Source organism: Sciurus carolinensis, chromosome 7 (genome assembly GCF_902686445.1).
Source record: "Sciurus carolinensis chromosome 7, mSciCar1.2, whole genome shotgun sequence".
In the NCBI taxonomy this organism is placed as follows: domain Eukaryota; kingdom Metazoa; phylum Chordata; class Mammalia; order Rodentia; family Sciuridae; genus Sciurus; species Sciurus carolinensis.
In genome coordinates, this window is record NC_062219.1 from 32,131,256 (window position 1) to 32,247,868 (window position 116,613).

At 37.2% G+C, this 116,613-nt stretch overlaps 3 protein-coding genes and 3 non-coding genes across 8 annotated transcripts; 2 read left to right on the forward strand and 4 right to left on the reverse strand.

Moving 5' to 3' along the window:
* Positions 1-31,686: 31,686 nt before the first annotated feature.
* Rps12 (ribosomal protein S12) lies at positions 31,687-34,340 on the reverse strand. Its single transcript, XM_047558324.1, has 6 exons — positions 34,235-34,340; positions 34,073-34,123; positions 33,775-33,891; positions 32,657-32,759; positions 32,186-32,287; positions 31,687-31,778 (listed from the first exon to the last, which is right to left on the reverse strand). The coding sequence occupies exons 2-6, from the start codon at positions 34,084-34,086 to the stop codon at positions 31,716-31,718; spliced, it is 399 nt and encodes a 132-aa protein (XP_047414280.1). The 5' UTR covers positions 34,087-34,123; positions 34,235-34,340; the 3' UTR covers positions 31,687-31,715.
* On the reverse strand, positions 31,906-32,036 carry LOC124989841 (small nucleolar RNA SNORA33). The gene has a single exon (XR_007109657.1). It is a non-coding gene; the product is annotated as a small nucleolar RNA SNORA33 (small nucleolar RNA).
* LOC124989846 (small nucleolar RNA SNORD100) lies at positions 32,370-32,445 on the reverse strand. The gene has a single exon (XR_007109660.1). It is a non-coding gene; the product is annotated as a small nucleolar RNA SNORD100 (small nucleolar RNA).
* LOC124989825 (small nucleolar RNA SNORD101) lies at positions 33,480-33,553 on the reverse strand. The gene has a single exon (XR_007109643.1). It is a non-coding gene; the product is annotated as a small nucleolar RNA SNORD101 (small nucleolar RNA).
* Positions 34,341-46,332: 11,992 nt separating the features above from the next.
* On the forward strand, positions 46,333-74,104 carry Slc18b1 (solute carrier family 18 member B1). Of its 3 annotated transcripts, none has more exons than XM_047559422.1 (14): positions 46,333-46,538; positions 47,730-47,869; positions 52,760-52,855; positions 53,421-53,494; positions 55,192-55,339; positions 56,736-56,892; positions 63,121-63,257; positions 65,658-65,759; positions 68,332-68,423; positions 69,517-69,612; positions 71,467-71,541; positions 73,016-73,109; positions 73,211-73,260; positions 73,536-74,104. In XM_047559422.1, the coding sequence occupies exons 1-14, from the start codon at positions 46,499-46,501 to the stop codon at positions 73,600-73,602; spliced, it is 1,368 nt and encodes a 455-aa protein (XP_047415378.1). In that variant the 5' UTR covers positions 46,333-46,498; the 3' UTR covers positions 73,603-74,104. The 3 variants fall into 3 exon arrangements, with proteins under 3 accessions (XP_047415378.1, XP_047415379.1, XP_047415380.1); XM_047559423.1 differs by lacking the exon at positions 46,333-46,538 and adding an exon at positions 50,066-50,347 and having other exon boundaries at positions 47,733-47,869; XM_047559424.1 differs by lacking the exon at positions 46,333-46,538 and adding an exon at positions 50,203-50,347 and having other exon boundaries at positions 47,773-47,869.
* Positions 74,105-85,632: 11,528 nt separating this feature from the next.
* Vnn2 (vanin 2) lies at positions 85,633-99,045 on the forward strand. The gene is made up of 7 exons (XM_047559447.1): positions 85,633-85,851; positions 85,976-86,106; positions 88,337-88,529; positions 90,534-90,822; positions 92,088-92,461; positions 93,340-93,510; positions 98,264-99,045. The coding sequence occupies exons 1-7, from the start codon at positions 85,639-85,641 to the stop codon at positions 98,438-98,440; spliced, it is 1,548 nt and encodes a 515-aa protein (XP_047415403.1). The 5' UTR covers positions 85,633-85,638; the 3' UTR covers positions 98,441-99,045.
* The last annotated feature ends 17,568 nt before the right edge of the window (positions 99,046-116,613 follow it).

Consider the following 116,613-nt stretch of genomic DNA (forward strand, 5'->3'; position numbering starts at 1 on the left):
GAAAGCATGATGCCAGTGTTGACCATTAGTTAAGAAGAAAACTTTGTAGACTTTCATCTAATTCCATGCTATAATGGGAAGGTTCCTAAGTACTCTAGGTAGGCATTGGGGGCAAATCAGATGACAGGTCCCTATGTGTTTCTTCAGTGCAGGCTGGTGAACAGAGGTTTCCCTGAGGACTGGGCCTGTAGCTCGTGTCAGTGTTCTTGCCTAACATGCAGGGAGAAACTGAGTACAATCTCAGCATGTTAAAAAAGAAAAGAAAAGAAAAGAAAACTTCCCTGAAACCTCACTCTGAAATATCCTACACTCCATCCTCATTATATCCTGTGTCTTGAGCCATAGGTTAAAGTGTACTGAGTTTTATCACTTGCCTCCTATTACATATGAATTAACGTCTTTGAGTTGGAGACAAGTTCTCTCAGATTTGTTTAGAGCAAGTATATGTAATAAGAGTGATAATGATTTATAAATATCATTCCCAACACATTTATTAGATCTCCTTATTGGTTTGTGAAAGTTCCAGTGTTGGAATGGACAAGAAGTCGACCAAGGCTAGACACTAGTTAAAAATCAAGCAATGCTGGGTGGAGTTAGAGTGTAGAAAGTTGTGAAATACTTAAGAAAGGATGGATGAGAGACTAAAAGAAGAAATTAGAAAAACATGATCAAACCCAGAAGAGAAGATGGCGCAAATTAGAGCAATGCCTGACTAAGGAATCAAGTATCAGCAAGTTTCAGTTATTCAGGATGGGAGTTCAGCTTGTTCCCTATAAGCGATGTCTGTCTGTAAGTGACTGAAACTATTCCAAATTAGCAAGTGTAGTGAGCCTGACGAACAGTAAAACCCTTGAAAAAATCTTTCAGATAAAGACCACAGACTATGAACTTTTCCCAAACACTAGCCTACTGCCTGACGTGTAGTAGGCACTTACTAAATAGAGACCATAAGGAATGCAATCCAGGGAATGCATTAACTGGATTCACAGTTGCTAAAAAAATATTTAATCAACCACTGCATTATTATCCTCATTATTGAGAACTATTGAAGGGCAGAGACTATGTAATATTTTTATTTTTGCATACCAAGGCTAAGCAAAGAGCCTGGACCCTCAGTAAGTATTTGCAGGTCAACTAAACTTCGAGAGAGATATCCGTTTAGCTCAGAACTTAGATATTCAAATATTTATTTTGGATTTCAACAATACTTAAGATGTTTAAGCTAATTAAATGTGTAGATAACACGAAGCTTGAATAAGATGCTTTAAATATTTGATTGCTCTAATAGAGTACCACCACTCATCTTAAAAGCAGCAGTTAGTGGGAACCACAGCAGCAATATTAATTGAGCACTTACATAAAATTGACACCATTAGAAGCAACTGAATGCTGGATGCAAAGGTAAACGTAGGGAAAATCACATTACTTGCCCTCAAACAAGATTACTTTATTTGGAGGCTGGTATGCACCTCAGTGGTAAAAAACTGAGTTTGATCCCCAGCACATTTAAAAAATATGTGTTTTCCTTCCAAATGCCACTTAAATGGTTACTAAAAGTTTGAAATGTAGTCTAAATGAACATGTAATGTATTAAATTAACTCCAATCTATGATTTCAGGTGAATTTGAGCAAACATTGAGAAAAGGTTTGTATCCTTGAATCAAGAAGCACATAAAGAAGTGGTTTCATGGTAGTACCAAAACACAGTCTTAAAAAGAAATAATATTTGTCCAGTGACCAAAACAAAAGGTAGTAAGTGACCACCTAACTAAAGAAAAAACCTGATTATTCTCCAGTGTTGTTAGAAAAAAATATATAGCATTTATAGGTTTTGAAAGTCCTTGGATGGACAAAAATTTGAATCAAATTAGGAGAGAGTCCCTCTGGCACACTTCGAGAGACCTCACCGTACATCTGAGAGCAGTTCTACTTTCTAAGCAAGAGGGTCTCAGATGACCTCTGACCCTGTAGGAAAATGGAGGCCAAGATGTGAGTGACCAGATTCCTAGGAGATCTTTTAGCAAAAGGTGCCCATTTCATGTCACATGAAGGTCACAATAATAAAGATGATTATTTCAGCTTCCCCCTTTTTTGGTTTAAATGTTTATATCCTGCCATTTCCCACAAAATAAAAAGCCCTATTCAGAGGTAAATTTCTGTATTAGAAATGGAAATTTCTGACATAAGCAGAAATGCACAAGAGTTGGATTTTTTTTACTGTAATTTTACCCTCTTGTTTTCAGCAAGAAATAAAGAATTTTATTCTCCAAACTCATCATTTTTATAGTATATGCTAATCTCAACATGACAGTAACTTGAAGGAATAAAAAATTTGAGGGAAGGAAAATTAAAACATCATTTTAAAGGAATAAGGATAGTCATGGAGTAATTCTAAGGAGCTTAGAAATACAGTCCAATGACTAGCATGTTGCCAGACCTTTTGCCAAAATGTTGACATGAGAGTTCCCTGAAAACTTTGTCTTAAGTTTCCAAAAATTTCAGTGAGGAAATTGCTAAAAGAATAAACAACCAGTTCAATTGCATACAGTGAAGACTAAGGTCTACATCCAGTGTGCATTTCTCTGTTTATAGCTGGGAAGAATTTAAATTACTTTCCTAGCATTCCTTTTTTCTTTTCAAGTATAAACTAACTCAAAAATTAAGTAAAAAATTGATGATCTAGCAGTGTTTCTCTGGCTGCCATACAGTATGGGCAATGAGTTCTAGACTCCAATTTATTGGTTTGTCAGAAAGTTTGGTTATTTTCATCAATTTAGCTTTACATTTAACATTCCTGTGCTTAATTGAAACCATGCGGACACATTTGGTTAGCATCTACATTCCTACAAAAGTAAAAAGGGCACTTTGTTTCATATTCTGCACAGTTTACCATAAATTCTATTTTTCTTACAGTAACAAATGTACAGTTCCCACTTGATACCAAGTCCTTCCTAATCCCTACTATCAATGGGGACAACTTAGTTTTGACCAACATCCAGTCAGCTGATGGGGGAAAGCATTATCCAAAACTTTCTTTTAATAAATGAATAAATGGTTTGGGGAGAACTAATCCTGGGATTTTAGAACATGACCTTTGGAAAATTATGACCATTTTAGAAGCTTATTTAATCCCTCTCTCTATTTCTGGCTCTCCTGGGATCCCACACCTAAGGGCTGGCAGAATGTTGAGATCCAAGGGGTAAACCAGTAAGCACTACAACGGATGGTTGCCTGATCTTCTTTTTTCCTTTTCAGTTTCATTGTGAAAGAATGACTGAATGGGTTTGTGAAGTAGGTTTAGTGAGAAACAGGATTTGTACTTTCTGTGCTTTGGCAAAGTAACTCCAATAAGCCAAAAAGCCACATCATTTTTGCTGGGATAAATAGCTAAAATACAATATTTTAAGGTTGACAAACTAATGAAAAAATAATGATGCCCAATCACTATTATTCTTTACCACAAAGAATAAAGTGGAAGCAAGGAGGAAGATATGATCAAAAGAGTGAATAAAATGACCCCTAATCAACAATGACAGGGTGGGTCATCCTCACAGCCCACCTCATAGTCTGTGTGGAAATTAGAGTATTCAAGGGCAGGTCCACTGCTGGAGACAGTACTGACTCCTTGGCAAATATTTACTGAGCACTTCCTCTGTGCTGTGCCCCAGAGTCTGTTGCTATACCCTTACTACTTTTGTAGCCACAGAGAGATGCAGGTAGAGCCTTGTCTTTCTTCACTTACATTCTAGTCACCCCACCCTCTTGAGGCCTTCCACCTGGTACTCAATGTCCAGCCATTCTGAAAATTTCTCCCAGAACTTCTGTGCTTTTGCCCACTCTGTTCCCTTTGAGAAGAGTAAGCTCCTGCTCCATTCTGCTCTTCCCACCTCCTTGCCTAGAAACTGTTAGACTTTCAGTTGTTTAGAAGTTATTTCTCCCAGATGGCCTTCCCTGACTTTCTAAATCAGAGCTTCTCAAGGGGTGGACCAGCAGCACTTCCTGAAAGTATTTCTAGGTCCTTCCCATAGTAACATATTCAAAATCTCTGGGGCTAGGGCTCAAGAAACTGCATTTTAGCAAGCATTCCATGTATCCTGAGGCACAAATATTTTATGATAACTGACTTAGACTCTGGGATGATATTAAAAATATATATATTAAACAACCCATACAGTGTAGTTAACAACCAATTGAAATGAACACAGTGATCAATCCAGCTAATCTGGACAAATGTCATAACCAATCAAAATAGACTCTGACTGTCAATCTCTGATATGTACTAGTATGCACTAACCATAATCAGCTGTTCCTATGCTGCTTTGTTCTACCCCGTCCTTCCTCTAAGCTGGAATATACTAGATGATATTTATTAAGCACTTTGTCCAGGTATTGCTCTAAGTACTTTTCTTACATCACCTCGATTAACTTTCAAGATAATCCTGTAAATTAGGTGCTATGATCATTTTCATTTTGCAGATGGCAAAATCAATACAGAGATGTTAATTAAGCAACTTGCCCAATGTCAAACACCAGTATGTGTACTGGAGACCAGCCTTACACTGCCCCTAGCATGGTATATCCAAGGCTTTATTTTAATTGCCAGTCTGGTTACTTGGCTTCCCTGCTTCACTGTGATCTCCACAGGATCAAACCTGGTACATGATAGGCTATCAATAAATGACTGGAGAATGAATGAGATCACACTAATTCAGTTTAAGATCAAGAGGAGAGAAGGGGTCAGAGGAAGTCTGGTTGCTTGGTATATGTTTAGGATTTTGGAGTTGCCTTTGAAAGAACTTCAAAGACATGGAGCTAGAATGATTGCAAGAATCAAGGCATAATAACCAACTGAGGTCACTGAAACCCAAGCACCTAAAAAGCACCAGTTACAGAATTTTCTTTCTTACTCCAAATATTTTCAAAGAGACAGAAATGAAAATAATACGCATGTTCTTGGCCAGTAAGAACCCCAACCCCCCAACGCACACACCCAAAGTTGAGAGGCAATAGGCCTCCATATTCTACAGAATTTGTTCTTCCAAAAACTATTCCAGAATGCTTGTTAGTGGGACCTGTTAAGAATCCATAGCCTGCATATCAGAACTGGCTGTGTGTCACCAGACTCACCACAGATCAAGACACTCCACCTCTTTCTCCACAATATCAAGTTGGCGTCTTCTCTCAGGTTGAAGCACTGTGATTGTCACTGAGCATAGCTGTGATCATTCTTCAATCTGGCCCCATCCTGAACTTTTCATAACTGCTACAACACAGCACTTCAGCACTTACCCTGCTTCACAGTTGCTCAGCCTGTGTCAGCCTCACCTGCATTTCTGCTCAGGAACCTCCCAACTCCAGTTTGGTTGTTCTTTCAGCCAAACTGCGTCTCTGATAGATAAACAAGGTTCCAAAAACCTTCTGGAGGGGAGGCAAAACTAAACTTCTACTTCTTAGGGTCTCTGGTAGGCCCTAAAAATTAATTCAGCATAAGACAGATGAACAGGAGAAAAGCTTACAGAGTTTTTCACATGCACGTGGTGCAAAGGAAAATGAGGATCCAAAGAAATGGCAAAACCTGGGTGCTTTTACACTGGGTTGAACAAAGAGCAGGAATTGTGATATGATGTTATTTTTCCATGGTGCCTCTTTCCATGCCATCAGGAAACACAGATGCTTCTCTGTGAATATCCATTTCTTCTGTCTGGATATCCTAAGGTCCAGTTAGTGATACCTCTTTCAAATATGCTCTGTGACCACTCAAGTCCATATAGTTCTATCTTTTCTGAACTCCATGATACTCATCCTCTGAGCTAATCCCATTTCGATGTGAGTATATTCTGTGTTGATTTGCAATTTAGCTGCAGTACTCATTACAATACAATATTATAGGGTAGTACTCAGTCTAGTGCTGCTGAGTGCCCATTATACTTGCTGAGTAAATTGAACTTGGAATATGTCCAAAACCTTTCTCTTAGTGGTCCCTTGCTGCCTTAAAAAGAATTCAGATATTTGTGAAAACCTGAAAATATCTGTGTACTCTAAGTTTTATAATGAAAATCAGTGTCTTGGTATCCACCCAATGAAGAAGTTCAGAAATCAATGCATCAGAATCAGTTAGAATTCACTTGCCTGACATCACTTTGATCTGAGAGCCTGGTCAGCCTCTGGGGTTGCATTGAATCATGAAACAAGACATACTTGCTGCAGACCAGAATCAGCTGTTTTGGTGGATTTTTTTCCAGCTACTCCAGGAACTCACATTTTCCCTTGATTCCTTCCACATATCCAAGGGTTTCCATGTTCTGGGCTAGGTTGTACATGGTTGTGCTTAGACCCTTTTGGGTTTTTTGTTTGTTTGTTTGTTGGGTTTTGTTTTTGTTTTTGTTTTTGTTTTTGTTTTTGTATTTTGCTTCAGTTTCCCGAAGAAAGGCTTGAAAGATGCATCTCTGCCTCTGACACTCTGATCTATTCTCTTTTTTCTTACTACCATAATGAGATTTTTCATCATGTTCTGTGCATGGACTGGATCTGAACTGTGTTTATCTTGACCATTTGGACTTGTTCTCTTATATTTGACCTTCTCCCAGAGAGAGGGAACAATGAGCAAAAAGGGAGTTTGGGGAAATAAAAGTTAGAATTCACTCTTCACTGTGAACCTGTTAATTTCCTGCCTGTTAACTCCCTTGCCCCACTACCAGGTGCTACCCCCAAGACCCACCATTCACTCCCATCCAGTTTTGGTAACTGTGCTACCTAGAACAGCAGTCTAATACATTACTACTGATTTAGATCAGAGCATAACCGATCTAAATAGAGAAGCTGAATACAGGAATAATTGAAATTAGTGCATTAAACTGGTATCAGTAAATATCAAAATGATACAAGTTTTGTTTTTAAAAATGGATTGACTCTCTTTTAGAACTAGGAAAAGTGACAAAGTGTAGATTTTCAAGAGAATACTCAATTTGAGTGTAAAGAGAGCAGTAGTCCTGTAAGTAGATTTGTAGCATTTCCAGAATGGGGAAGGTTCACTGAGATGCCTTCAAATTTTTAGTCTGATTCTAAAGTACACATTTCTGTTATAATCCTGCTCTCTGTTCAACCTATTATTTGTTCATAGTTAGGAAAATTAACTGAAATTCAGGCCATGTTAGGATTATTACAAAGTTTTTATACTCCCAATCTAAACTTTTTACAATTTCTTCTATTACTCAGTGAACCATAAATACCAAAAACTGGTTGCGGGACAGGCAACAAGAATAAAAACAACTTTATTTAGCTCTCTACAAACTGGCTTTTCTGTCTTCCTACCATCTAGTGCCTGCATCTCAGGATATTCCCAGCCCACACTTCAGTATTTGGTTGTCACTTTCCAGAAGATAATTCTATTTCATATATACATTTAATATAGATACACATTTTAAAAAACAAATTATTATAATGGAAAACATATACATTTAATGAGTGCTTATATACTCAGGTTTCATTCAGCTAGGGGGTTGTTGACATTGATAAACCACTCAACTCTTGCTTTTTTAATTTACAAGGTCATTAGGAAAGTTCAGTGAAACTACAGTCTCTCTGTGCAGTGGGGGAATACTTGAAAGCCCTTATAATTTGTCAATAATTAGACTCCTCCAAAGAAATACTTTACATTTATTAAGGACTTGACTCCCCAAAGTCTCTCTGATTATATTACCCAGTGAAAAAGTAAAATCTGGCCAGTTTATCATTGTCAGTAGATTTTCCCAGGAGAACGATCTTTATGGAAAATAATATCACACATTTCTGTTGGTTACTTGGTTCTATTATCAACATATCAGATAAATTGGAATTTCTAAATTATCCATATTAGGTGGAGGTTTAATTAAGAAAATTTTGTCAATTTGGAAACTCTAAGTGGAGGGAACAGTTGAATAAAAGTAAGTAAGACCATATAAACTCTGAAATAAATACATAATAAATTTATGAAAAAAAATATGCCATATATATTATTGCCACAGCCAATGTAGATGCTTAGATAGCAATTTCCCAAAGATATTATTTTCTATATTTTTATTTATGTTTTTGCCCACTTCGCTATTTATATTCCTGTTATAACTTAAATATCAGTTATAACATTTTAAAGGCTCACATATAACACATTTAAAAGTTTACTATCTTGAAAACATAACTCCCTTTAGGGAGTTTAGCATGGGTTTATTGGATTCTTGCCTTCGTTGACATTTCATAGGGTTATATCCACGAGTGAGGTCTTGGAAATCTGGTAACCAACCAGTTTTTCATAACACAATGTAACTGAGTCCCTTAACAATATGGTGCTAAGACCAGGAAAAGGAAATTTCCCCCATTGTCTGTGGCTGTTGCTATGAGTTTCCTTTGAAAGAGACCACAAGGCAGGACCCAACCAGTTTAATAAACCTGATAGAAAGAGAGAGAGTAAAAATTATGAGCACAGACAGAGAGGCTGGGTGAAACTGAATGGTAGGGAAGGAAACTGACACACCAAGCAGAGACCATCAGTCACAGTGTCAATTTTGCACTGGCTTATGAACCAGGATATTGGGGTAGGAAAGCAGGGCCAGAGAACAGGAGCTGGGAGGAGGGGTTGTTTTTAATATAGTGTTTTTCCTTTTGGTTTTTCCTTTTAATCCTGTGGTGTTGAAAAAACAGCTTTCACAAAGACAATCTGACCTCTAGTCAACATTATAAATCATTCTCCTAACCTCATAAGCTGAAGCCCTTCTATGAAGATCTGTAATCAACACTGTAACCCATTCTTCCAACCACATGAGAAAAAAAGAATAACCTCTAACATCCTTTTGGTCAGCTCTAGAAAAGAAATTTCAAGATGTGGTACTTTTTTTTTTTTTTCCCTCTCTTTCTTTTTCTCAGAAAATTTATATATGACGATGCTACTTGAAGTGATTACCGGCTAATCCAGGGTTCAATATCTTGAACATGACTCCCCACTGACAATTTTCCAAAATCAATAAATGTAAGATGCAAAGTGATGAGAATATTGTTAACAGTACAGTTAATAATTGGGTTATGACCTCAAATTTTAAAATAATGAACATTTTGCTTTTAAAATTCCAATTAATGTAATCAGAGTTTTCCAGTTACCTTGAGCCATTTCTCTACGTAGCATTCAAGCCAACCCAACTTAGTAGAACACAGACTAGTTTCTGCATATCACTTACACAAGCTACCATGAATCTGTAGGGCAGAGGGTAAAAATCTAAGCTCCGGAATAGCCCAAGTGAGGTGCCAGAAAAGTGCAGAAGATAACGGCTCTGAATAAGAAAATCAGTAAGAACATATATACAAGGTAGGATTGCAAAAAAATAAATGAACACATAAAATAACACCATAGTTCCACATTTAGGAAATTTTTAGTATCTTTTTATTCTATTATTGGTCAGAGTGCTGGATTTTTGTGACTGCACCTGGGTGTGATATTTTTAAATGAACTATGGAAAATAAGACCTTGTCTAATGGAGGAAGAAATCATCGACTATCAAGAAAAGTGGCCAAATTAATTTCTGAGACAACTTGAGAAAGAAAACGTGAGAATAGAATATGATAGTATGTGTGGAAGATTGAAATAATAAGACTAATCTCTGCAACTTCAGAAAACACAACCAGGCAGTTTTGTTTGAATGGTTGTTTTGATCCTTATAGAGCAAAAATGGTGTAGTAAAAAGTAGAGGTGGTCAACTCTTAGTTTGAGTATACAAGCAGGGACCGTGTGATCATGTGCCAAGAGGGATGACGAAAAGATTCTTAACTTTTCACCCAACATTATGATTTCTTACACATCATTGCATGATCCTTTGCCAAACATAACTTTTTGTTTTAAAATCTTAGAGATCAAAAAGCAAGAAATCACTTAAAAGTTTAAATTTAGCATATAACAAAGATGCTTATCCATCCTTCATTATTCACTAGTTTATCCTACATTTATGGCAGTTAGTGCACATTAAATAATCTTATAATTCATACGCTTATGGTAAGATAATAAGAAAAGGCAAGAGGCAGGTACCACTTATGTTTCTAAGCATGTTAATAATAGCTTAGTAATAATATCTCCTAGCTGGTGAAGACTATATTACATGCAGTATAATATGAGAAAAATGTTAAATATAAACAGTGGCACCAGAATTTGAAGTTGGTAGGACCAACGCTATTACTAACATTTCACAGAGGATTTCCATATGCCATTTTTACGTGTAAGAAAAGGTCATGTGCTTAAATGGATCACATACTCAGAGGGATCATTCAGATTCTCTGGCCCCTCTGACTCTCTTTTCAATGTCACTAATTAATCCACCTAATCATAATTTATCTAAACACATATTTATGCCTCATTATAAGAGGGCATAAACTCCCTCTGTTTAAATCTATTTCTTCGGATTTTTCATGCTTTAAAAGCATTAATATTCTGTATCAGACTATACTTTTAAATTTTTTCATTGCATTTAAGGAATTACATGGTGGGGATTGATTAGAAGAATTTAAGTTCCTTTTGAAAGATTTTTTTTTTTTGCAAAAGTCCCTTTGTATTAGACTGCTGTGTTTCTTCATCCTTACGTGTTAGTGTTAGTGACTGTTCCAGGGTTACATGCATGCTGAGAAAAACTCAATGCTGCATGTTTGGGATCTATAAAGCTTTTCCGTTTTTTCTGTACTCTTTCCCTGTTTAATTTTTCTTTATCGCATTACAGCTCCCTGACATTCTGTGACAGGTCCACATCCCCAAAACCAAAATCCTTAGGGCCACTGGTGTTTCAGAATTCAATTTAGAAATTTTTATAAAACTTCATGGTATACTCCAGTCAGGGTCTGTGACAGCTCTCCATGACCAAACATTAATACTTCTTCAGAGTCGTGCATCGAAATTTCTACTAAGTGGGATAAAGTCTACAAATAGCTTCACCTTTCTTCAGGTCAAATTTTACTGCCAGATGAGTTCATGTCGGGTCACATTTACTGCCAAATGAGTCAGGAAATACTTTTCAGTTCAAAGAGCTTTTGAATTTCAGAATCACAGATAAGATATGGTGGATCTGTAAATATTTACTCTGTCTATTTCCTGTCCATCTCTCCAACTAGAATTTAAGAGTCATGGATATGTGAATATTTTGTGTATCTTCTTCACTATACCTAAAAAAGTTGAAAATAATAGAAGACCCAAAGTCTCAATAAATTGCTGTGGAGTGAATGAATAAGAAGTTCTGCCATCAGATTTCTGCCTATAAAGGAAACTCCATATTTTATGCCAAAACCTTGTTCTTCCAAACTTTACATAGGAATACACAGAGTAGACACAGGCTATGAACAGATGCAGAAACTGAAAAAAAAAAAAAAAAAAAGAAGACAAAACTATCCATGGTGAGAAGGGACATTAAGCAAAAGGACTGAGGTAATAAAAGATGCAAGTAAACAGAAGCCATGAGGCCAAAGGAGAGAAGGTGTCATCAGTTGAAAATTAGAAATAACAGAAACAACCGAAAAGAGATGCCTGAGTATGCATAACGGTAAGAGTCTAAAGACTTGGAATCAGTGATACCCTATACATCCTTACAATAAACTTCCATTATCTAAATGTTTACTATAGACTTTGTTCCTTGCAACTTGAAACAACTAATTCCTTAGAGAAATCATGAAACCCCTCTGAGCCTTGATTCTTTGTGATGAGGTTGAAGATTGATTCTTTGTGATGATGGTAAAATTTCTTTTCAACTAAAATAATTGTGTATATGACAGTAATTCAAAACATTATAGAATTACTTAGAGGGATTGTCAGAATTCAAATTGCTGAATCCCATTCCCCAAGTTTTTAAGGCTAAAATAAGATTTGAGAATTTACCTTTCTAAGGTACAACAGATGATATTAGTGTATTAGGGTTCCCCATGGGGGGACCCCAATAGTACATATCCCTTTATCCATAAAAAAGAGGGACAAAAAGAGAGATTTATTGTAAATAATTGGTTTGCATGATTATGGCAGCTGAAATATACAAATATCTAGGGTTTGAGGACCTGAGAACAGAAAGACTAATGGTATAAATTCTAGTCCAAGACTGAAGGCATGAGAAAACCAATGTCCTAGATCAAAGATCATCTGGAAGAGGAACAGTTTCTCCCTCACTCCACTTTTGTGTTCTCTTCTGCCCTCTAACAGACTGGATAAGGCCCATCCACACTGAGAAGGTCAATCTTTTATTCAATCTACTGATAAAAATGTTAATTTCATTCAGAAACACCCTCACAGATACACCCAGAATAATGCTTAACCAAATATGGGGGCACCTCATGGCTCAGTCAAGTTGATACATATAATTATACTGATACTGTTGCTCTGGGAACCACAGTTTGAGAACCATTGGCCTCCTACATAAACAATGTTTATTTACAAGGCATATGTAAACCATTACTCAAATTTGAGTAATAATTTGAGTTTGTCTATCTGTAAAGGCATGTCTATGTTCCCACCCTCTTGGTACTCATTTGATTTCCAATCAAAATGCAGATCTTCTAGGGCAAAAAAATCAAGAGAATCTTTTCCCACTGTGAAACTTATTTAACCATGAAACTTACTTTAAAAAAAAAAATTAAATGAAATTCACATTTAACATTTTCTCCAGACACTGAGAAGGAGTCTTCATAGAAGAAAAATTTAAATATTCCTGTTTCCTTTGGAATTTCTCATGGCAATGGTTTATTTTCTGGCAAGCTGAAATTTGTAATTTCAAATGACATAGGTTACCCAATCTAAGTCCAACTAACTTAAAGATCTTAAAAAGTTTCTCCCCTCCTTAGAAGCAAATCTTTATGCAATGATAACTTCACAGAATAATCTTTATTGCTCTTTCCAATGCAAGAGAAAAGCTACACAGCTTGATTTTTTAAAAACCACTCGTATCAAAATTATCATTAGGAAAAAAAAGTATTTCAAATGTGGAAGGTTTAAAAGTAAAGTCTCAGAAAATCTACAACCACCAAATAAGCAGACTGACTTCTTTGGAAATAATTTTACTTCAAAGAAAGTAAATGCCATTATTCACTTTCAAAGGCATGAAAATAGGTATAAATTGTAAGTATTTCATAGTTCATTGGTAAACTTCTTGGAAAAATATTTTATTACCAAATGACACCTCCACAGAGCTACCCACCCAGCTTTCCTGCAGCAGGAAAATTGCGGTGGAGGCACAGAGAGCCTGGGGCCGTTTTCTAGAGGATTGATTCAGGAGTGATTAATTATCTCATATATATATGTACACATACACATGGTGTGACAAAGTATATAAAAGGCACTCTAAGTGCACATCTGGGTCACCTGATTTTCTTCTAGAAATGAACAATGGACCTCTGAAGACCAAAGTATGCATAATACCTTAGGAAAAAAAAGAAAGAAAGAAAAGATGGAAATGGGAAGATTAAAAGGTTGACAGCAGGTTTTTTCCTTCCGAAGTCAATTTATTTTTCTTTGAGCTAAAGGGTCTTTGGCTCAAGGCTGGGGTAAAAGAGCCTTGCCCGGAAGCCACATTCATCACACCAAGCAAAAGCACCACAAAGGAGACAGCATGATAAATACCTGGTTTCAACATCCCAGGATAGAGTATTCAGAGAGAAGGGTAAGAATTTATTTATCTCCTTAAGCCTGGAATCTAGCAAGCTCATATAATATTCTTAGTGAAGACTGCCTCCCAATAATCTGTTCATTAATTTAAGATGTTAACTATATTAATTACATTGATGCTTCATCGCATTCTAAAATGACTGATAGAGTTGTTCACTCAACTAGGACACACATGCAAGTTATTTGTTATGGTGATTACTTGCTTTGCAGAGTCCATGCCCTTGACCCAGCTCCATAGATCAATGTCAGGCCAAGGGAGATCTCCAGCAAGGGACAACATGAACCCTGTCCTCAAGGTTAGGCTTTCGAAGCTAATAGCTGATCCTGGATTCTGGGATAAGACTGGCCTGGGTTTTAATTTTATAACTGAACAAAAGTTGTCTGACCTTAAGTGACTTAACCTCTGGAAACCTCAATTTCCTCAAGCATAAAATGAAACTAATTATAAACTGTGAGTCAAAGTATGTTTGTAAGTCAAATGTGAGATATTATGTATACAGTATCTATGTGTGGCACATAGTAAGTGTTCAAGAAATATTAGTTACGCTTACTATGTTATTAATTTTTATAGCAGAGTTTCCCTAAATGACCTTCAATAAACTGATTACCAGATTAATTCACCTTGCTATCCATTCCCTCTGTTAAATATAAAGACCGATACCTGTGACATTCTAAATGCCCTAAACAACAGACTGCGTCTTAGAAGGCCTGTACGATATTGCTCCTGCCAGTTGAAATTTATGCTTCACAAAAGTCAAATAAATTATTCTCAAATCTGTTATGACCATTATAATTGTTACTGGATTTTTGTAATTTAATAAGCAATATGTAAAGCTATGAAATAAAAGTGAAATCAAAAAGCTACCTCTCTGGGAAACTAAGTTAGATGCTTTGAAAAGATATGTAGAAAAATGATTTCTGCCAAATTGAATGACAAAACTATAGAAGGTTAGAGGGGGAAAATCATAATAATCTAGAAAATACTACACTTAGAATGCCTCATAAGAACTTTAAGATCTTTCCACATTTTAAAGAAACTACAGTGGAAATTACAAAGCATGCACTTTAGATGTTGCTTATGAAGAAAGTAATGCAAAACTCCAGTTAGCAGACCAGTATGTCAAGAAAACACCCTGACTACATCAAAAGACTAATAATGAAAGAGTCATATGTATTTTTAAGTTAAAATAAACTGTTTGACATATGAATGTATAATCCCTCCTGACCTTCAAATGGAGTTTTAAAAGGCAAATGAGGATTGCTGGTCCCATTTGAATCAGATAAGAGAAATACCATACCCTAAGTCATTACACCCTTTCTTAAAAGAGTTTTAAATTTAAATAGAAAAATGTTGATCAATGGATGCATCTCAGTTAGATAGATGGGAATAAGTTCAAGAGATCTATCGTACATCATGGTAAATGTAGTTAACTATATTTTGTACTTGAAAATATCTGAGAGTAGATTTTAAGTGTTCTCACCACACACACAAATATGTGAGGAAATGCATTTATTGATTAGCTTGATCTAGCCATTCCACAATGTACACATATATCAAAATATCATGCTTTACACTATAAATATATACAATTTGACTTGCCAATTTAAAAAATGTGTTAAAAGTTTTTTTTTAATGAATTTAAATAAGTTAAGGAAAGGGAGTTACTTTAGCAAGCAGGTGGGGGCTTGTTTTTGTATAATTTATCCACAACAGTATTTAGTCACCTACAAGAGTATTTTGGGGGGATCCAGGGGAAAAAAGTTTATAAGGTAGCAAAAAAAGACAGGATAGGGTAGGAGTTCTCAAAAGTTGTTCTAACTGTATTTTTGTGGGTTTGTCTGTGTCTTCTATTCTGTACCACTGGTCTGCCTGCCTATTTTGGTGCCAATACCATGCCGTTTTTTGTTACTATTACTCTACAGTATAGTATAAGGTCTGGTATTGTGATACCTCCTGCTTCACTCTTTCTGCTCAGGATTGTCAAGGTAGGATTTTGAAAGCAGAAAACAGACCTCAGCAGATGCTGGCAGCTTGATTTTAGACTTCTTATTCTCAAGTACTATGGGAAATTAATGTCTGTTCTTTATCGATTATCCAGTCTATGAAATTTCTTTTATTTTTAATTTTTTAAAATTTTTTACAGACTGCATTTTGACTCATTGTACACAAATGGGATACATCATTTTGTTTCTATGGTTGTACACAATATAGATTCATACCATTCATGTAATCATACATGTACATAGGGTAATGATGTCTATCTTATTCCACCATTTTTCATACCCACCTCCCTCTCATTTCCCTCTACACAATCTAAAGTTCCTTCATTCTTCTCTCACTGTCCACCCCCCACCCCCATTATATATCATCTTCCACTTATCAGGGAAAACATTTGGCCTTTAGTTTTTGGGAATTGGCTTATTTCACTTAGCATGATATTCTCAAATTCCATCCATTTATTTTGCAGTATGTTAAAAATAAAAAATAAAAATAAAAAAATAAAAAAGTTGCTCTAATAGCTGACTATTTCAAAATCACCCAGAGAACTTTGTAAAAAAACTAAAACACACACACACACAGAGAAGCATTTCTAAAATTCACATCCAGCAGTCTGATTTAGTAGGTTTAGAACAAGGTCCAAGAAATGGGGTGGGTTGAGAGGAATTTTAGAGGCATCTGACAGATACCTAGGTTTGAAAATGTCTGATATTGAACAGTGCTGCCTAATCAAAACATAATGTGAGCCACCAATGTGAGCCACATTTTCTAGCAGCATCATTTTAAAAAGAAAACAAAAATTATTAATGTTTTAATTTCTTAATTATAAATTATATATTTTATTTAAACCAATAAGCCCCAAATACTATTATTTCAATATGCAATCAATATAAAAATTATTAATGAGCTATCCTACATGGTTTTAACTCAAGCTAAGTCTTGAAAGGGTATGTTTAACCTTATGGCGTATCTGTTTGGACCTGCCCCACTCTAAGTACTCAAGAGTCCCAATGGTTACTGGTACTCCCATGCTGTGAAGGGCAGATATAGAGTACAAGAGGGTAGACTGTCTTAGTGGTAGAGGGTCTTAGTGGTAGAGACTGTCTTGGTAATTGTACTGTATTTTAGAGGTTCACTACCACAAAGCTCTTAAGGGAAGGAGATGATTAGGAATGGTCAGAAAGAATGAAAGAGCATGGAAAATTCAGTATTAATATGACATTTGACTGCCAAGTTTATGTACTATGAATTAACGAAACATAAATATTCAAAAGAAAATTTGATGCTCATGCACACAAAATGGGAGAGAGGTTTAGAGCTCTTACTAGACAAAAGTAAAAAGTTGTCTGCCATGATAGTCTGGTTAAAAAGCAGAATTCCCACAAATTTCATGCTCTTCTTTCAGGGACTCATGGGACAATGGAGTGTGAATCAGAAATACCTTTACAGAGAAAGCAAACTTTCTAATGTACAAGCACAGAGCAGAAGCATTTCCAAATGTTTTATGCTGTGCACAACTTCTTGTGTTTATCACACTATCACATTAAAGAAAACACATTTTGGAGGCTGAAATAATAAATCTGAACAAAGAGCTTAAGATAGAGCTGTGGCACCTTCTCCTTTGAGAATTCAACTAATTTTTTTAAAGACTTCAGCAGTGAAGTATTCTAATCAGGAATAATATCACAGCCCAAAACACTGTAAGTCAGACAAAATATTTGTGAGAGCTCCTTTATTCCACACCAAATACTTTTTATCAATTAAAAAAAAAGAATAGAACAAATTCTGTGTCAGAGATTATGTGTGAAGTGTCAGATTGAAGATCTTTAGTATACAGTATGTAGAAAATTCTACAGGGGCCCATTTTTTCATCTCAAGTCAGAAATTGTACCTAAATTTACATGAGTCTATTATATTTTCCAAAAGTCTCTTATTTTTCCTCTTACTCAATAACTACAAATTACACAAAATTAGCTTTTAAAGCACCTATAGTCATTGATGAAATTCTAATAATTCAACTTAAAACCAAATTCTTTAATATCAAATTCATCAACACATGAAGATAATGGTAGAGATCCTTCACCTGGGACTACATTTGGTACCTGTTCATCCAACAGAGGCATTGGATTTTCCCTGCTCTGTATCTACATTTTTGTTTAGGTAAAGTGGCCAAGGAAACTATCAGGATCCAAATTAGAAAGAAGCAGTAATTTGAGAACATGAGCATCTGATTTGTATGTTTACAGGCACAAGTCATAATAGCTACATATTAACGGCTAACAAATTAGTCAATTTTTCTATAATTCTTTTAGGGTTAGATCCAAAAGTTATTTGGAATTCTACCAATTAACTTTTAGTGAATTAAACAGCTGTTCAAGATATCTCCGTGTTAGGTTTAATGAATACTGTTATCAATTAATAGAACCAATCAAAACAATAGTCAGTTAAATAGACAAAGCATTACACTGAGAACAAAAGGGTCATTTTATTAATATGCTGGTAGTTAGTGTGAATTTTCCCATAGATAAGTTTTTATTCATTCCCTCAAGTTTCAATATACAAAGTTCTTTGTTAGGGACTATAATAAGTTAAGTCATTACAATAATTTGTTCATGTTCCAATATGCAAGCATTATGCATACTTGCAAATATAACTACAACATCAATCTACACACATTCAGAAAACTGGCTGGCTTTAAATACTGTGTGGGTTCTCTGAATGTCCAGCTTGCTCCCTCCATCACAGGTAAATGTCAACTTTTCTCCCCAAAATTCCTCTACAACTGTAGGACTTGTAGGTATAATTGATTCTCAAATCCAGTGGCATCTCAGGTTTATTTATTTATTTTTCCTTCTGTTTATTTTGAGTTCCTCTGGCTGCATAAGTGCCCTCTCATTAATCCTCCACAGATGTCTTCTCTGTGGAACTATTTTCATAACACAGGTGAAGTAATGGTAAAAGGATGTAGTATCACATGCTTGTCTGTTCACCCTGTCACTCTCCTGAAAGTCTCCTCTCAACTCAAAACTCCATTCTCCCTCTCTCATCCTGATTCTAGCTGATGATCTTACTTCCTGATTTCATTGAGAAAAAAATAGAAACATTAAGAAAGTACCTACCAAGGTTGCTAGCACTATTTCTAACCTCTTCACAAACTTATATATTTGACACGAAACGAGTTGGCTTGGTCATATGCTTCTCTGCAAAGGTGTTTAGCTATGTGGTGCAGAATGGACAATACAATAGTATTAATCTGGATAGGAGTATCCTTAGGAAAGAACGATGAAGGGTATTGGAGACAAAGACATAATAATTATAAAATCGAAACTGTTCTTAAATTGTGTAGATTGATGTTGTAGTTATATTTGCAAGTATGCATAATGCTTGCATATTGGAACATGAACAAATTATTGTGATGACTTAAATTATTATAGTCCCTAACAAAGAACTTATCATGATGATAACAGAGATCAGTTATCATTCTGTTCTTTAAAGCTCCTGAGAGCTGTTCTAGTTCTATGTTCTAGCATAGCTGTTCTACTGTCAAAGCTGGGAACCCACCAGTTCAGTAGAATGGCTCATTCTTGACAAAGATCCCAAAAGTGCAGCACGGCCATTAACTAAAAGTTTACAAACGCACTCAAAATATGCAGCTCCCCTTAATTATTCATTCTATATCTTACCTCGACATTTATCAAGAGCTTCCTCTTTCAGCCCATACCAACCATTGGAGTAATATGTTATCTTTTCAATATGTACTTAAAAAAGTACATATTTTATTTAATTCTTTCATGGATTAGCCTAAATTATAACAGGGAAAAGACTTTTATCAGTCTGTCTTATTCACGATCTCTCTGATTATTCATGATCTCATGATTTCGCCACTGGATTTGAGAATCAATTATACCTACAAGTCCTACAGTTGTAGAGGAATTTTGGGGAGAAAAGTTGACATTCACCTGTGATGGAGGGAGCAAGCTGGACATTCAGAGAACCCACACAGTATTTAAAGCCAGCCGGTTTTCTGAATGTGTGTAGATTGATGTTGTAGTTATATTTGCAAGTATGCATAATGCTTGCATATTGGAACATGAACAAATTATTGTAATGACTTAAATTATTATAGTCCCTAACAAAGAACTTATCATGATGATAACAGAGATCAGTTATCATCTTTCCAGAATGAAGAGCCCCCAGTTTAGTCTAATTATACATAGTAGTGCAAATTTTATCTGGCATCCCCAAAAATTGAAATATGACCACAGTTGATAATCAGTTCCTCATTTTTAAGCACCTTTTGTACAAAACTGATATTAACATCATATTAGAGTGGGCACAGTGGCACATACCTATATTACAGTCAAAGCAGGAGGATCACAAGTTCCAGGTCAGCCTCAGCAACTTAACAAGACTTTGTCTCAAAATAAGAAATAATAAGGACTGGGGATGTAGCTCAGTGGTAAGGCATTCCTGAGTTCAATCCCCAGAACCAAAATTAAAAAAAAAAAGAAAAAATTAGCTATTGGGAAAGACACAGAAAAAAGAAGAATGCCTTGCCCTTAAGAAACTCTTCATCAAATATGCAGCCTAATGAACAAAGACAGAACCAGAGAAGGTAAGAAAGAGCAGAGGGAGAAAAACAAGAATAAAAGACAAGATTATCCCAACTTCATTGCTCAGACTTAAATGACAATTGAGATAAAACCAAAGAACCCAACATCAAAGAACTTGGAAGGCAGAAAGTCTAGACTTCAGAAATATTTAAATGAAATTCTTAAACCATTTTGTTTCTTAAGTAACAAAAATAATCTACTGAATTAAAAAGTAAAACATTGTGTTAAGTACTCAGTGTGCAAATAGTATACAAAAACACATGTTCTATTTGGAAAATGCTGTTCAGAACAACAGTGGCTCTAAAGGGCCACAGCCAATGCCCTTAACAAGCATGCTATCTCCAGAGGCATACAGCCACAGCTGAGAGCAGAAGCCAAGAGCAGGAATCTGAACAGACATAACCTCCCATGGGGCAGAACAGTTTTCTATAATCTTTCTAAAAAATCTTTAGACCAGCTTCTATGGACCCCTTAGGACCAGGACCCTAATAAAGTCCATGGCCTATGAAAGCTATTTATAAAACTTTTCTGAGAAGGTTACACAAATATATTGTCTCAGGCACTGTGTAACTAAAAGTTATAACCTATTCCTTAGGGAATATCTGAGTTTTAGCAGATCTTAAAACTATCTTTATGTAGAGTAGGGTTGTGTAAAGGAAAAGTAATCCAACTGCATTCTTTAAAATAATATATGTGTATATATAATATGTATTTAAATCTGCTGTGATAATCCTCTATCATTGTAATAATCACCACTATTTATGTTCCAGACACTGGAATAAGCACTTTATATACATCGTCTCACTTAATCGTCACAAAAACATTAAGACAAGTATTATTCCTATTTTATAGAAAAAGAATTGAGATTCACACAAGCTAAATCACTTCTCTGCTGCCCTCACAATAACCAAATGGCAAAGTCAGGATTTACATCTAAGTCCCCTGAAGATTAAAGCAATGTGTGTTCAACAAACACAATATAGATAGACACACAGAAGATAGAGTCATTGCACTGCCCTCTCCAAGTTACCACTTTTCAAATGGACTGATATGGATACCGTAGTTCCCTTTAGTAACCAGTGTGGTGCCCCGTGGTTAGCTCTACAAGTACACCAAAAATATGTCAAATATTCTACTTAAAGTTTTTAGTTTATCAAAAGAGATGGAAATTGTTAACAGTGTCTATGTTCACAATTATCAAAGAAAAAGAAAGGTGTAATAGTTTTTAAGCTCAGATATGCATTCCCCGCTATTTGTGGAGCCCAGAGTAAATCTCTGACTGTATTATGATTAAACATCCATGGTTTTCATTTATTCAAACTCACACTCAGCTCATTATTTCTGATATAGTAACCCTGCCAGTGATATAAGCTGCCAAATAGTATACTAAATTTCAGGTTCACCTTTGGGTCTCTGGTGAAACCATAAAAGCTATATTTATGTATTTGATAGCCTCAAATTTTAATGGAAAAAGAGTTAGCATATTAATAAAATATTCTGTTTAGTACACACAAGTCAAATGTATGCCATTATAGAAAGGTTATTTCTCAAAATAGAATTTTAAGAAGCAATTATTACCCAAAGAAGATTATATTCAGACATGAGGAAATTAAAGCTCAAAGGTTAATTAAAATGATATACAGAAATCCATGGTTTAAAGGTAGGGTTCAGAGAAATATTGTCCAAATCAGACTTCTAAGAACACAGAATTTTAAAATGAAGACAAAGGTTGGAATGCAACTCTTCAATTCAAAATAACCCTTTGACTCCTTCATTAAGAAAAGGTAAACATAGGCATTAAAACCCCTTCTATTTAGGTCTTCATTTTCTCCTCTTCTTAATTTTTATTTTCCAGGTACTCTTCTAATAGCTGGTTAAACATCCTGAAAAAAGGCTAAGAAAGATTATAAGTTTTCTGCAAACAAGAAACACATACATTTATTCATAGATATACTTTAAATGTATTTCAGAAAAAGTATATCCAGTTTGCACATTACAGACCTGTGTTCCTTAGATGCTGCCTCTATAAGAAGAGGTATCAAATTGGATCCTACAAAGGAGCTGAAGTCTTGAAACCTATGGATTTACTAGTATATTATTTTCTCTCCTGCATTGATAGTTGCAGCAAATGCCTACGAGTAGTTTATATTTATATATGTATTTTTATTGACATGAAATCCAGGTTCCTTATTTATTATTAATATCTACTTAGACATCTATGAAAAAAAAACAAAGACGAGTGAGTAGTGTTCTTAAAAAAATTACTACTCCATAAAAAAAAAGATTAAAAATCCTACAACTGTAAAACCAACCTCTTTGTTACACATGCACAGCTTTCTAAATCCCATAAAAATCTCAACATCTGACCCATTTCATTTTTACAGGGAAAGGACTATTACTCTGGAAAATATGCGTAAAAATTTGCAGCATTCAGAGGCATTAGACAGTTTTACTTCACATTTGTTTCCTGTGTACCGTACATAGGAAACACACATTCCTATGTCCACACACAGTAGCACCTGCTGCTACAACTCTGCTCTCCACCAGTTCCCAGTCTTCTCTTTTTTAAAAAAAGGGACTGAGTTGCGCCTCTTTCCTGAACTGCTGAAGTAATGCTGCCATCTCCTGTTCACTGCATAGAAGGTAATGAAATTACCCTCCAAGAGAATGGAAAGAAATTTTTTAAAAAATTTATACAAAATGATAATGTCATAGTAATTTTTAAATTTAATAATTTTTAAATAGAAGTGGTTTTAGAGAAGATTTAGTCTTAATATAAATACTAAATTGGCAGTTCTGATTTTTTTCTGAATATTGTTCTGCTATTACCTAAATTTCAATCATTACCTTTTACAATATAAACATAAGGACAGTGTTAGCTTGTTTTTTCAGGCACTAAAAAGTACTGGTGTATTTATAGCATATTTATAGTTTTCATCCCTGATATTCTTTACTGGCATAAACATGAGTTGACAAAACATAATCCTTCTACAATACAGAATATTGTAATCTTCAACAAAATGACAAATCCTATAATCGGTCAGTATGCCCACTTGTTCAAAGACTTCTTGGGGAATGCCCTGAGATTTGGGCTCTGTCTTCTCAATTGGAAAATGATCCAAAGTTGATCATTTCTAAGGACTCTTCCATCTTAAAAACTGATTCTAACTACAGGTAGAGTCTGCAATGGGAAAATATTATCACATTAGGCCTAAATTCTTTCTAGGCAAGAGACAGCGTGTTTTCCAGAAACAGGAAGGTCACATTTTGTCAGGCCACAAAATTACTTCTAGAAAATAACACAACCAATGGTGATAATAGAGGCAAGGTAACTATTGACATTCAGGAAAGTAACTGACCACAATTACCATTCATGTTTATGTAGGTGACAATATTAAAGAATACCACTTATGTCATTATAAAGCATACTATTATAGTTTACTTTAATTGCCTATATTTTAGATCATTTAGCAATAGCTAACTTCAAGAGGTAATTATGATAGGTAATATATATATATTTTTTTTCAAACACCACAAATGGTTAATCTTTATTTTTTCAAGTACTGAAGATTAAACCCAGGGTGTTCTACTACTGTGCTACACCCCCAGCCCTTTTTATTTTTTTATTTTGAGACAGTGTCTCACTTAATTACTGAGGCTGGCCTCAAACTTGCATTCCTCCTGCCTGAGCCCTCTGAGTCTCTGGGACTACAGGCATGCACCACTGTGCCCCTATCTGGCACTTAAATGGTTAATTTTAAATGAAGCCCATAGTAACAAAATTCCCTTCCTAGTAAACTTTATTCAACACACTGAAATCAAACATGAAGCAATTTGGGAATTCCTAAGATAGTTAAATAAAATAATTAAAAAGTATCCTTTCTGGCATAACTACTTAACTCTTGTTATCAAGGCATCAAGACAGAAATCAAAGAATCAAGAATTCCAGAATCATTTAACAAGACTAAACTGAGAGTTTCAAAGTTATACCACTCAGTTCTATGGGAGTTTGTTTTTACTTAACGTTATTTCCATGTTAAAAGGATTTTTTCTTGATTGTTTTCCAACTTAGGTAAAGTAACATAAATATTAAATGTACCATTTTTCTTAATGTTTGCATTTCTCATCCAAACTAGCTTTTTAATTGACAAGCAATAATTATATATGTTTATGAGATACAATGAGAAGTTTTGATCTATGTATACTTTATAGACTTAATCAAACTAATTATATCCATTACCTTACCCATTTCTGTCCATAATTTCCAAATCTGAGTGCCTTACCAGGAGTACAGAGTTAAAATGCACAGGTAGGATAACATATTTTATTTGGCTACCTTAAGAAAAATTTTTAGCACAATAAGTATAAATCTGTGGACTGGCAATTATTTATTATAAGCAATTTTCACTTTGATAAAATGCTACTTAAGAATATCTGTGATCACCACAGAAAACAACTATTAGAGTTCTACTCAAAGCAGTAAAAGTAGAGTAGGTCAGATAATATTCCATTTATTAATGCTTATTTTCAACTGAGTTACGATATCAATAGATGTCATCATTTATCTTTTAAGAAATAGAGTGAATTTAAAAACAAAAGAATTTCTTTGTACTAATTTATAATGACCTGAATATTTCTTCTTTCTTTTTTCCCCTCCTACTGTCCCTCTCTCCTTTTGTTTTCTCCATCCTTACCCAGCTTCTCTCTTTTCTTCCCCACAGAAATATTGCTTGCTTTTAATATCCTTCATTGTCTACAAATAAACTTTGAACCCTTATTTCAAAATTGTTGTTAGGCTAGAGGGTACTGGATTCATTCATCAGGCAAGTTTCTGGTTCATCAAAGGTCCTGTTGTGTCCTGTTGCTTTGACAGAGAAATAACTCAGCAGTTTTACAACAAAGGAGTTTCTTTGAAGACCACCTCATTTCTTGTCCCATTTTTGCTACAACCCAACAGAACAGTTTCAAACTGTGACTGAATGTTAAACTGATACCTGTGCTACCATCCATTCCCAGCACGCACAGATGGCAGCAGTGTAACAACCCAAGATGCTCTGAGATGTGCTTCATGAGATGGCACTAGGCAGCAAGAAACGGCATTAAAAAGTGCTTTCGATGCCTTAGTCAAGCTGTTAAAAAATCTAAAAGATTTAATACGTATCATTTCTTCTCCACAAGGGGCTCTGAATTCTGCTTTCACACTTTAATGTCTTCTCATATTATCATTTTCATTGTTTATTTTACAGTACAATTTTCTAGCCTCTACATGACAAAAAATTAGAGCATATTTTTATTGAATGATTTCATTTCAAATGCAACTTTGGGGGGAGTAGAAAAGTCTTTAATTTCTTCTTAAACATTATATGTATATTCCCTCCTGAAATAATGGTCAACTGCATCACTTTATGGCTCAAGTGTGGCAAGTACCTCCCAGCAAGACACAACACACACCCATTTAGTGAAACATCTGCTGACCCCCAGAATTCACCAAGTTTATCCAACATCACATCTAAAAGAGAAGACAGGGTTTTACATTTATACCATTTTGTAGGTTAATATTTTATTTTCCCCTTATGGATCTCATATTTATTCATTTTTATGTGCATTTTGTTCCTTTTAACCTGGTGGCAGCACTGTGAAATATCACAGGCATTTTACTCAGTATTTCTCTAACAAGCCAACCAGGTACAAACAGGATTTTTATATCCGTTTGTAAATTTTAGTGAGGGGTGATTGAGTTGAGAGAAGGAAAATAAAAAGACAAATACTACATTTGTGTAATGTTTAATTCACATCACTCGTACAATACTATGCTGTTGGCATATGTCTCAATAAATAGGCTTCAAAAAGGAATTATTGCAGTGTAAAAATAGTTTCCCTGAATTCACGTGCTTTTTACTATTCCCAGGTCTCAAAATGGCTTTTAAAATTATTTTTTCAGACTCTTAGAGCCATGTACCCCATATTGTGATAGGATAAGTTTCTCTGCCCTGCTCCCTAGAGTGGAGTTGCAGAGAAGAGAAGTTGAGACAGCTTGGCACCATGCTAGTCTGAAAGAGGCCCAACCTTAAAGATTCACTTCTGTTGCCAGAGAAGGAACATGAGAAAATAAAAGGTCAAAAGAGGCTGAGGAGTCTAAGCCTAAGAAGAAAGGCCAGAAACAAATAAACATGTCAAACATACTCATCTCATCAAAAAGACGAGAGCACTGGTTCATCCAACACTGTTCTAGGCACTGGTGCTATGGCACAGAACATAGTACATGCTGCCATGAAGCAACTATATTGAGATCACAACCTCCAAAGAACACTGCTTGCCTTGATAGTCCAAATTAGGCCCATTTTCCAGAATGATATTTCTCTGGAAACTTTTTTCTTCAAATAGCACCAGGTATATTCTCAACAGTGAAAGAAAAATTCTTAACAAAAACATACAATCCACTATTACAGATCAAAACCTTTCCCTGTAGGAGTATGTTGTAGAGTTTTGATTTTCAGTTGAATATAAAATAAGTGTAGTAGGGACTAGGGATGTAATTCAGAGGTACAGCGTTTGCCTAGAATTTCCAGGAGGCCCAGTGTTCAAACCCTAGCACTATGAAAAATTTAAATAAATTCAGTAGTGGCACAGGGGGACCAAGACAGGAGGATCTCAAGTTCATAGCCAGCCTCATGAGCCCTTTTGCATCTTAGCAAGTCTCCAAAAAAAAAAAAAAAAAAGGTGGGGAATGGGAGTGGAATGGGGATGTGGCTCAGTGATCAACTGCCCCTGAGGTCGATTCCCTGGTACCAAAAAAATAATAAAAAAATAAAATAAAAAAATTAAATCAGTAATCTCAGCTGACAATCTATAAAAGTATATTTAAAAAATGCTACTCTGCACTGACCTCACTGGCTATAAAGTATATATTCTGTAATAAAGATTTTCGATCTGATTTGAAACCCTGGAATAAGTCTTCAAAACTCATGCTTCTTGCAGACAGACAGAAGTTTAAATAGTCTAAAATGTGATTAAGAAGTACACACTAACAAGGAAAAACATCCATGATACAGTGTTAAATGAAAAATAGCAAGTTACAAGACACTACTGAAATAAAATTTCACTCTTTTTTTTTTAATGGTAAAACTTCATTGACCAAAACTACAGACTATTTAGCCAATTAACATTTGCTAATGTTTTAAAATATGAATGTTGATCTTAAAGGATAAAAACTTTTACAAGATTAAATATGCTAGTTCACTTAAGAGATCTCACAAGGTCCACTTACTTCTGGCTTATGGTATACATCTATTGAAAATCAACTATTAAATTTATAATTTCTGATTTGTATTTCATATAGATAATATTGCAAAGTAAAATTGGTGATCTTTGAAGAAAAAAGGCAATCAATATCAGTCAGTGCTTTCTTGAATTGATTGCTAATTATTAATAAGAAACATTTTATTTATAAAATGTCTTTAAACTATTTCATATCATAATTAAAATAGACAATGGTGGGCTGGGGTTATGACTCAGTGGTAAAGTGCATACTTCACACATGAGGCACGGGGTTTGATCCTCAGCACCACATAAAATTAAATATATACAATAAAGGTATTGTGTCCATCTACAAGTTAAAATATTTTTAAAAAAGAAATAGACAATGCTGTGCAAATTAGGCAATTTCAATTCCTTAAATATTTAAATGTTTAAAATTAGGTCTAAAGGCAAGGCTAATTAGTTTTTTTTTTTTTTTTTTTTTTGGCAACGGTGGAAATTGATCCAGAGCCATGTTTGAGTGTGGTAGGCAAGAGTTACACCACTAAGATACACCCTAGCCCCTAATGTCTATTTCAAGGTATAATTATTATTTTTAGAAGCTTTTTATTCAATTCAAATGATTCCATTTATTTAAAAAAAAAAAAGTCACCAAAAATACTAAATGAAAGCTCAACAATGGCCTGTGTTTTCTCATCCTATTGCCAGGAGAATTCTGGAAATCTTCAAAATGGGAGAAGAATCTTCAAGGAAGAACTGCTATAATCGGTACTCATTGGTTTTCAATGGTAGGTTCCACACCTGGGACCAGCCTCATACTGCCCTCTGCTGGTTTGGTATGAATTCAGTTTTTAAACTGTTTTATACAAGTGCAATTTTATTAACAAGGAGATAAATTGATTCATAAAACATAAAGTGTTTTAAAAATTATATTAATGGTACTTAAAATTAACCCCAATAACATATTGTACCATTACTTCATTAACTAGACGTTTTATTACAAAAATCATAGATTAGAGCAAAGAAAAACAAATGAGAAAATGAAAACCCAAAATGCCCCTTTCCAGAAATAACACCTTGATTTATATATATATATATATATATATACATATATATATATATATATATATTCTCCCAACTTCTTCTCTTATATACTGGCACTCACCTTTATATTCTTTCATCTCCTCTTTTTCTATTTCTACAAAATGCTAATCTATTGCATGTTTGAATAGTTTTAAAATATTCATATTAATAAATGGCCTTTCAGTTTCCAAAATTATAGCACTATATCCCAGCAATATTCAACTTACTAATTCTCCTCCTTCAACCAACAGAAGTATTACTAACAGCTGTGATCAACATGCTTAGAGCTATTCTTATAATTTCTCTCTCCGTTTGTCAGCAAAGAATGAAAAGTTAATAGAACCTCATGGATTGGCAAGTCCATAGAAGGACTACAAGGATACTTTACATGTTTTAGCTCAGTTTGGCTAGTTCATAATTTAAAAAAAAAAAAAAAACAAACCACTTCTCTGGCACATTTCATTCCCAAATTTGAAAAAATCAAATTAGAAATGTGATCACGAAGATGGTTACTGAACACGGAATAAAAATAAATAACCCTATAAGGGTATTTCATGCAAAGTAGGAGAGCTTAGAAACTAGATTGTAATGCCTTTTTTTTTAATTATTATTTTTTGTACTGGAGATTGAACTCAGGAGCACTGTACTACTAGGCATCTCCATTCACTTTTCTTAAATTTACTTTGAGACAGGGTCTGCTAAATTGCCCAGATCCCAGTAGCTGGGATTACAGGTGTGCATCACCATACTGTTTGTAATGCAACTTTAATTAACTAACCAAGATTATGCTATAGCAACAAAGCTGACAGATACATCTCGTTCTCTTAATTTCAATGTGCTAATGCTATTATCTGAACTGCAAGTCACAATGATTAAAAAGGACTTGTGATTTATTTTTGCCTGGGGAGCCTCAGTCCCAATCTTCTGAACACTCTTGATGTGATGTGCTTGTACTTTTGAACCCCAGACCCTAAATACTCACCCTTCCACCTCAAGCACCCCTCTACCCACAGGCACATGGCACCAGCAGTCAAACGTCACCTAAGACCCCTAGAGAAGGATGGGAGAACCTGCTTGCTTCTGTCTTGGGCACCTCCTTAGGTGCCTTAACAATCCAGTTTTAAATTTGTTTTAAATATACACCACAATACAGCCTTTTTACAAGTTCTATGTGGATGTCCTGGCTCATTTTTAAAAGCATTTAAAGCAGTTCATCAGAAATACATAGAAATTTTAACAAAATCAGAACCAAACATTTAAAAACAAAGAAATGGAATACTAGGCTTGGAGGGTTTTTGTTGGTGATGGTACCAGGGATTGAACTCAGGAGCACTTAACCACTGAGCCAAATCCCAAGCACTTTTTGTTTTTGAGACAGGGTCTGGCTAAATTGTTGTCTCACTCAACTGCTGAGGCTGGAATTACAGTTGTACACTACCACGCCTGGCTGACTTGGGAGGTCTGGTATAAACGGGGCTCTTAAGTCTGCCCGTTTGTGCATGAAAACATTACCAAGTACTTGCTAAGACATCTCACTCAGGGTACACAAGGGACGTCACTCAGCAAGATTGAGCACACACAGCAACCAGTTTCATAAAAACTATTTTTACCTGATAAAAGGCAGACATCTGCTTCTGCCCTAACACTAAGGCTTCAATGGGCTCTGGTGAATTGTTTCATACAGAAAAGTCAAAATTCTGGCTTGTCACATTTGGGCTGCAGTTTGGAGGATGATCAGGAGCTGTCCAGGGGGAAATAAGTACCTTCAAAAAGATAGTCATGAAGACATGGATATGATCATTTTTTAACTACAACTGAGCCTAGTCTGGATGAGTAACTGATGACTTACAACATGAAAATCATCGGGAACTATAATCATCTAACTCATAGAAGCAGCTGAGGATGCTCCAGGCCTCTGGCTAAGTAATTTGCTTCCAATGACTGATAGAACACTAGGTAGAATGGCACATACTACATACCTTTTCATTAAACAAAAAATGTTTTTAAGGTGACAAAAGTTCACTTATTTAAAGCACAAAAAATTTGAGGTACACATGGGCATTAATGTGCGGCTGATGCACAAGTCTAAGACTGAGTAGAGTGAAAAGATTTGAGAATCACAGGAACCTATGGATGTTACAAGGCTGCAAAAACTGGGCCTGGTGGTACACACCTGTGATCAACTCAGGAGTCCAAGGCAGAGTAGTTCAAAGCTAGCCTCAGCTATTTAGGAAACAAAATTCTCAAAATACAAAAAGGGTTGGGGATTAACTCAGTGGTTAAGCACCCCCAGCTTGTTCCCACAAAAGTGCATCTCCATCTCAAACATTCCTAAGATTGCCAATGCTTGAACATGCATTTTTAGAAAAAACATGCCACACCTTAACACTGGTGGATTGGGTTATACATGTATTGTTCTGGAACTGCTCTCATATAACATTTGGGACCATTTAACCATGAGTATCACATTTATGGAGGTCAGCGAGCTCTCAGCTACACTGGAGATCATACCAATAAGCATTCAATATCATCTTTGGCTCAAGTTTAAAGGCTTAAGTCACAGATTCTTAATCGGAGATCTCATAAAAGTTTAAATATATTGGTCACCTTCTCTGAGACTAGGTTATGTTGAACCATCTCTTCAGTGACCAAAATCTTAGATCAACAAAAACTAGGATATCATGTATCCCAGAGCCTAAATTCATTTGTTGATCTTTATACTTTTGTAATTGCCCCGATTCTGCCAATCACTGTCCATACAGGATTTTAAACTGAAACTACCCACTTTCCTAAATTCAGTCTTTTTCTCCAAGTTTTAAACTGGTCTTGTCAGTGATACACACCCAAGACACATGGTAAAGGATACCTTCTATAAGGCCTATTTCTGCTTAGACTGCTGAAGTTTAAACTTGCTCTGAAGTTTAAACTTGCTCAAGTTAAAACTCTGTATCAAAGATTGATTTTTACCTAGGAAAAAAAGTTAAACATCAAGTTGTCTTAGAGCATGCTTCCAGAATTTGCTGATTTTATAAATTAATTTCCCTTCACTAACAAGGATCTTATTGTACTGCCAAATAAAAAGCCAGAGGTGAGGAATATGAATGAAAACTTTATTTGCTCATTTCTTGCATTTGAAGTACTCTTCGATGACATCCTTGGCCTGAGATTCTTTGCCATAGTCCTTAAAAATAAAAAATAGATCATATGCAATTTCTTATTAACACTTCAGTTTCACCCAAGTTCTAAGCACTAATTACATACTAAAGTCTTAAAAACTGAATGTCTTATGAAAAATGTTCCTCATCACTATTTGTAGCCATTTTCAGGGACCTTAATGACTTCAGTGTCCTTAAGGCTCGTAACATGGCATTATTATTGCCAGCTTTTCCTAAAATTTCTGCAGAAACACATGCAGGTAAGCAGATTCACTAGCTGGCTTTTAGAAAAATGTCTTATTTTTCTTTTCAAATATGCAAAAAATGTGTCAAAACTTTTGAGAACCACATTATTTTCCTCTTAAAAGGTCCTCGAATTTATCTCAACACAAGGATATACACAGCACAACCTTCAACCCAGATACTGACTTACCTTAACCACTACACAACTGCAACCAACCACTTTACGGGGTTTGCCTTCTCGGTCAATTTTACAAAGGCCTACCCATTCTCCTAGTTTCTTGTTATCATCAACCTATTGGGTAATTAGAAAAATGAAACTTTGTTATTAGCAGACATTAATGTTACTAACAACAGTATATTAAACCCCAAAGGTAGCTGCAGTCAGAAGGGTGACATGGCATTTTCCTCATGGCAATTCAGTAGAGGGAGCCAGTTGTCATCATGCACAGCACCAAGATCACTAATAAGCACTCTATATCATCTTTTTCCTATGCCAACATCAAAATTATTTTTGCAGGTGTAAGATGTTTTGAAAATTGGCTTTAAAACATCATTGTCAGTCCCAAGAAATATACACTTGCAAAAAGCAAAATGTACCTGGATATAAGACATAGTATAAATAGCATGACAAACCCAATTATCACAGTGCAAATTAACATACCTTAATAAGGTTGATTTGGTGCTCAGCACAAAGGGCCTCCACCAACTTGACATACATAGGCTCATTACAGTTGGATGCGAGTACACAAAGATGGGCCTGGCGCCTGAAATGCAAAGTGGAACTAAAATGAAGACAAAACTCCAGGTCTAAATTCACTTCTTTTTGCACTAAGGGTTGTCTTTGCTTTGGCTACACTGGAAAATATAATTAACAACACACTACATAGCACATCATATCTGCACAAAATTTGTTCCTTCTGACAAAACTTTAGTGCATGTATTTGTAATGTTACCCACAGGAACACTAAATACCAATCCCCAGTAAGTCTTTCCTCTAAATGTTGGGCTTGTAGAGGGGAATTTAAAAACTGGCCAACCAAACCTTAACTTTCTTATACAAAACCTACTACGTAAAAATAAAAACTACTGCATAGCAAGAATTGTTACTGGAAGAAAGTGATACTTAACACTATCAAAGCATAATTATTGTGTAAGACTGATACCAGGACTTCCATAAGATTCAACTGGTCAGCTTACTTCAGTGAACTGAGCTGACAATTTTTTCTGGCATGAAGTCCTTACAACACATTTAAGTTCGGCTCAAACAGTTACACAGTCCTAGAATACACACAAATACATTTACAAGTAACTCTAGATTCTGATAAAATTTCATTATACTTACGCAATTGCTCTTAAAGACCAAACACTTCTGCAACAAACATCAGCTTCATATTCTAATTTAACATAATGCTTGATTAACTAATTCCTACAAATGAAATGAGGCTTAGGATCCTCAAGACAGAGACTAAAGCCACAGCCTACAGGTTTGTCAGACTGCTATGTTTCACTCATGAAAGGAGTGAAGGGGTATCCGACAATTTTAAGTCATCATTCAAACACTGTAGTTTTAAGAATCAACTGCTTGCCCCCATTCCAAACAGCAACCCACACATTAGTGGGCTATATAGATCTGAGTTCTGATACCTTTTCCTAGGTTTCCTGTAGAACGGCTGCCATTCAGAACTTTTGTGCTAACACCATGAACTTCACGCTTTCTTCCCTCGGCTGCAGTTTTGTTCCGGCTGCAACAACCCACAGTATTGAGACTGATAAACGTACTTGTCTAAGGCTTTGGCAGCTTCGCGAATTCCACGTGCAAGGCCATCGTGGATGAGGGCGGTCTTCAGCACCTCTTGTAAAGCAGTATTGACGTCCATTACACCTCCAGCAGCAATGCTGAAACACGACAAATCAAAAACGTCAGCCAAAATTGGCCAACATTTAACTCCTGGGGACCCCACAAAGACGTAGGTGATATACGACAAGCGCGCTATGGCGCCTCAGCGGACCCAGTGCGGCGCGGACGGCTCTGGGCCTATACCGTACCCGTACCCAAAACCTGGCCCCTCAGGCTCACCCTTCCTCGGCCATGGCGGTGGGTTACGGGTGAAGCCGAATCTTGAACGGACTGAAAAGCAAAAGCACTGATTAGAGGCTTTTGTTTAAACCAGATACTTATCACCCATCCATGACAAGCCACCGAGCCCCACGAAAACCACCGTCCCCAGACGTAACTCACCCCGAGCCTCCGCCTCCGCGCGACTCCGCGGCGGCAGGGAAAGAGGCCGCACGCGTCCGCATGACGGTATTTAAGGGTTTTGCCGGATTCCTCTGCGCATGTGTATTCCCGCCCACAAAGAAAGGTGGCTCTTGCGGTGCCGGACTTCTGAATTTTCTGTTTCCGGTTTGAGACCGTTGAAACGCAAGAACACAGCGAGATCCCCGCCTTTGCCCGACCAGTCTTTGCGCGCACAACAGGCACCACACGGGCAGCTTCACGTCGTCCTAACCCGCGGGGGGGCGTGGCCTTCGGAGGACCAGAGAGCTCATCCTACGGAGCGCGCGAAGAACCAAATCTTCTTGTCGCGTGGTTCGATCTGGCCCTGGGCGCCCAGGCGCTCTGGGTCCCTGAGAACATCAGTTTTAACCCTTTCCACACTACGTTGTAATTTCCTGCCGGTTTCACTAGACCTGGTCTTCCTGAGGGTCACGTTTTGCACTTTGGTTTCTAAATCACTCTGAGTATCCATGGATGTGTCATTCTGTGGGCTCGCCTCATCTTTGTTTCCCTGAAACGGGATCCAACACGTTTTCGCTACGTCTAAGCACTTAGCAAACCACTTTGCAGGCGGAATGTTAGTTGAGCTGAGCTCGTGGCGCGGCGGTCGGTTCCGTTTCAGTGTGGTGGGTACGGAGTCTTCTTGACCGCACGGTTGTACGGAGTTCCTCGTCCACGCAGGGCAGGGCTCCTGTCTTCCCGCCCACTCTGTCATACCCGCGCGGCATCGGGTTCTATGGGAATGAAAAGCGTAGCGTTTGCAAAGTCCAGGACTCGGCGAGTTAGGGATGCAATTCGGAAAACTCAAAACCTCCGAAATTTTTCCCCTAAGAATGATGTTAAATTTTGAAGCGATAGGTCAGTTCCCCAATCCACTTCTAAAGCAAATATACGGAACAGCTGGATAGGATCTTATTTTTCTCTTAACAAGTTCTGATAAGTTGGAAAAGCCAGCCAGTAATTACTGAGGGTTTGTTAAGGACCCGACTGGTAGGTACAAAGCAACAGGAGGTTCAAGAGTGCTGTGAAGAAAACGAAAATGGTCCATGTGATAAGACTGTGGGGAGAATGCCTAAGGTCAGAGACGTCCTGGATTTTAGTAAATCCGTGGAGTTCAGTTTTAGCTTTTCAGTTGCTTTGACTTTCGTTTTAAAAGTGTTGGGTCCGATTCTTCTGTGTGTATCTTAAACAAATGTTTGTGAAGCTTTCGCTTAAGAAACAAAAAGCCGGGAATGTACCCGCCGCTCCGCATTTTTAAAGTGGGATTAAGATTTGAGCCCAAGATTAGAATGCCTAAATGCCACTGGGGTGGAACAAGGTGGCCTGGGATTAGGGAGTGGGGTGATGTGGAGAAGAGGAATTCCAGTTTATAGCAGCTTTTGAAAAGAGCTCCAATAAGGGATTGGATTCCAAACAGCAGGGGAGAAGAGAGTATTCTAAATGGAAGAGAGTAACGGCAAGGCACAGATGCCTTCTTGACTTTTTTGACAGTTACCAGTAAAACATTTTTATATTTGAGAAAGAAGGTGGTTAGTAGTGTTTAAGCACCCTTTTCTTTATCTAAAGTTTATTAAAGTTAATGTGTTAAGACCGAACAAATAAGTGATACAGGGATTGCCCAGCACCTCAAAAAAAAAAAAAGCAAAGTTAATGTAAGAACAAGAAGAAAAGTAAATGTGCTAAGCATATTATATGTCATTCCCCCCAAAAAGAATCTTACAGAAGAAGCAGGCAATTTGGTAAAGACACAGGAAATGTAAATATGGAAAATAATTTGTCCTCAATGCATTTTCATGAAGGAAAAATAACTAAAGGCCTTTTAGGGTAGTGGCTTTAGTCCTGGGGTTCCCAGTTTAGTATACCAACCAATTCAAATTTGACTTTTCCTCTTCTAACAGTTGCTAATCTGTTCTGTTGACTCAGATATCATGTACCTGTGCCCTCATATTTTACCCAATAAATGCCTTTTCTATCAGCCACAAACCTCCCTCCTTAGAACCAAACCCACATTTTTTTAAACATCCTTAGTTATATAACCAGTTCTAACCCTCGAAATAAAGTTAAAGGGCACACTCGCAATTTGAGGATTCTTTAATATAGGTTCTTCAATTCACTTTTTAAAGTTTACCATCTTCAATTTTAGATATTGGCAAAGGTGGAAGAAAATAAATATTGACAAGTTAGTAACTAATCACTCTTATACAAGCAGATTATCACATTTGCATAATGTACACAAATATGAGTCTGAAATTGTACTTATAAAAAATAAGTACAGCCAGGCATAGTGGTGCCTGCCTATAATCCCAGGAATTGTGGAGGCCAAGGCAGGAGGCTCAAATTCATGGCCAGCTTAGCAACTTAGTGAGCCCCTATCTCTAATAAAATATAAAAAAGGGATGCAGGGATGGGGATCTGGCCAGTGGTTAAGCACCCCTGGGTTTAATCCCCCATACCAAATATATAAATAAATAAATAAGACTTGAGGATGTAACTCAGTGGTAAAATTGGTTCAATCTCCAGGACCACAAAAAATGAGGTGGGGGCGGGGCTTGGAAGCTTGGAGTATAGCTCCATGGTAGAGTGCTAAATTCTTACTGGGTATTTTCTCCCTAGATTGTAATAAAGACTTTACGTGCTAATGCCTATATTAGCTCTCCTTAACAAGTAAAGAAACCAAGGCTTAGAGAGTTGTCCAAAGTCAGATAGCTAGTAAATGGAGAAATTGGTGTTCAAGACCATAGTCCTAACCATTCAAGCCATTTGAATGATTGCCCAAGTGTGGGAGGGAGATAACAGAATTCAAGAATGACTGTATCTCACATTCAGTTATGATACAACTGTGCTACACTAAAAAGTTGCATAGACGGAGAAAGAGAATATTGCAGTCAGAAAGAGCAGTAGAAATTTGTATTTCAGAATCGTCTAAGTTTAGCCATTATATATTTTATAATTTGCTAGGGCTGTTGTAACTAATTATCATGAACTGCCTTTAAAAAAAAAAAAAAAGAAATTTATCATCCGGCAGTTCTGCAGGATAAAAACCTGATATCAAGATGTTGGCAGGGAGTTATACTTCATCTTGGATATCCCAAGAAAACCACTTTCTATTGAAAACTTAAAATGTCCCTACCCTTGGGGATAGAAACGATATATGTACAATAGATGGAAATGAATGTTGAGAAAAAACAGGAAAAAGTTATTCTGATGCAGCTCAGGAACATAAAGGTTTAACCCTCATTTGTTATAACATGTACTATAGTTTTAAACATACTAAAGAAACATTAGTTGTAGACAAAGATTTGGATATATTTCCATTGTATCAAAGCAACAATCAAAGGAGAAAGATAAGTTGATAAGAAGGAAAATAATTAAAAAACAAAATGAGAAAGTAAAAGTGAAATAGTTAATACAGGCTATTGGTAGCCCTGTAGCTTATAAAGTTAGTATGTTAGGTCTTTAATTGCAAAACCCAGTTTATTGAGGAAAACAAATAAATGGTTGTGGAGGGAGAATGAGACTGATTATTATATAGCCAAATATGAAACCTATGACAATAGTTTATATATTTTGAGGGTTTTGTGAAATTTCCGTGTACATTTCATAAGACTTACTACTGTTAACCTAAATTAAAAAAAAAAAAATCAGAGGGAGACTTTCCCTAAGAAAAATTGACATTTATTTGGGAATAGCCTTGAAGTGGGAATAACAGAACATTGCAATGTGTGCATCCCATAATAAACTGTGGGTATATCCAAGAAGGCTTAGATAAGAAAAACTTTTTAAGACGAAATGAGAGTATTACATCAGCTCATTCAAAACAATAATCCTTGACTACAGTGAATGATAACAAGAATGGTGTCAGTCTGAGAAAGAATGGATAGCTACTGGCCAGATGTCCTGGTAGAAATACTTTTCACATAAGGTTGTGGTGGCCTCTGTGAAAGCTTGTGGTTCTGATAGTGTTTCATGATAGTTACTGTTAGGCAATCATGCAGAACTTCTCCTTCATAACCTCTCAGCTTTATTTATTTATTTTTGTTAGTATTAACATAAGCAATTCCATTTTGATATTGCAGCTTCACATGTCATTCACACAAGAATATTTCCTCTTCCACTTATTCCACATGCTACTTAGCACCAGATGTGGTAGATGATCATTTCAGGGCTGAATGAGAGTTCATGGAAATTAAACATACTATTGAAGGTAGAGCTAATACTTCTGAGTCAGATCATTATGAATCAGCGACATGATAATTTATAAGTGAAATGAGCAGTAGTGGTCAATAGCAAACCCTAAATTAACATTAAATGCTTTCCCTTGAAATATGAGGGCCTGGGTATATGGGACTCCAGCCCCCAGTGCTGCTTCCTGTAGAGTAACTCTGCTGTTTTCTGTCTGATGCTTCTTTTTAAAAATTGGTTTTGGAAAGACTGGAGATTCAAGGATTCTTTGACAGAGATTCTCCTCCCTTCCATTGTCTTATGTAGCCTTAGTCAAAGCATTTCCAGTCTCTGGGACTCAAGTATGTCGTCAAAAAATGAAATGAGGTATTGATGAGAGATGCCCAATTTGGACGTCTGTATCATTACTTTGAAATAATTTTAACTGATAGAAAATGTTGAACATCTATGCTGTCTGCTATGTTGGATTTCTGATTTGCCTAGTTTTCAGTCACCTGACACAGTTATAGCTGATGCCAGCTTTGATCCTCAGTCTCCAGCTTACAGATGATCTCTTTATTTGTAAATGACAGTTTTTGCTTTTTAAATATTAGGACAAGTAAGCATCTTATTGTGGAAAATATAGATAATAATATACCAATTACAGTTCTTTGTAGGCAACAGAATGAGCTCTGACCAACAGAAATGAACAACAAAAAACAGCAAAAAAACTAAACCAAACCAAAACAAAAGAACATTTTTAAGAAAGATACCAGATGATTCAGAAAGGGGTTGCTAAATTGGGGCATACGGCATAGGATCATTTCAAATTCACTGGAAGGTCTCAGGTGCAGACTTAAGGTGGTAAACCAGTGAACTTTTAGCTAAATCAATCTGAAATCATCCAACTTCAGGAAGGGAGAGAGAGAGAGAGAGAGAGAGAGAGAGAGAGAGAGAGAGAAGGAGAGAGAAAGCAATCAAAAAACAATCAGGTTGCAATGACCTGTGGGATAAATGTAAAAAATCTAAAGGTCTTGAATTTGCAGTTGGAATGTATAGATCTAACATGCTGTATATGCTGTTGAAGGGCTAGGAGACAAAAGTACGAGATAGAGTTATTTGAAGAAATAATGCCCAAAAGTTTCTCAAATTTTGTGAAACAAATAAATTTACAGATTCAAGAAGTTCAGTGAATCTTAAGGGGGAAACACACACACACCCAGGGACAATAAGTGAGCTGAAACGCAGTGGTAAAGAGAAACAGGTACATTATAAATGGGAGATGAATAATACAAAATTTCATAAATTTCCCTCAAGAAATTATAGTAGCCAAATAACAATAGATCCACATCTTGAAAAAGCTAAAGAATAATGTTCTTTTTTGTTGTTGTTGTTTGTGGTGCTGGAATTGAACCCAGGGCCTTGTACATGTGAGGCAAGTACGCTACCAACTGAGCTACATCACAAGCCCTAAAGAACAATGTTCACCCATATTTCTATAGTAAAAAGACTCTTCAAAAATGAAGAAAAAGAAGTGAAAACATCACTAGATAAACAAAAATTAACAGAATCTATCACCAGAGGATCTGCACTTGAAGAAATGTTATAGGAAGTTATTCATGTTGAATGAATAGTTCAGAAGAAAGGTTCAGATGAAAAGTTCAGATGATCCAGAATGAAACACATTGGAAATGGCAAATGTGATTAAATTTTTGAAAATTTTTTCCCTCTTAATTGATAAAAAAAGACCGCCATGGCTGTTTAAAGCAAAAATTATAATATTGTACTATGAGTTTTATATCTTCATAGATACAATGCTTTCACCAACAAAAGCATAAAGAATGGATAAGGAGGTGGTGGATCTGTAAGATTGCAAGGTTTTACATGAAGTGTTACAAGATTAAGTAGTCCAGAAAAGTTAGGAATATGTATTAAAATCCCTAAGCAACCACTAAAAAATAATTGAAATAGATATAAACGAATAAACTAAAATGGAATTCCAAAAAGGTTTTTTCAGTTAAACCAAAAGAAGATCAGAATAAAATGAATAAAAACCAAAGAGGATAATATAAACAAATAATAAAGTGGTAGACTTAAATTCAATCATGTCAGTATTAACCTTAAACAAGGTATCTAACTAAACAAGTTTCAAAAAATTTCAAGATTGAAATCTTTCAGACTAGTTCTTTATCGATAAAAGAATTAAATTAGAAATTAACAGAGCTTCGACATTGAAAAAATTAAATGGTATACTAAATTCAAAATTGTAGTTGGAGATTTGAATATCCCTATCTCAGCAACTGATAGAACAATTAGACCAAATAAGTAAGATCATAGAAGTTATGAACCAAACTTTAACTTTGACACAATTGACTTTTGTAGAACACTACACCCAACAATGATATAATATTATTATTTTCTAGTATATATGGTACTATTTACAAGGAGAGAATGCATTTTGGGCAATAAAACAGGGTTTCAATAACTTAAGATGGAAATCTTCCAGAATAGTTCTTTGACTACAACAGAATTAGATTAGAAATCAATATAAAGATATCTGGAATCTCCAAAGTAATTGGAAATTAGAAACATAGATCTTATTAACTTGTGGTTAAAAGAAGAAAAAATAAGGGAAATTAGTAAATATTTCAAACTGTGATAATTTATAGGATGTAGTTAAAGCAATGTTTATATAGGGAAATTTAAAGCTTTACATGTTAGTATTAGAAAAGAGGAGAGGGATAAATCAGCAGTGTAAGGTTCCACCCTAAGAAACATGAAAAATAAGAATAAAATGAACCAAAGGAGAGTAGAAGGAAGAAAAAATAAAAAATAAGAGCAGAAATCAAAAATATAGAGGTCAAGCAAATAATTGAGAAGACTTAAAAAGGCAAAGTTTGTTTGAAAAAATTATCAAACCGGGCACAGCATAATTATACCTGTAATCCTAGTGGCTCTGGAGGACTGGGCCAGGAGGATTGCAACTTCAGAGCCAGCCTCTGCAACTTAGTGAGGCCCGAAGCAATTTAGTGAGATCCTGTCTCTAAATAAAATATAGAAAAAGGGCTGAGGATGTGACTCAGTGGTTAAGCACCCTGGGTTCAGTCCCCGGTCCCCTCCAGAAAAGAAAAGATCATCAAGATTTATTACCTCTAGCTATACTGTCCAAGGCAGCTGGGCTTCAATAGCAGAATACCATATAGACTGGGTGGTTTATTAACAGCAGACATTTATTTCTGATGATTTTGAAGACTGAAAGTCTGAGGTAAGGGTGCCACTGTGGTTGGGTTTGGGTGAGAGCCCTCTTCTGGGTTACAGACTGCTGACTTCTGGAAGCATTATCTTACAGTGGGAAAAGAGCTAACTAGCTTTCTGGCCTCTTATTAGAAGAGTACTGATTCCTTTCATTAAGTGCTTTTCCCTCAAAACCTAATTACCTCCCTAAGACCCTACCTCCAAGTCTGTTAAATGTTTGGTGGGGAGTGGAACACAGACATTCACTCTATTGCACACACCAATTAAGAATAAGGGAAGAAGACCCAAACTTAAAAGATCAGGAATAAAGGGGCACTAACTCAACAGAGCTTACAGACATTAAAAAATGAATGAATACAATGAAAACTTTAATGCCAGTAAATTTGCAACTTGAAAAGAAAAATTTGACACAAAATAAGTAGAAAATTTGAATATCAATATACTTAGTACATGAATGATTTGTTATCAACAACCTTCCCAGGTCCTGGTAGTTTCATTGAGTTCTATCAGACATTTAGGGAAAAATAACACCAATATTATCCAAACTGATATAGAAAATACAGAAAGAAGATAACTTCTGACTTGTTTTATGAGTGCAAGATTATCATACCAAAACTTGATACAGAAATTACAAATCAACATTATTTATAAAAATAGACACAAAATTGGCAAAATGTATCACATTAATTCCACTGATATATAAAAAAGATACCAAGTTGGGTTTATCCAAAAATGCAAAGTTATACTAATATTAGAAAATTGTTCAGTGTAATTTATCACATTAACAAACAAAAGAAGATAAACCATTTGTAATAAATGCAGAACTTCCTTAACCTGATAACAGGACATAGGTAAAGCTTGCAGCTAACCTCATAGCTCATGATGGAAGACCAACTGGGAACAAAGCAAGGATCTCCATCTCATCACATTTATTCAACAATTAGAAACAAAAGCACACATTTCTGAAAAAAAGAAAGAAGTAAAACTCTACTCACAGATGACATTGTTTTTACATAGAAAATATAAATCTATAAAGCAACTACTGGAACTAATCAGGGAATTAAGCAGTTTGTAGGATACAACAGTAATACAAAAATTCATTTACTTATATATATTATACATAATCAGCAAATGATTGGAAAGTTAAATGTAGAACAATTCAATTTTACTAACTTCTAAAACTAAGATATTTAGGAATAAATTTGACATGAACTATGTTATACTTCTACAATAAAAAAGAGTTATTTCTGAAATGAAGAAGATCTACATAAAGAAAAAGATATACTGTGTTCTTGGGTTAAAAGACCCAATAGTGATTAAATGTTAATGCTCCCCAAACTGATCTATAGAGTCAAAAATATCAAGAAGAATTTCACCAGGTATTTTGGAGAAATTGAGAGCTGATTCTGACATTTCTCTGGAAATTCAAAGGACCTAGATATTCTAACTGCTGTTGAATAAAGGAGTACAAAGTTGGAGACTTTACACTACATGATTTTAGACATATCAGGTCTTGCTATGTGATGGGAGCAAACAAGTGGAAGCAGGCACCACCTAAAATCCCTTTGGGTGAGGGCAGTGGCATACCACAGGGGTAGGGATGGGCTGTCACAGTGTCTCCTACCTAGCTGTGGTGATGTTGGCAGTGCATGCTGCAGATGTGTCTTACAGGGCCAAGGCATGTGTAACTGGACCATGTCAGTGATGATTTCAGGCACTTAATCTCTATGGGTGTGCATGATCTTCTGATGGTCCCATGTGCTTCCTATCTTTGATAAATTCACTTTCTGCTGAAATTAGCCAAAGTTGTTTCTTTATTAAGCAACAGGGAAGCCTGATGGACACAAATGCCACGAAGAAGAGTATGCAAAGGTAAAGGGACAGGTGATTTGCGATGTATATGAATAAGAGGATGAGACTGAATTTCTCTGACAAGGTGGTGTGTGAACAGAAACCATACAATCCTATTTTAGCTTGTAAAGAAAAAATGTTCCATATAAGTATCATGTAAATATACAAAGCTTAGTAGATAATCGTAGTAGTCTGATAATGGCTTCCAAGGATGAGCCCATGTTCTAAGCCCTGGAACCTGTAAATGTTCCTATATTTGGAAAAAAAGAGTTTGAGTATATGTGATTAAATTGAAGATCATGAGATGAGGAGATCATCTTGGATTATTCAGGAGGCCCTAAATGCCAGCAAAGTGTCTTTACAAGAGAGCAGCAAAGGAAGATTACACACTCAGAAAGAAAGACAGGAGGTAAAATGGCCACGGACACAGACATTAGAGTTATATTGGCATACACACACACACACACACACACACACACACACACACACTCTCCCAGCAGCTGCTGGAAACTAAGAGGCAAGAAATAGATTCTCCCCCATACCTACAGAAGGAGTACGATCCTGCTGACAACAGATTTGTGAAACCTCAGTGAAACTGAGGTTGAACATTTGGCCTACAGGGCAGTATTGTATTAATTTTAAAAGTCCTTGATAATTTGTTACAACAGTCACAGAAAACAAGATGATATAGAGATGGTCCCCGATTTATGGTTACGGTTTTCAACTAAACATGGTATAAAAGCAGTGTTCATTCAGAGAAAATGATACTTTGGGCTTTGAATTTGAACCTTTACCCAGGCTAGCAAGATGCAATATGACACTGTTGGGATGCTGGGCAGCACATAGAGCCAGAGCTCAAACACAGGGTGCTGTGTTGCTAAACTACCATGCTTAAGAGGTTAGGTATATTAAATGCATTAAATGTGACATGATATTTTCAACTTGTGATTGGTTTATTGGGATGCAACCCCATCATAAGTCCAGTATAGTCTCTATTTAGTTTTAACACTAGTCACCTAGAGGAGGATGGGAGGTAGAAATTAGAAGTGAAGAAAAGGATAAAAAAAAAAGTGTGTGTGTTTTTGTGTGTATGCTTGTGTGTGTGCACATATAACACATACAAATATACATATCATAAGATGCTTTATGTAATTAAAATAGGTGGACAAAAACAAGAATACACATTTTATGAAAATATATACAAGCAAAACGATTCACATTAAATATAAAAATGGTTGCTAATGGGGGAGTGAAATAGGAATAGATAGAGAAATAGAGGTCATGAGAACTGAAAAGTTCAGTTAAAGAATTGTCAAAATAGAGTCGGGAAAACTTCCTATTAAATAGAGAAAAAAGATAAAGATGAGAGAATGAAGAAAAACTAAGAAGACCAGTTTGGGTGACTCCATAACTGAAAAAAAGAATAGTCCAGAAAGCTAGCAAATAAAGGAATGTAAATCATCAAAGAAATAATTCAAGAAAATTCCCCTCTTTGCTTTGATGTTAAGTTGGAGAGAAGATGTAGAATTAAATGAGACTGGAGAAGCTGGTAGATCATAAAGACTTGATGAGACCACTTTAAAAACCTTTGCTAGAGCTGTCTTGCATTTACAGTGGTGCTAGAGGCTCTCCCTACTTCTTGCCCACCCAGGAACTGTTATATAACACTTAAGATCAGAGGTAGCATGCCTTTTTCTAGAACTCAGCCAAGACTCAATATTCCAAAGTACACAATCCTTTCAATATGTTTCTGTTGTAAAACCCATTGCATCATAGTAAAGTATAAACTAATGTTTCACCTGCTAGAAGGAGGGGTGCTTACTTGAGGGTAGAGGTTGGATGGGGACTTTAAAGACCTGAATTCAACTTTAAATTCACAGTGCCTGGCACAATGTGATAATTCAGTATTCTTCTTCCCCCTTGGCCCAAATCAAGACTTTCCCACTCTCCAAACAGCCCTTCCCACATAGTAAATAAAATGAAGTTAAATGAAACCAATTTTTTTGTGCCTGTTATTTGTGAATGGGAGACTAAGGTAGCACCCACATACTTAAACTACTTTTTTTTTTTTTTTGTACTGGAGATTGAATCCAGAGGTACTTTACCACTGAGCTACCTCTGCAGTTCTTTGTATTTTTTATTTTGAGATGTTTTGTGAAATTGCTGAGGGTCTCACTACATTGCTGAGGCTGGCCTGGGACTTGTGGTCCTCCTGCCTCTGCCTCCCCAGTTGCTGGGATTACAGGAAAGCCTCACAGCGGCCCGCATACATTTTATTATCAATGCTTACAGCCACCTTACAAGATAAATTTTATAATCTCACTTGTACAAATGGAGAAGCTGACCATGCTGCCCTAAGTCACAAACGGCTTGAGACCTCCCTGGATTGAAACCATATGCCTAGCCACTCTGCCATGCTTCCTCATTCATTATCATTCTTGCAAAAATATTTTTCTCCAAGGGCTTCATATTGTTTAATTCATTTCCGGTTTACTAGTATCTGGTTCAATGATTCCATGCACTATCTCATTTGCACACTATGAAAAATAAATAACTGAACTCTTTAAAAAGATTCAGGGTGAGTCTAATTTTCTAATTCACTTTGGGTCTTTAAGGTAGAGGTCCAACTATATAAAATATCGATCCACTCGTCTTCCCTTCCCCCACCCTGCACCACCTCGGGCCGAATGAAAAAGGACAGCATAAAATAGAGCAGCAGAAGCTGTGGATTAAGATAATAGAGGGAGAGGACCCGCCCTCGCCCCGCCCCCGCCCCGCCCCCTGGGCTCGAACTCTCCTTGAAGGTTTTGCTGAGCTCGGGGCAGGTCGCTGCCAACCGGGAATCGGAGATGCCAGGGCCGGGCTGAGCTTTGGCAACCGGCCAGTCGGATCGTGGGAGGTTGAGTCTGAGGGCAGCGGCTTGGACCTGGGGGAAACGGCGGTGTCCACGCGCCGCGCATGGACGCGTCGGGGCCCCTGACTCCTGGGGGGCCAGGAGGTGACCGGGAGAGCAGGGCCGGGCGCGCCGCGGTGGCTTCGGGCCTGTCTCTTTAGCCGCGATCCATTTGGCCTTAGTGTGGTTTGTTTCCGAGAGATTCGAAAGGCTGGGGCCTGACATGGGGTTCAGGCCAGCGTTTCTTTTTCTGTAAGGGGTAAAGTTTGAGGCCTGGCTATAATATTGTACCTAGTGACTTTTTTCCCATAGCTCTGCTTTTAAGCTTTGTGTGTTTAAGAATGCATTCAAATAAGTATACCATTATACAAATGTTAAGCATTATCTTTTAGTATTCACTGTTATTCCCCTTTCTTTTTAACTTTCTCTCATTTCCCTTCTTTATTTACTCCAAAATTTTTTACAAAGATTCCCAAGACTTCCCCATGTTGCACAGATTTGCTTTCTTCTGGACTACAGTGGCAACGTCTGGGAACAAATAGAGCAAATTGAATATGTTTTTCTTTTCTTTTTTCCTCTGAGAATCATTTAATTTAAAAAGGGCAAATGGATTTGCTGAGATGTTTGAAATTGAGTAATTAATTGACTGGGTGTCTAAGTTAAATGACAATTTAGCCCTGGAAGCCAGTGTTAAATGAAGTGATGCAATAGACCAGTAACTAGTTTAAAAAAATGGATTGAGTTAACAGATTTGTGGGACTTAACTTTTCAGAAGTATACCATATTATTAATTCACCATTTGAATGTTTTTGGCTTACATGTCACGTGACTTCAATACTGCCCTAGAATTCCTAATAAACAGCTCACATTCTATGCTTAAAACATTATTGTGTCCATATAACTTCTGAAGCTAGTAACTTGAGAAAATAAGGAACATTAATTATACTTTATAGAGTGATACCCTTTGGAGATCCCCTGCTACTCATCCTTTTTCAAGGGATTTATTAAAGACCAGGGAAATACTTTATAGTGAAGGCAAAACAGATGACTGGTAATATATACATTCATATTCTAACAGATGGTAGTGTATGAATGGAAGTGATATGTTTTCAATATTGCAGTGATGTCCTCCAGGATTGTTCTTTATTTGGTCACGTGTGTTATATTTAAAATAGCCCTCGATGTCACTAGATACAAGTGTCTTCAGAGTACATTGTTTGCCCAGAAATGACACTTCTGTATTTCCATCCATAGTCCCAATTTCATGACTATAAATGCAGTGTGTTTGCATTCAAGGTGATGGCCCTTCAGAAAGTTCAAGAGAGACACCCAGACATCTTTCAAGAGAACAACTGTTTGTACTGATATCTGCAGCTTCCATGAACTTAGGTTCCATGATGGCCTATTCTATCCTTGGGCCCTTTTTCCCCAAGGAGGTAAGACCCTTTTGTATCCTTATGAACTCTAATTTTTAAAAAAGCCTTTTGAATTATTTTATAGTATGTAAAATATAAAAATCTGCTAATATAGGTAATATATAGAATTTCAATCAAATGAATATTTCTTTTAGAATGTTTAATACCAGGGGAAAAATAAAAAAGGAAACAAGTCTAGAAAGAGCATTCTTTTGGAAGGTAGTTCACCTAAATATAAATGACCTTTTGAGCATTACTTTGTTTACCACGTAGTTTAATAAATCTTTATTTGGGTTTGCAACTACAAAAAAAAATGAGGTGCTTTGAATAGTTGAGATTTAAATGTTGTACAACAGGTCTCTATTAAAAAAGGACATAAGACAGTGATGTGTCCACTTACTGGTGTTCTGATTTACTAATATTTTAGAATTAGGATATTATGTTCCAGTGAATTCCCTTTTCTGATTTGAATTTCTTGTAGACTGTAGTCGTGTGAAGAAAGAATTCTGATTATTGTCTAGTTCTCTCTAATCATAGCCTTTTCTATGTGTTAGGATCTATAGAAAAATGTCACAAAGAAAATAATCCCTGGAGTCAGGGGTTCAATATGGGATGAAGGAAACCCCACTTGGGCAAGTCGAAACAGTATGTCCATGTGTTTTATTTTGTTCACTTTGCCAAAGTCTTGGGCTTACAGTATCCTAGCAGTTTCTCAGCCCTCTATCTGCCTTGATGACATGTAGTCCTTCATTCTGTATGCTATAGAAGAGAATAAAGTGGCTTCTCTGCTGAAAGAACAATGGGGCTCTGTACCCATACAGCCCTCTCTGGTTTTCACTGCATGTTCCCACCCACTTCCCATTTGGTGCCTACCACAACCACAGAAGGAGGGTAGAATAGCAAGAATCTCATTGTGCTACAAATGAAGAAATAGTCTCAGCAGTTAAGTGACTCTCCCAGTTCAGTCCTATTCACTGAAAATTTAGTAAGTTCCTACTCTTAAGTGTGACAGGTTAGAGAAAAAATAATCAAGAAAATGGTCCTCTAATCTTATCTGTTCATTGGGAGTGAAGACATATGACAAGAAAGGTTTTACACTATTTGAATAGGCTTTAAAAAGAGGATGCCCAGAATGTTATGGAACTCAAGAAAGAGGATGGTTGATTCTGCCATGGGCAGGTGAAGGTGTGGTATTGAAAGGGACTTAACGAGATAAATCTAAGGTGGGTCTGAAGAGGTGGTGGTGTCTAAGGTGAACACAACGGTAAGGGCATTCCAGGTAAGTAGAGTCAGGAGAAGAACAGAGTGAATGGTGTGTTCCTAGGGAAGGGCAGACAACTCAGTGTGACTCGAGCCTAGCGGGGAGTGACAGCTGACAGTAGGCAGAGGATCTGAGGGGCACACAGCAACAAGAAGGCCAGGGTGCGTGGAGGCATGCCAAGGGCCCCGTCACTGGGAAGTCATCAAAGGTATCTGAGCACAGTGGTCTGACCAGACTTGGGTTTTGTAAAATAATGATGGGAGCTTCTGAGGATATTGAAGGAAAATCCAACCCAAACTGTTTCTTTTACTAAGTACTCACAACACAGATCACTTCTGTGGCCTCAAAACGGGTGGGGATTTCTTTCCTCCAGCTAGGGAGCAATTCTGCAGCCGTGAACACCATCTAGTTGTCCTCTAATGTCAGATAATGTTCTGACATTATCTATTTGACATTATCTATATTTGTCTATTATATTATTATACATTATATTTGTACATTATATTATTTGTCTATCTGACATTATCAGATCCCGTAGTTTGAGAGCGAGGTACCCAACATTGCCACCTGCCTTCTTATGCCAGTCATTAGCCTTAGGTTGTTTTACCTTTGATTCTGGTTAGCTGACTATAAATTTGGGATTCCATATCCCCTCCTTGGATTCCATAAATTTACTTGAGTAGCCACAGAATTCAGGAAAACTCTTATTATTATTAAAGATATAGATGAAGAGATACACTGGGTGAGGCATGGGAGAAGGGGCATGGAGCTTCCGTGTCCTCTGTGGTCACATCACCCTCTAGGAACCTCCATGCGTTCAGCTGTCCAGAGGTTCCCTAGACTCTGTCCCTTGGGTTTTTATGGAGACCTCATTGCACAGGCCTGAGTGCTTATAGATTGGGTGGAGAAACCCAAAAAACCTGTACATTCTGTTTCTTTTTGGCCTCCCTGTGCAGCATTCCTACTCCAGGGGATGGGACAGGACTCTCTGGAATGAGGAGACTTTTGTGACCTACTATCAGACAATGTAGGTCAGAGTTCTAAGCCAGGAACCGTGGATGAAAACCAAAATATATGTATCATAATATCACAGAACCTGTTGAATTAAGATGGAGATAAACTGGAGTAAGTGGATCAACCAGTTAGAAGGGAATTTCCTGGTCCAGTTGAAACTACTGAGTGAGCACAAGTAATGTCAGTTTTCTCTAAGTGGAACAGGAGCAAAGGAAACCCAGATTGTGAGTATGTGTATTTAAGTTTTTCATTGAGCTTATTTGCCTATAGGGGAAAAGGCTGAAGGAAAGAGGACACAGGAGAGAGAACATTCTAGCTTTAAAAACTGTAGCTATGAAGATCAGCTCTCCCTTTTCACTCCTTATTAAAAGAGTGTAGTCACAAATGCATTGGTAAAATCTTACCCTTCCTCTGCATCTTCTGTCACCCTGTTAGTCAAAGCTAACTGAGCAGAAAGAAACAGGTCACTCTCTTTAGTTCAGGTATAAGATTCTTGTAGTCATCATTTTTCTGGCCATCCTCGTCCTTTGTCAGATGATTGCACATGAATTAGAAATTGCTTTCAAAAGCGGTCGTTGCGTCTTCTTTTGAAGCAGGATCCATGTTACAGAAGTGGTGTTGCTGTTGTGGCATGTGGCTCTAGGACATCCTGTGTAACCGTTCCGTTTCCAGTGTGGATGTGGGAACATACACATGATGAAAACTATGGTGGTTCGAAAACTGTGTAATCTTTGCAGGTCCATGTCCTCATCCATAAATGGGGTCAACTAAATATATGTCACTCATTTATTTGTTAAATACATGTAGAACATCATTTAGTGGTGATTCTGGCTCATGGTAAAGGTCCAATAAATACTAGTTGCTATAACCATTATTCTATGTTTTCTGCTAGGTTCTAAAATTAAATACTTATCAGATCTATTAAGCAACGAATTTGACCAATGAATGTTCTTAATGACTCCTTTGAAAATATTTTTCCCTTTGCAGAACCTGACCCTTGTGTAGTAGAAATGTAGACTTCAAGTTCCAGTCTACGTATAGGATGATCTTTTGCTAAGATACCATTAAAAGTATCTTAATAATGAGATCTTTCTTGTCTCCACAACAGTATCTCATGTGGTTAGTAGAACTTGGAAAGGGAATGGCCAATTATGAAGCCCATAGAATATTAGATTCACATTCTACCTAAACAGTTACTTCAGTGCTGTGGGCCTATCCTCTACCCCCAGTGGCCACCAGGTGTCTGTGGACCACATTTGTGGTTGTCTTCCTAAAAGAATGATGTAGGCCTTCCTAAAGTTTAGCTTACAACAGTCAGTTCACCTATCCTGTTTCGTGGTATGACACTATGAGAAATATAGGGCTTATTTAAAGATGTGTAGACTGACATGAAAAGAACATCCTTGAAAAAGACAGGATTAAATGACAATGATATCTTATGTGGGAAGGGATGGAGAGATTTTTATCTTAAAATTGTAGTTCAAAAAGGTAAAGAAATGCAGTGTTGACTGTTGTAGGCAATGGATTTTGAAGGGTGTGCAAGTGTACGCTAGCTTTCTATATTAAAATTATTTGAAGCACTTGTGAAAAGGATGAATCCAAATCGAGCTCTTCTGAACATTAAGCATTTGCTGCTGGCGTGATGCCTAACACATGGAAGATGCTCGATAAAAGACTGCTGATTGAGAGGACAGAGGTGTGTCATTCAGGCATTGAGCATCATAATATGCTAAGTTGCCACTCTTATCTTAAAAACATTAAAATCGTATTTTAACTTCTTATATTGCTGGAGACAGAGCTTGATATAATGATTTGCCACATTTCCAGGGTTTCAAACATTTAAGAAATCTTTTTTGTATTTTTATATATGAATTTAGTTATGCATTACAATAAGAGCATTTCAAGTTCAAGAGTAGATTCAGGATAAGTACTGCATCATCTATAACCAATTTCAGATCTCCTTGATGGAACAGGTTTCACACATTAATAATTATAACTTATGGATGGTAAACTACCCTACATGTTTCAGGAGAATGTAGAGTGTCAGGGAACTTTTTTTTTTTTTTTTTTTTTTCATCTGTGTTGTGGATGTCAGAAGAGAAAACAGTCTTCTCAATCTGTCAGGCACTTGGTAAGAACAGCAGAAGCAGGGTCAAGACTGAATGGACTTTGGTATGACCCACATCCCAAATAATGGAATTTCCTATCCTTGATTTTTTTTATGGACAAGTGTTTTTGGATTTTTTTTTTTTTTTTTTTTTTTGGTGGAGTACAATCCTGTAACTAAAAAGGATACTAAAAAGGAAGTGTGTCTAAATCAGCTGTTTCATCAGTCCTATGACTATGAAGTAGAGCCCAAATTTCCTCATCCAAGGTATTTTGAGTTGTTTATGTTCTTTAGTTCTGACTTTTGCTAACTAAAGGGAACAATTCTTTATAGACATGGTGAAGTGAATTATTTTCATGTCAGAGACTAGTTTTTATTATCTAAAACTTCCCTTTTAAAATAATAATTTTTGAAATTACTCTTTAGATGAAAGTCACGAGAAGATGATGTTCTGATTGTGTATTCTTATTTTCCCATACTGATGCTATTTTGTCTTTTAAACTTTGTTCCCATTTCTGTTTGTTCAAAGGCTGAAAAGAAGGGAGCCAGCAATACCATGATTGGTATGATCTTTGGATGTTATGCTTTATTCGACTTGCTGGCATCCTTGGTATTTGGAAAATATGTAAGTATTAAAATTCATATACACATTTTAATTTTTAAAAATTGTCAAATGAGCCAGGTGTGGTGGTACATGCCTGTAATACTAGTGACTTGAGAGGCTGAGGCAGGAGGATTATCAGTTCAAAGTCAGTCTCAGCAACTTAGTGAGATCCTAGGTAAGTTAGGGAGATCCTATCTCTAAATAAAATATAACAAAAGGACTGGGGATGTGGTTCAGTGATTAAGGGTCCCTAGGTTCTATCCCTGGTACAAAAAAAAAAAAAAAATGTCAAATGAAATGTTCTAATTTACTAGTCTAGAATTACTATGGATATAGAAATAAGCACCATTATAGTTTTTTTAAATTCTACTACCTGTGACAGTTCCATCCTCAGGGCTGATTGGTTTTTAACTCCTTCCATATCTGCATATTACCATCCATTCTTTTTTTAAAGAGTTATTTTAATATCGTATTAATTATACGTGTCTTTCCCAATTTAAAATTTTCAGATACAGTGGATTTGTTTATATTAATATGAACTTGTAGAAGTAATCCATGTATCACTCTTGTTTGACATTTATTATAGCTTGTCCATATTGGAGCAAAATTTATGTTTATAGCAGGAATGTTCATCTCAGGAGGAGTTACAATTCTTTTTGGGTAAGTCACTTTCTCTTATGTTTGAAAGTTTGAACACGGTTCATCTCTCTTCAGTTTAAAATGTTAATGGCTTACTGAACTGATCAGTACTCTTACTATCTATTGAATGACAGCATACAACTAAAGGTGGGAGGTGTTGGGCGAGCAGAGAACAGGGATCCAAGAAATCATCATTAAACTGGCTACTGAATGTAGGACTCTTGTGACTATGAAAGAAACATACTTACTTTTGAGTCACAAATATGTTCTGGCTTAAGCAAAAAAAGTGAAATTTCTCTTACCCAAAAGAATCTGTTCAAGTTGGGTACAGTGGTGAACTTCTGTGATTCCAGCTGATTGGAAGCCTGAGGCAGGAGGATCGCAAGTTTGAAGCCAGCATGAACAACTTAAGCAGACCCTGTCTCAGAAAATAGAATGGAATGACTGGGGATGTAGTTCAGTGATAGAGTGCTTCTGTGTTCCATCCTCAGAACAACAAAACCATGTCATCAGAAGTCTTTCTTAACTTTCTGACTTTGCTTTCTCTTCTTGGGTAAAGTCTCCTTTTTCAGTTGCAAGATGAACAGCTCCAGTAGAGAGTGCCCTGTTTCTAATAACTTGTTAGAGTCACAGACAGGAGTCCCACTGTCGCCATCTTTGTTCACGGCCCATCCCTGCATGGTGGCCATTGTAGGGGAAAGAATATTCTGCTTGGCCAGACCTGGTCACATACTCACTTTAAAGCATAAAGCAGAATGTTTCTTCCCCTTACTGTTTTAGGGAAATGGGAAAATGAGTGCCAGAGGCAAAACAAGTGTAAAATTCTCAAGCTTAGAATCCTTAAAGGAGCAACATAGTGGCAAAATCTAGGAAAGAGTTGTGTACATACTTGGGGAACATAATGGAATGATAATAACATGAAGAGATAAACTCAGAAAACCATTACATTAAATGAAGTAAAAAAAAAATAAATGAAGTCGATTTTTCTTTTTTCTTTTTCTATTTTTGGTGGGGGTCTTCTATTTTCTAGATTCTTTCTTTTTTGAAGGTGTAAGTCCCATCATGAGAGAAACCTGCTAACAAGAGTCTTTTCTGTGATATAGGTCTTGTCAGCATGCTTCTATGCATAGTCCACCCTCCATATCTGCAGGTTCAGCAACTGTGAATTCAGCCAACTGCAGAGGGCAAATACTTGAGAAAAAAAGTCTGTACTAAATATGTGCAGATTACTTGTCATTATTCCCCAAATAATAAAGCATAATAACTACTTACATGGTGTTTACATTACATTAGGTATTATAAATAATCTAGGGATGGCTTAACGTATATAGGAGAATGTGTACAGGTTATATGCAAATACTGTGCAATTTTATATAAGGGATTTGATTATCCTTCAGGGCCAGGGATCCTAGAATCCATCTCCCATGGATACCTAGGGACAACTGTATTCCAAAAAGGCCTATTTGGTACTATCATTCAAGAGAACAATTGTGTCCGCAGTAAAGGGCAACAAAACTGTCATCTTGACTCAAACCATAACAACAATAAAAAACCAAAAAAACAAAAAACGAAAACCAGGTGGGAGGTGTTCTACTGAAAGTATAACAAAACAACTTTATAAACAATTCCTGTTCTAAAGAGGTTTATTCTAATACTTATGCATAATATGCTACTTTTTACAGTAAAGTTAAAATTATAATTGTCCTATTCCTTTTTAGTCTCTTAGACCAAGTTCCGGATGGACCCATATTTATTGCTATGTGTTTTCTAGTGAGAATAATAGATGCGTTAAGCTTTGGTGCAGCAATAACTGCATCATCTTCGATCCTCGCAAAAGCTTTTCCAAATAATGTGGCTACAGTTATGGTATGTAATTTATACATTTTTCTTACTTTCCTTTGAGTGTGGCCCAAAATATTTGTGCAGATTGGGCCTTTCATGTTAAAGCTGGCATCCATCTTTCTAGACCTGCTTTTCTCCACTCTTGTGTTTTTGTTAACATTTACTCTGATTTTTACTCTTGGCAGTAAGGCTGTCAAAAGAGTGTACTGTTAGTGGTACTTAGGTGCTCTTCCTGGTCTTAGAATTCCTTGAATGGGTCGTTTGACAGGTAAATGTGGCTCAGACTAACTATTCTCTTCGCCACTTTTGTTAAAATCGCCTGAGTCATGTCTTGCTGTCTCCCTGTGACCAAGATGGTGGGAGAGATGCCTGGGGGACTCCCTGCTATAGGAGTGATTTTCCTAGTGGCAAAATACTTAATTCATACTAGAGTCTTTCCTCCACTTTTCCTAGATGAAAGAGGTTTTAAGCATATCTTGAAGTCCTTACATGCTTCTGGGCTGTCCAAGGAATACCCTCTTATTTGACACAAATTCCAGAACCTGGTGGCCTTGTATTGACATCCATTCTTGTGTATCATCTAGATGAGTACAGACATGGTATTAGAAGCATACCAGATTCCTGTCCCGGCTCTGGGAAGCTGCCTTTCTGACCCCATGAGGTTTTCCCATGGCTCCCTCTCTGTGCCCACATATCCCTGCAGGAGACCTGTGGTCTACATATTGGACCAAATGCTACCTTCATATAATTGTTTTCTAGAGTTCAGACTCTAATCAGTTTAGTACCAAGGATTCCTCATTTACTCATTTAATGCTGTCATATGAAAATTTTTACTGTCAAACTCTTTTCTGCATGAATGATTTTTTACTTAAGCACCTATATTCCTAGCTGTATAGGTTCATTTTAGATTTTATAGCCATTTGATCTGCTATAGTGGCCATGGTGACAGGCATACCATTTACATTTCCTAGAAATATATTTTTCAGAAAGGATTCAGAAGAACACTAGTTTGTCAACCTGCCCTGTAAAACAAAATTTGGTGGGTAACAAGTTTGAAGTGTGCTGTGTGCTGTCCTCAAACTTAAGAGATGTCCAGTTCACATTAGTGTTTTAAGGCTTTGAGAAATCCTGTAGTAAAGATACGTTAATTTGTCCGTGGAACCACTTTTTCTCAATAAAACGAGTTTGCAGCCAGTCTGGGACACACAGTGAGTTTCTCTCTCAAAAAGAAAAGAAAAGAAAAAGACAAAAGAAAAGAACTTTTAAAAATTTCCATAATCAATTTTTTATGTTCTAAATATTTAGACTCAATTGAATTTGTGTGTATGTATAAATTGTGAAGTACAGAGTTGTTTTTTCAAATAGTAACTTGTTAATTTTTCAAACGATATACATTAACTCATTTTTCCCCCATTTTTAGGGAGGTCTCGAGGTATTTACTGGACTGGGACTAGTAATAGGTCCTCCTTTAGGTGGCTTTTTGTATCAATCCTTTGGCTATGAGGTGCCTTTTATTTTTCTGGGATGCATAATTCTGCTGATGATACCACTCAACATATATATTTTACCTAGTTATGGTAAGTCCACATCCTATTACTTATTTTAATAATCTTGAATTTATTTTTATGCCTTTGTAGGATACCAGTTTACCAGATATTCATTTTTGTTTCATGTAATTGCTAATGACTCTTTAGGGCACCCTAAAAGAACTGATTCTCTTTACATAAATGTTGTAGGCAATTAGTTTATAAGAATTATTGCATATAACCAATTCCTTCCCCAACCTTTAGTGCAAGCAAATATTTAATTGCTGTTCATAACCCATCACCATATGCAATGCCTACCAGAAGTTTTCTTGGACTGAACTAAATATTCACATCAAGAACATCGAGAAGTTACTGTGGAGCTGGGTATGGTGGCAAACGCCTGTAATGCCTGTGGCTCAGGAGGCTGAGGCAGGAGGATGGATGTTTCAAAGCCAGCCTCAGCAAAAGCGAGGTGATAAGCAACTCAGTGAGACCCTGACTCTATTAAATACAAAATGAGGCTGGGAATGTGGCTTAGTGGCTGAGTGTCCCTGAGTTCAATTGCCTATACCAAAAAAAAACCAAAAAAAAGTTACTATTGGTCACTTGCTGCCCCATCATTCCTGGGAGGCTGTAAGAGAGGAGGACAAGGCCATTTCTTCATTTCCAGCAGGTTTTGAAGCTGTGTGGCATAGCACAGTGGCAAGGACACAGGTCCACATCAGACAGTAATGGTTTCATTACTCATGCTGGTTTCAAAGCTCCGTGCCCCATAGGAATCTCCCTGCCCTGTGATAAGTGCATGGTATTGCTTCCAGGTGTCCGTGAGGGACATGAGGATTACAAGTTAGCATGCTCAGGGAGGCACAAAATAAGGTGTCCTTATCAGGTCCTTACAGTTTTATCTGTAGTTTCTTTTGGCCAGATGAAATTTATGAGTCAGGGTTGTTTATTTATTTAGGTACTGCAGGGGAACCCAGGGATGCTTTACTACTGAGCTGCACCCCCAGTCTTTTTTTTTTTTTTTGAGACAGGTCTCACTAAGTTGCCCAGGCTGGCCTTGAACTGGTGATCCTCCTGCCTCAACCTCCCAAGTCACTGGGATTACAGGCATGTGTCACTGCGCCCAGAGAGCCGTGGCTATTTTTGTTATACTCAGCAGCAGAGAACAGAGCCAGAGTCACATTGCTACACTGAGCTACAGAGTGGTGTTTGTCTTTCAAAGTGAATGACACTCTTGCTTCTGTAGTTGAGCATCCTGGGCTGCGCTCAGGTTTGCTTGTTGGCTACTTGACTAATAATTAAGAAATTGACACCAATTAGATTCTCATGCAGCAGGAGAAAAAAATTTTGATAACTCTTCATCATACCAGGTAATGAAAAAGACTTTGCTAAGACCCCAATCCATGGCAGAACTAGGTATTAGTTAGGACTTCTGTGATTAGGTGTTAGGCTGGTCTCAACATCTGTTGCTCCTGGAGGTCTGGTTTGCTCTCCTCATCACCTTCCCTACCCCTCCCCATTTGCTATATTTTTCACCCTTGTCTATTCACCAACCTAGTTACTTCATACTTTTCCCTTTTCTTTTTCTATTATTTCTCAATTAAACTTTCCCTTTAATTGAACTTAAATTCCCAATAGCTATATTTTTATGACCCCCCGACAAAGTTCGACAAATTTTCTCTTTATCAAGAAGGCTCCTTTATTTAAATTGAATGGGAGAAAAAACACACTAAAAAAATGTCCCTAGGGTTGATAGTATTAAAATTTGTAAATGCAGATTTAGGTGTTCCCATGTAGGAGTATTTTAAAAAATTGTTATTTAGGAGAGTTTTTGCACAAAGTTTGCAAGTTAAACTCATTTTCTTCTGATATTGACAGACTTTGGTATTCTACAAGTTCTACCCACTTATTCTAGACCTGTGGACAATGTGGCTTTAGCTTTGGGTGCTAAGCGTCCCTGTTCCAATTCTTTAGACCTGCTCAGTTTCCTCCCTGTAGAGTCTAAAGAACTTATCTAAAACAGAGTCGTGGATATGTCAGTCTGTTAAAACTTGGTGGGTTCTCCCCCCCACCCTCAGAAGAGTCAGATAAAGATACAGCTGTGATGGGAAGGAACTTCTTTTTTGGGGACTTCTTGTTTGAGCAGAAGGAAGACAGCATTGAGCCAGAGAGTGTGAGTCTGGCTCTCTGGACAAAGGAGAGAGCCAGTTTCATTCATATGAAAGGACCGTTTGCAGGGGCGGGCTAGAGTCTAGGAATTTTAATTGGTTTGGGGCACATGTTCTGAGGTGTTTTCTTTGTGGGTCCTGGGCAAGCACTTTAACCTTAAGAGAGGTGTGGTTAGCCTGAGGCCAGAAATTACATCTTTGTAATTACATCTTTGCCTTGTGATAAGGACGAGTTGCTGTAGTTGTTAAGGTATGTGTGTTGAGGAGAAAACATGTCACTTGAGTAACAAGTTAAGAGTCTGGGAATTTGCTGTTTGAGTGACTCCTCAGGAGTTTTATCCTTTGTAAGAATTGAGGCAAGAGGTTGCCCTGACTTTAATGATGCACCTGGTTTCTGAGACCAATTGGTGGTTGAGAGTGACTGAGAAGACAAGGAAAGACACAAGTCATTCTTTTTTGTTTTTGTTTTTGTTTTTTTTTAGAGCCTTATAGTTGTACATAGTAGTGGGTTCATCTTGACAATCTCATACATGTATGGAAATCGATTTCCATTCACAGTTCCCCTATCTGCTCCCCCTTTTTCCTCCCACCCTACCTCCCCTTTCCTCTTCTCCTTCCTCTACTAGACCTCCTTTCACTTGTCTTTTAGTTTATGTTTGATTGCATACCATACTTTAAGTAGCTAACAAGCCATGAGTTAAGGTCTTGGGAGTGCATTTGCTCTTTTCCAGGGGTGGGAGGATTTGACTGTCTCATTCTTACCTCAGAGTTTTTACTCCCTTAATCTTAAGGAGTGCTGCTCTTCATGGGGGTTTCTGACTTGTTTCAAATCCTCTTATTAAAATCCTTAAATTCAATAAGTTCAAGAGACCAATTGTACATCATGGAGACTACAGTTAATAACTATATTTTGTATACAGTGGTTCCCCCTTCTCCATGGGGCATATGTTCCAAGTCCACCACTGAATGTGTGAAACCACGGATGGTACCAACCCCTATACACACTCTGTTCTTCTTACACATACATACCTATGATAAAGTTCAATTTGTACATTAGGTATAGTAAGAGATTTAACAATAATAACCAGTAATAAAATAAAACAATGATAACTATACTATAACAAAACATTTAAAACTTATGCATTATTTCTGGAATTTTCCATTTAGTGTTTTCAGAACACAGTTGACCATGAAGAACTGAAATCTCAGAAAGCGAAACTGCAGATAAGGGGGGACTACTGTACTTGAAAATTGCTAAGGGAGTAGATTTTTAATGTTCTCACCACAAGAAAATAAGTATTTAACCCATATCTTAAATAACTTGATTTAGCCATTCCACAATGTATACATGTTTCAAAATATGTACTTCAAAAGTATACACAATTTCACTCCTTAGTTTAAAAAAAAAATCAAAAAATTCAGAAGTGCAAACTTTATCCTAATAGCCACTAGGAACTGTTAGATTTAGGTACTAGAGTCACACGCTGTGGAATCTCTGCCTCCCGCACTTCCCAACAATTCCTTATACTGTAAGACTTCGTTTGTATCACCTCTTCTGGGGAGTTTTTCTAAATGTTCTTGATCATCGGACTAAATGTTGAGAAAGTAACGCTGCAGTGCTTAGATATTTGTCTTGCCCTCCAACACCTGAGCACTCCCCCGCCTCCCCATCTCTACCTGAAGCTTCAGGACAGGCATTGCCAATCAGGGAGACACATCTCTCCAAGAAGGATATATCAGAATTTGGAGGAAACAGAGGGAGTATCCAGGTAGCTTTGAAACACTTCTCAGGTAATTCTACTGAGTGTTCCTTGAAGTTTTTATTACTCGGTCAAGTTCAATCGATGAAATAATTTTGTGTTCCTTTCCATAGAAAGGTTACCATTTATGTCATAATGGTTTGCTTGTGTTATACCATAACCCATACTACTTTTTGCATGTACAATAAAGGAATCTTTAGTAATTCATATCTTAAAGATGAATAATTAATATCCTTAATATGTAATTCAATATTCACATCCAAGTCTCCTAGCTAGCAATACCTTACAGAGCCACATGGTGGTGCTTGTTCTCTTTCTAAATTGAACTACATGCTGTTTCTGAAATGAAACTTGGTGACTATGCTGAGATTCGCTTCCCTGTTAAATTGAGAAACTAGCATGAGGTTTAACATTATCTGCTATATCCTGAAAAAGTCTTAAGCATAGCGCTTAAAATAGTTGAACTGCACCATGAATTTTTTTGTACCTTGTCCTGTACTTAGTCATTGTTCAACAAGTATTTTTAGAGTAATGAGCTGTGCTGAGTGCTGCTGGAGAAATGTAGATATATGAGGACTGATCCTGGCCCTCAGAGAGCTTCCATGTTCAAATCCAGCAAGGTCTCTGGATAGGATCACTGTGGCCACCTCTGAGTAGCCCCCTCCGCAGGGCCACAGAGTGATCTCCCTGAATCACACGTCTCATTCTCATTTCCTTCCTGAAATCCCCAGTGTTTCTCAGGCTTCTTGACCTGGATCCCAAGGTGCTCCATAATCTATCACTGCATCTTTCTGCAGTGTGATCTCTGCCCACTACCTTGGTGTCCTCTGTATAATCTTGATCTTCCAAGTGTACTTTTCCTCTTTCATTTTCTCACACATAAAATAGTCCTCCCTTACTTCTAAGTCTTTGAATAACATGCCTGGAATATTCTTTCTCCCTTCTTTACTTGCTCATCTCAAGCACATTCTTCTTTTTTTAAAAATTTTTTTGTAGTTGTAGATGGGCAGCGTGTTCGTTTATTTTTATGTGGTGCTGAGGGTTGAACTTAGTGCTCCACACATGTGAGGCAAGTGCTCCACCACAGAGATACAGCCCAAGCACATTCTTGAGGATCCAGCTAAGACATTACTACTTTAAAAGTCTTTCTAGTGTCGCCCTCCTAGGCATTATAAGACAACTCTCTCATATGCTCACACCCCACCCAGATCTCATGCTTGCTGTCTTTACCCATTATTGTAACTTTTCTGCAATGAGAGACTCTGGATCTATCTTACTTATCCTTGTGTCTTATTTGTCTTTGTGCACCCAATGTTTTGCATGATTCCTGGTTCAGTAAAAATTTTGCTTAGTAAGTTAAATGGGATAGGAAAGTTATTGGAACAATAGTAAACACAAATGGAAATATGATTTCAGTGCTAAATTTTGTAGTATTGGTTGGAAGTGCAGTAGGAAACCAGCGGAAGGTAAAATTGGTAAGTTAGGGCTAGAGCTAGATCATATAGCATGAATAGAATTTGAAAAATTAGCAAAGAGATAAGAAATGAGCCATGCAATATTAGTGGAGGCTAGGATAAAACCATGCCTGATGCCTGAAACAGTGAAGAAGTTGGGGTTATTATTGGGAGAATGATAGGAAATGAGATGGTAGCTCATTTGAATTCATACCTTGAATGCGAAAAGTAATTCACGTAAGATTCAGTAGCACCCGTTTCAATCTAGTGTTTGCTTTACCAATAGAAAAAAAATGTTATGTCCTTTTTTTTTTTTTAATTAATGCAGGTTGCTCCTTAAGCACTCATGTATTCCTCCTTAGTAAGGCACTGGTGACGCTTTTCCCTGCATCAAATCAAACTTTGCACATTCTCTTACATCAAGTGGAGGCCTTATTTCTAGGTTGTAATCTAAAACCTGAGACCCCCTTCTTCCACTCATTCTCTGATTCCAGTTGATTCTTTTGGGGTTTGGAAAACTAATCACTGAGCCATATATCAAACCCTTTTTTTTTTTTTTTTTTTTTTTAATTTTGAGGCAGGATCTTGCTATGTTGCTTAGGGCCTTGCTAAATTGCTGAGGCCAGTCTTGAATTTGTGATCCTCCTGCCTCAGCCTCCCAAGTTCCTGGGATTACAGGCATGCTCACTATACCTGGTGGGAAACATTATTCATAAAACTGAATGTGGCCTCCAGATGTACAAAGGTAGATGACCTTAGATGAACTCAGAGGTACAGCAGTTATTTTGATTACCATATAAAGATGGCCTGACCAGTTTTACTTTTTAAACTTTAAGTTAAAAGATAAAGAGATGTGAGTGCTGTGATTTATTCCTTTTTCCATTTTTACTCCAGAGTCTGATGCAGGTGAACACTCATTCTGGAAACTTGTCACTTTACCCAAGGTTGGCCTGATAGCCTTTGTTATCATCTCTCTCAGTTCCTGCTTTGGCTTCCTTGATCCGATTCTGTCTCTCTTTGTTTTGGAGAAGGTAAGTAGCCTGAGAGTCGAAGAGCTCTCCTTTGTCACAGGTGGATATAATTGCATGCTCCTGAGCCTTGCTAGGCAAAGACCTTAGTGGCCCTGAAAAGGAGGTGGACTGGGAGCTGTACACCAAGGTAACCTGTGCCTTCCCTCTGTGATGTGATTTTAGTGCCCAAAATATTGGTCTTTCCAAGACCTTACTCATGTCACTATAGGTCTGACTTGGGCATCGTCCATGCTGCTTAACAAGGACCTGTTTCCTGTGTTTGTTTGAGTTCCAGGGAGGCAGTAAAGGTATTCATTAACTCATTTGATGTGAGGTGTACTCCTCCAGAAGTCTCCCCTGGATCCCCTTACTTTTTAGTTTATTTGATATAATTAAGATAATGATGACTATAAACTGTATCAGTCTGGGATGGCAGAAAGGAACTAAGAATCTCCAGTACTACAGAATAAATGTTGAGTTCAAAAGTCTGTTGGCCTAGAAATTTGTTCTTATTTTTTTTTCTCTCTTTTGTGTGTGTGGTGTTAGGGACCAAACCCAGGGCCTTGTACGTACTAGGCAAGTCCTCTACCACTGAGCTACATCCCCAGCCCCTGCTGTTGGATATTTATGAAGAAAGAGAACAATGCAGCCAAATTCACTACCAAGTCTAGTAGTTAAATTTAGAGGCAAAAATACAATAACTTCAGCCCACGCTGTCCTTACTTAAGAAATTAAATAGCACAATTACTGGACATGTAAGTTTCAATGAAGTTTCTAATATGGTCATTTCACATGCTTACTGATCATTGACCTATTACATAATGTATGGATTAAAATTAGATTTTCTTATAATTGCACACTACCCCTTGAAGTCACTAAAGACAGTTTTGAGTATTTCACAGATAAACTTGGGAGACCTTGTGCTGTCCCAAGAGAATAATATGAAATGACCCTTGACCCGTGAGCATTCATGAAGTCCATAATGAACATAATGAAAATATTGTGTTTATGATTTCATAATTCATCCACATCTTCAGCAACATACCCCTTTGTGTCATTTTTCTGTGCTCTTAAAAAGTTGTGTCTACACACACACACACATCTGTAACATCTCTGAGAAACCCAAGTTGTTTGCATCTTAGAAGAAATTTTTTAAGAGATTGTGTTGCTCAAGAAAATATAGTGCATTCAAAAGGGAAGAAGAAGAGAGGAGGTTTCTCCAAAGATAACCATAGTTGACTCATTTGTGGCATAATAGGCTGGGGAGGCCCTGCTTATTCCTGGTCAATTGGCATCAAATCCATCTTGGCCTCAGGGTTGTTGGTGGACCTGTTAATACTCTTTCTCCTTCAAGCAAGTGCTGTTGCCCCATCCTGCTAGCCAATTCCAACCTAAGAAATCTTTAGACATTTATTTTCCTGTTTTTTCAATCAACATTTTAAAAATGGTTTTTCTTCTGATATGTTTTTTTAAATGTCAGTTTGCTGTAGAATCACTGGTTGACTAGCCTCCCAGATTAGGATGGCTCTACTCTTTATCCTTCTAGTCATAAAATAAGAAGAGGAAAATTTCGGGCTCTTATATCCTGTTACTTTCTAAAGGATTAATATCTTAACATGGGCTAATATTTGTCATACAAATTCACAAGTATATTGATTATATCTTGGCTCATTATTTAAGGAAAGCAAAAACAACTTAGATACCTCTCTCAAAGATAGCTGTATCAGGTTGGTAATATTATTAGAGTTCTATGAGAGTTTACTGTTTGAAAATTCTTTTAAAATGGCTCATTCTATATACTTTTAAATCACATATTAATATTCTTTTGAGAAGGACAAAGTAGATACTATCATCAGTGTTTTTCATACCATGGACTTCAAAGTGCAGTCTGTGGATTATGAGTATCACCAGGTGCTTGTTAGAAATGCAGATCCTCAGGTCCCATTTCCAAAACTTTTAAATCACAAACCCTAAGGCTAAGATCCAAGAACTTGTTTGAATAAGCTCTCTAGGTAATTTTTATGTACACAAAAACTTGTGAAACACTGGATTATACATTGAAATGCTATAATCTATACAAACTAAATTATTTTTTTCATATTTTTATTGGTGCATTATAATTATACATAATGGTGGAATTCATTATTACATATTCATTTAACTTATATGATTAATGTCAGAAGTTACAAAGCAAAACATCTAAGTCTTCCGATCTCTGGTTAGGACCCACCTCCTCTCCCCGCCCTGGAGAAAAAGTAATCCATGTTCAAAAAGTAAGACAAAAGTTAGGAAGAATTCTGTGTGTGTATTAGTAGGATTGTGGTAATACTTAGAGTTGAAGAAATGGCAGGCAAGAAAGGTGGCTGATTGTTCTTGAAAATTACTTAATCATATAACTTCAATGTCAGGTTTCTTTTTCAGTTTAATTTACCAGCTGGATATGTGGGACTGGTCTTCCTGGGTTTGGCACTTTCATATGCCATTTCTTCACCACTCTTTGGCCTGCTGAGTGATAAAATGCCAGTATGTACACCTCATTTATATCCAGGTTGCCTGTGCATGTTTAATCAGTGATCTTCCAACTATTCCTCTGTAACTCTAATGGACCATTGACTAAAAGTGACACACTCAGTTGGACTGATAAATTCCAGTGTCTTCTGCCCTGAGCAGATTCACTTTTAATTGCTTAATCTGGGAAAAGAGAAGTCTTATGTTAAAAGGATTATATTTTCTAAAAGAAAACCTTCTTTGGTGCAAAACAAAACAAAACAAAGATAATGATGTCTGTCTCATTCCACCATTATTCATATCTCCACCCCCTCCTCCCTCTCATTTCCTTCTACGTAATCCAAAGTTCCTACATTCTTCTTTCACCCCCCACCCCCATTATATATCATCATCCACTTATCAGGGAAAACATTCAGCCTTTGGTTTTGGGGGATTGGTTTATTTCACTTAGCATGACATTCTCCAATTTTACCCATTTATCTGCAAAAGCCATAATATTATTCTTCTTTATGGCTGAGTGATATTCTATTGTTTATATATACCACAGTTTATTTATCCATTCATCTGTTGGAGGGCACCTAGGTTGATTCCATAGCTTAGCTATTATGAATCAAGCTCCTATAAACATTGATGTGGCTGTGTTAGTATAGTGTGCTAATTTTAAGTCCTTTGGATATAAACCAAGGAATGGGATAACTGGGTCAAAAGGTGGATCCATTCCAAGTTTTCGGAGGAATCTCCACACTGCTTTCCAGAGTGGCTGCACCAATTTGCAACTCCACCAGCAATGTAAAAGTGTGCCTTTTCTCCTACATCCACACCAACATCTAATATTGAGACAGACATCATTACCCTATGCACATGTATTATTACATGAATGGTATGAATCTACATCGTGCACGACCATAGAAACAAAAAGATGTACCCCATTTATGTACAATGAATCAAAATGCAGTCTGTAAGAATAAAAAAGAAAAAAAGAAAAAAAAACTCCAGAATACATATAGGTGATTCTCACCATTTGTTAAAATTATGGTCTATAAAGTTGTCACAAACACAAAATTAGAAAATACTCAAGTATTGCTTCTAAGGGAATCTATTGATCAATTAAAAAAAAACAGATTGATTGAAGTCCTGGAGGTTTTGATGGGATTTGATCAGTTGAGAGATTCTCCTTTAGGAGGAGTAATTTAGGCAGTAATTAGTAATTTGGGGAATGAAAGGATTAGTACGTAAATGTGCATTGATTATCCCATATCCCATAGTCACCTTAACAGAAAATTCTGGTTTTTGTCTTTCAACTAGACTAACCTATTAAATTCAGATAACTAGTATACAAAACTAGTACCACTAGTCAAATCTCACATTTCTGTGGCTTCTTCTCTGGCTTTAGTACGTATGCATTTTCCCTTCTATGGCTTAGTACTTTTTTTTTTTTTTTTGCTTTTTCTCTTTTGAGTTTTTCTAGATATTTTCATTTTTTTCCTTTCATTTTTTGTTATTGGTACTGGGAATTGAACACGGAGCCTTACACATGCTCAGCAAGTACTCTACCAGTGCACTACACCCCAGGCCATTTTTTTTTTTAAATTTTGTGACACGGTTTTGCTGATTTGCTGAGACTGGCCTCAAACTTAGGTTCCTCCTGCCTCAGCCCTCCTGAGTAGCTGGGATTATAGGCATGCACCACCATACCCTGCTCTCCCTCTTCATTAGCTGTGCATATGTACTTATCAAGACCTACATTATATGAGGATTACTTAGTAACCAAAGTGACAAGAAGCTAGTGTCTTAAACAGTGTTTGGAGCTTGGTTTGAAGACATAGTCTTATATAACTGTACAGGTATTATACTCCTATAACTTTCAGCCTGCTTCAAACAATGTATAAGGAGTAATTTTATTGGATACCATCTTAGGCTGCTCAGACTGCCATAACAAAATATCATAAACCAGAAGGGCTAATAGAAAATAGAAGTTTATTTCTCACAGGTCTGGAGGCTGGGAGGTTCCAGATTCAGGTGCTGGCAGATTGGTATCTGGTGAGAACCTGTTTTCGGATACATGGTGTCTTTTCCCTGTCACTTCACATGGAAGAAGAGGCAAAGGAGCTCCCTGGGGCCTCTTTTGTAAAGATACTATGACCAAATCACTCCCAAAGTCTCACCTCCTTATACGATGGCATTGGGCCTTGGGGTTTAGTGTGAATGGGGGCGGGGCATGCATATTCATTCACTCTGTAGCAGGTACTTTTTCAGGACGTAAGTCTAGGTATTGTAGTTGATTGCCGAGTTCCTTTCAGTGGTTGCTTTATAAATTGCTCTATATTCAAAGTAGTTCATGATATGCAAAAATCTGCACTCCAGCCCTTCCTAAGGAATCCTTGTCCTTTACTTGACTTCCTATCCTGTGTTCTATTTTCCTTACTTTTGATTTTGTCATTTGCTTATTTCCTCTTAAATGTAAAGTTACATTATCTTCAGTGCATTTGGATTTTTGAATATCATGACTTGTGTTCTTTAATGATTTTTATAATGTTTGATGAAGGAGAGTCTTTAAGAGTTTCTTTGGATTCTTTCTCTTTACCAGCATCTAAGGAAATGGCTTCTGGTTTTTGGAAACTTAATCACAGCAGGATGCTACATGCTCTTAGGACCCATCCCTTTCTTGCATATTAAAAGGTATTTTTTTTTCTTCTATTTTAGACAAAATAGCATTAGGAATTGTTTTTAAAAGTTTTTATGCAATGCTAATATGGTTTAGTATTTAAAGCCTTAATATTTAAATAATCGCTTTGATTTAGACCTATATTGAATCGTTTGTTATACTGACAGTATTTTATTTTCCTAGAAGCTAGCATAGGTTCAAGCAAACAGAAATGCCTCAAATTTTTACCAAATGAGGAAAACACTTATTTTCCCTCGTTTCAATCTCACACTTGTTTGCGCTCACTTTGAAAACAGGATTTTTCCTTTGGTTGATAATTTTTAGAATATATTTTTGTTTTTCTTATTCTTCTTCCTCACTTCGGAGGCAGGGACCAAATCTTTTTTGTTTTGTGTCCCCTTAACATGTATTCGATGCTCATTAAAGCTCTTGTATATAATTTATTTGCTAAAGTAAGATGAGTTTTTCAGACATTTTTAGACAACTTCCACTTTAAAACATGGCATCATAGAAAGAGGGATTTCAGTGTCTTTCAGACTGGGTTTGAATTTTGGCTCTGCCTCTTAACTGGTACCATAAACTGGGGCAAACACAACTTCTAAGAGCCTCACTTTTCTAATGTATCAAAAGGAGCCAACAATTACAGTAACATCACAAGGATTAAATGAGATACTGCTCATTAAATAACTGGCATAGTGCCTGATGTGGAACTGTCTTTCCTTTACCCCTTTCCTTCTTTGACTTTGTTTGGGGTTAATTAAATTTCAAAGCCAACTGATTGAATGAACAGAGTTAGTATTGATGTTTTCACCACTTTTGAAAGAATTTTGTATGTTGGGAAGGCAGGTTAGCCTTAGACCTGTGATATATGTGACCAAAGAGACTGAGACATCAGATGGTGAATAGTTTATTTTCCTCCACAAGTATAAGGGACTGAAGGGTGATCCAACAGAACGAAACCGGGTCAGAGGGGAATGAGAACGAGGCCAGTCACATCATCTGTGAAACGAACTTCTCTGGGATCCTGCCTGTCTTAGCATTAGGTTTTGTATCTCTTAAAAATGCTAATGTTTTTTGTTTTTGTTTTTTTCCAAAACTCTTTTGTAGTCAGCTGTGGCTGCTGGTGTTGATATTAGTTATAAATGGCATCTCTGCTGGAATGAGTATTATTCCGACTTTCCCGGAGATTCTCAGTTGCGCATAGTAAGTCACTCTCCTCGCTTGAAGAGCTGGCTGTGAATAGCAGTGAGCACCACAGGCTTTCTTGAATTTTTTAGTTTTATAGGATATAGGATTTTTTTCCCTAATAGTAAATCTTTACGCCATAGAATGCATATATATGCATATAAATCATGTAAATAATTATAAAATCATGTCAATGGTAATAGACAGTATTATTAATACACATAAGGAAAGCAGGTTGAAGGCAGACGCTTGGCTTGGTTTTTGCCTTAGCATATATGTAATTCGGATAAGCCATTGCAAAATGGAAAGGCTCTGCACTGTGCCCTTTTCATGGAGGGGAACCATATTAGTGCACAAGGTGACTAGGCTTCTGTCACCTGACCATCATTCCTTGGTTTAATGGGCACATGGTTGAAGAACCCTATGTACTATGGTTATGCTGGGTCAGTTCAGCAGTAGTAGAAATAAGGAGCTGCCTATGTTTTCTTAAAGCTGCCCATTATTCCCCTTACACTTTCACCTCATTTTTTTAAAGAGTTTGCACCATTTTTAATTAATTTTTTTTTACTAGCTGATATCACTAGCTTAACTACACAAATAAGAGTGAATGTCATGAATAAATACAGAAACTTACTCTACCTAAATGTCCCATTAGATAAACATTTCCATTTCCAAATATGCGTGTTTTGTCTACTTTAAAAACTGCCAAGTATTCTTTTTTTATTAGGTTATTTTTTTAAAAATTTTGATCCATTGTACACAAATGGGATACAACTTTCATTTCTCTGGTTGTACACGAAGTAGAGAGTCACACCATTTGTGTAATCATGCATGGGCATAGGGTAATGATGCTTGTCTCATTCTCTTTCCTTCCTCCCCTCCCCTCATTTCCCTCTATACAATTCATCTTCTTCCATTCTTGCCTCACCCCTGCCCCATTATGTATCATCATCCACTTATCAGAGAAATCATTCAGCCTTTTTTTTTTTTGAGGTTGGCTTATTCCACTTAGCATGATATTCTCCAACTCCATCCATTTACCTGCAAATGCCATAATTTTATTCTTCTTTATGTCTGAATAATATTCCATTGTGTATATATACCACAGTTTCTTTAGCCATTCATCTATTGAAGGGCATCTAGATTGGTTCTACAATCTAGCTATTGTGAATTGAGCTGCTATAAAAATTGATGTAGCTGCATCACTGTGGTATGCTATGAATTTCTTTTTTTATATAATAGAAATAACTTATTGTAACTTTTGCTATATTTCTTTGTAAAATTTTTTTGGTGGTTGTTCTATGGATTTTAATATATATTCTTAACTTTCCACTATCAATTTAGGATAAACACTTTACCACTTTATTTTTTTTCTCTTTCCACATTTTTTATTGGCGTACTATAGTTGTACATAGTGATGGTGTTTGTTGTTACATATTCATCCGTGCACACAATATAGCCTTATAATTTGGCCCATAGCACTCCCCAGCACTTCCCTCTCCCTCTCTTCCCACCTCCTGATCCTTTTTCTTTATGATCGTCCTTTAATTTCCATGAAATCTCCACCACCCACCTTTAGCTTTTTTATTTTATGAATTTCTTAGTTAATTCTATATTTTATAAGCATTTGATGTGATGAAAATTCCTTCAAATTAGATTTTTTTAAAAAAATTTTCCAGTTCTGGGGATTGAACCCAGGCCTCATGCATGCTCAGCCCATGCCTTGCCACTGAGCTGCATTATTTTACAAGTGGAGTGTTCTTGCTCTTGCCCAGATTATCTGTGGTTTACTTAATGCCTCTATCATACAATTTTTTTCTTTTATGCAGGTTTTCCTTTTAATAATGGATGCCCTCATGTCTCTCTTTGCAGTGAAAATGGATTTGAAGAGGGATTAAGCACGCTGGGACTCGTATCAGGTCTCATCGGTGCCATGTGGTCAGTTGGGTGAGTCACTGAATTTCATCCACATCTGCAAGATGGAAAGTACCACCTCCACTGAAACTGAGACACCACGAAGTCAGATGAGCTTTCTTTTTTTTTTTTTTTTTGCTGTGCTGGGGATTGAACCCAGGGCCTTGTGCTCACAAGGCAAGCACTCTACCAACTGAGCTATCTCCCCAGCCCCAGATGAGCTTTTTAAAGAAAAATTGTTGGTTTAAGGTAGAACCAGAGGTCTAATCTACACCTTCAGGCTCCCAAATCTAATTATACAGGAGACGTGAAACCAAAACAAAATGGTCTCACATGCTTTGTCTTATTTTGGTGATATTTGTAAGTTCTCTAAATGAAACCATACTTCGGATTTTTAAAATCTTTTTTTTTAAATTAGAGCTTTATGGTTATACATAGCAGTTGGGTTCAACCCAACAAAATCATGCATGAAAGTTGATTTCAGTTCATGATCCCCTTTGACCTCCCTCTTCTCCTTCCTCTACACTACCAGACTTCCTCTTGCTTATCGATTAATTTGTATTTGATAGGCCCTTTATGTACTCTTATCCTTCCCACTCCCTTTCCTTTATTTTACTCTATCTTCTGCATATGAGAGAAAACATTTAACTTTTGAGATTCTGAGTTTGTCTGTTTTCACTTAGCATGATATTCTCCATTTCCATCCATTTACTGGCAAAGGCCATAATATCATTCTTTTTAATGGATGAATAGAACTCCATTGTGTGTATACACACACACACACACACACACACACACACATATATATATATATATATATATACACACACACACATACATACACACACACACACATATATATATATATATATATATATATATATAAAACAATTTCTTAATCCATTCATCTATTGACAGGCATCTGGGTGATTTCATAATTTTGTCATTGTGAATTGTGCTACTATAAATATTGATGTGGCTGTGTCACCATAGTATGCCACTTTTAGATCTTTAGGGGAAATATGCAAGAGCAGTATCATATGGTGGATCCATCCCTGAATCTTATTTCTTTACTCATTCATGTGTTTATTTTTTACTTTCTACTATGTCAGAAGGATAACTATCTGGTAGCAATATTTATATGGTCAAGAATAAGTATTGAATTGAGTCATATTAGATGCAAATACTGAGAATAGAAAAATACAAAGGTTCTTTCAAATGTATCATCTTTCTCAAAATTTTTGAACATCATTATCAGGTAGCTTTTTGTTCTTTTGTTCTGTGGCATGATGCTGGGAATCCAACAGCACATCACACCTGCCAGGCAAGCACTCTACCACTGAGCTACACTCCCTGCCCTACAATTATTTTCTTATACCCAATGCTATGCCCCCCAAATTGACCTTTTTATTTAGTACTTATATTCCTAATTTAAGGAAGACCGGGGACGGAGGAATCTTACTAGCAATTATTTTTTGCACTGTTTAATAATTCTTTCCATTGTCAGTGCTTTTGTGGGACCAATGCTGGGTGGATTTCTGTATGAGAAAATTGGTTTTGAGTGGGCAGCAGCTATACAAGGCCTGTGGACTCTGATAAGTGTGAGTACACATCTTTTCCCCTCCACCCCCATTTTCTTTAGATTTTGGAGAAAGTTGTCATGATGGATCTACACTAACCAGTACCTTTCCTTGTGTTAAAGGGGTTAGTGATGGGCTTATTTTACCTCCTGGAGCACTCAAGGAGAAGAAGGTATGGTCAACTTTGAGAGTATTTTTTTTTTTTTCTCCTTTTAAAAGTCAGCTTATGGGGGTGGACAGGAAATACCATTTTATATCCATTCTTCTCATTAGCAGATTTCTGGAAACCCTGAGTCTCATTGCTTGGTAGACCTGTTTGCCATGTTTAAGGGGATAGTTGGGTAGAGATGTAGACAATGTTGTTGTTTTTGTGTTGTGTTTTTTTTTTTTTTTTTTTTTTTTTAGGTGAGAAATACTGAAATTCTCTTCTTTTCCTCCTCAATGTAGATCTAAGTCTCAAAACATCCTTGGCACAGAGGAGGAACGAGCTGCTCTCTTGCCTAATGAAATCTAGTCTTCTGAGTCCTGGATCAATGCAGAGTTGGGAGACAGATGCTGGTGGCTCTGCACATCACTGTTGGGAGCATCTTCGCAGTTTTGTACACAGAGCTCCATGGGGCCCCCACCACTCCCTGAAAGTGTCCACGTGCTTTTGGATGATCCTGTGTTGGGCTGTGCTTGAAGTGGCCCTGAAAGACTGACCAACTGAGCCAACCATATTTGAAACATTAATTATGAGAAAGGTAGTTGGAAACCAGCAAAAGATCGTGTTTTTATATGACCAAACTTGTCCTTGAAGATGCTGTTATGGACTATTTAGCCTTCTTATTTCCTCTGTTTACTTTTTATTCTGAGTGCACTGATTCTGTGAATGGAATGTACCTTTTTTTATTAACAAGGAAATGATTTGATTTGCTATATACTGAATATATCAAGATGACACAAAATACATAGAATAATTACTATGAAATCAGGTCTTAAAACATATATTTTCTCTGTGTCTTGAGATTTTTGTTTTTGTTCAAAAAAAAAAAAATTCCTGCCTGCCAGGCAAAAATTCTGTAGCATCTTCTGGCCCTCAGTTTTTCTCAGTATTTCATATGTGTGAGAGGTGCTTGGTGTAACATTCTCATTTCCCTTAATGTATCTGTGTTTTAGTTCTACTTTTTTAAATTTTTTCAGTACTAGGAAATGAACCCAGGCCAGACAAATGTTCCCATACTTTTTAAATCTTATTTTGAGACAGAGTCTTGCTAAATTGCTTAGACTGGCCTCCAACTGGAGATCCTGCTGCCATAGCCTCTGAGTAGCTGAGATTACAGGCATGTACCACCATGCCCAGCTGTGTCCTGTTGCTCTTGGTAGATTTCATCCCTAGATCAGGTCAGTACCCCATCCCTATCCATGAATGTATGTTGTACGTTAGGGACACACTCCCATTGACATGTAAAATCCATGCTATTATTTGAAGTGAAACAATGTCAGCTCTCATACCTCCTGATCCATTTTCATGGTGTAATAGCACATTAACTTTCTTTTTTTAGAATAAATGATTTTATCTATTTATTCAAAAATATATTTTGATCACCACTTCTGGACTGATATCACGTGCTAGGAATTCAGCTGTGATTACCATAAACATAACCTCTGTCTTTATGTGATTTTAACCAGTATAAGGGACAAACAGTAAATAAAAACCAGAATTTCTAATTATCTTACAAAAATGCTCTGAAGGAAAAAACACAATATGGTAGAGCAACTGGCTGGTGTTGATTGGGTGTGGGGCCTCATTTGAACAAAACCTCTCCATGGAGTTGAGACTTTTGAGCTGAGAGCTTACGAATAAGAATGAGTCTGCCATTCATTCAGGAGAACAGTCCTTAGCATGTGCAGAGGACTTGGTGTGGTGAAAGACGACAGCACTGAACATTTTCTGGAGTCCAGTAAATAGAGTTAGGGAAGTGGAGAGTGGCCAGTCTTGAAATGAGAGCATGCAGGAGTCTACTTTAAGTTTCAGGAAGTTCATTGGGTTTGCACGTGGACAGCCAGTAGGGTTGCTGATAAGCCGGGATTGAGATGCAGGGAGAACTTTGGAACTCTAGGAGACACAATAATAATTTCAACTAGAGAGGTGGAGGGGTGAAGAGAAAAGGATATATTCAGAAGTGGAACTGACAAAATTGTTGCTGTGGAGGGGGAAGGACGGAGGAATCAAGGATGATTCCTAGGTTTTAGCTGGAGGATGTGGGTGGATACTAGTGCTTCTAAATCACATGGAGAAGAAAAGCCAAACAGATCCTGAAGGGACAAATAATCAAAACCATGATGGGATGACATTTCATACCACCAAAAACAATGTAAATGGATACCCAGGCTTGAAGATGACTGCTTTTGGAAAGCTGTCTGGCACTGTCAAGGTTGGATATACAAGAGTCTTACCAACTCTTCCCTGTTCTCTCAACCCCCTTCATCCTTGGAGGGTGGTCAGTGCAGGAGGAGCACCAATGGCCTGTATTTCCCCTTCGCTAACCAGCATCAGGACAGAGTGTGACCGTGTCCCCCTGAACCAGTGTGGAGGGCAGAGCAGGGACCGGCCTGGCTCTCCCTGGTTAAATATTCCTGACACACGCTTGCGTTTCTTCTCTCTAAGCCCACTGGCGCAGGGACGCCCCTTCCGTCCAGTGGCAAAGAATGCAACTGAAAGCCTGCAGTTCCTCATGCTGCCTCAAGGCGGCGCTATTGAAGCAGGCAGGCCCCAGCAACTGCCTGTGCAGCCCCAACCTGGCCTGTGGACTCTGCCCAGTTTCTCCAGCCCATTTTCCTTACCAGAGTAGTTGAATGGTGGAGAATTCAATGTCAATGTAAAGATTCTAGATTTTTTTCTTTTTTGGTAAGAGCTCTTTTTATTCTAATTTTCAACATGCTGCTCTCAGTAAATGCCTCGTATACAGGTGTTAATAAGATAATTTCTATAAAAACAACTTTATCCCTTCCTCATTATATGATTTTGCAAGTACTAAGATAAATGACAAAAAAAAAAAAAACCCAACTTTAAAATGTGAGAAAGGATAGAGGAAAGAATGCTTGGGAGTATGAAAACCAACAGGTAGATCAAAATCATCAGAGGATATCACTATGTATATGTTTGCATTTTTATACATTATATTTTAAGTGTACTAAAGATCCCAAACTTAAATGAACTCTTTAAAAATGAGAATTAATATTTTATGTAGCTGAATGTAGAATGTATTATAATAAGTAAATAAGTGTATTTTTGTGTTAAGTTAATATTTTATTCCATGTTGGGATAATACACAAATCAAAGGAAAAACAAGGGTAAATACAGATCACAGATAGTTTTTTTATCATTTAAATTTTAGGGTTTTGAGATAATTGTCGGTTCACATGCAGTTGTAAGAAAAAACACACAGCAATCCTGTCTCTCCTTTCCCTGGTTTTCCCTAATAGTAACATCTTGCAAAACTGTGGTACACTATCATTACCAGGATACAGAACATTGCTGTCACCACATCCCTCATGTTGTCCTTTACAACTACTCCCAATTCCCTTCCACCTTTACTAATCTCTATTTCTGTCATCTAGTCATTTCAAGAAATGTAAAAATGGAATCAGTATGTGATTTTATTTTGGGACTGGCTTTTTTGACTCAGTATAATGTCCTTGAGATACATCCATGTTCATTCATTTATACTGCTGAGTGTTCATGGTATGGAACTCTTGTTTATCTACCTGATTGTCTCTAGTTCATAATTATTACAAATAAAGCTGCTATGAACATTTACAACAGATTTTTGTGAAAATATAAACCTTCATTTCTCTGAGACATATACCTGCTGGGATGTATCATGGTTGCATGATTAGTTTGCTTTACTTTCCCCCAAATAACCCATTTATTTTAGATAGGAAACTTGATTTTGGCAATAAATATTGAGGATCACACTTTAATGAAATGTCATTGTATTGGTTTACTTTTTAAATTATCAAGACTTAATAGGTCAAATATACTCTCTCAAATCTAGCTAGAAAAAGAGGTGGTTAATAAATACAGTTCCAGATTATGGTGGTTCGATTTAGAAATTTTCAACTTTCTGATGGTTATTCTTAGAAACCATATTACAACTAATAATAAGAAGCAAAGAGGCAGATACCTTTCTATATAATCATGTTGAAAGGGAATGATCCAAATATTAGTACCATGGTATCATCTTTTCCTTTGATATCACTGGTATGTGTCCTCATTTTATGAAATAAACACATAGAAGAATAAGCCCAGAAATAGTATATTTAGAAAAAATAAAATGTCTAGAAAATTAACTAAGGAAACTATAACCTCAGTTTCAGGTTACATGAAATGAGCCTTCATTAGGAACCACTCGTGATTCTTAAATATTTGCACTAATTTCTTTCAGAAATTCACAGCTTCCCTTTTCATGACAGCCTGTTCGTGGTTGAGGGTTAGGGGGCCCAATCCAGGGAAACCTGACATTCAGTAATAACCTCTGACTTGTAGTATACTGCAATTTCATCAGCAGTACTAAATGAAGAACTCAAAAGTGTGTTTATACCCAAAGGACTTAAAATCAGCATACCACAGTAATGCAACCACATCAATGTGTTTATAGCAGCTCAGTTCACAATAGCTAGACTGTGGAACCAACCTAGATGCCCTTCAACAGATGAATGAATTAAACAACTGTGGTATATATACACAATGGAATATTATTCAGCCATAAAGAAGAAGAAGAATATGGCATTTGCAGATAAATGGATGGAATTGGAGAATATTATGCTAAGTGAAATAAGCCAATCCCCAAAAAACCAAAGGCAGAATGTTTTCCCTGATAAGTGGAGAATATATATAATATATATATTACATATATATATATATTATATAATATATAATGGAGGTGGGGGTGTGGGGAATGAAAGAAGAATGGAGGAACTTTGGATTATGTAGAAGGAAATGAGAGGGAGGGGGGTATTAAAGATGGTGGAATGAGACAGACATCACTATCCTATGTACATGTATGATTACATGATGGTGTGAATCTACATCGTGCACAACCATAGAAATGAAAGGATGTACCCCATTTGTGTACAATGAATCAAAATACAGTCTGTAAAAAGTTAAAAAGTAAATAAATAAATAAATAATGTTTTTTGTTGAAAATGGGTCAATGATACCATGAAAAATACAAATACATTCAAATCAAGGCTGGTGGGGTGTTGCACACCTGTAAGCCTTATACTCAGAGGCAGAGGCAGGAGGATTGCAGGTTTGAGGCCAGACTGGGCAATGAAATGAAATCCTGTCTCAAAATACAAAATAAAATGGATTAGGGATATAGTTCGGTGGCAGAGTGCTTGTCTAGTTCTAGTGTGTATCAGGTCCTGAGTTTGAACCCCTGTATTAGGAAAAAAAATAAAAGAAAGAAAGAAAGAAAAGTCTTACAAATCCAAACAAAAATTGAAATCCACATCAATGAAGTCCCAGTTTACATGTTCAGATTTTATAGCCATGTAATCAGTTGTTGAATAAATACAGGTAGAGTTCTTTTTCCTTTTAAATAAAATCAGTGTAGATAAATCTTCCTCATGCAATACTAATACCTTATTTTCTTCACGTTTTCAGAACTTTTTTTGGTCTATTTTCAATTTTATTATTATTATTATTATTATTATTATTATATTCTGTTCATCTATCACCATTACTGGTTTGCTTTTGCCTCTTCTGTTCTGTATCTGATAAAGAGCCAAGTCACTTGGTTGTGGTGAGCTGAGTTCAGCCTCCTGGGCTGGAAAATGACTTGGTAAGGAAGACGGGGGCACGCTAGGCACGTTAGGTGAGTTAGGTGATGGGACAGTCATCTCAACTAGCAAGGAAGCCACAGCACTTGGAATGTGTGCTTGAGCCAGCACCTTCCTGAGGTCAGGTAGCCTTGTTAGGGGGAGGAACCGAATGGGAAGGGGAGATCTGCCCACAGCTTAACACAGCGCTCAGCCTGGGCGGAATTGATCTGGAATAATGAGAACTCCCAAACTGATATTGCAGATTAATTGATCTTCCATTTAAATGAATGGATTTAGGGCTTCAGACCACATTCCAGGTGTTAAAAGCAGCAATTGCAAGACTTCAGCTTTTCTTCTGTCTTGCATGTGGTCACTCTGCTTAGTGGCATAACCTGCAACTGAAGGAGTAGCTCCTATGGAGTTTCTTCCACACTGGGCCTCTAAATCCCCACACCACCACCACCAAAGCCATCCTGTCAGATTCCTCCAGAGGAGAAGATGAAGAGGAGGAAGGAGAGCTCCAATCTCATCTGGAGGCCAAGACCACCTGCCTCCAGGGAATAGTTCCTCCCTGCAGGGAAGGCAGTGCTCCTGGGCAGCTCCTTTCCTGCCTGTTTGGGCAGACATGAAGAGGCACCCCTGGAAGACTTCTTCCCCACGTTTTGGTCCACCTTTTGGTCACTCATTATATAGGCAAGATAAGAGGAGAAGGAGGGCATGAGAACAAAGGAACTCTAAAATGTATAAATGGGGACAGGACACCCCCTTCCTTGGGGACCCAGCTCTGGGCCCCCTTCTCTGCCAAGAAGTCTCTTTCTGTTCTAACCCTTTTTTAAAAAAAAAAAATTTAGATGTTGGTGGCCCTTATTTTTATTCATTTATTTTTATGTGGTGCTGAGAATCAAACCCAGTGCCTCACACATGCTAGGCAAGTGCTCTACCACTGAGCCACAACCCAAGCCCTGTTATAGCCTTTAAATAAAACTTGCTTTGTACCCTTGCCTCGGCATTTCTTGGGTGTTCAATCTTACCATCTGGGGAAACGAGACTCGGCCCTAATTGATTCTCATCACCAGCATCAATATCATGCCCTGCTTTTCTGAGGCCCTAGCGGAGGTTGTATTTATTTATTTTAAAGAAATTGCCAAGCTGTTTTACAGAGTAAAAAAATACCAACAGCATTGTACAAGTAACATAGTTTCTCTGCAATTTTTGTGCATGTGAGTTTTTAACAATGCATAATAACCCAGGCATGGTGGTGCATGTAATCCTAGTGACTCTGGAGGCTTGAGGCAGGAGGACTGCAATTTCAAGGCTAGCCTTAGCAACTTTAGTGAGACCCTGTCTCAAAATAAAAAATAAAAAGGGCTGGGGGTGTAGCTCAGTGGTAAAGCACCCCTGGGATTCAATCGTAGGAAAGAAAGAAAGGAAAGAAAGGAAAGAAAGGAAAAAAAAGAAAGAAAGAAAGAAAGAAAGAAAGAGAAAGAAAGAAAGAAAAGTGTAATAAGTGTAATATTGGCAGAGTGATAAAGGGAGAATCTGTGGTGCAGTTGTAGAGGAAGTCATCAAAACTAGCTAGTAGAAATGGAATTTAAGTTAATTTTAGGAAAAAACCATTTAAATACTGTTGACTTGGAAGACAGGAGCCATGAAAGACTTTGTGAAGAGAGACAAAAAAAGAATAGAGAACATGGACTTATTGACATTCTCTTAACAAGACAGGTGGAGGTCTGACCAGGGACCTGGGTCGAAGCTGCAGGGAGCACCGCCTTCCCAGTAGGGGCTCCCTCTTGCACAAATGAAGCAATAATAATAACAACAGTAAAAATTTTCAGCACATATTCATCATTTGGCAGACGTGGGAAACAGGCTCTGAGAGGACACATACCTTGCTCACAGTTACACAGCCAGGAAGTGGCTCAAACCCAGGCATTCTGGCCTCGTGGCTGCGTTAGTGATACCGCCGTTTACCGGTGACGAGTTCTGCTCCCTCTAATGTTGAAGATTGAACACTAGAGAAGCACGCCAAGGCAAGCATATTAAGCAGGTTTTATTTAAAGGTAATGATACAGACTTCTCCTGGCAGGAAGAAGGGGGCCATGGCTGATGTTCTAAAGTCCCCCAAAGTGAGCACACCCTCCATCTTTTATAGGTTAGGGTCTCTTTTGTTCTCCAGTTCTTTCCCCCTTATCTCTCCTTCCTGCCTACGTGACTAGGCCTGGTTTTGCATTAAGTGAGAAACCATGGGTAGAGGGAGGGCCAAGGTGATTTAGGCAGATAAGGGCCCAGGGGGCATTAATTAGCAGCTCCATGCTTGCAGTCCTTGATAAAGGCAGGTAAATTTGGTAATCAATGGACTCTGGAGATCCTTGACATTCCATTCTTCCAGGGGCAGTCTCCACTTGCAGAGGCAGATGGCTTCATGGCTTCATTTCCTCGAATTGACCCGATTTCCTATTTCTACACTAACTACCTGTCCTTAATTCTGGCTTCATTAGCCATTGTCAGATATCACCGTGACAATCACAACTACAGTAAAGGACAGTCGCACCATCACACCATGTAATTTAGCCACAACTAGACATAGGACCCTAGGTCATGTGGCTCTCTCCATATCTAGGGCAGAATATGGTGATATAAAGAAAGAATGTGATCTGGATGTGAGTCAACTCAGGTTTTTCAGGAGAGAGAATCTCCAGCTTCTATTGCTCTGGGCTTTTACTGACTTGGGTTCCCGTTCAGCAGAAATGTCACCATTCCACCTGGTCTGAGTTCCTGCTCAGACACTGCTTGAGAAGACAGAAACCAGACTTGTCAGGATAGGATAAAGCAGTCTCCCTCTTGGTACCTAATTGCTGTCACTCTTGAGATTAGGGCCCGCCTGGAAAGTGAAACCGAAATAGAAAGTCACCAGGGGGTGACTGTACCAACAAAGACCACAGAAAGAAGAAAATAGGCAACAGACGGAACCAGAGGAACGCAGGGCCTCACCTAGTCTGAGCTATTGTCATAGGCCATAAACAAATTTTGTCTTGTCCTTGCTCATTAAGAACAAACAAGTTGAATTACTGATGAATTGCTTTAATGTCCTTATCTTATTTGATAAAAAAAATAAATGCACCATAGATTGATACTTTTCAATATCTAGCTTGGCATGATATTGTTAGTTAGATGTTCAGGGGCAGTTTTGGTTCGTGGGTAACTCCCAGAAAAAACGCTCCGCAGATACAGGTCCCACACGAGGAACTTTATTCTAAGCGGACAAAACGTGCCCGCTCGGGGGAAAGGGAAAGAAGAAAATGGCGTAGGGTTCCTTGTCAGATATTGGAATTTCGCGGGCTGGGAGGAACCAATCACGGAGGAGAATTATTACAGACTGATGGACCAATGACATATTGGAACGTAATGTGGGAGGCAGGAAAGTTATGGCCACGTAAGCCGGAAATTCCTCTAACGGGAGAGGCGGGCTTAACGGCAGATTGACAGGTGGGTTGGGAGGCTGGGTTCCTGTAAAGGGAAAGAAAGTTTGCTTTATACCTAACAGATATGATCAAGGAGTTGGTAACAGTTTTCCTATTACCCCTAAATCACCCCCCAGAAGTTCTCCAGTACCTGAAATAGATGAGAAATGTTTACTTGAACAAAAGTACTTCTGTGAGTCTAACAACAAAATAATATTAACTAGCCAGGATCATTATATTACAATCACCCATTTTTATTACTTCTTGTCATTCCCACTATAAATTACAGAGCACTTCCATGCATCTTTGACTCAGAAAAGCCTTCAACTTGTGAAGAAGATAGAGCAGGTACAATTGACCTGAACTTTAAGAAAAGAAATAGTCAGGTGCAGTGGTGCACACCTGTGATCTCACCAGCTTGGGAGGTTGAGACAGGAGGATTGCAAGCAGCCTCAGCTAAGGCCCTAAGTAACTCAATGAGACCCTATCTCTAAATAAAATATAAAAAAGGACTGGGGATGTGGCTCAGTAGTTAAGGGCTCCTGGGTTAAATCTCTGGGACCCCCACAAGAAAAACAGAAAAGAAAAAGAAACAGGGGTTCAAAGTGGAATACATGAAACTTGAGAATACACCTCTATTTTTTGGTTTTTAGAAAGTGGAAAAGTGAGATTGTAAAAATTACAGTTAATTGAATACCTTTCTATGAGATGATCAGATTCACAGAAACAAGCATTTGAACATGACTATTTTGTATAGTGACTCTGAATTATTTTAAATCAATTATTTTAATCAACTCTTCACCCTTTTAATTAAAGTCTATTAATCACAAAACAATAAATTTGGGAGTAGGTTCTTTTAGCAGTGAATTATAATTAATCAAAATTCCCCTGTGGCTAAGTAACCTTACCTTATTTTATAACTCAATTCAATTAATGAAATTAAGCCTTGCTTGACCAATCATCTTTCTGAGCACAAAAATTTCAATTCTTAAAGTGCTATCTCCTGAATTTGATATTTTATATCATATATGAATATACCAAAATGAATCCTTATACAAATGTAATTCAAATAATAACAATAACAATAGTAAAAATAACAATAATTAGAAAAAGGAGAGTAATAGAGTATAGGAAAAGAACTGGGGGAGGGAGGAGGTGAGGGAAAGGGAAGGTACTGGGGAATGAAATTGATCCAATTGTGTTGTGTGCAATATAAATATGACATAATGGATCCCAATATTATGTATAATTATAATGCACCAATACATTTTCTTAAAAAAATAGACTAAAAAGACACAAGTGTTCATATGCTTGGATTCAGTTATTAATACAGATTCCAGAAACATGCATGATGTCTTGGGTATAAGAGATTCTAAAACTGGGCATAGTGGTGCATAGCTATAATCCCAAAGACTTGGGAGGCTGAGGCAGGAGGAGCGCAAATTTGAGGCTAGCCTCAACCATTTACAGAAGCCCTAAGCAACTTACCAAGATTCTGTCTCATAATTAAAAATGGAAAGGCTGGGGATGTAGATCAGTGGTAAAGTGCCCCTGGGTTTAGTCCCCAGTACTAAGCAGGTGGGATGGGGATATTCAGAAATCAGGATGAAAAGAGGCACACCTTGCTCTAAGTCCCTCTGCCTCTCTCTGTCACACATTCCCGTCACATGATGTTAGGCTGGCTGTCTGATCTCTAAACTCTAAAGTCACTTCACAATCTATTACTTACCAATAATTGATACTAATTATTTATACTGTCTATAGTATAATTATACACTAACTATACAACTATATAGTTAAAATTATACCAGCAATCACTAACAATCAGTATTATACAATCTGCTAAAAATTCATAAAAATAACTGCCCCTCACACTTTCTCCTAAAGGACTTGACCATTTTTCTAGATATTATTTTCAGTTTTCTTTTCTGTATAGGTTTAAAAAAGTTATTCCTTTAATAGAAACCTCTATTCAAAGTAGAAAGTAGGAGCAGATCTTATTCCTCACCCTTAGACCTTACCCTTAACAAGAATTCTATCTCAGTATAAGGAAAGCACGGAATGCATTTTATTTCCTTGTCTTTACTCTTCTATGCTGTTCGAGAGTATTTAAGGAACTTTCATCTAGAGGCCCATGTAAAATAAATAAAGCCCTTACGTTGTGTTGGGCTGGGGAAGGGAGACTACAGATGTTCTAAGAAGGCATCAGAGGTCACATAATGAAATGGGTGTGTGTGTGTGTGTGCGTGTGTGTGTAATTTCATTAACGCATGTGGTTATTTGCCTGTAACAAAAATGGGTTGTGCATTAGCTGAGTTGTAACAGAGATGATGATCTTTACTGTCACCAATCCTAGATGCTTCTCTTTCCCTGACATCTACCTTCCACAACAGAAAGAAGAAAGGAATTAAAGAAGGGGGTCAGGAAGGAAGGAAGGAAGGAAGGAAGGAAGGAAGGAAGGAAGGAAGGAAGGAAGGAAAAGGACTTGTCTCTGAGACCAGTCTTGATTTCTCCCCTGAAACAACCCTAGCTAGGCAGAGGCTTCTGGGAGTCAGTGTGTTAGACCCTAGTGATGTAGCAGTGCACACACTAGACAACTCTTCTTTATGGGACACACATTTCTCAGTCTTTAGTAGGAATGAATAAGTCAGAGTGTTGATTTGGGCTAATTTTTTTTCTCAATACTGTTGTACATTTTCCCAGTAGTAAATATTTTTAAATTTTTCTTCTTTCCTAAAAATAAATGTGATGTCAAGTCAATCAACAGAACAAAAATTGCTGCCAATTTTTAAAAATTTTTTTAGTTGTAGATTAACACAGTACATTTATTTTATTTATTCATTTTTATGTGATGCTGAGGATGGAACCCAGGGCCTCACACGTGCCAGTCGAGTGCTCTACCTCTGAGCCACAACCCCTGTCTGTGCTGACAGTTTTTAAGGTTAGTAAATAAAATGTTTGTTGTGCTACAGTTTTTAACATAGGAGTTAGTTTAGTTATCATTTCCTGTTAACAAAAGGGTAACTGCATTATATTTGAATTTTTAAAAACATGGCACTAAATCCTATCAATAGTATATGTTGTTTACTCTTCAAAATACTTTCTGATTGTATTCATTTAACTGCAACAGTTTATCCTCCAAAGTGTCAGGTCAGTTGTGTTCATAAAATTATAAAATAAAAGCCCAGCAGCTGGCAGTCATGTTACCTAAATGTTCTTCCTTCTATAAATACCACTTGAACATTAGTTTCACTTTCAGAAACAACCAAACCTTGGCCATGATCACTTCTTCTTTTCTAATCACTGCCGTAGTTTTCACCCTGATCACCCTGCCTTTCTGTGCTCCGGACACCTTCAAAGCTGCAGTGTATGAACATGCAGTCATATTGCCAAGTGAAACAGAAATACCTGTTTCTCAGGATGATGCCTTGATCCTCATGAACAAGAATATAGACATTCTGGAGAGAGCAATTAAGCAAGCAGCTGGTCAGGTATTCTTTTATTTCTGCTAATCACAATTTGGGGAGGAACAAGGGAATTGGTTAGGAGACTGGTGTGTTGAACCACAAATTTTGTACATAGAAAAACAATTTTGATTTGATTGCTTCTGAACAGGGGGCTCAAATCATTGTGACTCCAGAAGATGCGCTTTATGGATGGAAATTTACCAGGGAAACCATTTTTCCTTATCTGGAGGATATCCCAGACCCTAAGGTGAACTGGATTCCATGTCAGGATCCCCAGAGGTATTTAGCTATCCTAGCTGTCTGTATTAAAGTGCTGTAAATTCTAAAGTATACATGTTCATTAGACGAAAATTGTTTTTATCATATTGAGGTGTATGCTATATGTGGACATTTGTCAGATTTTTAAAATTGTGCCTAGAGGAAAATATTCCAAGCTCTCAGTTGAAGGGACCACATTTCACTGTCATAGAGTCTATTTCTCCTAGAGTCTGTCTCGTAGGCAGGAAACCTTACCTTGGGCTTTCTAGTGAGTCATCAGACCTCCTGCTTTGAAATTGCATTTCCCTGTACTCTTGGAGCTAATCTCTCTGGGAAGAGGTTACTTAGAAACCTTCTAATGTAAAATATTTTATATATATGTATTGAATATACAAATCCTTCTGTCTAGTATGACAGGAATATGATTGATTTAGACACAGATTGCACATAGATTCATTCTTTGCTCCTTCACCTCTCATTCTCCCCTCCTCTCTCTCTCTCTCTCTCTCTCTCTCTCTCTCTCTCTCTCTCTCTCTCTCTGTACCAGGGATTGAACCCAGGGCACTAAACCACTGAGCCACATCCCCAGCCCTTTTTATATTTTATTTTGAGACAGAATCTTGCTAAGTTGCTTAGGGCCTTGCTAAATCACTGAGGCTGGCTTTGAACTTGTGATCCTCATGCCTCAGCCTCTGGAGCTGCTGGGTTTACAGGGGTGTGCCTCCTTGATTAGCTCCTCTCTCTCTTTCTCTCACTTTTTACTTCCTTCTACCTTTAGTTAAGTTTCTTAACACTCCTTTGTCATGATCTTGATGGAGAATCTCAGATACCACATTTTTCTGGGTACTTCAGATAATTCTGAAGTTTGTCAGAACAAGGGTGTGGATGAAATGACTTTTCTAAACTCTAGAGAAATAAACTGCAATAAGAGAAAACTATCAGTCTCTGTATGCTTGCTATTTCCTTCCTTTTCTAAGCTGATGCCTTTTGTGGGGTTTGTTTTAAAAAAAAAAAAAAACCCTCTCTTCTGTGAAGGAAGAGAGGTCTATAGCTGACTTCTAGATTTCTTGTTAAAAACAACACATGTTGAAAGTTTGCGGAAGAATCAAAGAGCACAGTGGTCACAGGAAGTAGTGAAGGTTGGGGAAGAGCTTCTTCCATAAGGTTAATAAACAGCTCTTTCATAGTCCCTAATAGAAGGAACAAACTTTGACTAAAATGAAAAAGTGGGGTGGGTGGTGGCTTACATCATCACCCAAAACAATGAAACAATACAGTTACAGTTACTTCCACTGTAGGACTGAGATCACCCTCACAGACATAGGGAGCACTCAAAGAACAGCAGGTCTGGGGAGGCAGACCAAGAATTCAATTTTCTGCATTTTACGTTTGTGTCGCCCCTTAGTCACCTAGGTGGAGATGTCCTCCTGGCAATTGAATATACACCTCTGGCCTGAGGGACTAGATGGAAGTCTGGAGATAGAAAATCAGAAGTCCATATACAGATGGTTTTTAGCCCCCGAAGTAGTCCACAGGTGGAGTGACTTAGAGGAAAGAACAGGTAAAAGGCTTGAGCACTAGAAAGTTCCAGTGTTGACATGTAGAGGAGATGAGGAGGAACCAGTGAAGGACACAGGGAAGAGCAACCGATGAGCAGGAGAATGACAGGGTACTGCAGGGAGACAGACATGGTTCCAGGAGGACAGTGGAGATCTGTCATCTGCTGTAGATAAGTAAGATTTGAGCTGAGGTTAAGACTTGGAGTCATTGTTGGCGTTATTAAGCATTAAGATGATAGAAATGAGAGTTTATCTGGAGTGCTTCTAAATGAGAATGGGCCAGGAGAAACTGCTGACCCTAAGAAGGACAGCTTTCTCGAGGAATTGTGCTATAAGGGGGAGCTGAGAACAGAAGCCAAGTCTGGAAGTGCACAGAGGGGCAAGAGAGTTTTTATTCTAATTTGGAAGGTACTAGAGCATATTGTATACTGTTGGGAATGATCTAGTAGAGAGGAGACAATTAATGATGCAGAGGAGTGAATAGTGAATTGCTGGAGCAATAGATGTGATGTAAGAAGTATTCATCAGATTAAGTATAATTACTGTGTGTGTTTTTTAAGTCTGACCTTCTCTATGAGTGGTTTTTGTATTGACATCAATTATCCATAGAATCTTACTATCGTTACTGTCTCTGTATGAAGTGACTTAAATACAATGAAAAATGGAAATGAGGTAATTAACATTTGATTTAGATTTGGTTACACTCCAGTGCAAGCAAGACTCAGCTGCCTGGCCAAGAACAACACTATCTATGTTGTGGCAAATGTTGGAGACAAAAAGCTATGCAATCACCGTGACTCCAAGTGTCCGTCAAATGGCTATTATCAATATAATACTAATGTGGTGTACAATTCAGAGGGAAAGCTGGTGGCACGCTACCACAAGGTAAGAGAGGGGTGAATGCAGAAAGCAGAGCCAGATTTGAGAATGGGGAATACTGTGTTTAGGAGTTTGAGCTTTATTCCTTATGTGATAAATACCATTAGAGTTTTTTTTTTTTTTTTTTGGTGAAAATGAGTAATAAAGAAAGTGGAATTCTAGGAAAAAAAAAATCTAGAAAAAAATGGAGACAGAGACCTGTTAGAAGAGTGTCATAATGGTTCAGGATTGAGATAAGATTGTTGTGTTTACAGAACAAATAATTTTAATATTGATGGAAAAGATACAAAGCTGATTGTAATGTGGGTTGTAAGAATCAGTTTTGAGTAAATTAAATTTTTATCAAATTACAAAATTATTTCATTTTCTGTACCAGTGAACTTAATTACCTTTTTGTAGATTTAAGTTCAAACCATAAAATTTTTACTGTAATCTTTGAATTAAAAAACAAAGAAAAATAACCCTTAAGTTGCAGTTTTGTGCTCTACTGAGTAAAGAGAGGCTGGCCTTTTTAAAATGACTTCATATTTTTCTAAGTATCTTAAATTGTAGCCTAGGAATCTTTTCAGTGGAGGATTTATCTCCTGGAATTCCCAATTAAAACATAAATATCAGCCAGGCATGGCAGTGCATGCCTATAATCCCAATGACTCAGGAGGCTGAGGCAGGAGGATCAGAAGTTCAAAGCCAGCCTCAGCAAATTAATGAGGCCCTAAGCAACTTAGTGAGACCCTGTCTCATAATAAAAAGGGCTGGGGATGTGACTCAGTGGTTCAATCCCTGGTATCAAACTAAACCAACCAACTGACCAAACAAACAAAAACCCCCACAAATATTTATCAAAAGGAGTGATATTAAACCAGTGGTAGTCAAACGGTTTTGATCTTGTACATCTACTGAAAAAAATTGTAATGTGGTTCCTAGATATATGAATATTTATTTGTATATTATTAATAAAATACAAAAATATCAAGAACTTTTAAAATATTGTTTGGGTTTTGACCACTTCCTTTCATATATTGTTAAACTTTCATTTTTTTCTCAAATTGTGTCTCATACTCAGAATAAAAATGTAAGCTCTTCCATTTTCTTATTTGGGAGACTAATTTGCATTATTAGTGACATCTTTTTACCAGTAGTACTATTATCTTTTAAACAAGAATTATTTTAAACAATCTACCCATTCTGCAAATGTTGATTTAGTCAATAATGGTTGCATAATTGGGCAACCCACTTACTCAGGTCATGTGACCAGCAGGAAGGCACAGTACACTGAATATGGAAAAGCTTGTGAACCTGTGGACCTTCTAAGTTGAGAGACACTCACTCTGTTCTCAGGATACCCTGGGGAACATTCACGAGCCTTGACCTCTGACATCATTGATCCATTCTTAAAATGCTTGTAAAGTTCAGTTGCTTAATGTTTTTAGTAGATAGTAAATTTAGAAAGGTCTTTAATGTCTCTTTCTCAACATTTAGCTTTCCTTCCCTGTATGGCAGACCATTTTATTAATTTTTGACCCTGATTATCATATTAGATGAGGTTAGTCTTTTAAATTTATCGTTAAAGAATTGGAGAGAATTAAACAGAACATTACTTTTGAGAAGTAATTTTAAAAGCTGGTAAGAGTCCCTGAGATGACTTCAGATAGAACAATATAAAGAGAAAGATGACATCCTTCATGTGACTCACAGGTATTTTCTTGCATCTGTTACGTTTCTAGTTATCGGGGGTGTCAGGAAGAATAATGCCTTTGGGGTTCCTGGGGAGATATTTGGCTCTTGAGAGAGAGAACAGAGTTGTTCTGGACACATGTTGCCTATTCCTCTACATTAGCCTTGGAAATTCACTTCTGATGATTGTCAGATTCATTTACTTTCTAGATGTCCTGTTGTCCACCCTCACCAAATCTTTTACTGATTTTGAAGGGATTTTTATAAGTCATCTCTTCTGGAAACAAGACTTTACTAGTCTTAGCTGGTATACTAAATACTATGTATTTATTATAGTACCATCTCTACTCTGAGCCTCAGTTTGATGCCCCTGCCAAGCCGGAGTTGGTGACTTTCAAGACCACATTTGGAACATTTGGCATTTTCACATGCTTTGACATACTCTTCCACGATCCTGCAATTTCTTTGGTGAAAGATCATCAAGTGGATACCATACTGTTTCCCACAGCATGGATGAATGTTTTGCCCTTTTTGACAGCCATTGAATTCCACTCGGCTTGGGCAATGGGAATGAGAGTTAATCTTCTTGCAGCCAACACACATAAGGTCGGCCAAAACATGACAGGTAATTTGAAATCAGGTGTGGTATGTATCTTATACTTCTACTTGTGTAGAAACCAATGCCTCAGAGATGATCAGTCTTATTTTTTTACTCTTCTGTTGAAATGTCTCACTATGTCTGTCCTCCATTTACAATAAAAGAAAGAAAAGCCAGGGCTGGTTTGTAAGCTATGGTTATGCTAAAACTTTATGTGTACTATTTCATGTTATCATTATAACTCTGTATAATGGATATTAACATCTGAATTTATGTATTAGAAAACTGAGACACAGCACAAATAACTTGCCAAAGTCTCCCCAGCTAGCAAGTGACCAAACAGGGAACTGAACAAAGATGTGTTCTAAACTAGCAAAGTCAGAGGATTATATTATTTTTAGGTTGCCATGTAATAAGTCACCTTAAAAGTTAAAAATAAATGTGACTTAAAACAACAAACATGTATTATGTCACAGTTTCTGTTCATCAGGAATTTGGCAGGGGCTTAGCTGGGTGGCTCCAGATCATTCTTATCTCAGGTTGCATCAAGCAGTTGGCTGGTTAGCAAGTCAACTGAAGGTGGGTCTGTGACCAGGATGGCTGGTTCACATGACCCTTGCTAGGAACTCTCAGTTCCTTAGTTGCTATTGGCAAGAGGCCCTCATTTCTTGCCACATGCCTGTCCATAGGACTTTGTAATAAATGTATCCTCTTGATATGGAAATGTGCTTCCTACAGAGCAAGTAATGAAAGAGGAGAGAGAAGAAAGAGTCATAGAAAGACAGAAAAAGAGAAAGAGGGAGGAAGAAACTGTGGTACGCTTTATGGTCAGTTATCACCATCACCTGTACCAAGTTTTGTTCATTAGAAGGGAATCATTAGGCCTAGGGAAAGGGAATTAGATTCGCTTGTTGAATAGAAGAGTATTGAATAATATTTGGACATATTTGAAAATGGCCACAGTGGAGAACAAAAAAGAATTTTGCATTAGCTTTTTCCACCTTTCAGGGACTCTTGAACACAAATATTTTTATATTTGGTTTAATTTTCCATGATGCTAATAATTACTGCTGTCATATTGAGTTTATTCGAAATGAAACCATTAGACTTATACTTTAATCTCTTCCAAGAGAGAATTGGAGAAGTAATTAGGTGTTGAGTGTAACAAGAAGCCTGTATGGCCTCTCATTGTCCCAAATACGAGGATGCAATCACATGTCCAACTCTAATGGGGAAATTATTTGTGTGTGTGCATGCATTGTTGTTTCAGAAGACTTGTCTTCCATTCCCAGGGAGTGGTATCTATGCACCACACTCTCCTAAAGTGTACCATTATGACATGAAAACAGAATCAGGAAAGATCCTCTTTTCGGAGGTGGATACACATCCCCGGATGTCCCCAGACTACCCAGCAGCTGTGAATTGGAATGCCTATGCCAAGACCATCAAACCATTCCCAGTACAGAAAACAACTTTTGGGGGATTTGTTTCCCGGGATGAGTTCAACTTCACAGAACTTTTTAAAAATTCAGGAAATCTTACAGTCTGTCAGAAAGAGTTATGCTGTCATCTAAGCTACAGAATGGTAGAAAAAAAAGAGAATGAATCATACGTTCTGGGAGCTTTTACAGGACTTCACGGCCGGAGGCAAAGAGAATACTGGCAGGTAATCTAAGCTTAAGTAAAAGGGCGTATTTATGTGTCAGTAAATTCCAGGTGAACTTTTCATATTTGTTCCAGAAAGTCAAGTGCCTTATGTTGGCAAGACTCCATGCATCAACAGTATATCACACGCGTGCACACACACACACACACACACACACACACAGAGGTTAATCAAATATGGTATTTGCTATAAGAATTATCTGATTTTTTTGCTTTGAGCACATTTTAAACAATGATCTGACCATGATGATTTTCTAGATGACTGATGAACTAGTTTGTATATTGTGGTGAACTTGAGAAGTGTTCCTTATTTATGTTTTTCCAGTGATCTGAATAGTCTTATTTTTACTTGTGAAACCAACAATGAGTAGGAATACTGTTTTTACTTAGTTTCTCTTCTAATTGATGTCCTAGCTTTTTGTTCCCTTTAGATGACAAATTTTAAAGATTCAGACTTTTTCTAGTGTTTGTTATGAGTTTTCATTTTCCTATGCCTTGCTATCTTCTAAAGAGAAGGATATGGAAAGAGGTGAGGTTCAGGGTGGTCAAAATCTTCATCATTCTTTTGATATCAGTATTATTGTTGCCCAAACACCCCCCAGTTTCTCAGACTTAATGTCATCATCTACCATATTGAACTAATGGTTTAAGTCTAATTCTGAACTGATTTATTCCTTTCAATCCACTTGCTATCCAGGAAATGGATCATCTCTCAAATAGCTTCACATTTTCAAGAAAGCAGATAATTATAAGAAATATGATTCCAATCTCTTAATGGAGATAGGAAGCCATGCCTAGCTATGGTTAAAAAGCCAGTCAACAGTTCTAGTATAAGTAACTGAGATGTCAGGTGTGTTTATCTGCATCTGTTCCCTATAGGTGTGTACAATGCTGAAGTGCAAAACTGCTGATTTGAAAACTTGTGGACAGGCAGTAGAAACTGCTGCTACAAGATTTGAAATGTTCTCCCTTAGTGGTACATTTGGAACAGAGTATGTTTTTCCTGAAGTTCTGCTTTCTGAAATTAACCTGTCACCTGGAAAATTTGAGGTAAGGGGATTTCAAGTTTATTTTCATCTTCTCTTTCTCTGAAGCCAAGTCACACAAGCTGTGACAGTTGCTATGGCAACTTTATTAATTAACATTTGCTATGCAATGAACTTCCTCAAAACTTAATGCCTTCAGACAATGGCTATTTATTTAGTCCTGATTTTGTGGGTTTTCAATTTGTACTGGGTGTAGACAGCCTGTTTTTCTTGTTTGAGATGGGTTCAGTTGATGTTGGCTAAGCTCATTGTTTCTGTCACTAGGTAGTGAGTTGGATGGGGCTGACTGGTTTGTCAGTATTGTGTTGAATAGCTGGGATGATTAGGGCCATCTCTCCTTGTGGTCTCTAATCTTTCACCAAAGATGGACTTCTTCACATTTTAGTCAATTGAGTCCAAGGGCATCAAAAGGAAAAGTCACATTGGGCAAGTCCTTTGCAACCCTCTGTGTGCTTAATTATATGTGTCTCATAAAGCACAGCAAGTCACAGGAGCAACATAGAACCTATGAGCTCAAGCCACCATTTATTGAAGGAATTTTATTTATAGGTTGTAATTTTCTTTTGTCACAGGTGGAGATGAGCTGAAAACTAGACATTTATTTTACAAATTGTAGTGCTATAACCAATTAATTCACAAAAGAAGAATTCTAATTTGAGAATAATTCTAATAATTTGAGAATTCTCAAATTAGAATTATGACTGCAGGTTTACATCTGCTATATATGTCATGCACATGCACATGGACACACACATACACATACTCTACCAATTAATGCCATCTCTGATCTGTGGCAACTGGTGGCAGGGTTTCAGTGACTAGGCTGGAGTCACTGCATGTTCTATAAGGGGAAATAAGAATCTAAGTTGATTCATCCAAGGTGTTGGGCAAAGAAGTCATTAAAATTGCAGATTTCTAAGGGTCATGTCACATGTCTATATTTTATATGCTATTGGATTGGAAAATATCATATTTACAAAACATATAATTCTATGAAGAAAACAGTTTAATTTATAATGCAAGCTTAAGGCTGTGAAATCCAGAAAACAGGAATCCTTGGCTGCTGTAGAACCTGGCTAAGTTGACTCTCATTAGCAAATTAATAAAAGCATAACAGCCAACTGCTGGAAATCGTGATCAGATCTGAAATGAGGAGTCCGGAGTCCAAATTCCAGTAGTTGAAAGGTGACTGAACTGGCAGAAATAAGCATAGATGAGCCAAAAATATGTGAACTTACATTAAGGGAGTACAAGAGGAAAGCAGAGTCTCACAGCTGAGGGAAGTCTAGTCCTACTGGTACATTAAATCCTGCAGACTCCCAGTCAGCTGAGCACACAATCTAATTTTCCATGTACTACTTTGACATTTTTTTCCATGTCATACATACATAGACTGCACTGACCTCTCTCTCTCTCTCTCTCTCTCTCTCTCTCTCTTTCTGAGGAACTGTCTCAGAGTAGGACTGAGTATTAACCTCATGAAGCCACCTCATCCAAGGGAAAAGAATAAAAAAAAAAAATGCTGGAGTTTTCCAGATCAGGTTAAAGATCTGGAGCCAGAAATGCCCTTTCATTCTCGCTCTAAACCACACATCAGAGTGTGGTATTTGAGAAGCTGGATGCACACAGTTGAAGAGGAATTTGAGAATATCAAGAAATTTGTCCATAACCATTTCCTTTCTTTGTTTTAACATTTTCATCCTGACTGGTGTCCGAAAGTAGGGAACAAATAGAAAATGATATCAAAGTCTGAATGCTTAAGTGTTGAATTTGTAGTGTATGTAGGTCTCAACTCTAATCTTAATCATTATCTGGGGGTCATTCTGTTTCCCAACTCTGGATCCTTAGTCTTAGATATTAGGGAGGGAGGGAGGGAGAGAGGAAGGAAGAAAGGAAGGGAGGGAGGAAGGGTCTCTATCCTTTAAATTAGACACTTACAGTATCCTTTCCATTTGTACCTTATCTCACCCATTGCTGCTCATTTTCAGAAAGAAAAAAATGAGATACAGAATGCATTAGATCAGGGAAGATATATGGCAGGCCCTTGCAGACATGGTCTTTGGTATAATAGATCTTTGGAGGGACTGCTACAGTCAGGGTGCTGTAGATGTTCATTTTTGCAGATTCAAAGTGGCATGAATTTCCCTTAAATGCATCAGATTCTAAGGAACAAATACTAACCAAATTCACAAGATGGATGAGAGCACCCACTCATTATTTTTGAAAATAGTTTCACTTTGCTGGAGAACAGTGAACTCTCATTTCAAGAAGGCTTTCCACTGGTCATTCCTCTCAAGAGTACAAACTATGGATCAGAATATTTGTTTTGTGAGCACAGAATTAAAACAAAGCTGGTTGGGCATTCATGAAAAAGATTCCAGGAGGTAATGCGCTTCTTCTCCTCTTTAGGGCTAGTGATCTAAAGACCATGTAGGATTAGGGTGCCTACTTTTCTTTCTTTCCTTCTTTTTTTCTTCTGTAACAAACCTTATTTTATTTTACTTATTTTTATTATTATATTTTATTTTCACAGAGTGCAGTTTGATTCATTGTACTCAAATGGGGTACATCTTTTCGTTTCTGTGGTTGCACACGATGTAGATTCATACCATTTGTGTAATCATACATGTACATAGGGTAATGATGTCTGTCTCATTCCACCATTTTTCATACCCCCATCCCCTCCCCCTCTCATCTCCCTCTACGTGATCTAAAGTTCCTTTGTTCTTCTCTCACCCCCTCACCTACTTTTCTTCAAAAGAGCCAAACAGTAAGCACTTCTTGATTTGTTCAGTGCTTTCCCTGGTGACTTTGAAAAGCATGGCCCTTCTGTTAATATATCTTTTCTGGAGGGACCAGTTGCAATATTGTAGGTGACATAGCCAGGCTCACAATGTCTTCCTGAGCATTTCTCCAGTTCCATCGACCAGTGAACACTCACTTGGCAAACATTCACCTTATTATCTTAGACGACAGTTGTTGCAGAAATTTCAGCACACTTACTAAGTATCTTTTCCCCTCTACCACTCTAGTTTTACTCTGAGATGGTGAAGTGTTACTGACCATGCCACAAATGTGGAAACATCTGCTCTAGCACCTTGGGCAACTCAGACTTCTTGCTGAAAGCATGAGCAGAGTTCACCGTTAGCCTAACCTTGGGAAAGCCATTTACCCTCTGAATTCTTACAGGTGAGGATGACTTCCTCACTGATTTGGTTAGGATCAAGTATGATAATGCACATGAAAGTTTGTGATCAGTGAAGCATCATAATTATCTTCTAGGATATTTAGTCATTTTTTACTTCCAGTTATAAAATGTTTTCCCAGTTTCCAACTTCAACCTTGTTCAAACTGTCTTTCCCACAGCTGATGGTTTATCACTCTCTTTTTTTTTTCTTTCTTGTGCATTGCTTCTCTATTCATTTCCTTTCATTCTTCCTTGTTCTATTGTTGTCTGTACCTAGTTCCCTTATGGAGAATCCTATGTGTCTGGTCATTTGTGGATTTCATAATCTAAACTCCACCTTCTTCTGACCATATGGCTTATTCTCCTCTTCACTAATCTTCAGTTCTAACAACTTGCTTTCTGAGGAAGCCCTGTTTTGTGGCATTTGCCATTTTTTTCTTTTTTTCTTTCTTTTTTTTTTTTTTTTGGGGTGTAAATATTCCCACCATGATCAATTTAAAAAATGGCTCATGCTATAGTTTGGAGAAGTGTCCCCCAAAGGTCCCCAGACTTGGTGCCCAGGGTGGCACTATTGGGATGTTGTAGACCCTGTAGGAAGAGTGGGCTAGTGGGAAGTCCTCAGGTCATTGTGGGTGTGTTCTTGCTCTCTGGCTTGGTGATGAAAGCAGTTTTGCTCCACCATGCACTCCTGCCATGATGTGCTGTTCCCCAGAAGCCCAAAGCAATGTTGCCCCTCCCCTCATCTTGAATTGGAAACTCCAAAATCAGGATCCAAAATAAATCTTTTCTCTAAGTTAATTATCTCAGGTATTTTGTTATAGTAACAGGAAACTGACTAACATAGTTGGCCTAACAACACTTGTGAATGTTTCTGGAAATTTAACAATTTAATGTAAGCCTATACCCTACTGGCTCAAGCACACCAGTGGATTTAACTCAACTATAGAGGACAAGCACATTGCCTAGGCCTGTCACAAACACTTCCAAACACGAATGAGCCTCTGCTCCTCAGATTTCTTCTTCCCACAATGTTTCTCTGCCACACAACTCTAGAAAAAAAACCTTCTAACTACTTTTCCTAGATTGTATCTCATTCTGGCAAGCAGACCAGGCCAACTTCTTTTGTGTGTTGTTTTTTGTTTTTGTTTTTTATCTGAGACCTCCTTAAGTTCTTATCTATTTTCTTTCTAATATACTAATATACAGATTTCTCTATGGTTAGAATCTGCTCATTTTTACCACCAACTTCTCAGTTGCTTAAGGGAAAAATGTTCTCTATTTCCTTATTTTCTTGCACACCATTGGACCCAATGAATCATTGATGCTGCTGATTTTGACTCTTCATTAATGGTTACATTCAATCCTTGAAACTCAAATCGTGTGCCCTCTTAAGTTGCTCTAGTTTTCATTACATGTAAATAGCTATCCTTCTGCCCATCCTGCCTGTTCCTCCCTCCCAAGTAGGAATGACTTGATCAACCACTTTACCTAGAATGGTTTCAAAATTATTAGTCCAATTGCAATATGTATTTTAATAAAGCTGACTCTCCTTTGCTTACTTTCTCTTTAGGTGCTGAAAGATGGGCGTTTGATAAACAAGAATGGACCTTCTGAGCCCATCTTAACAGTGTCACTGTTTGGCAGGTGGTACACAAAGGATGCAGTTCACAACTCATGTCCAACCAACAATTCAGCTGTAACTTACCTGCTGATATCTACATTACTAATGATTTACAAAATATTGTAATGATAAAAGGAAATCTCTGTCATTTTAAATGTATTTATCAGGTTCCCAAGTGAAACTTTGGCTATTTAAAGTAGTATAAATGAAAGATTTCTATTTTTTTCCCATTAAGGATTATTTTTAAGTATTGTAATTTTCTTTCTTTTCATTGTTTCCCCCTTTTGACTGACTATGCTAAAATGTTGCAGTGTGGTATAATGGAAAGAGTATGGAATTTAAGGTCAGAAAAATGATTATCACACTTACTAAGCTCCAACCTGTGACCCCTAGAGTGTACTTGTGTGTGAGAAAGCGTGAAGGATCGTTTCAGGGACATTATAAACATAGCCATGTCTTTGAATTGAATACGTTTCCTTTGACATTAAAGACCTTTTGAACTCACCTAGTTTTCTGTGCTAGTGATTAGGGGGAGAATCTGCTTCACAATCAGATGGTAATGTCAACGTTCATCATAACAGGGAAAAGTTATTTTGAGATGTTTTGGAAGAAATGATAGCTATTCTGCTGGAGCAGTGGTACATTCTGATAATCCCAGCAACTTGGGAGGCTGAGGCAAATTGTAAGATTGAGGCCAGCCTTTAACGAGACCTGTCTCAAAATAAAAAACTTTAGGGCTGGTGATGTTATTCAGTGGTAGTGTCACCAGTGCAAATAAATAAATAAATAATAACTATTCGAAGTTCAAATCCAAGAAGACCTGACTGAAGGTATTCATGGTCCCAAACTGTTCCACCTGAAGGCTACAGTTTAATTTAATAAGCACAAATTCCATAACACAATGACCATTGTTGTTAATGGTGTAATTCAACATTGGACAATCTACTTCTTTCAATACTTATGTATCTTCTATGTTACTTGAAATGTATCGTATGTTTGTTACCAGTCACCTAATGCAGACATACTTAAAATTGAATAAATTTGAATTTTTAGATTTTTTTTCTGATTTTATATCCTCTGAATTATTTTTAAGTTCATTAAATGGCTAAAAATTACAATTGAGGCATTTGTGTTTTGTTTTTTATATTGCTAAAAGTCTATATGTAGATTCAATTTAAATTTTCTACTAAAATGAGATAGACTATTAAGACCACTTTAAAATTCAGTGGCTACTATTAACAGAAAGGATATACCCAGCAAAATCAAGCTTCAGAAGTGATGATGAAATAATATCTTCATTAATAAAAGTTAAAAAAATTCATAAGTAGACAGCCTATACCACAAAACATACTCAATAAAATATTTTATGAGGAAGAAATGAAAAACAAAAGTGAAGACCAGCAAAGGGAGGAACTACACGAGAAAAGTAGTCAATCAAAGGAGAAACTAATTCAAATTAAAAACCAGAAATAAATCAAAATGACGGAATAAAAATCACTTCTCAATAATAACATTGAATGTAAATGGTCTAAGCTCATCAATTTAAAGACACAGACTGGCATATTGGATTAAAAAACAAGAACCAATAATATGCTGTCTCTAAGAGAATTCACTTCATAGGCAAAAACATCTACAGACTAAAGGTAAAAGGATGGGAAAAAAATGAATCATTTATATGGATCTTGTAATCAAGCAGGGGTTTCTATCCTCATATCAGATAAAGTGGACTTCAAGCCAAAGTAAATCAGAATGAACAAAGAAGATCATTGCATACTGCTTAAGGGAATTATATGTCAACAAGATGTAATATTAGTAAATATTTATACCCTAAACCAGGGAGCATTTACATACATCAAACAAACCTTTCTCATTTTCAAGAATGAAATAGACTACAACACAGAATACTTGGTGACTTTCACACAGTTCTCACACCACTGGATAGATCCTCCAAACAAAAACTAAATAAAGAATTTATAGAACTAAAAAATACAATCAATAATTTAGAATTAACAGACATATACAGAATATTTCATCCATCAATGACTGGATACACTTTCTTCTCAGCAGCAATGGATCCTTCTCTAAAATAGAGCATATCTTAGGCCACAAAGTAACTCTTAGCAAAGACAAAAAATAGAGACAATATCAGATTCTATCAGATCATAATGGAATGAACTTAGAAATCAACCATAAAATTAAAAAAATGGAAGCTACTCTAACACCTGGAGATTAAATAATATACAACTAAATGATGAATGAATAGCAGAAGAAATCAGGGATGAAATAAAAAAGTACTTAATGGTAAATGAGAACATCAATATAGCAAATCAAAATCTCTGGGACACTATGAAGGAAGTTCTAAGAGGAAAGTTCATTGTATTGAGGCCATTCATTAAAAGAATAGAAAGTCACCAAATAAATCAACTAACATTACATCTCAAAGCTCTAGAAAAAGAACAAATCAACTTGAAAAGCAGTAGAATACAGGAAATAATTAAAATCAGAACTGAAATCAATGAAATTGAAACAACAACAACAACAAAAAACTATTCCAAAATTCTATGAAATGAAAAGTTGGATTTTGAAAAAAATAAAATGATAGACCCTTAACCAAGATAATGAAGAGAAACAGAGAGAAAATTCAAGTTACTAAAATTCGTGATGAAAAAGGAAATACCATGATGGACACAACTGAAATACAGACAATAATCATAACCTATTTTGAAAATTTATACTCTAATAAAATAGAAAATCTGGAAGACATTGACAAATTTCTAGAGACATATGAACTACCCAAATGGAATCAGGAGGACATAGAAAATTTAAACAGATTCATTTCAAGAATGAAATGGAAGACACCATCAAAAGCCTACCAACGAAGAAAAGTCCAGGACCAGAAGGATTCTCAGCTGAGTTCTACCATTTCTTCAAAGAAGAACTAACACCAATCCTCCTCAAAGACACATCAAGGAAAGAAAATGTCAAGCCAATATCCCTAATGAACATAGATGCAAAAATTCTTATAAAATACTGGAAAATCCATACAAAAACATATTAAAAAGATAGTGCACAGCAATCAAGTAGGGTTCAACCCAGGAAGCAAAGCTGGTTCAACATATGAAAATCAATAATAGTAATTCACCACATCAATAGACTTAGAGACAAGAATCACATGATTTTCTCAATAGATGGAGAAAAAGCATTTAACAAAATACAGCATCTATTCATGTTCCAAACACTAGAAAAACTAGGGATAGTAGGAATATGCCTCAACATTTAAAAGTTATATATGTTAAACACAAGGACAGCATCATGCTAAATGGAGAAAAATTGAAAGTATTCCCTTTAAGAACTGGAACAAGACAAGGATGCCCTCTTACACCACTTCTATTTGATATACTCCTGGAAACTCTAGCCAGAGCAATTTGACAAAAGAAAGAAATTAAATGAATACGAATAGGAAAATAAGAGCTCAAACTATCCTAATCATGTCATATCCTATGACATGATTCTATATTTAGAAGACCCAAAAATCTCCACTAGAATACTTCTAGAACTCATGAATAAATTCAGCAACATAGTGTTAGGGTCCTGTTCCTACTAATCCCCGGAGAGTCAAAGTGAACACACAATAATGCAAATCACACAAGGAGGTTTTATTAAAGCAAGCTCGAGCCTGGATGGCAAGCAGCCCCTCAGACCGATACAATTAAGAACTTTTTCGGCATTCATACACAAGGACCTGTACATTATTGGTTAAAATTCAGATAGCTAAATATTTGTCCTCTTTTGGTTTGGTCCCTCCACTTTATTTGAATCTTATTGGGTCCCGCCAAAACTGAACAGTCCTGAAGGGAGCAGGGAGGAGGGAAGGAGTGAATTATGAGGGAGAGGGATCAGGGCTAGGTTCCCCTGTTCTTATAGATGGGGTCTCCGGACAGCTGCACATTCCTCAGAGAGATATCTCTGAACAGCCTTGATAAACCTGGGGCCCAGCACATCCCATTTGACCTGTATTGGCCCTCAAAGGCGCCGCTGTGGCTGCTGGCATCCCTGGTGCTCGCAGGCCCTTTTCCTGGGGGCCCAGTTCACGAAATAGCTTGTTTATACAAGAGGGCTGCACGGATGGCACCCCGTTCTCAACAATAGCAGCATATAAAATTAACAACCACAAATCAATTGTATTTCTATACATCATTGATGAATCAACGAAAAGAGAAATTAGGAAAACTATCCCATTCACAGTAACCTCAAAAAAAAAAAAAAAAAAAAAAAAAAACCACACAGGAAATCAATCTAACAAAAGAGGTGAAAGACCTCTATAATGAAAACTACAGGACACAGAAAGAAATTGAAGAAGACCTTAGAAGATGGAGAAATCTCCCATGCTTTTGGATAGGCACAATTAATATTGTCAAAATGGTCATACTACCAAAAGTGCTATACAAATTTAATGCAGTTCCTATTACAGTTTCAATGATGTTCTTCATAGAAATAGAAAAGGCAGTCATGAAATTGATTTGGAAAAATAAGAGGCCTAGAATAGCCAAAGTGATCCTTAGTGAGAAAAGTGAAGCAGAAGGCATCACAATAGCAGACCTTAAATTATATTACAGAGTTATATTAACAAAAATGGCATGGCATTTGCACCAAAATAGACATGAAGGTCAATGGTACAAAATAGAAGACACAAAGACAAACCCACATAAATGGTTATCTCATACTAGACTAAGGTGCCATAAACATATATTGCAGAAAAGATAGCCTCTTCAACAAATGGTGCTGGGAAAACTAGAAATCCATATGTAACAAAATGAAATTACACCCCTATCTCTCACTTTCAACTCAAAGTGAACCAAGGACCTAGGCATTAGATCAGAGACGCTGTGCCTATTAGAAGAAAATGTAGTCCTAAATTTCCATCATGTTGGTTGAGGAACCAACTTCCTCAACAAGACTCCTATAACACAAGAAGTGAAATCAAGAATCAGTAAGTGGGATGGAGTTAAACTAAAAAGCTTCTTCACAGCAAAGGAAACAATCGAGAATGTGGGGTGAGAACCTATGGAATGGGAGAAAATCTTTGCCACCGGTTGGGAAAAACAAATAAATCATTGCTTTGAACTCCATAGCCTTGGAGAGCTGGTCTGAACTTTTGGGTTCCTTTCAGTACAGTGGGGCTGAAAGATATGCCCACTTGCAGGTGGCCACTGTTAATGGGGCAAATTTCCATGCCTGTGGTGGAATTCATAGGTTCTATAGCTTTGAATCCAAGTGCCTGCTGCCCTGGGGTGGAAAAGATCCCAGGGTGCTTAAATAGCCTTGGGGCACCAGTTGCCTGAAGGAGGAAGAATTATTGCTAAGCCCCCAATCAGGCCAACTTCCCCATGGCCTCTCATTTTTGTTTGCCTTGAAGAAGCTTGCTCACAATAAATTCCTTTGGTGTGGTCACTAGAAATAAAGCATTTGCAGGCTTTTTCCCTTTATTAGGATCAGACTCACCTGGTATCTTCCACCCATCAAGCCCTTGCTTTAAAAAATATTTTCCATGATTTTTGTGTTATTTATTAATATTACTTTTCAGACTTTTATTTCCAGCCAGCCCACACCTCTGAGGGTTACTAATTCCCTCCCTGCATAGGTCAAGGTTGAGAGCCACCTGCACCTCAGATAGAGCATTAATCTCCACAAAGAACTCAAAACACTTACTACCAAAAAACAAACAAACAAACAAACAAAAAACACACACACACACACACAATCGATAAATGGGCAAAGGAATTGAACAGCCCTTCACAGAAGAAAACACCAATGGTCAACAAATACATGAAAAAATGTTCAACATCTCTAGCAATTAGAGAAACACAAATTAAAACTACACTGACATTCTATCTCATGACAGAATGGCAATTATCAAGAATACAAGTAATAGAAAATGTTGGCAGGGATGTGGGGAAAAAGGTACACTCATACATTATTGGTAGGACTGCAAATTGGTGCAGCCACTCTGGAAAGCAGAATGGAGATTCCTCAGAAAACTTGGAATGGAACCACCATTTGACCCAGTTATCCCACTCCTCAGTTTATACCCAGAGAACTTTAAATCAGCAGACTAGTGATGTGACCCCATCAATGTTTATAGCAGATCAATTCATAATAGTTAAGCTATGGAACCAACCTAGGCACCTTTCAACAGATGAATGGATAAAGAAAATGTGGTATACACAATGCAATATTATTCAGCCATAAAGAAGAAAGAAATCATGACATTTGCCAGGAAATGGATGGAACTGAAGATTATCATGCTAAATGAAATAAGCCAGTTCCAAAAAAAAAAAAAAAAAAAAAAAAAAAGAGCTAAATGTTCTGTCTGATATGCAGAGTCTAACACACAAAAATAGAAGTACGTTGGATTGGACAAAGGGGAATGAAGGGAAAGGAGAAGGAACGGAAAGAGGAAAGATAGTAGAATGAATCAGACATAACATTCTTATGTTCATATCTGAATACACAACTGTGTACTCCATGTCATTTACAACCACAAGAATGGAAAATTATATTCTATGTATGTATAATATGCCAAAGTACATTCTACTGTCATGTATAACTGAAAAGAAAAAAATAAAAAGAGAGAAGGAATATGGTGGGTAAGTCATACGTTTTAATTTTGAAAAGAGCTTATATGTTCCTATGTTCAACATTAGGACATCAATAATGATAATTTTAAAGTTGTGGTGAATATAGTTCCAATTACATGATCATCAAAATTGTGTGTTCTCTTGTCTTTTCATAAAATATGGACCATTTTGAATTTGCAAGGTTCTGCTTGAGGAAGTTGGATGTTGTGTAACAACTTTGTTGTGTGTTTGTGACTCTTGAGAAATGATATGTCATTTCCAGTTTAGAACCTTACTGGACGTTAGCAGTTAATCTTGAACTCTTTGATTTGAGTCAGATACAAACGAGGAGTTACTCATAGATTCCAAGGTACTGTTCTTTTGATCAAAGCATACAGATGTCAGTGGAGCCTCAACTTGTTAAAAAAACAAAACCAAAAATCACCAAATGTCAAGGAAAATAAAGAAAATGTGCTTACTTGTGAAATTGCTCCCACTATAACTTTAGTTTTTCTTTTTTACAGTGCTGGAGTTCAAATCCAGGGCCTCACACATGCTAGGGAAGAGCTCTATCACTGCACTACACCCAGGTATCCCAACTACACTATTTTAACCCATCTATCCACAGTGGTTTCACATGCATACATCGAATGCTAGCACGCAGCCTCAGCATTGTTTCCTCTGGCCTTAATTTAGGGAAACGAAACTGGGAGAGGTAGCCCTATAATTTCTAGAGTCTAATGTTACAGTCCAGTTTCTTTGATAACTCAGCTTTACCTCCCTTTAAACTTCTGTGTTAGTTCTTGAGTCCCTGAGGTTCTGGAGATCATAAAGTGTTCCTATTTGGCTTGTACTAGATCTTTATTCCCCCTGAAATGTTCTTTTACAACTTCCCCACTGGCAATCTCCTGCATGGCAAAGCCACATTCTTAGTGTCAGATGTCTCCCAGGGTTTTCCTCATTCTCCACTTTCTTTCTTTCATTCAGACAATGTTCATGTTCCAAGCCACAGGCACTAGGGCAGTGGTTTGTGCATCCTCTGCTTTCTCTTCCACTCTGTAACTCTGCCCTGTGATGCAGTCTATGCAGTGATTTTTGTGATGTACTCAAAGCCTACTCTGCAATGACCACTACTCCTACTTTCTACTTCATTGCACTATTTTTATTATTTTATCTCTTTGCAGAGCTTCAGGTTGTTCTACACAGGTGATTTCTAGAGGAATATTTTCTATTTTGACTTTTTTTTTTGGCCTAAATTCTATTTCAACCATATCTCCTAGATGTTCCATAAATTAAAATATTCTAAAAGAAATTGGAAGGCAAATACTGGCCCAAATAGGGTCATCACTCACATGCATGTGCATACCTATCTCACATACTGGTTTTCCAGAAAGGACATGTGAATGTAGAAATAATTAATAGCTGACACCTGTCAGGAGGACTTCTTGAATACACAGAGGGGACAGGCAGCACTTGGAAAGGGAAAGAAGGTAGTTCTTAAAGAGTTTCTAGGCCATTTGAATACAAATCAAGAGAGAAAAATAATGGGAATGAAGTTGTAAATGTTGCTAACAATATGAAATCATTTTTGTCAGACCCAGTCAAAATTAGGGTCAGGAAACTATGACAGAGGAGGAAACTCATGTTTGCCTAAGTACTTTCTCAGGCCCAAAAGAAATTCCTTCTTTGTATCGTCATCCATGCTTTGCACACCTTGCAAGTGTGCACACACTTCTGTAACCAGGCTTATCTTTAACCTTCTTCAGGATTGTCGTAATTCAGATAAGATGCTCTGGACAGAATGTTTACCCAGCAACTACTCCTCCATCTGTGAGCTGAAGCCCATCCCAGCCTCCACTCTACAAGAACAGAGAATTCTGTATTCAAAGCTAGACTTAACTTTCTGTCTTTTTACCTTTAAAACTTCACCTTGCCTCCACCTCTTTGAATATGTCCATACTTCACTATGGCACATAAATTTCCATCGCTATTCTCTGCTTCTCCCAAATAAATGTCATCACTCTTTGGAAAATCTCTCTGTTTACTAGGGCTGACAAACTGAATGATTTCAATTTACCCATCTTCAGAAATCTTATGACATCATTTTATGTAAATATGGATTAAACAACCCATGACAACTTGATCAGCTACTTGTTACAAATCCTTGATCCTTCATCATCTATGTACTTTTAATTTTACATTTCAGAAGCCAATTTTCTCTTGAAATGCTATACCATCTATCCCTACTGAATTTTTGGATTTCAGTTCATTGACTGGGAGACTCAGGACATCTTTTAATAAGGACATTTTGCATGATAGTTTTAATATCTGATATTATAAATAACATTTTAGGAAATTGCCAATTATAAGAATCCCATACATATGATAGTTTAAAGATAAGATCACTAACATTTTGTTTTCGTTGTTGTCTTTCTTTTTATTTCTTTTCTTATTTTTCTTTTTTTTTTTTTTTACTTTTCCAGTTAAGTCATGTTTCAGAGTCCCAAGTAGAGATCACCAAGTACCTAGGTCCCTCTTTATCACTCTGGTAGAAGGACAGAGGTCAGGAGAGAAGTAGGGTGGAGCTGACTGAGATCTTCCCAGGAAACACAAATTCTGTCCTGTGGTCATCTTGGGTTGAGACCCAGGTGGCTCTGCCAGCAGTACCCGGAATCTGATTGAGAAAGTGACTCTCAAAAGGACAGTCTTTCAGGATCTTCTGCCATGGTGCCTTTGAATCAGTGTGCAGTTCAATGCCAGGGACACTTTTATGTGGTGAAGAAAAATGATAGCTCATTGGTCTCCTGGAATTAAATGTACACATTTTGAATAGTTACCCACAGTGATTAATGAGTCAAAAAATCTTAATAGATTAAAAGTAGACATAACAGACATATAAAATATTTGAGTCTGGCAGGCAAAGATGGGAATTTTCATAGACTATGAGGATGCTCACATGGTTAGCAATTACAGAACAGGATTTCATGGCATTATTTTTGGCATCCTATCTTACATAAGATATATGTTTGTCCTTTCATCACTTTATTCATTTCCATCTAGCCTTCTCTTTTTATAATCCTCTATAATCAGGAGGTTGACTGTAGTAAATTTTGGGTTACAGAAATGTTTCCATTTGCTAGAACTAATCAAAAAGGCAGAGCTAAAGAAATAAAAAACATAATTTTATAGGTCTTTGTCTGACTTAAAATATAGAAAATGGTAGATTTTACAGAAAAGAATGTGAAGCCTAAAATATTTTATTTTCTACAAAACTTTATAACTATTATAACTATTATTATTCCTATAACCTTTGTGGCATTGGTATTAGTGGCCTAATTTTACAGATAAAAACTGAAGTTTAGAGATCTGGACAGATTCTCTAAAGATGGATACAATTAATAAGTAGAGAACTACTTATTAACTTATTAATAGATCCTAGCTCAACTGAATTAAAATCCTTGTACCTACTGAAGACACAGCACTACCACCAACTGAAAAGAAGCTATTTTATGTTCCGGCCAAACTGCTTATACTTCATGTTGGAAGAATCATCACATTTCATGTATTTATCACTCAATTGAGCTTCTTGAGGACACAGATTATGTTTACTCATCTTTGACACATGTCTAATGTATAGCTCAGTTCCTGAAACCAAGGCACTGAATGAAGGGAGAAAATTACTAAGAACAAAGTGCCCACAACAGTATTGGCTCTGATTTGGGACATAATAGTTCTTTAGATCCAATTAGATGAAATGAAAATCTTTGTCTAAATCACACCTCAGTATAAACATATGTGAATTCACACTTAAGTATTTTAGCTTTGTGTAGAACTTTACCCATGAGTTAGTGAGAGCTCTGTCACTTAGAGATGACATATGCACAATTGCTTCAAATCACTCCTGTTGGGAGATGTCTAATCTAAACATACTCTTCACCACATCAAAATGGAAGAAGAAAGCATGTAGTTAGCAGATGGGTGCCTTCCTTTCAAGTTCTGGGTTAGGAACTTATTTGTTGGTTAAACATCTCATTGATTTGAGAGGAATGCACAAACATTAGAAAAGATGATACAGTGTATAAGAAGTTAAGTGGCAGAATAAAAATTCTAAGAAGGAATGAAAACAGTGTAAGTAGAATAGAGGTGAGGAGGTTGAAATTTCCTCAGCAATGCAAATTGTTCTGCCTGGTTGCATTGACTCTTCCAGGAAGAAAAGGCCACCATGACCCAGGGAGTCAGGGATTGTACTCAGGAACTCTTACCGCTTTCTATAGTGAATGCATATCGTTTCCCTCGGCTGGTTCTTTCTTCTCCCTTCTTTCATAGAGGGAGTTCATTACTTGTAGTCTGGTTGTGGGTCATCCTTCTAGGCTGCAGGGTGTGTGGAATATTGCCCAGGCCTCAATAATCGCAGACCAGACCCACTACACTCAGAGATTCATGCAGAGCTGAGCACATGTGTGAAGCCAGGTCAGTGAGAATCTTGAGTAGGACTTTCAATTTAACAGTTGGAAAATAAACACTCTTCTTTAAAATAACTTGAAATATACATTTGTTTAAAGTAGTTTGTTTAAAGGAACAATTAATTTGGAGTTCCTAATTGCTATCTTCATTACAAATTGAAAAAAGTCCATGTCCAAGGACAACCATAAAGGGAAGATGAGCTCTGAAGATGTCACTCAAGTACCTGGGTCCAGCCAGGTAAAGTCAGTATTCAACAGAACTTTCCAGTTCTGTGCAAGCCATGGAGTGTCGTTTTTTGGTTCAAATTGTTCTGAATTGGATTACCATCATGTGGACAAACGTGCTTCCTCATTTTTGTTACCCTTACTTAATTGCAGAGTGAGTCGCACAAAACTTTGAAATGCAAAGGCTTCATGTACTTTCCTTCAGGGAGGGGTGCTTTGAAGGCCTGTTGCCACTCTTCCATCAGTCCTGGGCATAACAATCTCAAAAAACAGAATTGGCTGCAGTAGCTCCACAGGGGACAGGGCATGGATTTTGTGACGTGGGGAAAAAAAGAGGAAAGAGCCTGCCCAGGGCTTAGAAATATAATGCCTTATGGAGAGTCCTTCATATTAAAAAAGAAACGCATATTCCAAGTTACTTTAAATATTTTTATGTAAATGCTTCCAACCCATAGAAATGTATGAAGGATGGCATAGCAATTGTTACTGTCTAGGGGTGCTGGATTTGTTGTCTCCCTTCAGCAAAGAACAGGACACAGAAATAGCAAGCAAGAAGGGATAGAAGATACAGGGAAAGACATCTCCAAAGAAGTGGCCCCAGAGCTGGGAATCTGGAGGCAGTAGTTTTGACCTCTTTTGGCCTGTTCTTTTTATGGTCTCTGGACTTTCCTACTTTCCTTATCTCCTCCCCTTTCCACACCCTCCTCACTATTATTGATCAGCGCCCTCTGTCCACGTGTCTGTTTTAGGTTTTCTATTGGAGCCCCTGCCTAGGAGCATGAGTATGGAAGTGTCTGTCTGATTGGGTCCCTGCTGTGTCTACAAGTGCTGTCATCAAGCAGGAAGTTGACCTCATCAGAAGACCCTCTCCATGCTCCTTTGGTCTGGCCCTGTCCCTGACCTCCTCACTTGCCATCTTGCCCTGGCTGCCTATGCCCTCCTACGTTTCCCTCACCATCACCCGGTTACCCACTATCCAGCTTATGCAAAAAGAAATTACAAACAGAGCAGAACCTGTTGATTCATCTTCTCATTTTACCTCTCCCATTCCCTGTCTCCTTCCCCCTAAGGAAATTGCTATCCTAAGATTTTCACAGATTATTCCATGATTTCTTGGAAATTTATTATACATGTATGGCCCTGTTTAGTACAATTTTGGAATCTTTTGTAATGTGTATATGTGGTCAATTATACATATTTTGAATATTTCTTCTTTGTATACTGTGGAGAGTGGTGTCTTGGATCATGATCTCTGCCTTGTGGTTTTGGCTGTGCTTGCACTGGGAACTTTCTGTGCAAAGGTGCAGGACAAGATTGCCCAGCTGCTATGGTGTCACCCTGGCTAAGGAAGCTCTGTGCAAAGGCACTGAACTATATCAGTCTTGACCTTGAGCTAAGAGGCCAGTTCCTGGGGATAAAGAATTCCGGGTATAATAAGGTGACCACAGTGTCTTGCAAGTGCCATGACCTTCAAGTCTGTCTGCTTTGCAGAAATGTTCCCACAAATAACCTTTTGATGATAAAACCTATATATAATAAACATTCTATACCAGCTCTGGGTCATTTTTCCTCCATCAGAGGATGGTGTCCCACCTGGTCTCATCTTTCTCTTTGTAAATGTTTGTGTGTCTTTCTTAATCCCCCATTGCCCCTTGTCCATTTCTAGGTTAGGTGGCCATGCAGGTCACTGCATTGTACCCCATCTGAAAGATCTTCCACTACAAGATTACATCTGTTTCTTGACTCTTTCAAATACCATACTATTTCACAGGTAATTTCTTTCTAAGACACCATTCATTCCCTTAATAATTTTTCCCCCCTAAAATTGTCTACGTTTCTTATTCTCTCCTCCAAAGAAAAGAGATGAACTGAATCCATGTGACTAAGTGTTGCTTTATTTCATTTACTCTTCCTGCTCCATAGTGCACAGTTATATTGATGTGTGGATTATTAAGCTATTGTTTCTCATCTCCAAACCCACCATTCTATATTCTTTGTGCTGTGACTGGAACCAAAATTCTTTCTTTCTTGATGGTTGGATACTTAAGTTCTGCCAATAGGGGGCGGTAGTGAAATAACATGGTTAGAAGAAAAAAGGGACTTGTTCCTACCCTCACCTAACAGTCTTAAGGAATTGTGGGTGGGTGGTGGCACCATTTATGCCACTAGCAGTTGATTCTAGTTTAGTCTTTTCCCAGCATCTGTTACTATACTTCAAAAGCACCAGCAAAAGCTGGTGCCCTGAGAAGAGTTTTGAATTCCAGTTCCAGCTTCATGGGAGCTTCCGAGCCCATCCCTCAGCACCAGCTGCGAGTGCACCTCCTCCAATGTTGAAGCCTCACCTCCTTAGGGTCAGTCCTCAGGCATGTTGCGAGCTTCCAGCAGTTACCATCTTTGTTATCTGGTGTTCATATTTTGCCCTTCATTCATGGAATAACTGTTTAGCCAAATCTGTATATTGATTTTTATTAAAATAACTAACATAGATTCTGGTCTCTTGATTCCATTTCACTTGACACAGTGGCTAACACTTTAGTATTGGGATTCAGAAAATGATGCCCCACAAATATGGCCTTTATTTTTTTGGATGCTGAGCCATTTGATCTAAAGGAAATTCCTTAAAAGGAAGTTCAGAATCAAGGTCCTCTTAACCTGTACTGTTTCTCCCCATCCAAGTGCAGGTGGAGGTTCTTAATTACCTGCATTAAGACCAGACTGTGAACCATCCTTGCATTCCATCCCCTTTTATCTCAGAAAAGAAAACTGAAAAATGCATTAACTACACATGACTGGTCTTCCTTTATAAGACAGTATCTGTCCTTTGAACTCTGTCAAATTCCATTCTATTTTACAAGTTCTTTTTCTCTGGGGAACCATTAATTACCCTAATAAATAATTTACAATCCTTCCAAATTGTCTCTATTCCCTGTTCTCCCCCTCTTATAAAATGAAGGAGTGTATAAGCTCCTGAAAGATGTTGGGCACGTGGCTAATTATACTATGTGATTGCTTCCATTCATGTAATAAATTTGTGTGCATTTTCTCCAGTTAATTTGTCTTTGCCAGTTTATTCCAATACTTCAGAGGGCAAAAGAAAATGTTTCCCTTACCCCTGAACCATATTCATTTGTTGTTATCTGTGCACCTGTATTGAACTTGTATTGCACCTGTATTCATTTTCCTAGTGATACAAGTAGCAAGCATGACCAGTCCTGCTGCATGGATATTGTGGGTCGACTGGATGATGTAGCTAACAAATGTGGATGTATTTGACCTTGATGTTACTGTGGACCCAGGGATATTGTCTCATCCCCTAGACCAGTCATCAAAAAAAGGGCAGTCTAAATCCTTTGTCAGACTTTCTCTGACCTGGCATGTCTTCACTCCTTGAAGTCATGAACTTTGGATGTGCCTCTGTGAAAGCATAGACTTGCTGGCTACTTGTATCCTTGATCTTAAACATAAACTTGGTGGTGCTTATATGATTTCTCAGTAATAAACTGAACAAAGAAGCTTTTTTATATGATTTCTCGGTAATAAGCTGAACAAAGGGTCACTGATTCTGAGTTATCATCTTTAACAGCGTTTGTCCCTACACCTGCTTATATGGCTTGATCCAGTTCAATAGATGTTTAGGTTTTCTACTTTTTTGTTGTTTATTATAATAATTATTTTTACTATTATTACCTATTATAAAGCTTCTTGCAGCATAATCATTCTAGTATGTGCCTCCTTGTGCGCCTTAAGAAGGCAGTTGACTTTTGGGATGTGAACTTGAGCTCAGGCCCTGTGCCAAATGATGATGACAAATAAAATAAAAGTTCAGTCTCCTAAGGTCTCAGCCTAGGAGAGGAGACAGAGCATCACCACCATCACCATCATTACCACAGCAATCAAATAATGAAGATTTAGAACATACCTCCCTCTGTGTTAAGCATTTTGGAACATCTCAGTTAATTTATAAAATAAAAGTTTTAGAATATGATAGTGTTGTGATCAATACAAAAATGGAGCAATTCCATCTCAGTAGACAGGAAAAAATGTTGTACATAGCTGGGTAATTTAATCAGGACATTTTTGGTGGAGTTAGTCATGCATGCAAAGACATGCAAGAATAGCACGCTTCAAGCAGAGTTTGATATACTGAGGAGGGGAAGGATGCAAGAAAACAGGATAAGGAGGGACAATGGAAAAAGCAAAACTGAAGAGAACAGGCAGGGACCAGATCACTGAAGTACATGTTAAGTCTGGACTTTCTCTTGGAGCTAAGAGGAAGACCCATTGAAGAGTTTTAGACTCAAGTAGACATGAAGACTGAACAGTTAAGAATAAATAAACTTGATGGTAATTTGGAGGATGGAATAGTAGAAGATGAAATTCTAAAAGAAAATGGCCAGGAAGGAAATAATTTTAAGGGTCCCCACAAGTAGTGGAAATAAAAGAGCACCTAGGAACATAGTTGAGGAACAGCAAGTAGTCAACACAACTGGAGCAAAATGGATATGAGTAAAAACCATAGGACTTGTTGGAAGTTATGGAGTCAATAGGCACTGTAAGCAATTGGCCTCTTACTCTGGGTGGAGTAAGAAGCTACTGAAATGTTTTGAGCAGAGCAATGACCAGTAGGTCTTATGTTTTATAGGCTCAGTCACTGATGTTGTGTAAAAGTGAAGGTAGTAATACAAATATGAGGTGGGAGGGTATTGGAATAATCCAGGCCAAAGATCATGGTGGCTTGGACCAGAGGTGCTGTTAGGGACAGAACACCTGATTGAACATGTATAGAGCAAGAGAGATTGACAGGCAAGGATAACTTCAAGACTTGGGTCCAAACAACTGTAAGATTAGAGAAACCATTAACTAAGATCTGGAAGGCCTCACTCAAAGGGCATCAGGATTAGAAGGTCAGGAGTTCTGCTTTGTTCATGTTGTTTTGATATGACTGTATACTCCCAGAAGACTGCTGTTGGACAGGACTCTAGAGCTCAGGGAGAAGTTTGAGCTGGAGATATAAATCTGTGAGTCACTAATGTAGAGACAGACAGTATACAAAGTCATAGATAAAATCACCTAGAGGATGAATATAAATAGGAGCAAGACTTCCATAATTGGGCTCCACAGCACGTCAGTGTTAAAAAGTTAGGGTTGATGGTAAGAAATCAGAAAAAAATAATCCCACGAAAAACAAAACAAAGTAAAAAACAAAATAAAATTCAAAGAGAAGGAAAAAGGAAAGCCAGGAGATAGAGGGAAAGAAACTACATCAAGAAAGGAAAGGGTTAGTTACAGCTTGTCAAAAGCCGCCAGGACATCGAGTAAGAAGGGACTGGGAGTCAATTACCAGTTATAGTAATGTGGAGATCAGTGGTGACCTGAACAAGGCAGTGAAGTTGTAGGGTAAATCCTGTTGAGAGGAAAGGAAGCAACGCAGGCATCATATAAACCCCTGTAAAGGATTTTCACTGTGAAATGGAAGTGAAAATTAGGACAGGAACTGGAAGATGATGTTGGAAACAGAGTTTTTTTTTTTTTAGATAAGAGGTATAACAGGATATTTGTATTTTGTATTCACTCCAATAGAGAAAAAAAAATTAATTATAAGCAAGTCTTAAGAACACACTTCTAGAGCCATGTCTTCGAATTCAGTGAACAAGGAAAGGGGATAGACTTACACAGTACATGGCAGTCATTTGTAATGTGAGAATGAGTGACAGAGCTTATACCTGACAGGTGCTGCCAGGTGGGTTGATACTTGGTGGGAGCTAAAGGAAGGTCTCTATCTCAGTTGGATAAATAGGTCTTTAGCTTAAGATTAAGTCAGAGATTGTAGTTATTAATTTGTAGAAAGTAGTTGAAGATATGAAGAAGAAAAGGATCTGCTAAGTGGCAAGGAAAGTGCAGTAGGAATTTAAAGACAACAACAACACAGCTATGGAACCGAAGTACATTAAGAGTTCAGAGAAACGAACAGAAGTGGCAAGGCCTTTGAGCCAGAAGGACAGGAATTGGTATGGAATCATTTCCATATCAGAGCAGTACTGGTTTTGTTAGTCAGCTTTCTGGTACTGTACCAAAATACCTGAGATAATTAACTCAAAAGGAGAAAACCTCCCTGTGAAACCTCATGGTTTTGGAGGTTTTAGTCCATGGTCAATTGGTCCCATTGCTTTGGGGCCTGTAGTGATGGAACATGTCATGGTGAGAGTATGTGGTGGAGCAAACTGCTCACCTCATGGCAGCTGGGAAGCAAGAGAGGACTAGGAGATCCCAGGATATGCAGGTATGCTCCAAAAGGCTGAAGGCCACCAACTGGGCCCCATCATATAAGGATTCTACCACCTCCCAGTAGCTCCACTCTGGGGACCAAGACTTTTACACATGGGCTTTGGGGAGACATCCAATATTCATACAGGACTACTATGTTAAAATACAGTAAGAAAAGTGTTGTTAGTTAAACATAGGGAAGATAAAATAAAACAAAGTAAAAGAAGGTTCTAATTGTCTGCCTTGACTCCACATGAACATTGGAAGTATCTTAATTAATGAAAGTGATAGCTAAGGCAACTTAAATGGTTAACAGTGTTGATTGAGGGCAAGAGGACTGGGATCAGAGAGACTGTAGGAGCGATTCTTGCTCATGGAGTCAGGACCCTGATAATGAGAGTGGAGAGGAGGTTTTACAATAAATAATAGAAAAAAGATGAGGTGGACTATTAGAGACTTTATTCCGAGGTTTCATCCCCTTAAAAATTTTCTCTACGTATTTAAAAGAAAAAAAATTATATTTGTTTTAATACAAAACTTCAGATTCTAAACCTTAAATCCTGCAATAATTCCAAACTGTCATTCAGATTATATACAAATACCTTGTTTCAAATAACTTTATTTGCAATTCTGTTTCCTTATAGGTATATGAAACTAAGCGCTACTAACCACACTTGATAACAAAATATTTAATTTCAATTTCTATTGATTTCAACATAACAAAAGGTTG

Bases quoted from the DNA above. Each gene is read 5' to 3' on its own strand.
- Slc18b1 (XM_047559422.1), top strand. From the start codon at position 46,499: ATGGACGCGTCGGGGCCCCTGACTCCTGGGGGGCCAGGAG. The intron at 47,870-52,759 runs GTAAGACCCTTT...GTTTGTTCAAAG, and splicing joins GGCCCTTTTTCCCCAAGGAG to GCTGAAAAGAAGGGAGCCAG. The intron at 73,261-73,535 runs GTATGGTCAACT...TCCTCAATGTAG, and splicing joins GAGCACTCAAGGAGAAGAAG to ATCTAAGTCTCAAAACATCC.
- Rps12 (XM_047558324.1), bottom strand. The intron at 32,760-33,774 runs GTACGTTTATCA...TTTGCATTTCAG, and splicing joins GCTGCCAAAGCCTTAGACAA to GCGCCAGGCCCATCTTTGTG. The intron at 32,288-32,656 runs GTATGTTAATTT...ATTACCCAATAG, and splicing joins ACCAAATCAACCTTATTAAG to GTTGATGATAACAAGAAACT.
- Vnn2 (XM_047559447.1), top strand. From the start codon at position 85,639: ATGATCACTTCTTCTTTTCTAATCACTGCCGTAGTTTTCACCCTGATC. The intron at 85,852-85,975 runs GTATTCTTTTAT...GCTTCTGAACAG, and splicing joins TTAAGCAAGCAGCTGGTCAG to GGGGCTCAAATCATTGTGAC. The intron at 86,107-88,336 runs GTATTTAGCTAT...CATTTGATTTAG, and splicing joins CCATGTCAGGATCCCCAGAG to ATTTGGTTACACTCCAGTGC.